The sequence below is a fragment of the Callospermophilus lateralis genome, chromosome 10, assembly GCF_048772815.1.
Source record: "Callospermophilus lateralis isolate mCalLat2 chromosome 10, mCalLat2.hap1, whole genome shotgun sequence".
Taxonomy (NCBI): Eukaryota; Metazoa; Chordata; class Mammalia; order Rodentia; family Sciuridae; genus Callospermophilus; species Callospermophilus lateralis.
The window spans coordinates 101,294,521-101,438,699 of NC_135314.1; positions in this window are offsets into that span (position 1 = coordinate 101,294,521).

The following is a 144,179-nucleotide window of genomic DNA, read 5'->3' on the forward strand; positions in this document are numbered from 1 at the left end:
GGAGAAAGACCACAGAGTAAAATGTCATTTCACCACATCATATGAAGGGTATATATTATTGACATGATATCACTGTTGACCTTAATCTTGAGCATCTAAGGTAGTTTTTACGCATTTTTATTTACTGGTTCCTACCATTCCTTCCATACTATATTTTTTGAAAGTAAATCACTATATGAAGTTCACACTTCCAGAGTGAAAGTTATGCTCCTCTTTTATGAAGATGGGTATCTGTATCCATTACACAGAATAGTTTTAGGTAAGAGATTCATGTATGCTCCCTAACTTATTTACTCAACCATTTTATTTATTTAAAAATTGAACCACATGCACTTACTTTATGTATTATTAGACTGTACTACTTTAGTTATTTTATTTTTGCTAAAATTTTTCCAACTTTGGCAGCTGTCTTAGCTCCTATGTACCATTAATATATTCTCGTAATTTTGGTCTTTTTATTTATGATTTTATGAGAACCTCCTTACTTTTTTACATTACAAGATATTCTAGATTCATTTTATGTATTCTGCAGTCCTTCCCAGAGATATCCATTTCTCACAGAAGCCCTGGTTATTTTCATTGGAAATGGTCAGAGAAACCAACATTTGTGAACTAGGTATGCTCATTGCTGCTGAGGTACAATTACATCTAGGTTTTCCAAAAAATCAGAAGGAAATATATACATATGTACTAATCTACAGGTACACATATCTGCGAATATTTCTGTATATAATCATGTGTATCTATACTAAGCTAAATATGAATGTTGTCTTTAACTCTAATCAATTACTATATGAATTTTCTGGTAATTTTATCTTACTCATCTGCAACCTCCTATTCTATCAGTGAGAAATGGAACTCTCAATGTACACCATTCATTCACTTAATTCCTCAGTTATAGTAAACATTTAGCATATTTTCAAAATTATTAAACCATAAAAACATAGGAAAACAACTTGATTAACTGGAGAGTGATTATGTACAATTCCGTATGCCTTGATCCTTGCAGTTGCCCAATTCTATTTTTATTTTGGTTCATACTCTTTCCCCACACCCCTGTCAGTGATATTATTTTATACATTTTTGTACATCCAGATTCTTTTTTCATATTTCAAATTTCATCTTTAGGACCCTTTAACCTCCTAAATGATATCTTATAGCTTTTCATAAATTCAGGTTTGTTCTTTTATGCTGTATATTTTTATAGGTTTTGACAAATGTATTAGTGTCATGTGTCCATCATTACAGTGACATACATAATAGGTGCACTACTTAAAAAGCTCTCCTGTGTTTTACATAGCAATCCATTTTTGCCTATCTCAAATGATGTAGAAATTATTCATTTATTTATCATCTCTCTAGTTTTGCACATTCAGAGCATCAAATAAATGAAATCACAATATGCACCCTTTGCAGGTTTTCCCTTTTCATTTACCAACACACACTTAAGATCCAGTATGTCTATTGCATGGGTTAACAGCTTATTTTATTCTATTGATGAACAGTTTTCTATTTTATGGATGTATGACAAGCCATTTTCATGACTTCCAATTTTTGGTGATTATGAATGAATCTCTTATAAATATTCACATAGAGGTATCAGTGTGGATGTACATTTTTTAATCCATGGGGTAAATACTTTTCAGCATGATTCCTAGATTATACATTAGGACTATAGATAACCATACAGGAAACTGTCATGTCTTCCAAAGTATAGCATTTTTAATTTTTGTCAACAGTGAAGGAAAGTTGCTATTGTTCTGCATCCTTGTCAGCAATTGTCTAGGTTTGAAATTTTAGGGTTTTTGTTAAATTTCAGCTTGATACTATAGAATCATATAATTTATTTTCCCCACACAAGATTAAGCTCAAGAAATCATGGCATTACTTTCTTTGTTACTAAAAAAGATGTTGATCTAAGAGTACTGATCTTGTTTTTTAGTGAAGTGGTTGTATATTGTGGTTCCTAAAATATTTGGTGTGTATCTCTATGGAAAGACCATGATTTGTTAATGAAAAAAAATCCAAACTTATATATCCTAGTAGTAAATAATAAATATGATATTACTACTGCATTATTTAAAGATACATCCATATATGTAATCCATTATTAGAGAAAGGAGAACCAGTTAAAGTTAGGTATCTCAATTACTAACTATTCACTCTATTTTCTTAGTATTTCTACATGTAGTATCATTGCCATTTGTCCCAGAAATGTGCAGACAAAATCTCTATAATAATCTAATAAATTTTAAGTTATGTATTAACCAATACATGGAATTATTTTCTATAAATAAGGAAGTAAAGTCTCTGGCAGAGCAAAATATCAAAAATAGCTTATTCTTCAATAAGATATAATTTAAAAACTGATTATTATCTTTTTAAAGAAGAATACAGCAAATTTTAAGCACTGATGTTCAGTATTATAAAAAGGAAGAAAAATGGAATGCTTAGAAATTTTATATTGACAATTACTTAAAAATTTATACTATTAATTTTTCACATATATAAAATAATATTAACAATAACAGAAACCTCTATGTTACAAATAAGAAAACCCTGATCAAAGAACAAAATAAATGATTAAAGAGTCTTTGGAATGAGCTCTGATTGGCAGGTAGTACACAATTACTTCTACTAATGCTTACATTGTCATATAATCTTCACTGACAGTAAGGTACTGGGATATTCAGATCATCACACATTTCATCATTAACCAGAATGCAGGAGCAGAACAGATAATATTTGTGTATCCATGCACATACTATTAAATATTCAAATATGACCTCCTCCAAGAAGGGAACGTGTAACTTCTGCTGTATCTAGTAAAACCTGGTTTCAAAACAGAATTAGTCAATACTTAAATGCAGGGTTTCTCTTTTACGAAGATTTAGTTATGCACTATGTGTCATTGGATGAGAAAATGATAGCAGATTTCATAAAATGAAACAAGCTATTCAGGTAGAATTAAGTTCCTGGTAAATGGATCTTTATCCTCATATTTTAGGCTACCTGTAAGTTTTTACATCTCATGGAGGGAAATAAGAGCAATTCCGGATACAGTCAGAAAATTATGATGGAGTCCCTAAATTAGCTACACTGTATGAAAACTTCCTGGTCCATCCTGCTTGGCCACATTATTTTAGTGTATTTACAAATTTATCTTAAAAATATGAAATAATATAGCAACAAATTCAGTTGAGAAGTTTACCTTAGTGGTTAAAAATTGCATTATGACTACTTTTGAGTAAAATGAGTACTTCCAAAGAAATGAGCTATCAATTTTCAACTGGTTATTTAAGAACACTTTGATCCCAGCATGAGGAGGAAATATCAGCCCCTGAGATCTTCTACACGATGCTGTACATATTTACTTCACTTAGACAGACATAAATCCCAACATGACACCCGTGTATTGCTTTTACTATACTTCCCACTGGAGTGATTCAGATGTTCAACTTAAATACTTATCTTAAAGTAACTGACTCATCCTTGATATTGACTCATCCTTGATATTGGTGGAACTTGCTGACCAAACTGCTAAGCAGTATTTTTATAATGGTGATTCATGTTGGTGTTTTAGTTTTTTGCCTTTTAAATTTGGCACTAACTTACATTTCTATATCTTTACCTTTTTAATAATTGTACATAATTTTAAGTCAGAAGATATTTAATAGTTAATACACATATGTGGTATAAGTAATTCAAAGAGAAAAATAGAATATGGATTTAAAAATAAGTATCTACTTTAATTGCTTACTGATATAAGTATCTCTAAAAAAAATCCTAACTTACTTGATATATTCTACATAGTTATATATTATGTATATGTGCACTTTTTAATTTTTTTTCTAATGCAAAATTTAACTATTTAGTTACTCTTTTACATTTCTCTTTTTTTCCTATCCTTACTTATGAAGGATAAATTAAATATACACATAGCAAGCAAAGTGTACCAAAGACATATTTTTTAACTATAATCTTACATTAGAAAATACAAAACTGAAAAACTGAATGAAAATTACATTGTTTTAAAGATATTCGATTTCTGAGAATATAGAAAATTGCTTTTAAATGCTTAGGTATTATATTAATGCAAAATGATTATATGTTATTTTTTAATCAGTTAACATTGGATAAAATCTGACTTTTTTTGTTTTTTTCAAAGAATCTCTAAAGAACATTAAAAATGCAAATTGTGCAAAAGTATAGAAGTGTCCCCCCCAAAAAAAACTAAAATGATTGAATGCCTCAGTATTTTGCAAGTCTTCATAGTAAATAATAATTTGTTTTTAATTTTTATTTTTTATTTAATGTGCATTTACAATAAATCTTATTAAACAGTATGTTTCTATACAACACTATGTTTCTATTACATTCTTTTGAATGCAATTCTATATTACATACAGTGACATATTGTTTCAAAATAATATCTTGACATTTCAAGGTCTTCAGTATACTCTCAACAAGTAAATATCAACTGAAATGTATTTTATTTGAAAATTTTAAAAAATTATGACACCAATGTTTAGAAAATTGATAATATTTGTTGGTTCATTCTGGAATGTAGTCAGTTTTGTTGTTTCAAATCTATAATATCTGCACTTACTTCCTTACACCACCACTATTAGAGAATACAGAAACTTGCGCTTTATCAACTTCTTCTCAGTAAAGAATTATTTCAAATGTTAACAGTTTTACCACATTTGACCACATCTCTCATGCTGAGTGTGGTGGTACTTGCCTATAGTCTCAGCTACACCAAAGGCTGAGCTGTGAAAATTACTTGATCCCCTGAGATCCAGACCACTCTAGGCAACACAGAAAGACTCTATTTCAAATTAATTAACTGCTTAATTTTATGTTAAAGTATGTACATTTACCTCTTATAAGAGAATGATGAACAATTTTCAGTAAGATGGTAAATAATTTTATGGATAATAAAATTGATTTCTTCACAAAATATACTCAACTAAATTTGTGTAAGAAATGTGCTTATCCCAAAGAGAGTGTGAAGCCCACCCTTTCAGCCCAATCTCTGAAAGGAATTGCATTCATCTTGGGGCACCTCAACTATTACCTTGAGTTACCTTGGCTATTGCCACCACCACCTTTAGTTGCACTAGCATAAATTGAGTGAAGCCCAACAGCAAGGTGAAGTACAGATAATCTGCATGAGTACTACAAGAATATAAGGTAGAAACTGTAATATCTCAGATCCACATTGCATGAAAGGAAGACATATTGATAACATGAAAAAACAAGGGAGGAAAGTGACCCCCACAAAAAACAGGATACTAAAATAACAGAACCCATGGACAGTAAAGCTGATGAAATGTCAGAGAAGGAACTTAGAAGTTTCAAAATTAAAATAATCTGTGAATTAAAGAATTAGCTAAATAAGCAATTACAGGCAAAAATTAATCACTCCACCAAAGAAATAAGAGAGCAAATACAGGTAGCAAAAGATTACTTTAAGAAAAAGATAGAGACTCTGGGAAAAAAAAAAACAGTCAGATATCCTTGAAATGAAGAATACAATAAACCAAATAAAAAACTCAATAGAAAGCATAACCAACAGACTAGATCACTTGGAAGAAAGAACGGCAGATAATAAAGACAAAATATACAATCTGGAAAATAAAGTTGACCACACAGTGAAGATAGTAAGAAACCATGAACAGAATATTCAAGAATTATGGAACAGCATCAAAAGACCAAATATAAGAGTTATTGGGATACAGGAAGGCACAGAGTTTCAAACCAAAAGAATGTACAATCTCTTCAATGAGGTAATATCAAAAATTTCCCAAGAATAAAAAATGAATTGGAAAACCAAATATAAGAGGCTTACAGGACACCAAATATACAAAATTACAACAGATCTACACCAAAACACATTATAATGAAAATGCCTAGCATACAGAATGAGGATAGAATCTTAAAAGCCACAGAGAGAAGAATCAGATCACATATAAAGGGAGAACAATTTATGTATTAGCAGATTTTTTAACCCAAACGCTCAATGCCAGGAGATCTTAGGACAACATATACCAAGCTCTGAAAGAAAATGGATGCCAAACAAGAATCTTATATTCAGCAAAACAAAGCTTTAGATTTGATGATGAAATAAAAACTTTCCATGATAAACAAAAGTTATGAGAATTTACAATTAGAAAGCCTGCAATACAGAACATCCTCAGCAAAATATTCCATGAAGAAGAAATGAAAAACAATGATGAAAATCAACAGAGGGAAGTACTACACTAAAGGAAAATCTAATCAGAGGAGAAACTATGTCATGTTAAATACCAGTATTGTGGTGAGCGTCACCGGTGAGCAGGGCCTGGCTAGAGGAAAAGTGGGGAAGTGACTAGGCACTCAGGATTGGAGACCTGCCCAGTTGAGGAGGAGGAGCTGCTGCACAATGATTGGTTCCTGCATATAGAGAGGAGAAGCTTAGCCCAGTGGGCACAGCTCCACCTACTGGAAGAGAAGTCAATCGAACTCTAAGACTGCATTTATTAATTTTTTTTTTTAATTTGGGTTTTTTTTTTATTTTCATTTTTTTTCTTTTTTAAATTTTTTTATTATTTTTTTATTTTTACTTTTTTGATTATTTTTATTTATTTTTTAATTTTTTCTATTTTTTTCTTTTGACTTTTCATTTCTTTTCAATGTCCTTATTCCCCCTTCCTTGAATTCTACCCGTTTACTCTCATTTTCTTTAGTGACTTCTTCCCTTCCCTTCTAATACCTTTCCTCCCAAGCATCAAATAAATTTATAGGAGTAAACAGTAACTCAGCAGTCAAACAGAACAAGAAGTAACATGAGAAGCATGAAAAAGCAAGGAAGAAAAGGAGTACAAACAATGCAGGACAGCCTAAATATTCAGGAGGACCTAGAGGCATCAGAAAAATGATCAAATAAAGAACTCAAGGAATACCTTAGACAGATGGAATGGAATCTTAAAGAGGATATGAGACAGCAAATTCAAACAATGAAACAACACATAGAAAATGAATTACATAAACAGATAAAAGAAGCAAATAAGCATCTTTATCAGGAGATAGAGATTATAAAAAAAATCAAACAATAATTCTAGAAATGAAGGAAACTATAAACCAAATTAAAAACTCAAATGAGAGTATCACTAACAGAGTGGAACAAGTAGAAGCCAGAACGCCAGATAATGAAGACAAAATATATCATCTTGAAAATAGTCTAGCCAACTCAGAAAGGCTGGTAAAAAATCACGAGAAAAACATCCAAGAGATATGGGATAACATAAAAATCCAAACTTAAGAGTCATTGGGATAGAGGAAGGTATAGAGGTTCAAACCAAGGGAATGAGCAACCTGCTGAATGAAATAATTATAGAAAATTTTCCAGAAATAAAAAAGGAAACAGATGTACAAATTGTAGATGCATACAGGACATCGAGCATACAAAATCACAGTAGACCAACGCCAAGACACATTGTTATGAAGATATACAATATTCAGAACAAAGAGAAAATATTAAAAGCTACAAGAGAAAGGAGGCAGATTACATTCAGGGGTAAATCAACAAGGTTAACAACGGATTTTTCATCACAGACGCTGAAAGCGAGAAGATCCTGGAACAACGTATTTCAAACACTGAAAGACAATGGATGCCAACCAAGAATTTTGTATCTAGCAAAATTAAGCTTCAGGTATGACAACTAAATAAAAATCTTTCATGATAAACAAAAGTTAAAAGAATTTGCAGCCAGAAAACCAGCATTGCAAAGCATCTTGAGCAAAATACTACATGAGGAAGAAATGATAAACAATAACCAAAACCAACAGTAGGAAGTACCTCAGTAAAGCCAGAGGGCGGGGGAAAGCTAATCATGGAGAAACAAACCAAATTAAAAAAAAAAAAAAAGATAAATAATCAAATATGGCTGGAAGTACAAACCATATATCAATAGTAACTCTAAATGTTAATGGCTTAAACTCTCCAATAAAGCAACATAGGCTGGTAACATGGATTAAAAAAACAAATCCAACAATATGCTGCCTCCAGGAGACACATCTGATTGGAAAAGACATACACAGGCTGAAGGTGAAAGGTTGGGAAAAAATATACCTTGCACACATGCACACGGTCCTTATAAGCAAGCAGGGGTGGCCATCCTTATATCGAATAAAATCGACTTCAAGACTAAGTTAATCAAAAGGGATAAGGAAGGACATTATATACTGTTAAAAGGAACCATTCACCAACAATACATAACAATTATCAATATTTATGCACGAAATAAGGGTGCTTCGACGTTCATAAAACAAACTCTCCTCAAGTTCAAGAATCAAATAGACCACAACACAATAATTATGGGTGACTTCAACACACCTCTCTCACCATTGGACAAATCCTCCAAACAAAAGTTGAATAAAGAAACTATAGAACTCAATATCACAGTCAATAACCTAGACTTAACTGACATATATAGAATATATCAACCATCATCAAGTAGATATACATTTTTCTCAGTATCACATGGATCCTTCTCAAAAATAGATCATATATTATGCCATAGGGCAAACCTCAGTAAATATAAAGGGGTGGAGATAATACCATGCATTTTACCTGATCATAATGGAATGTAACAGGAAATCAATGAAAAAAGAAGGAGAAAAATCCTACATCACATGGAAAATGAACAATTTGTTACTGAATGATTAATGGGTTACAGAAGACATAAAGGAGGAAATCAAAAAATTCTTAGAGATAAATGAAAATACAGACACAACATATCAGAATCTATGGGTCACAGTGAAAGCAGTTTTAAGAGAGAAATTCATTGCCTGGAGGTCATTCCTCAAAAAAAGAAAAACCCAACAAATAAATGAGCTCACACTTCATCTCAAAGCCCTAGAAAAGGAAGAGCAAAACAACAGCAAATGTAGCAGAAGGCAAGAAATAATTAAAATCAGAGTGGAAATCAACAAAATTGAAACAAAAGAAAGTATTGAAAAAATTGACAAAACTAAAAGTTGGTTCTTTGAAAAAATAAATAAGCTCTACAGACCCTTAGCCATGCTAATGAAGAGAAGAAGAGAGAGAACTCAAATTATTAACATACGGGATGAAAAAGGCAATATCACAACAGATGCTACAGAAATACAGAAGACAATTAGAAACTATTTTGAAAACCTTTATTCCAATAAAATAGAAGATAGTGAAGACATCGATAAATTTCTTAAGTCATATTATTTGCCCAGACTGAGTCAGGAGGATACACACAATTTGAACAGACTAATATCAATGGATGAAATAGAAGAAGAAATCAAAAGACTACCATCCAAGAAAAGCCCGGAACCGGATGGGTATACAGTGAAGTTTTACAAAACCTTTAAAGAAGAATTAATATCAATACTTTTCAAGTTATTTCAGGAAATAGAAAAAGAGGGAGCTCTTCCAAATTCATTCTATGAGGCCAACATCACCCTGATTCCGAAACTAGACAAAGACACCTCAAAGAAAGAAAACTACAGACCAATATCTCTGATGAACCTAGATGCAAAAATCCTCAATAAAATTCTGGCGAATCGGATTCAAAAACATCAAAAAATTGTGCACCATGATCAAGTAGGATTCATCCCTGGGATGCAAGGATGGTTCAATATACGGAAATTAATAAATGTTATTCACCACATCAATAGACTTAAAGATAAGAACCATATGATTATCTTGATAGATGCAGAAAAAGCATTTGACAAAGTATAGCATCCCTTATGTTCAAAGCAATAGAAAAATTAGGGATAACAGGAACTTACCTCAACATTGTAAAAGCTATCTATGTTAAGCCTCAGGCTAGCATCATTCTAAATGGGGAAAAATTGAAGGCATTCCCTCTAAAATCTGGAACAAGACAGGGATGCCCTCTCTCACCACTTCTATTCAATATAGTTCTCGAAACACTGGCCAGAGCAATTAGACAGATGAAAGAAATTAAAGGCATAAAAATAGGAAAAGAAGAACTTAAATTATCACTATTTGCAGATGATTCTATACCTAGAAGACCCAAAACGGTCTACAAAGAAACTACTTGAACTAATCAATAAATTCAGCAAAGTGGCAGGATATAAAATCAACATGCATAAATCAAAGGCATTTCTGTATATCAGCGACAAAACTTCTGAAACGGAAATGAGGAAAAACACCCCATTCAGAATATCCTCAAAAAAAATAAAATACTTGGGAATCAACCTAATAATAGAGGTGAAAGATTTATACAATGAAAACTACAGAACCCTAAAGAGAGAAATAGAAGATCTTAGAAGATGGAAAAATATACCCTGTTCATGGATAGGCAGAACTAACATCATCAAAATGGCGATATTACCAAAAGTTCTCTATAGGTTTAATGCAATGCCAATCAAAATCCCAACGGCATTTCTTGTAGAAATAGATAAAGCAATCATGAAATTCATATGGAAAAATAAAAGACCCAGAATAGCAAAAGCAATTCTAAGCAGGAAGTGTGAATCAGGCGGCATAGCAATACCAGATTTTAAACTATACTACAGAGAAATAGTAACAAAAACAGCATGGTACTGGTACCAAAACAGGCAGGTGGACCAATGGTACAGAATAGAGGACACAGAGATTAATCCACAAAGTTACAACTATCTTATATTTGATAAAGGGGCTAAAATCATGCAATGGAGGAAGGATAGCATCTTCAACAAATGGTGCTGAGAAAACTGGAAATCCATATGCAACAAAATGAAACTGAATCCCCTCCTCTCGCCATGCACAAAAGTTAACTCAAAACGGATCAAGGAGCTTGATATCAAATCAGAGACTCTGCGTCTGATAGAAGAAAAAGTTGGCTCCAATCTACATATTGTGAGGTCAGGCTCCAAATTTCTTAATAGGACACCCATAGCACAAGAGTTAATAACAAGAATCAACAAATGGGACTTACTTAAACTAAAAAGTTTTTTTCTCAGCAAGAGAAACAATAAGAGAGGTAAATAGGGAGCCTACATCATGGGAACAAATTTTTACTCCTCACACTTCAGATAGAGCCCTAATATCCAGAGTATACAAAGAACTCAAAAAATTAAACAATAAGATAACAAATAACCCAATCAACAAATGGGCCAAGGACCTAAACAGACACTTCTCAGAGGAGGACATACAATCAATCAACAAGTACCTGAAAAAATGCTCACCATCTCTAGCAGTCAGAGAAATGCAAATCAAAACCACCCTAAGATACCATCTCACTCCAGTAAGATTGGCAGCCATTATGAAGTCAAACAACAACAAGTGCTGGCGAGGATGTGGGGAAAAGGGTACACTTGTACTTTGCTGGTGAGACTGCAAATTGGTGCGGCCAATTTGGAAAGCAGTATGGAGATTCCTGGGAAAGCTGGGAATGGAACCACCATTTGACCCAGCTATTGCCCTTCTCGGACTATTCCCTGAAAACCTTAAAAGAGCGTACTATAGGGATACTGCTACATTGATGTTCATAGCAGCACAATTAACAATAGCTAGACTGTGGAACCAACCTAGATGTCCTTCAATAGATGAATGGATAAATAAAATGTGGCATTAATACACAATGGAGTATTACTCTGCACTAAAAAATGACAAGATCATAAAATTTGCAGGGAAATGGATGGCACTGGAGCAGATTATGCTAAGTGAAGCTGGCCAATCCCTAAAAAACAAATGCCAAATGTCATCTTTGTTATAAGGAGAGCAACTAAGAACAGAACAGGGAGGAAGAGCATGAGAAGAAGATCACCATTAAATAGGGTCGAGAGGGGGAGGGAAAGAAAGAGAGAAGGAAAATTGCATGGTAAAGGAAAGAGACCCTCATTGTTATACAAAATTACATATAAGAGGAAGTGAGGGGAAAGGGGAAAAAAAACAAGAGAGAGAAATGAATTACAGTAGATGGGGTAGAGAGAGAAGATGGGAGGAGAGGGGAGGGGAGGGGAGGGCGGATAGTAGAGGATAGGAAGAGCAGCAGAATACAATAGACACTAGTATGGCAATATGTAAAAAAGTGGATGTAGAACCGTTGTGAATCTGCAATATGTATACAGGGTAAAAATGAGAGTTCATAATCTGCTTGAATCAAATGTTTGAAATATGATATGTCAAGAGCTTTGTAATGTTTTGAACAACTAATATTAAAAATAAATAAATAAATAAATAAATAAATAAATAAATAATCTTACAGCTATTTCCAAAAAAAAATAAAAGAAAGACTCATCTCATAGGAAAAGACACCCATAGACTGAAGGTGAAGGGTAAGGAAAAATCATACCACTAACATGTATTGCAGAAGCAAAGAGGGGTTTCCATCCTCATATCAAATAAAGTAGACTTCAAACTAAAGTTCATCAAAGGGGATAAAGAAGGACACTACATACTGCTCAAGGGAACCATACACCAACAAGACTTAACAATTATGAATATATATGCCCCATACAATGGAAAATCTATGTTCATCAAACTTTTCTCAAGTTCAAGAGTCAAATAGACCACAACACAATAATTTTGGGTGATTTCAACACACCTCTTTTATCACTGAATATATCTTCCAAACCAAAGCTGAACAAAGAAACTATAGAACTTAATAATACATTCAATAACTTAGACTTAACTGACATATGCAGAACATTTTATCCTTCAATGAGCAAATACATTTTCTTCTCATCAGTATGTGGATCTTTCTTTAAAATAGACCACATATTATGCCACAAAGAAACTCTTAGCATATATAAAAAAGTAGAGATACTGCCCTGCATTCTATCAGATCATAATGGAATGAAATTAGGAATAAATGATAAAATAAGAAATAAAATCTACTCCAACACCTGGAGACTAAATAATATGCTATTAAACCCATTGTTCAATGAGTTGCAGAAGGCATCAAGGAGAAGATTAAAAAAATTTAGAGGTGAATAAGAACACCAATACACCATATCAAAATCTCTGGGACATTATGAAGGCAGTTTTAAGAGTAAAGTTCATTGTATGAAGTTCATTCATTACTTAAAAGAAGAATACAATCAACAAATAAGTGACTTAACATTATATCTCAAAGCTCTCAAAAAAGAAGAAAAAAATCAACACCAAAAATAGTAGAAGACAGGAAATAACTAAAATCAGAGCTGAAATCAAAAAATTGAAACAATTGAAAAAATTGATGGAACAAAAAGTTGGTTCTTTGGAACAATAAATAAAATTGAAAGATCCTTAACCATACTAACAAAGAGAAGGAGACAGAAAACTCAAATTACTAACATACATAATGAAAAAAGAAATATGATGGCAGACACTATAAAAATACAGAAGATAATTAGAAATTATTTTGAAAACTTATACTCCAATAAAATAAAAAATATTGAAGGCATCAACAAATTTCTAGAGTCATGTGATTTGCCCCAATTGAATCAGAATATACTCAATTTAAACAGATCAATTGCAGGTGGCAAAATGGAAGATGCCATCAGAAGTCTACCAACCAAGAAAAGCCCAGGACTGGATGGATATACAACTGAGTTCTACAAGACCTTTAAAGAAAAACTAATATCAATACTCTCCAATTTATTTCAGGAAATAGAAAAAGAGGCCACACTTCCAAACTTAGTCTATGAGGCCAATATCACCTGATTCCAAATCCAGGCAAAGACAAATAAAAAATAAAGCTTTAGACCAATATGTCTAATGAACAAAGATGCAAAAATTCTCAATAAAATTCTGGAAAATTGAATACAAAAACATATCAAAAAGAATGTGCGTGATGATCAAGTGAGATTCACCCAGGGTTGCAAGGTTGGTTCAACATATGAAAATCAATAAATGTAATTCATCACGTCAATAGACTTAAAGATAAGAATCAAATGATCATCTCAATAGATGCAGAAAATCATTTGATAAAATACAGCACCACTTCATGTTCAAAACACTAGGAAAATTAGAAATAAAAGGGACATATCTCAACATTGTAAAGGCTACCTATGATAAGCCCCAGGCCAACATCATTCTAAATGAAGAGAAATTGAAGGCATTCCCTCTAAAAACTGTAACAAGACAGGGATGCCCTCTTTCACCACTTCTATTTAGCATGGTTCTTGAAATACTGGCCAGAGCAATTAGATGAAAGAAATTAAAGGGACACACATAGAAAAAGAAAAACTCAAATTAGTACTATTTGCTTATGGTAAGATTCTATATCTGGAAGACCCAACAAGTTCCACCAGGAAACTTTTAAAACTAATAAATGAATTTAGCAATGTAGCAGGATATAAAATAAACACCCATAAATCAAAGGCATTTCTATATATCAGTGACAATTCCTCAGAAAGGAAAATGAGGAAAACTACTCCATTTAAAATAGCCTCAGGAAAAAAAATACTTAAAAATACTTGGGAATCAACTTATATATCTTTCAAGGCTCTCATAAGTTGATATATATCACTACAGAACCCTAAAGAAAAAAATCAAAGAAGACCTTTAAAGATTAAAAGATCTACCTTGCACTTGGCTAGGCATAATTAATATTATCAAAATCACCATAGTACCAAAAACACTATACAGATTTAATGTAATGACAACCAAAACTCCAATGGCATTCCACATAGAAAGAGAAAAAGCAATCATGAAATTCATCTGAAAAAAAAAGAGAGAGAGAGAAACAAAGAGACCAAGAATAGTTAAGCAATCCTTAGCAGGAAGAGTGAAACAGGTGGCATCACTAAACCAGATCTCAAACTATACTACAGAACAATAGTAACAAAAACATCATGGCATTGGCACCAAAACAGACTGGTAGACCAATGGTACAGAATAGAGGACACAAGACTAACCCACTAAATTACAACTATCTTTAATTAGACAAAGGTGCCAAAAACATGCATTGGAGAAAAGATAGCCTCTTCAACAAATGGTGCTTGAAAAACTGGAAATCCATATGCAACAAACTGAAATTAAATCCCTATCTCTCACCATGCACAAAACTCATGTCAAAGTGTGTCAAGGACCTAGGAATAAAACCAGAGATACTGGGTCTAATAGAAGAAAAAGTAGTTTCTAATCTCCATCATGTGGGATTAGGCCCTAACTTCCTTAATAAGACTTCTATAGCACAACAATTAAAATCAAGAATCAATAAGTGGAATGGATTCAAACTAAAAATTTTCTTCACAGCAAAAGAAACAATCTGTGAAGTGAATAGAGAGCCTACTTCTTTTTTTTTTAAAGAGAGTGAGAGAGGAGAGAGAGAGAGAGAGAGAGAGAGAGAACTTTAATATTTATTTTTTTTAGTTATCGGCGGATACAACATCTTTTGTTTGTATGTGGTGCTGAGGATCGAACCCGGGCCGCACGCATGCCAGGCGAGCGCGCTACCACTTGAGCCACATCCCCAGCCCGAGAGCCTACTTCTTGTGAACAAATTTTTACCCCTCACACATCAGATAGAGCACTAATCTCAAGGATACATAAAGAACTCAAAAAGCTAAACACCTCCCCACCAAAAACAAACAAACAAACAAACAAATAACCCAATCAATAAATGGGCCAAGGGCCTGAACAGACACCTCTCAGAAGATGATATACAATCAATCAAAAAATAAGTGAAAACATGCTCATTATCTCTAACAATTAGAGAAATGCAAATCTAAACTACTCTAAGATTTCATCTCACTCCAGTCAGAAGGGCAGTTATTAAGTACACAAACAACAATAAGTGTTGGCGAGGATGTGGGGGAGGGAAGGTAAACTCATACATTGCTGGTGGGACTACAATTTGGTGCATCCAATAGGAAAAGCAATTTGGAGATTCCTTGGAATACTGGGAATGGAACCACCATTTGACTAAACTATCCCTCTCCTTGGTTTATATTCAAAAAACTTAAAAACAGCATGCTACAGGGACAGAGCCACATCAATGTTTATAGCAACACAATTCACAATAGCTAAAAACTGTGGAGCCAACCCTAGACACCCTTCAGTAGATGAATGGATTTTAAAAATGTGGCATATATACAAAATGGAATATTACTCAGCAATAAAAGGGAATATAATCATGACATTTGCAGGTAAATGTATTGAGTTGTAGAAGGTAATGCTAAGTAAAGTTAGCTAATCCCCTCAAAAACAAATGCTGATTGTTTTCTCTGATATAAAGTGGCTGATTCATAGTGCAGTAGGGAGAGAAAGCATGGGAGGAATAGATGAACTCCAGATAGGGCAGAGGGGTGGGAGGGGATGGAAGCGGACATGGGCTTAGAAATTATGGTTGAATGAGATGGACATCATTATCCAAAGTACATGTATGAGACACAAATGATGTAAATATTCTTTGTATACAAGAAGAGATGTAAAAAATTGTGCTCTATATGTGTAATGTGAATTGTAATGCATTCTGTTGTCATATGTAAATAAAAAAATAAATAATGTGGCAGAATGTAAAATTTTAAAAAGTGTGATTACATATCTGTACACACAATATTTATTTAAGAATAACCAACTTTCAATATGCTATAATAAGAAAGAACGAAAAAAAGAAAAAATCAGTAAAAAAGCTAAAACACCAAGTCAATTTTGCATCAGTGTTTGAAAATTTTGTTCTATTTTATTTGGAGGATGAATTTCAATGAATTAAGTACACCCTAACCATCTTTGGGTTGCTCCTTTAGCTGTTGTATTGAAAGCATCCCTCTGGTACATGTAAACCAAAAATACATTTGCATGAGGAATACATTAACTTATGCTTAGAATGATGTTTCATTGTATTTCACTGTGTTTATTCAAAACAATTTTAATTAGCTCCAATGTTGGAGACTCTGTAATTCTTTAATGAAACTACACAGACTGCTTTACTTGCCTTTTAATGGTTAAAACATTATAGCAACTTTATTCTACTTTTTTCACTAAGGAAGCCTGCCAGCTGTGGTCCCGGTACAATTATTGTTTTCACAAAGTGCACTAAATCTGTCAACAAGAAATAGATGAACTACTGTATAATAAAGTTGTTAAGGAGGTGACCCAGTTGTTACACCACAACTGCTTCCTCTGGCAGAGAAAGCTAGACAAACCTGCTGATTAACCATGTCTTATTGGCCAACACAATTAGAGAAGACTTTCCATTTTCCCATTATATAATGAGAGATTTTAATGGTTTGGAAAACATTAGGCAATGTTTTTGTCCAATTTCATCCAAATGAAAATTTATGAATGGAGTAGAAATACAATATGAACAATCTCAAATCCTTTAAACAACACAGTTGAATGAAGGAGAATTAATAGCATGGCTACCATGTATCTGTTTATACTGTTTCCATCCAGTCTTAAATGAATGTACAATTAATGTTACACTTTCAAGATGAAGAGATGGAACACTTAGAGTTTATTTATCCCAAATTCTATGATTTATAATAGATTAATACAGACCTCACAATAAATTGATTCTTAATATAAAGTTCTTTCTGCAGGTGATGTATGAATACATACATATATGGCTATATGAAAGTACCTACCATGGGGTTGGGGGAAATCATCTTTAGTTACATCAATTATTTAAACTCAAGAATTTGGGGGGTAAGATTTTTATTTAAATGCAATTAAAGAAGGCATGCATAGGTTCAGATGATACAGCTTGATGAATTTTAGCAAACTGGCCACATCTGCGTGCTCATTCAGATCAAGGAAGGAAACCTTATCAACATAATTAAGACCATAACATGTTAATTCCCTTAATATACCCACTGCCTGAGTATATATACATAGTAACGTGCAATAAAGTCAGACCTGCTTCCTGCTTGGTCTCTGGAGGTCTTGAAGAGCGACTCCTCAGCCACATTCTCCTCTACCCTGTTCTGTGGACCTCTTTGCTGGACAAGAGAGAGCTCACATATATACTCCTGATAAATCATGAAGGATGAAATAATAATTATTTTGAGAACTTTCTAATTCTTGAATTTTTTTTTCTTATGCTCTAATGTGCAAGCTTCATTTCCCTGAAGACAGTTAATTTGCAAAGGCTTTCCACAGCACTCTCTTCATGTCTTTATCCCAACTCTAATTCAGAACTCTAGGATTTCTCTTATTATTTGTCTTTCTTCCTTGTACAGTAAGTGTCTCAAGGACAGGGATCATGTCTCATTAATATTTATATCTTCTGTACTTAGAGAAGTGTTTAGAATATAGTTGATAGACAACTGGATTTTGAGAAAATAAATGGAAGCATCAATTTTAGTAACAATATTCTACATTACACAGAACTTTTCTTTCTGTGATTACTTGTAGCACATTAAGAGGAACTCAGAACAATTATAAAGGCATCCTAGAAAATGGTTTTATTATTCTTTAGAAGTTTTGAATATCAATGGACTTGCATAAGTATTTAGCACAGTGTGACACAAGAAATATTGATAATAAATTATTATATATACATCTATAATAAAACTCACTATTTTATTTAAAATATAGATAGATAGATGTGTATATATTGTTGAAAATGCATGTCATCTAGAACATCACAAAGAAATGAGAATTTGGTTTATTCTACTGGGAAACTGATGGGCAGAGTAGTAAAAGAATATGCCTAAGTACATAGGACAGACAATTTGGGGTTAATATTGGACTTCTTATCATGAAGGAACAATTTTACAAAGAGGTTTAAAAAAAAAAACAATTTGACTCCTTAACATAATTAATTCACCATAATTATTAACTGGGTAATAATTAATAATAATAAATACTAATGTGTTTGATTTCTTTAGCAAGCAAACTTTGGAAAAACATTCTCTTATTCTAACGATAATACATCTCATTAAGATAATAAGTTATAAAACAAAATTCATGAAGAATCTTTTGAAACTAATACAAATTTACGAGTGTATAATCCAAAAAATCTTTGCCTACATGCACATGTAAGATAATACATTTTTTAAAGAAAAATGAAGCTAATGTTTATATTATTGTTTATTTAAAATAGTAAAAGCTATCTAAAAAAATAATTTTCATAATAATATTTAGTTGCTGAACATTTTCTACTGAGCTGATATACTATAGTAATGGATACATTCATCCATATTAAATATTTAGAATGTAGTTTGCTGATATTATGGATAATGCTGTACTGAATTCTTTCATTCTTTATGCCCACATCATTTTATTGATTCAAATTATTTTTGGAGTATGGTTCTTCCTCTAAATATTAAAATTATAATTATGACACCAATAAAATCAGAATGTGTACTGCAGTGTATGTCATGTATTTTAAGGATTTTAGAGAATCAAGCACAGATTTATTCTCTGCCCAGGTTCAGTGAAAAATGGAATTGATATCTTTGAATAAAGATAGGGTGGCGAGTCATGAAGCTGTAGGTCATGTACACTGAGGAGTGAAATCATTTGGTTGTGTCTTAATCAGGATTATAGTTTCTCATATGACAGTTGTGTAACTACCTGCAAGAGCAAGAAGCATAGTGGACGTCAGAAATGAGGCTCTTTTGGCTCTCTAATTCTTGGTTGGAATCACAGCCTTTGGGTCTTGGACGGTTACAGTACACATGGTATTTTAAGAGTATATAATGGGGTTGGTCAACTGTTTTTATACCAACATCAGGTATGTAACTATAAAGCCAGGTCTGTGTGATTGCATAACTTACATGACTATCTGGTATGTCATATATTTCTGAGAAATGAGGATAAACTATGAATTTCTATGAATGATATGAAAGATCTACAAGAGCAGACATACAATGTTCTCTTTAGCAGATATCTTCCATACTTTCACTTGTGATGCTTATTCATCTATGTGTCTTAAAAATTTGATATCGGGTGGCTGATGCCTTATCAGGTTGGTAGCATAGGACCTGAATGTCTGACTTTGGGCACAATGTTCACTTTCACATACGAAGTTGTTCTTCACTTCAATGCACAGCACCTGGAACATGTCCCCTACTAAGTATAAAATATCATTCTTATATTTCTAACAATGGACAGAAATCTTGGATCAAAACTGAGAAAGAACAGGTTAGTACCAAGTAGATTTTATATATATATATATATATATATATATATATATATATATATATATATATTTGTTTATTTATAAATATTACATATATAAAATAAAGGATATAATTATATATAATTATAATTATATATATTAAATATACTATATAATTTATCATGTATCAATTTTTTTTACTGGAGTACAGAGTAGAAAAAATATCTGCTTTCCTCAATAATACAAATTTACCTAAATGAGCTAACCCTTTTAGTCCATTCTATGACAAACTGCAGAGTTTAGGAATTGAAACCATGATCATTTTATATTGAGTTGCTGAAGGCTTTATGTTAGTCATATTATATATGAAATGTTTAATGTCATGAAGTGAATCTTTGTCCTGATTTATTTATTATGGTATAGGTTCCAGTTTTATCATTTGACTATTTTGTGGAAATTATTAATTTCTCAGAATTATTTAAAACATTTGTGAAAAAAATATTTTTATATTATATATATTTTATTCATCCAAATATTCTAATCTACAATTTTTATGATGACAAAAATAAAGCTCTTTACATTCCTGTTCACTACATCATAATGACTAAACCAGTCCATAAACTCCTGTTTTAAAATAACTTATAGTGTATGTAAAAATCATTGTACATTAAAGACAAATATAAATTTAATCTAGGAAAAACTCCATGTGTCATAACAGTGGTTGTACAACTTTATATTAAAGCAAAATATATTTATATTTTATTGAACATTGATAGCATCAATTTTATTCTTAAATTAGTTTTATAAGTATGTGCAACTTTGGAGAGTTCATGATCCTCAGACTGATTTAATAAATAGAATAAATGTTTAATAATCTTTACTCTGTGATTACATAAATTTAGGGAGTTTATAAGACTTTTATTAACTATACAAGCTCTCACAGAGAATTTCTCAAAGGCATGTTGCAATGTTTGCAATTTTTCAAGGTAAATAAAAGTCATGCATATATACTAAAATTATGCAACAAAATTGATTGCTCAAAAGCCATTATATGTACTTAATACATTATAAGCCATCAACAAAAATTTAGAGTATGACCCAATTACTTTGATAAACTTGGATTTCCAATCAAGTTTACTTTTGGTTGGTGAAGGTCCAAATCTACACCCACCATTTTTCTCTCTGCATACCTTGCTGAGGAGGCAAGGCATTGGTGTTCTTGAAGTCTAAAGTTTCATCGTAAATATAATGTTTCCTCAACCATCTGACCAAAAATTTGTACATCTACTATAGTAATTTATCAGTTTATGGAAATGATACCTAATAAATTGAACATGGTTAGATCTGGAAGGTATGAAAAAGTTGCCTGGGCTGTAACTCACGCTTCTCAAAACCAACTCCTATACCATTGTCTTCTCTCCCAAAATCCATGCTCACTTACTGCTGGGGCATTCTTCTTTACCAATTGACTGAGGAAGAAAAATCTTGATCCTGATCTACACATAAGTATGCATTACATGCTGATTTGGTATGAAAGTAGCTAGATACTCCCAGAGGTTGCCATAAATGACAATAGTGAAGGAAAATACTTCCAGAGTGCAGAATTTTAAGTAGTAGATTTGGGTGTTTACTATGGATAAAGTGATAAGTGACCAGAAACTTGGATCTGCAGTCACTGTTTTACTTTCACCTCAATAGGGTAGATAATGAAAAATAATAATAATAAGACTGCCCCTATATTTTAAAAAAATCATGAAAACTGAAAAATCTGGGCCTTTAAGACTGAAAGTTTGGCTCATTTCAGCAAGTTAGGAATCCTCAAGAAGGAGAACAGAGAAAATAGAGTATTGGTAGTGTTAAAAGAAACAGCAAATACCAACTGCATTCTCATTAAAAGATGTGCAAGTATATTTAGCTCACTGGATTACAGAAAATTCACTGAAGTGGCATGGTGGTGGAACTTTCTGGAAATTCATACTCTGATGCGCATACAGAAACCATTTATGAGTATTTTTTCACATTTTGGGACCCACAGAAAAACCACAGTAGATGGAGTTAGAGTTAGTGTTGATGAACAGAATTGCACTAAAAACCCTGAACTGTAAGGGTGCTGACTGCTGAATGGTAGTAGCTAGATGCTGGAGAAGCTTCTGCCTTGCCTCGAGTGCAGTTCTAGAAAAACTGAACAAACTACACAACTGCTTTTGCTTTTTCACAGAGCAAGCACTAAAAAATCAAACTTGTAGGTGAGAGGAAATACATTGAAAACTAGATAACCCTGGAATCAAAAGTGTTTTCCATCCTGAAGCTACATGTTAGAGAAGGTTTGTTCCCTCAGTTTATCAGAAAAAGCAATGGTTGCTCTCTTTTTTTTCTTTTTAAGGCTATCAGGAGTTTAATTAAACTGAAGCATGAAGTTTATTTCTTATTTACTGAACTTAATTCAGTGTCTCACAATGAACAAAATATGCAAAGATATAGTTTCTTTAACAGTTTTTCTACCTAATCAGTTTATTCCCTATAGATCTTCACATATACATTTTTCAGAGAAAACTAAATTACTAAAACTGTGAAACCCAAACAAAAAAAAGGTGCTAATCAATATTAAAAGTAGCTGAAAGTGATAAAGAAGTCACAGATAATACTAAATTCAAACAAATATACAAATGTTTAATTTTACATTTTTAAAATAATCTAGGAAAACTAGTGTTTATAAGATAATATTATTAATTAATACTTTCTATTTTATTTTGACAAAGGAAAAGCTTGTTTTCCAAATCATGCAAAATATATATGTATTTGTTTATATATGTATATATTATTGTATATATTATATAATATAGACTCCATAATTATCAGTTTATAAATTATTATATACATAATATAAAATATATAATGAATGACTAAATATTTGTCTGGATTTGAAATTTTTTATCAGTTCTTTTCAAAAAGAGCTCTGAATTGATGTATTTCCCCTGGAGAAAGAATTATATAAACATTATTTTAATAGACATGTAGAACTTCTTCCCAAATCTTTACTAACTCTAAATTACATTTTATTTTAGAATACAGCACCCCCTTAGCACTGATAAGGAGAGCAAACATGTATCTTCTTTCATTGTTAAATTCAGCACAGCTAACTTAAAGAGCTTCAGATTCCTCCATGTTGCACTAATAAATCCCTTTCAAAGTTATTGTCGACTTTCATCTCCCTTTTGAACTCTATGATAGTGCAGTCTATGGATTCTATAAATTGTAGACATTTTTACCCTCATATCACAATGCTGTCATATTCCATAATATAAGATTGAAAATCTTAAGGAAACTCAAGTTTTCAACTAAATAAATATACTTTTGACCATGTCATTTCAATTCATAGTAAAATTTACTGAAAGATAAAGTCATGCTTGCAGAACCCATTTTAAGATAATACATTGACTTTATGCATGGATCCTCCTTCAAGTGGCTGTGGTTCATGATGTGAGAATTTATAGAGTAAGGTGCGATTTGCAGTTTAAGAAATGTGCATTTTTTTGGGCTGGGGATGTAGCTCAGTGGCAGAACACTTGCCTGGCACAGGTGAAGCACCAAGTTCAATCCTCAGCACCACATAAAATAAAATAAAGGCATGCTGTTTACAATAACCAAAATAAATAAATAAATAATAAAGAAAGTGTATTTTTCCATGATACTTTTACTCAATTTGCACCTACATATCATGTTTTAATTTCTATCACTTAAAAGTTCTAACAGAATTTAGAATTAAAGAAACAATTATCAATGGAAATTATAACCTAATATACTGTAGCAGATCTTTAAGTCTTACAGTCTATTGGTAAATTTAAATGTTATGTTGTTTTGTTTTGGTTATGGCCAGCTGCCTTGCAAAGTATCCTCAACTCTACCTCCCCACACTCTGTGTATTGAGGTGATGGAAAGGCTGAATACATTTTCTGCAATCACTCCCTGTAGTGTGTTGCTTTGGATAAATTTTGTTTTAGTCAGCTATTTCACTATTATGACTAAAGGACCCAATCAGAACAATTTTAGGGAAGAACGATTATTTGAGGGCTCATAGGTTCAGAGGTCTAAAGTCCATGGAATGCTGGCTCCATTTCTCAGGGCTCAAGGTGAAGCAGAACATCATGGCAAAAGAATATGGCAAAGGGAAGCAACTCAGCTGATGATCAGAAACAGAGACAAACTCCATTGGCCAGATACAAAATATATACCCCATAGTCACACCCTCAATGCACCACTTCTTCCAGCCACACCCCAACTGCATCCATTTACCACTCAGTTAATATGATTAGGGATTAATTCACCTACTAGGTTAAAGCTATAAACCCATCATTTCTCCTCCAAACCTTCTTAAATTGTCTCACACATGAGATTTTGGGGACCACAACCTCTAAATCATAACAAAACTATAGTTAGGTGAGTTTTGGAAAACATGGGATACAACCTAACCCAGGAAGGATTCATTCTCTGGCTTCACATTTGTAGACAATGTTGGATCATTCAGCAGTTTTCTGAGTGGATATTTCTTGACTTATGTTCCTCTAATATTTTAAACAAATTTGTAAGTCATTCTTTTTCTGGATTTATACTGAAGATATATTCCTTTTTTATTGTTTTGGTTATCCTTATTGAACATTGATAAACATGTATTTGACTTATAATATTAATTTTGTCCAGTGAAGTTAAAATGCTCCTTGGGAATTCAACCCAAAGCCTCACACAAGTTAGGCTAGAATTCCTCCCCTAAGCTACACCTTTTTTTTTTTTTTTTTTTTTTTTGAGACAAGTTTTGGTAACTTGCCCAGGCAAGCCTAGAACTTGTAATTCCCCAATATCAACCTCTAGAGTAGAGTGTTAACATGCATAGTGTTTAAGCATTTTTAATATATTTTTTTAAATTATTTATTTTGAAACCTTCCTTTTAAACCATTACCAGCACATCACTGGATACTATTTATAAATACTATTATTATTATTATTTACAATTTATTGTCTCTTTTAATTAGTTTATACCTTCAGCTCCCCATCCAAATAATACTTCAGTGATAAATCCATAATTCCATTATATTTAAAATAATATTAACATATTGCCCACAAAATCTTATTCTATTCTATTTATAATCAGTTAAATTGTTTTCATAGAATCTTCAATGTATTATATAGGATTATATCAGCATGTCTTTTTCATTAGTTTTATCTCAAAAGTGCTATTAATCCATATTTACATAGAAAAGAATATTTTTACTTTATTACACTAATTAAGTTTTAAAGTAGCATTTAATTAGCATTGATAAGTGTGTATCAATAATGTTTGAAAAACTATTGATTATTAAAAATTATTGATTATTATTTTTCAGGTATAATAAATTATTCATTGACAATCTATTTAAAGAATTTTCACAGTCTTCTTACCACTTTGAATTGTCTTTTCTGCAAAACCTCACTAGAGAGTTCATATTCTTCTTAATCTCTAAATATTTTTTTATAAATATCAAAAAAACTATAGTTTAAAGTTTAAAAGGAAAGGGGAATATGATTCCTTCACAGAAAATATACCAGCCTGTCGAAGGCCCATAAAATTATGCCTATGATTATTTGGAGGCATCATTTTAATTGGATAAAAGTTTAAAAATTACAGTGAGTTTACATTTCTTAACTACAGAAGTATAGTTTTAATGATTTATATTCTCTACCTTTCTTGCAGCAAAGTGCAGATATTTGAATGAGTGGTAATGAATAAGACTTGCAGGTGGCTTGAAAAATAAAATTATTATTTTTTTGCTTCTTAATAATGAGGCAAACAAGAACAAAGAAACCTGACAAATTTTTCCCCTCATCTTTGCCATTTATGACCTTGACTTTGACACTGGAAGATGATACAATCATCTTGTGTACCTGTGGGTAGAAATAAAACAATCACATGTTTAATAGAGGAAGAGAAATATTACTGCACTAATAACAGAACTCTGCATTCTAGTGCTTTTACAGGATCCTGTACTCTGTAAATTTGACCTTCTTAAGAACCATAATGAATTTAAATCAATGTTGATTTTTTTCCCAGATATTTGCAACTCAAACAATTACTGATGTAAACAAATTTAATATTCATTAAACATATCATGTAATGAAATTAATCTCATATTATCTTGTAAGTATTTTAATTAAATCTCATGCTATAGACAGTCCTTATGAATTTTAGGTTACACTTGGCATTGCTAAAATATATTCTTTGCAGTAATAACATTTTGTAATCTTTTGATTTAGCATATAATTTGATATAATGTCATCAAAGTGACAGTTTTCAAATATGTGTTGACAGTAATTATTATCAGATTTATGATCCATTTACATAATTATTTCATATACCATCAAAATAAAACAAGTAAGAAGTGGATTCCTTACTTCACAACATTTAAGTTACATGAGAATATGATGGTTGATAAGTTTTTAAAAGATCTTGGAATTCCTTTCTATAACTTGTTTCTTGTACAAAAATTAAAAATTCATTTCTAGCTTATGTTGATTTAGTGAATTTAGGCTTTGATAAATGGCTACTTTCTACCATACATAAATTTCTAAAAGAAAGCATGATTAATATGTAAATGTTTCCAAATATGAGGTAGTTCTTTTTTTTTTTTTTTTTAAATCAGAAATGGGACCCAAATTATAAGCATGGGCCTGCAGAGCTTGCATTCCCACCAGGCCTGTGTGAGCTCCTATACAAAATAAAACTGACACTTCATGTGCCATGGATTTTTTTCTTAATTTTGTTTTTTTCTATTTTTCTTTGTTTTCTTTTTCTTCCTTCCTTCCTTCCTTCCTTCCTTCCTTCCTTCCTTCCTTCCTTCCTTCCTTTCTTCCTTCCTTCTCTCTTTCTCTTTTTCATTCCATACATACACATTCACACACATGTATGCACACACACATTTATATACAAAAAAATTATATATATATATATATATATATATATATATATAAAGCCATACCCCTCAACATGATGGTATTTCAAGGTGGGACCTTTAGTGTTGATGAGGTTAGGATGAGGTCACAAGGATGATAACTCTATAAGAAGATTGATATCTTTATATGAAAGAGAGAAAGATCAGTTCTCCCTCAACCATGTGAGGGTGTAAGGAAAAAGCAATTTTAAGCAAAGAAGAAGCACCTCTCCAGGAACCAAATATGATGGCATCTTAATCTTGGACTTCCCAAACTTTATAACTATTAGAAATAAATGTTTGTTCTTTATTGCACCTACTCTTTGGTATTTTGTTAAACACTCTAAGGTAACCCAACTTTTTAATACTTTTTTTTTCCATTTCATATATTTCTGAAACCAAGATTCATGAAAACCCAGGGGTTGTCATACTAAAAATATTTCCACCACAGGTAAAATTTCCATTTGTGCTGGCTGTTGCCCGTATTCATTCTTTCATGAGTTCAGGATTTATTTTATACATTCTCCTGAGGTAAAACGGTAATGAAGTCAGTATATTCATACCTGGGCCATCTTCTCTGGGAATTTAATCTAGGCAGAATGTTTGTAGACCATGACTCATTTAGGATGAGAAGACGACTATGCCCAGGGACTTTTAACCTGAAATTAGACATTGTCTATGAAACAGATCATTAAAGACAATTCAAGGAGCCAGAATTCTCTAGTGTAAAAAGAATTATAGGTACAATTAAGCATTTCAGATGATCTTAACATTATTTTATATGGACCTGGAAATGTTTAAAGAAAATAATGTTTAAAAATCAAGGTGTAAAAAATAACAATATAAGCCTAGGTTTGCAGACATTTTAAAAGTAAAAACAAAGCAAAGTAAACCTAAACTTCCTGTAACTATTTAAAATTTTGTAATACTGCAGAAATCTAAGAAGCATAGAACAAATTATTACCTCTCTTTCTTTTCTAATTCTAGTTCTTATGGAAGTCTGTCTTCATTACCTCAGAACAAATGAAACACACACAATAACACAAAAGTACCTTTGTGATTAGAAACAAGTGAACAATGTTTTGTTTATTCAAAATGTTGGTGTTCATACTAAACTATTATTTTGTAATAAAAATCACATACTTGCATTTAATAAAAATTTAAGTAATATACATGTTTCATAGATCAAAATTAAATTATAAAATAGAGTCTTGCACACCATAAATTAGATTAATAAAAAGTAAAACAAACGTCTTTATATGGCAAACACATATATCTTAAAAAATATAAGTTTATTGTTTCCAATATTTTTGTACCAAATGTGTTTTTCTTAATTTTATAAATGTTTTAATTAATTAGATATGACAGTAGATGCCCTTCAATAGATGAGTGGATAAAGAAAATGTGGTGTATGGGCTAAGGTTGTGGCTCAGAGATAGAGTGCTCACCTAGCATGCATGAGGCACTAGGATCGATCCTCAGCACTACATAAAATAAAATAAAGCTATTTTGTCCACCTATAACTAAAACATAAATAAAAATATTTTTAAAAAGAAACTGTGGTATACATACACAAAGGAATATTATTCAGCAATTAAAGGAAATAAAATTATGGCATTTGAAAGTAAATGGATGGAGTTAGAGAATATCATGCTAAACAAACAAAGTCAATCCCCAAACCAAAGGCCAAATGTTTTCTCTGATAAGTGAATGCTAATCTATAATGGTATATATATATATATATCATAATAACTGTAAGATTCCTTTCTGCCGCAGTCTGGCTGGGCACAAAATCATGAGCCACTCACAGTGTAGATTCAAACAGCAATTCTTTATTCCCGAACTCACAGTGGCCCTCTACAAAGACGTTCTGGGGAAATCCACGTTCTCTGCCAAGTTCCACATTCTGGATCCCAAATACTCTCTGAATCCTGGGAGAACTCACCGGGAACTACAGGAGCCGACAGAGGCAGCAGGATATGCCCTATTCCCAGCAGGGTACACCTTAAACCTGGAACCGCCCTAAACCCAAGGAGAGCCCTAAACCCGGATCCGCCCTGGTCCTTGAGCAAGGTCACCTTACATGCAATGTTACTGCAAATGACCTGGGAAAGTCCATTTCCACGAGTCCTTCCTCTAAGCATGTTATTGCTAAAATCTCTGCTGATCCACTAGCATTCAAAATTCAATGTACTACTTGTTTTAGAAAATACTTAGATTTGAAAAGCAAGAATCTACCTCCTTTTTTCAGTTTATAAAATATGCTTTTCTTTTTGTTTTATTCCTGATTATGCTCTGATTGAATTACCTTCAATTCAAAGTTATATACTGAAGAGCACAATATTCTCTGTGTGAGAGAAGAAAACAATAAACCACATACAGGGAGCCTTAATACCAACAATAATGTTTTTCTTGTTGAATTGTTTGAAAAGACTTGGGTTTTAATATTCATAAACATGTATATTTATATGAGACTTTCTATGCATCAAACAATTTATATAATCTTAAAGAGAAAAGAAAAAGAGTGAAAACAGTCACATAGAAGTAGGGAAAGGTTATGTGTTCTCCTAATTATTGAGAGAAGCAAGCATAATTATTGAGAGAAGCAAGCATAAATTAGCATAGGCAATCAATTGACAACACTGTAAAACTAAGTGCATAAGGAGAAAGAAGCCGTGTGATGTAAATTGTACTATTGAATAGCTGATAGAAATTGTACTATTGAATGCTCATAAAAATTATTTTGGAAAGCAAAAGATGAAGCATATGAATGTTTTGATGAATAAAATGATTGAAATTTCATTTGATTTTTATATCAAGACCAAATGAAATTTGGTATTATACTATAAAATTAAGTAAATATTTTCAAGTAATCATAGAAACAGCAGAATACATGGTAAAACTTCCTCCTCACCAGCATTAAGGCACTTTGAATCATAAATATTATTTATCAAATGATTAATTTGAATTCTGTGGAAACCCAATTGATCAAGTTAATTATATCTTATTAACCAGACCACACAAGGTTACGGCAAAAATCCCCTCTCCTAGTTTATGTTTTAATAATCTTCTATTCCATATATTTCTCAAACTGTACATGGTTTCCTCTATTTCACTTCTTTGGGATCTATCTCTATATTTCCTCTTGGTATCAAATCTGCCATCCACTTCTGCTTCCCAGAAGTTCTCTGTTTATTTTGGGATACCATATATTGTCTGGTTTACTGTAATGACTCCTCATTCTTTTCCTTCCAAGCCATATTTAACTATTTCCAGTACATTATCTATGTTATCATCATTAAATTGATGTTAATATATACTTAATAATATAATTGTAATCATTAGCATAATATCTGCTATGTAAGTAGATATTATATTCTACATTGCTTTATGCATTTTATATATACTTGGTCATATTTTTCCTCATAGTAAGTTTATGTGGTTAAATACTATTAAAGAGTTTACTTTAAAGATGAAAATAATAAAACATACAGATGATTTATAATTTGTCCAAGATCATACAGGAATTAATAGTTACATAGATTGATTTAGCCCCACTCATATCTGGAATAAAGATTATGTACTCTCTGGGTAGGATCCTTTGTTTCCCAGTAATTATCACTGGTTATCAACTCTTCACTCAAAAAACATGCTAAAGGTTGAAAAGAGATTTCCTTTTATTTCTCTTTTATTAAATAAAAAGTCATTTTATTAATAAAACTTTAAAAAGTCACTTTGACATATTAAATAAAATCAAGAGGTGAGAAAAAAAACATTTATCATAATATCTAGATACCACCTATTAAATTCAAAGAAATTGACATTTTTTTCTTGAAGAAATAATCTGGAATTATCCAAGTTGAGGTGGTTTGAATCATACTTATAGTATTTTCCTGAAGATCACATATACAAAGCAAAGTATGCATGTACTGAATACCCAATTATATGCCTTTTAAAGTCTAGTTTATTGCAGTATATGTTTTCTATTATCTTTGGGCTTCATGAATGTGTACCCATACTTCTTCCAATTATAAATCCCACCCCCAAGCCTTTCAATATCCTCTGGAATTGGCCTGTTCTTCCCATTTACTCAATGTCTCCTCTTAATAAATAATGTCATCATGTAATTTTTAATGACCTAATAGCTGATGGCATATTTCCATTTTATGAGGCTTTGTAATCCTAAACGCCACACATGGATTCTGGTTTTTACTGGAGGGAAGTTATATTATGTCTTAACTTACCCCATAAGAAAAAACATATCTTCACCAAAAAGTTTGGTAATTTCTGCCATAATCCCTTATTTGTTCTGAGTTGAGGTCACCAAGTGCATTTAACTTTTATACCTTTCAATGCTTGATCAAAGAAGCATTACTTGATCAAAGACAAATATAGAAATTTTAAAAGAGATATATTACTTTAAAGATATTTCTAGATCTTACTAATTTTTTTAAAAGAAAGTGAGTATAAATGAAGCAAACAGGAAGAACAACTGTTTTGGTGACTCAGACCATTACCTCATTGATGAGAATGTCACCACAGTCAAGACCACAATTATACTTTTTTTTGTTGCAGAATGATGCTTTCTCACATAATGCCTTTTAAATTGTCAGGACTCTATGACACATTTTGGAAATACTTATATTAATGGAAAAGAGAGAGTTCACATCAGAATAATGGAGAGGTGAAGTATTTGATGTATTTCTAATGTGATTTACTTGTTATCTCTCAAGACAGGTAATTTCAAATTGGTTCTTGGGTGAAAAACTTTACTTGGTTAGAAGATTTTCACCTTCACCGTTTTCTAACTTCACACTTTTAAGTATGTTATCATTAGTGCATGAGTGTGCACAGTGTTAGGGAAGTCATTAACCCACTGACGACACTAATTGGTACATATCTCTTGTTGAAGAAAATGTCAATAGTACTTCAAAATATTCTCATTAAAATGTTAATAAAATATATATATTTGAAAGCAGTGAAGTATTTTTGCCAACCCTGAGACAATTTAAATAAAGCAGAAAATTCTCTTTATACTGTTGGTAATAAATGTGAACAGGCACCAATGCAAATTTCTTATTTTATTTCTTATGGAAGTCCAATCTTATTTGGGGTAATATTGATTTAAATTACAAGTTATGTTTTCTAATATACATTATAGTAATCAAAAGCCTTGTGAGCAGGTGACTAGGTTGACACCATCATTTCATCTTCTCAAAAAAGATATAGAAATAGAGGCTAATACTGTCATTCTTCTCTTCCCATGTTTGTTATGCTTAATATCTAGTAAGCTGACATGGTATCAGGGACTTAAAATCCTTCTAATTTCTTCAAATGATTCTGTGACTAAATGTTATGTGGAATATTGAATAGACAAAAAATTCTATATTTGTTTGTATTTGGACATCATACATTTTAGACTACCAAAATACAATCTTGAGAGAATATAAATCTTATTTGATTTATGCTATTAAAATTTGGGGTTTTCAGTTTGAAGAACCAATTTGAATCCTAATAGAAGCCCTGCTCACAATAGAATTCTAAAAGTGTTCCTCTACAATTCACTTTTCTTAATGTGCAAACATTAATCTAGGTATTATAGAAAAGGTGACTTGAAAATTAAAGTAAGGTTATAGATATTAAACTAGGAGATTACCTTAGATATCTGGATGGGCTCAATTTAATATCTTGAATCTTAAAAGCAAAGAGATTCTTAACAGCTATTGTGAGAGAGATGCAGTAAAAGAGCAAGGCAAAACGGAGGTCAGAGGAAATAAAACAGTGAGAATCCAACTTATTTCAGACTTTAAAGATGGAGGAAGCAAGCTAAGGGCAAGAATGCAAGTGGCTTAAAAAAAAAAAATGGAAACTAGGCCTGGTATACAGCTGAGAAACAGGGACTACAGTCCCACAGTCTTATGGAGCTGAATATTGCCAATTTCCTACATGAGACTGGAAGCAAATTCTCCCCCAATGGCCTCTCATAAGAAACAACAGCCCTAATGACATCTTGATTTCAGCATTGTGAGAGCTCAAGCAGAGTCTGTAGGATTTTATAAGAAACCCACCTGAAACCACCTGTATTTCTCATAAATAGATCAGTTAGATAATAAATCCAGATAGTGTTAAGCTGCAAAGTTTCTGGTAACAAAAATACATGGGGAAATAATTTAAAAGATGCTCAAGTTGAGAATTTAAAAATGTTCTTTCATGTAAACACCTAAACTGATTCTTTCAAGACTGTTTGATGTTTACAATGTAATATTTGTTAGTAAAAAGATTCAAAGAACAATAAGTACAAAAAAAGTAGGGTAAAGCTGAGAAAAAAAAAATCTATTATGAAATTTCGGGTATCTAGTAAAAGCAAGTCAAGTTTTTCAGAAATTTCTCTTTCTAGAGAAAGTATAAAAATTGCACAATTAATGTAGAAAGAAATATTCATCTTGTACATCTTATAAAGAATAAAAAAAATAAGGAAATATTTAATCAATAATGAAAGGAATTGGGTAACCCAGATTGTTAAGCAAATCACTTACTGCTTTTATTTATTTTTTGTTTTGAGAAAGTTTAGAGTTTTGGCAAAATTTAATTTATTTTGATGACTTCATCAGTGTAGCATAATAAGAAAAGAAAGTCTAGAGCCCTAGAAATTTAAGAAACTAATAAATAGGGCTGGGGATGTGGCTCAAGTGGTAGCGCGCTCACCTGGCATGCATGCGGCCCAGGTTCGATCCTCAGCACCACATACAAACAAAGATGTTGTGTGTCTGTCAAAACCTAAAAAAATAAATATTAAAAAATTCTCTCTCTCTCTCTCTCCCCCTCTCACTCTCTCTTTAAAAAAAAGAAACTGATAAATACTCTCATATTTAACTTAAGAATCTAAAAGTTTACAAATTCAGGGAAGGATAACCTTGGTGTAAGTCAGATGTTTTGAAGATTTTTTTTATCTGATATCACATCAGCAGGAGTGTCCAAGTTACATCAAATTTTCCCAATTTAGATCATAGTCATTCTATTTGTAAGAACAAAGGCAAATATAAATGAAAATATCTGCTTGTTAGGTTTCAGACTTTTTTCTAAAAATAAATATGATAACTTACACATTATCAAAGACAACCATTCAAGGAGGTAAACTAAAATGAGAAATTATCACAAAAGCAATCAGTAGCAACAGGTTTGTATTATCAGTAGCCTAATATTAATCAATATAGACTGTAAAATATTAGTATTATAGATGTGCTACACTTAAATAAAGATCAGATCCAGTAATTACACTATTGAGTATACAGAAGTTGCCCTTTCCAAGACTTGTAGAAGACACTTAAAACCAGGGATAGCATCATATTCTATATGTGCACACACACACACACACACACACACACACACAATGTTTCTGTTTGTTTGCTTTTGTTTTTCCCTTAAAGGAAACACTTCACAAGTTCTCTTTGGCATACCCAAATTGGCAGCATCACTGCTCCTGTGCTTTGAGGCTATGATAACTAAGACAGCTGCTGAGAGAAATGGGACATAATGAATGGTGAGAAGTTTCACATCCTAGGCAGCACAGAGCAGAGTGGAATGAGATTTAAACATGCTACTCAAAACAGGGCACAAATTAAAGTTTATAAGTTGTTTATTTCTGGAATTTTCTATAAAAGTTTCAAATTTCAGTTGACTCTAGAAAATTGAAACCACAGAAAGTGAAATTGAATAAAGGGTGAGGGAACCATGGTAGGTCCAAAGAAAATAAAATCAGTACACTGAAAAGTTACATGCATTCCTCTGTTCTCTGCAGTATTATTTATAATAACCAAGATATAGGGAAAAATATGTCTATCAGTGAATGAATAGATGAAGAAAATATAGCATATAAACAATGACATACTACTCAAATTTAAAACAGAAAATAATGCATGTATAAAAAAATTAAAATAAAGATGACTTTTGAAATGTAGACTTATAAATGTAAATTAACATTAATTTCTAGAAAACCAATAATAATGCACATGCTTTAGGAAAGGGAATAAACCTAGAGTGAAGTGAGATCATTAGGCTGAGGAGAGTTAATTCTAAACTTAGGGATGTCACAATTAATAATTTAATGATTTCATCAGAAACATTTTTTAAAAAAAGGAAAACCTTTAACTAGCAGTAGGAAAACACACAATCAATTAAGAAAGTAATGCAGAAGAAGCCAGTAAGAAAACAAGATATATAGGATAGAGAAAAAATTAGAAGAGACAAAACAAGATAATGAATTTAAGCCAAAATATGATAATAACTACATTTAATAACTAGTTAAATGTGATGGATTGTCAAATTTATTTTGAGAAAATGTAATCAGTCTATTTCCTAGATATATAGTAAATTTGTTGTAAGTCTAAAAATAAAATGATACAGGTTGAAATTTAAACAAAAATTGCAAAGAAAACTATTTCAATATCTAGAAAAACTGATTTTAAGGCAAAAAGCATATTGGAAATTGTTGCTTAGTACAAAAACTGGTATATTCAACAAAAATAGAAAATTTTCATATCATTTAAAACTTGCATACATTTATAGTATATTAATCAAAAAATATAAAATCTATAAATAAATATAGTAAAATTATAAATATAGTGGAAAATTTAATCACTTTCACTCATTAGTTAATAAAACAAGCTGGAGAGAGAGACAGATATAAAGATAAAAGATGTGAGCTGAGTAGGGAAGAAAAGATTTTAATGAATTTTTTCAAAATTTGTCTAGTGGACTTGTATACAATCATTTCTCAACTTAATAACATATCATATAAAAGCAAAAAATGTGATATTTACCATTTTGCCAATGAAGAATATATCAAAGCTTCTAAAATGAATTTTTAAATACCTCCTTATTGTATCACTGATAGATACATGCTTTTTTTCCAATATCTTGGTTAGTATGAATAATGCTGCAGAAAACAGAGAAATGTATGCACCTTTTCAACGTACTGATATTATTTCCTTTGGATCCCCCACACTTTATTCAACTTCACTTTCTGTGGCTTCAATTTTCTGTAGTCAATTGAAATTTGAAACTATTATAGAAAGTTCCAGAAATAAACAAATTTATAAGTACACTAATTTTCACAATAGGTACTCTCTAATTTTCAATGAAAATAAGCTAAATATCAAGTTTTTTAAGGTCTAGAAATAACTTATATTTTTATAAATTAAGAAATGTTTGCAAATTCATGGATCAGGATAATAATGGAAACTAGAATACATTTTAGGGAATTCATAAGACTGCATATTAAATATACAGTGCTTGCCGGGTGTGATGGGACAGGCCTATAATTTCAGCAGTTTATCAGGGTGAGGCAGGAGGATTGCAAGTTCAAAGCCAGCCTTAGCAACTCCCTGAAGCCCTAAGCAACTAAGAGGCCCTAAGACAGAGTGATACTCTGTCTCTAAATAAAAATACGAACAAGGGTTGGGGATGTCACTCAGTGGTTATGTTCAGTACATTCAAATGTAGTGTAGGTAAACGCCAGTGAAAAGGAAACAAATGGGGAAACTGATTATTTGTATATGATTAAAAAAAAACAGCGAAATCAATGAGAATTGGAAAATAAAGAAATTAAAAATCATTAGAAAAAAATAATTCAAAACAAACCTACATATAATGTGGAATTGTAAAATGCTAGAATTAGATTTTTTTTTGTACCAGGGATTGAACCCAGGAGTGCTTAACCACTGAGCCGCATCCAGCCATATATATATATATATGGTCTTGTTTAGTTGCTTAGGGCTCACTCAGTTGCTGAGGTTGGGTTTGAACTTGTGATTCTCCTGCCTCAGCTTCCTGAGTCGCTGGGACACAGTGCCTGGCTGGAAATTAGATCTTTCAAGCTAAAAAATTTTGAAAGACTGAATAAAAAAATGACAGAAAAATAAAAGTATCAGAAATATGGAAAGAAAATAACACCAAAGATATTGACAAATTAGTAAGAAATTACTGAACTAAAATAAGGCAAATATAAAATGTTTATGAACAGTGTCATATTTCTAGAAAATAACATAGTTGGCCAAATAGAGATAAAAAAAAAATAAAATAACTAAAAAGCCTTAAAATGATTAAATATGAAGCATCAATAGAAAAAATATCTCTAAGAAGAAATTTCCAGATTTGTGTATGTTCTGTAGGGTGTTGGAAACCATTTATGAAATAAGTGAACCCTCATTTAAACTTGGAAAAGAAAATCATAATAAGATGTTAAAAATAAGTTAATCTATTTGATAATATCAATAAATTTAAAAACTAAAATGTGTATTTATGTGACAAAAATTATTAGAATGGGTTACAAAACTTCTATTGCATTAGATACAATTAAAATAAAAGGAAACAGAATGATTAAATCAAGGCATTTACTAAACATACATTTGGAAATACTAAGTTATATAATGCTAATGTAATTATAATTAAATTGTATAAAATACATTGCTGGTGATGTGTTGCTAAATAATTACATAATATCCAATTAAACAGGAACAGGCATACACATTCTAAATATATGTTAATTCTAAACTCCTAATAATATTCTTAAAAACTATATCACAATTAGAACAAGAAGGAGAAACAGGATATTCATTATTCTAGTTTGAAGAACTAATACAGGACTCTCAATAATATGACATACAAGGCAGTCAAAAAAAACAAGGGTAATTAACAATTGAAAAGAAAGTTTAATAAATTGATTTAAGAAAATAAGATTACCATATAAAATAAATATTAGACTTCATGATGTAAAACAATCAAAATAGGGAGAGGCAATGTCACCTCCAGGAAGGAAATGATTCTCAAAACTATCCTAGCCAGAGTGAACACACTAACTCTTGTTAAAATGAATTTTATCCTAAAGCCCTTTCTATCTAGAGTTCCCACATTCCAAACTCAGTATGGAAACAAAGGAAACGTTAGGATTATAACAAACAGCAATGTTTTAACCAATCAAAGGCAGCCAACTCACAACATTATGCAGATGTTGAACTATAATCAATGAGCTGATTTCTCTACATTGCTTCTACATCTAGCCTATTGAAAATCCTTGCTTACTGCTGGGTGGAGCTCTCTGAAACTCCATGGGTTCAGGATTCTGGTGAATTCACAAATCATTGTTTGCACAAATAAATCCTCATAAATTTAATTCCTCAAAAGATTTTTCTTTGACAAAGTGTTAGTCATTGAAGTTTAAGACTTTATAATTCTTAATCTTCAATGACTAACATTTTCACCTCAGTCATTATCTGGGAATATGAATCCAGGGAAAAGGGTTTAGTGCGTTCCACTTTGATCCATAAGAAAAAGCAAGTTAATTCAACATTTAACCAAACACCAATAATTATCTAAATTCTTATTCAGATTTCTTAACAGAGCAACTTCTGTATTATGCTGTGGCACCCTATGTAAATCTTGTCATAGGCAGAAAATACACTAGCCATGTGGACATGAATATTCTTGCTCCCATAGGAGCATTTCTCCTTGGAAATTCTTATGTTGGCATTTTGTTTTATACTTCAATCTTGAAATTTTGTTTTAAAGTGAAAGTCTAAAATATGACTCAATCTTGAGTCTGCCAATTGGCATACACAGAAATGCTATCATATAAAGTCTCTTCGTGGGATGACAGCCTAAATTTTTCCAACTAGTATTTCTGCATTGTGAAGTGAAAATTTCTATCAGAAAATTTTAGTAAAACCACTGGATGAAATATAAATTTGGCATTTCAATTTGGCTGTTCAGAAGTTTTTATATAACTGGATTAAAGGAGATTAAATAAAGGGGAAAATAATCAATAAAGATTACTAATATGTAAAGAACAGCATGCAGAGTTTATAAATATTAATTTACTTACAGCCCCAAGAAAATAATTCACATCTTCAAGAAGTTTACTTCATGGAATTTTGTCTCTGTTTCAAGTACCTTATCCTGGAGCCAACAGAATATTAATATGAATGTTTTCAGTTAATACTGGTCTATGCATTAAGTTACAAACAGATACACAATTTAGAAGCATATCCAATGTATATTAATATGGTTCTCAACTATATGAAAAAACAGTTGTACAGTTGTACAGTGTTTGAAATTTTAAACAATTTTTTTTATGTGTGTGTGTGTGTTTTTCTTTTCCATTCAGGGTATTTTATTTTTTTCAAGTAGACAATCTTTGACTTTCATATGATCACCAGTTCCTCTCTTTCCCTCTGTACAACTCTTCAAGTCCTTGGCTGTGATTCTGCATGCTGACCTTGGACACATGGGTACTGAACAAAGGGCAAGAGAGAAGGAGATTTGCCAAGGGCTCTGGAGGTGCCTCCCCTCTCAGCAACATGGGTTCTTATTTTCATGTGGTCCCTGGCCAAGGTCCTTTCAAGGCCAGTGCCCATGGGGACAGGAAGGTGCAGAGCGCATGGTCCCAGCAGGGCCTCCCTCAGTCCACAATGCTGGTTGTGCCTTCACAGGAGATGTATCAGCTCCCAGCCTATCTCAGGCTTAGGGCCGTTTTTTTGTTGTTGTTTTTTTTGCCAAATCTCATCGTGTTTTGCAGGAAAACAAAAAATATACAGAAATTTCAGATGTAGTTGAGTATTCTTTTTTAAATTCAGATTTTCAAAACATGTTTTTTTCAGGTAGTCCTTTTTGTCTCTGGCTTGCTGAGTGTAAAAGTTGTTACCCAGATGACACTGTCCCTCTGCTCCAAAGGATTCTGGGGCGAATAGTCCCGCAAGGCTAGTGCAGGACATACATTGTACATAAGCCTCTACAGTGTCCTTTTGTTATTGGTGCAGTTTCTGCTTTGTTTTTTATTTAAGAAAAGTAAATGTGATGTATTTAAAGAAGATTCTTCACCTAGGAGAGAATGAACAATAGCTAAATGTCTTCGTATTTAAAGCATAAATTATCTGTGGCTTTGTTGAGTGAAGGAAGGAGAAGCAAGAGATTGTTCCCCTAAACAATGCTTTTGACAGGTAACTCCGTGTGTGCATATTTTCATTTCAAAAGCTTATATTTTAATACTTTGCATTCTTTGAATGGTCTCTCATTTGCCTATTATTTTAAAAATGCATTTGTAAACTATTCCCCTTTAAATATCTACATAAAAATGGAAAACATTGGTTTATAAAAATTACGTGTAAAAATTTCAACAAAAATAATTTTTATAAATAAAATGATTTGTAAAAGTATTCACTTACCTAAGTTTTTCTTTTTTTGAATCCATAATCACCACCAATTTAAACAATACCTTTCAAGAGTCCATGTAGAAATTCTTTAAAAAGGATCAAGATATGCCTGTAAACGACTGAACTCATACCACAGACAACAATGTTTTGTGTGTGCACACACATACACACACAGAGGAATATTTAAATATCCCAAGAATTAACTGCAAATAAGTAACAGGCAACACCAATTAAGTTGTACCATCTACTATATACTAGGTGTTTGTGGGGTTAAGGAAGGAAAATTTCTAAATACAGATGTCCTTAAGTAACTTGTTTAAGCTGACACAATTGTACACACATAATATGAATATATATAATGTGATGATTATACATGAACATATGTGTAAGAATCAAATTAAAGTAATTAATACCTCATTTCTTTAAACATATATCATTTCTACTTACTGGGAACTTTCAAAATCCTATCTTAATAAAGATATAAATTGCTGAGAACTCTGATCACCCTATTGTGCTCTAGAACATTAGAATGTTTGTAGAGGTAAATCTGACTAAAACTGACTGAAAGGTTTTAGAAACATATATTGTTTTGTACAGATGGCTATCTTTTCACCAAGGAAATGGTAAAAACAGCCACAACAATGTTGAGGTTGTGTTAGATCTGAAAAATCCCTCTCCTTGCATTACCCATATTTTGATAACTGTACACACTATATTCAATGAAGTTTTTAACTCATTCTTTGTCTCCCACAATCTCACTTTCCCATTATAAAAATTGCAAATGAATTTATGTAAATATTTTTTGTGACTGCTTATATTTCAGTTTTTAGATGAAAGGATCACTATAAATACTTGCTTGTTTCGCTTTCTTTCCAGAAGACTACCTTGTAATTACAATGTGCTTTGGATTAGAATCTCTAACTCTCTAGCTTCTTGGGTTAAAGTTAAATCTCCTGGTAGTGTACATTCTTGGCAAGCACAAGACCCCTAAATTTAATCCTGAGAACCACAAAAAAATTTTAAAAAAATAATAAATAAATGAAATAAATATCTAACTTCTACCATTAGACCCTGTGTTCAATTAACAGCAATTTTCACCCATGAAAATTTACACAGTATCAGCATATTGCCTTATGCATTATTGTAGAGTAAGAGCATAGTATCTTTTATATTAAAAAAGTTGAAAGGTTGCTAATGTGCATTGTTAATTATATGTATGAATATATGTATTTAATTCAAAACAAGACAATTTACAATTCATCATTATAGAAGAAACTTTTAGAAAGTATTTGAAAACTTAAAAAATATAATCAAAATTATAATACAAATGTAAATATTAAAGCACAAAATACATACAAAGTCCTTAGCAATGTTTAGTATCTTATTGCAAACACTAAACAAACAAACCAAGTAAGTTCCTATTTGTCAGCATTGAAGTCAATGTTTATTTGGCAGAGCTTTTCACAGTGCAATAGCTATTGTGTCTTCACATGTAGCTACACAGATTGGCTTCTCAAAGTTATTTTCAAGGGATGTTGGGGAAACAGTAGTATTATCTGATTGAGATGGTGCAGGAAAGTAGATGATGTTTAAAATTTTGGTTTCAAATTTGTTCTCCTACTAATATTTGACTCCATGACTCAAATTAAGATAAAAATTAATACTAATAAAAATTTCAGTAAGATATTGCTTCTCTTTATTTCATCAATTTGCTATTCCTGTTATAAATGGAATGCTTTAACATCACTCAAATCAAGAGATCAGTCTCTAATCCTTTCTATATTCTTATTTCTAAGAGCTAATAGTTTTCCTTCATTTAGATTTTGGAAGTTACTTACCAATAAGAAACAATAATTTGAAAATATACTTCTTCTCTCCCTCTCCTGATTCAAACAGAAACAAGAAGAGTCCTTGACTAGGATTGGTGCTCTTGTTAAATACATTTATCAAGTTCTTGTGAAACCCTTCTCATTTTTAACAATGGAGGCGAACATAAATAAAATGTGGACCATTTCCGCTTCTTGAATATCTTAAGAAGTTTAATTTGGATGGTGAGTTAACAAATGAAGAAAAACTAAATACCACTCTGCTTATTAGTGTGATTTACTGAGGCAATGAAAAATGATATTCTCTTTCTCTTTTGGATTTTTTTCAAGTTCTTCAAAGTTCAAAGAAGAAAACTTTCAGGTTCATGTTCAAATATTAATCATGTATCCTTAGTACAGCAAATGAAAATCAAGGATTTGCAGGAAAAGTTACACCAAATAATTTTATTCAATGCCTATTGTCACAGTGCTTCGCAGTTTGATATGACAATTGCTTAAGAACCTTGTTATGTAGACAGGGGAGTGTCAGAGAATGTTTTATAACTAATTCTGAGAAAAAAGTGCATATATATGCATAGAATAAAATGTGCTATAAATTGTATTGATGAAATAATTATGAAAATAAAAATGATATATTTTATTATTATGAAAAAATAATATTCCTCTAGTCTTAGAAATCTATAGCTGAAATTTAGCCATGAGAAATCGAATTACTATCCAATCTAAAATTTCCTTTCACAAGAAGATCCTTCCCATTAAAACTAAAATGAGATCTACTACAGAACTATGTCATGCTGTCATACATATCATACTACATTCACTAAAGTCAAATGCTTTCAGCTTCAGTCTTAGTTCTGAGTATGTTGAAACTTCAATCACTTGTCAGTGATGTGTATGACTGTTTCTGAACCAGATAAAAATTCTGGAATACTGGTAGATCATTTCATTAATGTCTGTACTACTCACAATGCAATGGTTGCAAATACAACACTTCTTAAAATTAATCTTCAATATAAACATTTTCTCAGTCACTTTAAACCATACAATAAACAAAAAATAAGCCAACCCATGACTAAAGTTTTGAGTACTTCAAAGTGACAAACCTTCCATTGAGAATGATTTCAAACTGCCAGTTTAATATCACTGGATGCACATTTGGAGAGAGATAAACAATAGTTATAGTATTTCCATCATAGAAACAATAGACACAAATAATATTAACAGCACATGCAATGGTAAAAGTGGTTAAATACTCAGAATTGATGGACTTTGTGTATTTCTTTATATTAACCTAATTTAGTTTTTAAGTTTAAATTATAATCATAATGAATTATGAGCTTGCAAAATTTCTGAAAAATGTGAGTTGCTTAGCACCCTTAGTATTAATAGTACAATAGAGTATAAGTACACAATAGCTCCTAATATCATTTTTTACAGTTTTGTAACAGCAAAACACATATTCCACAAATAACTATACACAGCAATCTTCTCCAGGTATCATGCACATTGTGGTTAAAATGAGAAACATAGCCTTTTACATGACGTTCTCTTGAGGAGGATATTCCAGTGATCTAAGCAAAGCAACTCTACAGTGATGTGTACTACATGGAAATGCTGGAGCAAGGTCAGTGTTGTCCTTAGGAGAAGATATCAATGTGTAAGATTTTTAAATCCTATCAAATTTTTATTCACATATTAAGGCAGCAGATTATTTATTTTGTATATGACAACAATACAAAATGTAATCAGACTTTTCAGAAGAAACTGTGTGTTAGCTTTTTGTCACCATGTCCAAAATACATGACGAGGACAACTTAGAGTACTAAAAGTTTATTTTATGATCATGGTTTCAGATGTCTCAGCCCATGGTCAGTCTATATTCCATGGCGCAGAGCTGGAGATGAGGTGGACTATCAGGGCTGAACTGTGTGGTACAGGAAAGCTTCTCAGCTCATGGCAGACAGGAAGCAAAGAGAAAGAGAGGATGTGGGAGGTAAATATTCATGCCTCCAGTGACCTTGCTCCAGCCATTACCACCTAGTAATCCTCTGAAATTAGGTTGATTAGGTTGAAGGTCTTATATCATCCATAGCTATGAACTCCTGTCATAGGCATCTAAACATATACATTCCATAAATGACTATTCTAGAAACTAGAAACATCAAACAGATAGACCCCATTAAAAATATGAAAAGTACATATAAAATTTGTAAGCAAAAGAAATCACTAAAAATATTTTTCAAACCTAAGAAAATTGTGAAAAAGTTAAATCTCCATAAATATAATTCCCCCCCACACACTCACACTTAAGCAGTTGTCCCAATAAATCAATAATACACAGCAGAATTACAAAAGCACATGTCAAAGAGAGGGAAATCACTTATGAACAAAAAGAGCTCTCAGAACAGGAAAGCAATATAATCATTACAAAAACAGAAGTAAATATAAGTTAATTGTGACAGAATGAATACTTCTCCAAAGTCAATATAGAAAATGATAATTAGCAAATTAAACAAAATTATGTATAATAGTTAAAAATGCTAGGACAAATAAAATAGTTGGTTTTATGTGACATTAATGTATATTCAGAAGCTATATTGCAATAATACAAACCAATAAATCATAACATGAGCAAAACTGAATCTATATATGTCAACTTTTTGAATTTATTTTTATTTATTTTTTATTTGTTTTAATTAGTTTCACGTGACAGTACAATAACCTTGACATATCATACATTTGAATCAGATGGGATATAATATCTCATTTTTCTGAGTATACAGGTTGCAGAATCACACTGGTCATGCATTCACATATATAGACAAAATAATAATAATGTCTGTTTCATTCTACTATCCTTCCTATCTCCCCAACCTTTCCCCTCCCCTCCCATTACTTCTCTCTACATAATCTAGGGTAACGTAAAAATAACTACTTTATTTGGTCTTTTAAATTAGAAGCCTGCGAGTATTTTACATATTGTACTTCCCAGGTAAATTAAAAAAAAAAAATTTGGATTCATTTATTGAAAGAAAAGCATGATAAAATTCTGATGGGATAATACTGTACATCAAATGAGAGAAAATGGCTGTCTTTGCAATGATGAGTTTTATTTACACACATGGTATGTATAATGGAATATTTTATGTCCTCCATAATTGTTTTTATTTTGTGATAAGTTCTACATATTTCCCTTAAAAACCTCTATACATGTGATGTGTTACAAAGATATTACTTCTATAGAATACTTATGTGATATTTTGTTCTGTTAGTACAAGTGAATGTAATGAAACTAAAATTGTGTCTGGTTCCTATAAAATCAATTTTTCTCAAAAAAAAAAAATGCTAGGACAACAGTATATATGTAAAATTGCCAAAGGAGTTCACCATTTGGAGTTCTAACAAATGCCAAAGAGGAAAACTAAATTAAAAACCAAAATAAATAAATAAAAATAAAATTTAAAGATAATTTTTTAAATATCCAAATCTTAAATAAAAGTCTTAATTTACCTTTTTTTAAAATGGTGGACTGTATTCCAAAATCCATTTTTAAAATCAGTCAATTCCACAAATAATTAAATAATTTTCCGGAAAAATAAGAAAATTAAACTTTTATTCAAAAAATGTTAAAAGTGAAACTATTATCAATATTTCTATGGGAAAATTCTACCATAGACTACAATGGAAGAAAATCTGAAAATATCTTGAAGAAAAAATTCACCTAAATCCCAGTCACCTAAAAGACCCATTGGTACATCTAAATCATTTCTTCCCTCTCTCCAGCCACTCATTCAGCTCTGTACCTAATGGGCATTCCTATTTTTTTAAGGAGCCAGGAATCCTCTTGAATTTTAACCTTAACAACTGTAGGTCCCTCTATCTGACATAGTCTTCCTCCAAATATCTACATGATTCAGTCTATTATCTCCTTTAATTATGTTTAATATCTCCCTTTCACAGAAAATTTTCCTGTTCACTCGATTTTAAATTATACTCTTAACTCCACCTTCATTATGCTCTATATCTTTCCCTTCTTTACTTTTCCATAGTACTTATTAGCTTTTAACATGTTATTCATTTTTTTTATTTTGTTCTCACCTCTTCACTAGAATGAAAGACCTCTAAGACTAGCGTCCGCCTTTTAATTTATGAGATTTTCTAACTGAAAAACAGAATTTGGACTGTGAACAGTACAATACATATTAGTCGAACCATGTGATGGCTAGAAAATTTAGGATAAAATACTAGTGAACATTTAATACATTTAATTGAGAGATTATGAGAAATAGCTAAAGGGATCATTGGTGAAGATCTGTTATGATTATATAGAAAAATATAAATAACATAATTTTATGTACTGAATTGTGTGTATCTTCAAATTCATGTGTTGAAAGCTGTTCTGTTTGGTGATAGGACCTTTGCAGGGATAATTCAGTTAAGTGAAGCCATAAGAATTGGGACCAGTAGATCTGACATCCTTATATAAAGAGATACCAGGAATGGTTGCTCTGCATACACAAAGGAAAGACTATGCAAAGACACAGCAAAAAAACCCAGCAACTTACAATCCAGGAAGAGAGCCCTTACCAGCAATTTAATTTTATGGCTCCTTGATCATAGATCCTTAGCCTCCAGAAATGCAAAAATAATACATTTCTTTTTCATGAGCCCCATCTGTGATATTTTATTATGGAAGCCTGAGTCAAGGAATTTAACTACCTATATAGTCTGTCAGTATCAGATGCCTATACAGAGAAAATCAACATAAATGATCAAAGGGAAATACTAGATTAAGCAACACAGTTATTGGTATACGGTAATGGATATAGTGAACTAGAACCATCAGTACAGATTAAGGGGGGAAATGTACATAATTCAGGTTCAACAAATTTTAGAATTGGGTCAATGTAGATTCAGATTTCTTTGGGGAAAAATAAAAGAAACAAAAAAAATCCAGACACTTATCAGAAATCCCTTGACATTTAAGTTTGGGCAACTATTTCAGATTTTGTTTTTATTAAAAAACTGAAAGCTGAAAAATGGCTTAATGTGGGAAGATTCAGCTCACACACTGTCAGTTTCTGGAATCATTATTATGATGTTCAGTGTGTTCAAATATAATCAAATAGACTAGGTCTTAAAAGTGATGATAATGAAGACCATTAAAATAATTCATTTTCCATGAAAACATAAAAATTTCAAGTTTAAATTTCAATATCATTACCATTTTTCATCACAACATAAGACCATGAAAAAAAAACCCCAAGAATTCTATGTTTATTTTTTGTGCCTATAATTTATACCTTACTTTTCATAATTTATTAAGGCCACAATATGTTGGACAACTAAATCAAAAGAAAATGTTACCATGAAGCCCAATTGGTAACTTATCTTAAATATATAAACATTTCTGTGAAGCTCCAGCTCAAGGCCAGAGGCCTTGTTTGTACATTTCTACAAAATGCTATACAGGATATGTTAGTGAAAAATGATCAAGGGGGTGTCTAGCACCTGGAGTGCTGGTATCATTTCAGCCAGTGGCCAAGTAAAACACGAAAATAGGAAGTTCATCTATATTAAACTCCTTTGCAGAGACTCTTTTGCTGATAGTCCTAAAATCAGGCATGGCAAAGATTTCTGGAGGAGCCCAGTTAAGATTTTTCTGTGGAGAAAGGGGAAGCCACTTCAAAATTATTAATGGATATAATGTTAATTAAGTATTTGAAGCTAATTTTGTAAGCAATACATTTTTAAAATAAATAATTCAGTTTACTTTTTTTATTGGTTGTTCAAAACATTACAAAACTCTTGACATATCATATTTCATACATTAGATTCAAGTGAGTTATGAACTCCCATTTTTACCCCAAATACAGATTGCAGAATCACATAGGTTACACATCCACATTTTTACATAATGCCATATTAGTAACTATTGTATTCTGCTACCTTTTCTATCCTCTACTATCCCCTCTCCCCTCCCCTCCCATCTTCTCTCTCTACCCCATCTACTGTAATTCCTTTCTCTCCTTCTTTATTTTCCCATTCCCCTCACAACCTCTTATATATAATTTTGTATAACAATGAGGGTCTCCTTCCATTTCCATGCAATTTCCCTTTTCTTTCCCTTTCCCTCTCACCTCATGTCTCTGTTTAATGTTAATCTTTACCTCCTGCTCTTCCTCCCTGCTCTGTTCTTAGTTGCTCTCATTATATCAAAGAAGACATTTGGCATTTGTTTTTTAGGGATTGGCTAGCTTCACTTAGCATAAGCTGCTCTAGTGCCATCCATTTCCCTGCAAATTCCATGATTTTGTCATTTTTTGGTGCTGCGTAATACTCCATGGTGTATAAATGCCACATTTTTTTAATCCATTCATCTATTGAAGGGCATCTGGGTTGGTTCCACAATCTAGCTATTGTGAATTGTGCTGCTATGAACATCGATGTGGCAGTATCCCTGTAGTACGTTCTTTTAAGGTCTTCAGGGACTAGTCCGAGAAGGGCAATAGCTGGGTCAAATGGTGGTTCCATTCCCAGCTTTCCCAAGAATCTCCATATTGCTTTCCAAATTGGCAGCAATTCATTTTACTTTTATTATTATTTGTGTACTATTATTGATTACACTAGGAAAAATAGGTGAACAAAGTAAGTAGAAATAAGAGAGAATCATAGATATCTCATAAATGTAGAGATTTAAGGGAAAGACATGGGAAACTTTTTTGGTAGGAGAGGGAGTACTAGGAATTGAACTCAGGGGCACTCACTCACTGAGCCACATCCCCAGCCCTATTTTGTATTTTATTTAGAGACAGGGTCCCTCTGAGTTGCTTAGGGCCTTGCTTATGCCAAGGCTGGCTTTGAATTCAGATCCTCCTGTCTCAGCCTTCTGAGCCAAAGGGGTGACAGACCTGCACCATCACAAAGGACAGGAAATGTTTCTAAGAGAGAAAAGGCTAGGCAGCCTGAAATAAGGAAGGGACAGCAAAGGTCACCAAGAGGACATGCATGAGGACAGACATTTTAACATGCTTCAAACTATTATAAAACAGTTTCTGGCTTCATCTTGTGGAAGGTGACTATGTAATCATTATTGACTATGTGACTATGTAATCCCCTGTTCATGGGACAATTAAAATATTAAGAACCAATCAACAAAGCACACACCCCTAGGAACAGTGAAGAACCAACCAGAAGAATCTTATCAACTTCTCCTTTTGCACCTTTAAAAGAAATTGCTGTAACACTTAAACAGCACTCTTGCCCCTCTTAGGTACCCTGTACCAGGAGTTCTAATGCTTTCTCTTTCACTTTCCTTGCTTGTTTCCCTCTCCTCGTTCTTTGACTCCCAGGTGGAACACAAACTTGATCAGGATTCCAGCTGGTAACATTTTTTATATTTTTTCATGTTATTTATTAAAACTTTTAAAATGAGTACCTATGTAAGTGCTAAAAAATGTTTTAAATTCTACTAAACTCTTAAAGGTCACACATTTAATAATAGGTAGCATGTATATGTTCACAAATCCTAAATGTTAGGCAAATATAATTTTTATAAATACACCAACAAAATTTGCACCAAGATCAAGAATAGACTATTAGCAAAATACTGCTATTTTGGATCACTGTCCCCAAGGAACTTCTAATTCCACATAGTTGTTCAATATCTGATCCTTTGTGTCTAGCCCCAGTTCTCAGTCTTACACATTTAGCTTTGTGTAATTGGAGCCATAAAATACTTGTTTTCAAATATCAGTGTAAAAATATTACAGTTTTTAAAGTAATACATACATTCTATGGCTTTTAAGACTGTTTCTATTAGACACTGTTAAAGGAGTGTTTTGATTGACAATTATCATCTTTTTTTGAAGTTATCTAACTGTGCATAAGAATAGATAATGGCCAGGCAATCATGGCCATTTTTTTTTGAAGTTATCTAACAGTGAATAGGAATAGATAATGGCCAGTCTTTTTCAAATGTGAAGACCACATATGAGGCTAGATAAAATTAACAAGTAGAAACATTAATGGGCCTCATCAAACCCATTTTCAAAAGTAAAGGTCATGACCTTACCAGTGGGAGCATCTCTACCAACTCCAATTTCTTTGTCTCAGAGCAGCATGAAAATGAAAGGCAGATGTAAACCTGTTATGGTCTGAGTTTAATCAATATAGATTATCGATTGGAGTTTATTAAGTATTAGTAAGTAGGGTAGTAGGATTATGTGATAAGTGTTATAGAATAAATAATGTTAAGCTGCTCTAGTTATAAGTTAGAAGAAGTAATAGTAGGACAGTATAATCATGTAACTATAAGACACAAGATTTAAGTTGGTAGAAATAAGATATAGAACAGTGTAAAGTGAGAAGTATAAGCCCACAGGTTAATATAGTTACAGATAGGTTAATAGAACAAGAATTAAGTACAAGGTATAGCTGTAGACAAGTATAAGTAAATATAGCCATAGTGACTCCATTTTTATGAATCCCATGTTGAAACTATTATATAAGCTGTTTCTAAGGTATTAAAACATAATTTTTTTTCTGTACTTCATACAACCACAAATGTATTTGAACCCAGGATGTGGTTGTGTGGTTTTGCTCTGCTAACTGATTTCTCAGCCCTTGTATCCTGCTTGCTTGCTACTTGCAGATTCCATAGGAATCCTTAGGAATTCTTTAAATACTCTGGCCTGTTTGTAGATGGGGGCTGTTGTCCCAGAGGGTTAGTTGGACCCTGTGAGGAACAGTCTTTAGCCAGATAATAAAGACTCTAATTTTTTTTTTTTCAAATTCAGACTTAGAGTTTTTTCTGAGCTATTGCTCCATAACAAACCAGATGCAAATTATAGGAAGGATTAAAAACTCAAGTCTAAAGGACAGAATCAATAGCCTTGATATTTTTTTTAATTGGTTCTTTTTAGTTACACATGATGGTATAATTTAAGTATGGTATATATCTTATTCTAATTAGGACCCTAGTCTTCTAGATATAACTGATAACAAGATTCACTGTGATATATTTATATATGTACATAGAAAAGTTATGTCAGATTCATTCCACTGTCTTCTAATTTCCTATCCCTCTTCCCTTATTCCCCTTTTTCTAATCCACTGAACTTTTATTCTCCCTCCTCCCCCTTTTTTTGGTTTAGCTTCCACGTATCAGAGAAAATATTCAACCTGTGGTTTGGAAGGATTGGCTTATTTCACTTAGCATGATAATCTCCAGAGCCATCTATTTACTAGCAAAAATAATTCTTCTTTATGGCTGAATAATATTCCAGTGTGTGTGTGTGTGTGTGTGTGTATGAGTATATATATACATATATACATATGTGTATGTATGTATATATATATATATATATATAGAGAGAGAGAGAGAGAGAGAGAGAGAGAGAGAACGAGCGCACCTTTTTTTTTATCCATTCATCTCGGTTGGCTCCATAGCTGTGAATTGCTCTGCTGTAAGCATTGATGTGGCTGTGTCATTGTAGTATGCTGATTTTAAATCCTTTGGATATGTATCGAGGAGTGGGAAAACTGGGTCAAATGGTGGTTTCATTCCTAGATTTTTGAGGAAACACCATGCTTCTTTTCAAAGTGGTTGTACCAATTTGCAGTCCCACCAAAAATGTATGAGTGTATCTTTTTGTCCACATCCTTGCCAACATTTATTGTTATTGGTATTCTTGATAATTACCTTTCTGGCTGAAGTGAGATGAAATCTCAGTGTAGTTTTAATTTTTATTTGTCTAATCACTAGAGATGTTGAACAATTTTTCAAGTATTTTTTGACTGTATTTCTTCTTTGGGGAAGTATCATTTTAGTTCCTTTTCCCATTTATTGATATTTTTTTGGGGGGGGGGATGTTAAGTTTCTTAAATTTTTTTATACCCTAGAGGTTAATGCCCTACTTGAGGCACTTGTGACAAAGATCTCCCATTCGGTGCTCTCTTTTCATGCTCCTATTTCCTTTGCTGTGAAGAAGCAGAAGATTTTTAGGTTGATGTCATCCCATTTATTGAGTTTTAATTTTACTTCTTGTGCTTTAGGATTCTTGCTGAAGTGTTAAGCCCACATTGTATTCTAGCAGGTGCAGGGGTTCTGGTCTAATTCCTAGGTCTTTGATACCTCACTCACTTAACATAGATTTTGACCAATGACTTTGGTACTTTGTAAATGCCTGTTCTCTACACAGATTTTGGTCAGTGCTCATACCCACCCCCCAAAACCACAGAATCCCATAGAGTAGCACAACAAAAGGAGTTTTCCTGCTATCAGGTCCCATCGTGCATTGCTAGAGTTCCATCTCATTGAAATAAATCCTACTCCATGTTTTCTTACCTTCCATTGTTACCCATGAATTTTATTCTTCAGATTTGAGACATGAACCCAGAAGTAAATTGGCAAAGCAGAGACTCTAGTCTCCTCTCAAAACTCTGGTTTCAACAGGTTGAACAAAATGAAAGAGTCATATGCAGCATCTGAGTTAGATTGAATTATTTTTAATGATTTATGAGTCCCTGCTTTCACATCACTTACAGCATAATTATTAGTTTAGTTTCTACTTCCAAATATTTATTCTAAATTGAACATATTACTCACAGAGAAGCAGCTTTTAATGTTTATTTTTAATAACATTTATTCTCTATCACCATCTCGATACACCATAGTTTATATAAAGTGCTTTTTAAACGTTCCAATAAAAAGTGCATAGATTAAATTTATATTTAATGAAGTAGTGTGTTCTTGATGCTGGGGATACTATAATAAATATAAAAGAGTCTTCCTTCAAGGAAATTGTAAGCAACATAGAAAAAATGGATTGTATATTTTATATTCTTTGTCTGTAACTTTATAATGCCTAAAGAGGTAATGTCCAGGAGATTTTGAATTTTATTCTCAGAAGGTCAAGTATTCACTTACAGTGGCAACTTTATGTCAACATCTCAATCTTTTCAACTGTAATGAAAATAACACCTACTTTGTAATATTGCCAGAAGATCAAAGGAGTGATATAGTGCAAATATTTTTGAAAATAAAATAGTAAATCACAAACAACAGTTACAATGGGCATAAATGTTTATAAGTAAATGCCAAGGATAAAAAAAGAAAACATTGTCTTAAGTAAATATTATTGAGAAATCTTATAACATTTTCACGGAAATATTACTATCATGAAGATTTTGAAAGAAACCATACAGAGAAACTATGTATTATTTATGTACAAATAAAAACATCTTGCCAGTCCTAGTCTTTCCAAAGCTAACAGTTTTGATGTCACAGAGAGAAAATTGTCATTTCAGGTGGCAAAACAGCTATCACAGATGAATTCTGGAGAAATGAGGATGCCACTTTTTTTTTATGCAGATATCTTCTGCAATAAAGAGTGAGGTAAACAACTTACATAAGTTATGTGTAAGCAGATTGGTTTCTAAATAGATATTTTCAAATTCTTCCTGAGATGTCAGCAGCTGCTATTTGGAGATCAGCAACTATTTTCAATATGTTGCAGTGGAAATGAGACTCTCAGAACTCCTATTAATTTTCTCTTCATTAATGAATTAACTATTTGGATACTGAAACACATATTGTCCCAGGCTTGACTAAAGACAAAAGTGTAAGTCAAAAGTTTAAAACTGAACCCTATTATCATTTCTTTCATTCTATGGAAGATGGGAATATTGCTTATTGTTTAAAATTCAGCAGATGGAGCAATGAGATCTAGCAGTCACAAACAAGTTTTGTTTTGTTTTGTTTTACTTAGTTACACATGACAGTACAATGACCTTGATGTATCATACATTTGAATCAGACGGGATATAATTTCTCATTTTTATGAGTATACAGGTTCCAGAATCACATTGGTCATGCAGTCACATATATACACACAGTAATAATCGTATTTTAAAGGAAGTGTGATGGTCACAGGTAAGCTATCCAAACTGAAGTTTACAAACTGAAGTTTGTCTTTTAGGTAATCAAGAGATTCTGTTACTGCTAAATTTCAGGAGTACCACTTTTGTTTTGTCCAAATTTCGTTAAGGTTCAAAAACATTTTTTGCTTTGTTTGTTTACTATTCTAACTTTTAGCATTTCTTTTTTCTAAAAACTTTTTAACCTTTCTGATATATGCTTGCTGTGCTTTGAATATTGTCCTCTCTAAAATTCATATTGAAGTCTAATTGTAAAAATATAAATTGAAATGAAGGAAATCAAAGATATTAAAGCCTACATATTGTCAAAAAAGTGACTGCTGGAAAAATAAAACATGTATAGAAAAATAAACATGAATAACCTTCCCCTGTGTGAAAGGATGTACAGTTTCATTCATAATTAGAGGAATATGAAAACAGCTTAGGGGTGACTCTTACCTACCAAGATGGCAATTTTTAAAAAGTCGGCATTCCTATTAAGAGCATGGGGAAATAGTAAGTTGGTACAGCCTCTGTGGAGTGCAATTGGTAATGTATACCAAAATTACAAAAGAATATGCCCTCTGGTCCAGGAATTTTATTTTAAGCATATATCCTATACATGTGGATATGCAAAAGGAAAAAAAATACAATAATAGTTATTTCATTACAGCCTTGTTCATAATAGCAAGATTCTGGAAATATCAAAATATTCATATATAGGAAATTGGTTGAACAAGTTATAATATAACTATATAATGCAATGTATTGAACTTACAGAAGGAATCAAATAGCTCTATGAAAAGGTCTGAAATGATGTCTATGACACAGTATCAAAGAATTGTGAAATATTAATTTTAATTACACTTATAGCGTAATTAATATGGAATATTTGCAAGATGATTAGGCAATGAACATTGCACTCTTGTAGGCATATTTAATCCTTCATGAAGAGGACTTCTGAGTGTGTATTCTTTCTCTTGTCTTTTTGCCTTAAGCTACGGGATGACATGGCAAGACGGCCCCTGCCAGAGAGTGAACCACTGATCTTAAGCTTCTCAGCCTTCAGAACTGTGACACAATACAATTCTATCTTTAAGAAATGTCCCAGTCTCTGGAACTCTGTTATAACAGCAAAAATAATATACACGATCCTTAAATTTTCTTTATTCATTCATGTCCCAAAATATTAATTAATGAAGCGAACGAAAACCACTGAGAGCATGTAAAACTATACAAAATGTTTAAATTCTCTATTCTATTCTTATTGTAACTGGTCTATAACATCTATTATTAGTGAGAAATTCTCTAGGAAATAATAAATGGCGTCAATTGCTTTAGGCTTCATTGTGGCACAAATGTTGTCATGGGGCAGAACACTCATGAAAAGATTTAACGTCCTTATCTGAGAGGCTTGATGGCTCCTATTGCCCTTCTGGTATGAGAGAACACAAACTGCACCATTCATGAGGAATAAGACTTCTCTGACTTCAAATCTGATAATGCTTTAATCTTGGATTTCTTCACCTCTACAACTGATTTTCATTTTTATAATGACCCATCTGGGTTATTTTTGTTATAGCAGCAAAAATTGATGATGATAGTCTTTATTCATGCAATAGTATCAGTTGTTCAAAACCCGTTCTACAAGTTACAAATTTAAAGTAGCCATTGAAATCACATTAGTGGTTTTGAAATTTTTTAAGATATAATTCTTTCTAATACAAAAAAAAAGGAACAAAAAATTGCAGGTATTGAGCTTTTATTTTTTATAGATGATTTTCTTTTCCTTAAAAATTCATAATAGCTAAGCTATGGAACCAACTTAGCTGACCTTCAACAGATGAATGGATAAAGAAAGCTGTGGTATATATACTCAGTGGAATATTACTCAGCCTTGAGGAAGAATGAAATGTTGGCATTTGCCAGTAAATGGATGGAACTGGAGACTATCAGGCTAAATGAAAAAATCCAATCCCAAAGAACCAAAGGCCAAATGTTTTCTGTGATATGTGGATGCTAATTCACAATAAGTGGGGTGCTAGGGAAGAACAGAATTACTCTGGGTTAGACAGAGGTGAGTGGAAGGAAGGGAGGAGATGTGGTAAGAAGGAGAGTAGAATGAATCAGACATTTTTATGTTTAAATATGATTACATGACCAATGTAACTCTTCATCATGTACAACCAGAAGAAACACAAGTTATACTCCTTTTATTACAATGTGTCAAAATGCATTTTACTGTCATGTATAACTAATTAGAACAAATTAAAAAATAAGTTAAAAATAAAAAATTCACTGCTTTCATTGATTTTTTTTCATCTTTATGGTTAATTATATTGCTCATAAATATATCTTCAATTAAAATTGCTCTTTTTCTTTCTGGTACTGGGGATTGAACTCAGGGGTACTCAACCACTGAGCCACACCCCCAGACCTGTTTTGTATTTTATTTAGAGACAGGGTCTCACTGAGCTGCTTAGCACTTTGCCATTGCTGATGCTGGCTTAGAACTCATGATTTTCCTATCTCAACCTCTCTAGCTGCTGGAATTACAGGGGTGTGCCACCACACCCATTAAATTGCTCTTAATGAATATTTAATATTAAAAAGGTATCCTGTCTGTTTTATTTTTCTTTAATTCTGTATTTATTATTAGCAAGCATTGTATATAAAATTATTGGTTCCCTCCTTCTAAATTTACCAACAAAATGTTGCTTTAAGTTTTGAGACAATGCCATGGGCTAAATTGTGCCTTCTGCCCCATGGGTTGAGATCCTAATCCCAGAACTTCAAAATGTGAATACATTTGGAGATAGAGCTTTTACGGGGTAATTAATGTGAAATAAGTTTACATGGATAGGCTCTAATCCATTTTAACTGGTGCTTTTTTAACAAGGCACCAGTTAAAATTATTACCACATAACAAGGGGTAATCATAGGAAGATGCAGAGAAATGTAGCCATCTATAAGGCAAGGCACAAATCCTTAGGAAAACCAGACTTGTTAAAACTATGATCTTGAACTTCTCGTTTCCTGACTCAAAGAATAAATTTCTGCTCTTTAAGTAATCAGTCTCTGATTTTTGTTCGGTAGCTAGAAAACTAATACAGTTTTCCACTGACATTTTACAGTTATTTCTCTTTACAAACAAGTTTATGGTTCACTTTACAAATTGAACAATTGGATCTACATTTTTTATTTTCTAAACCATACCTAAAATATACTTAAACAGAACCAGTCAAGATGCTGTATTTACAGAATGATATTTTTGAAAATTTACTAAATCATTTTTAGATGAGATAAAGATATCCTAGAGAAAAATTCACTGCATTGCTTATTTAAAACTCATATGGGTATTCATTTATAAATGTATCAACAACCATAAACATCATTTCAACTGTTTATAAAAGATAATTTTTCATTTAAATTTTCCTACTCTTCAAAAAGTCATAAAATATTTTATTAAATGATCCATTTAATAGAAAGTTACACATGAGTATAAACATTTCTTTTAAGAATATTTAATAAGATAACTAATTTTTATCAAATGTATAATTTATTATAAATATAGTATATTAATGTTAAAACTGTATATCATTAAGAGTGTAGCACTTCTTATACCTTTTAAGCATAGGATAAAAATATAATCAATCTTAATAAGAAACCTTAAGAATCAAGTAAGAATAATGGCTGTTGGACACTTTTACATAACCTTTTGTACATAATTTTTATCTACATTTCTTACTTCCAACACTCTGAACAAAACTGTTTTCACAGTTGGCATATATGACTATTTTAGGAATTTCTGCATTGGGTAGATTGAGAAGTAATCTCCCCAGGTGCTCAGGGAACTCAATATAAAGTGATGGAAGGTACATTCTATTTGTTAAAGGGAAGGAAATAGAGCTGAAAGAAAAAAAAATTATATATATATAAATATATATGTATATATATTTATATATATATATATATATATATATATATATATATATATATATGTAAGCTTATAGCTCCATATATATATATACACAGCTATAAGCTTACTTTTCTTTCTTTAAAGGTTAAAATTTTTAAAGCTTTATAATATTTATCTTCATGTTTCAAGAATTTAATTACCAAATATAAAATGAAAATTAAAATTCTGCTTTCATAGGTCTGGGCTAGGAAATAACTGCTGCCAACCCTAGATCTGTTGTTTCATTCGTCTCCCTTCTTGCTCTCCTTAAAACCTGTGTTTAGATACCAAGCCAAAAGATTGTACCCAATGACAGCCCCTATGAATATATGAGTGTTAGTCTCTACTCCCAGCTCAGTGAGTATGAGATTCTTTTCCTGCACCTCTGCATTTTCCAAAATAAGTGGGACTAGGTGTTATGCCATGGTTTCTCTATCCAAGGGGAGAGCCACAGGCCTTAGGCCAAGGCGAGAGTACAACGGGAAGGTAAGAGAGAGATGGTATTTCTAGGAAATTTTGGAGACCAGTACAACTGATGAGCAGGCCATGCTTGCACACAAAATGCAGAGACTGAATTGTTTCCCAGTCCAGAGCAAGGAACACATAACTCGAGTAAATAGCCTTGGTTCTCCACACAATTCCAAAAAGCGTACTGCTGTTTTGTAACATGTGATTGACCAAGATATCTCTCCTTTACTTCAACTGTAGATACCTTAGTCTCTGTGAGAGAATCTGCTAGGAATTTCCATCCCCTTAATTCCTTCCTGAACACTCAAATTCATGGGAGATTACAATGGGTATATATATTAGTAGCCCAATGATATATTATTGTAGGTACTACTTCATATAAATTTTGTGTTTCTTAAAGAAGCAGAGACAAAAAAGGATAGCAAATATATACTCATAGAGTTTGTTGCCGTAAATTTTATGCCACCACTTCTGATTCTCATTTGTTCCTATGAATTTGAATTACCACCTATATATTTTTATACTCAAACACACCTTTCATTTCATCTCTTTTGTGCATATATTTTGGTTATGGATGGCTAACTCCATTACTCTAGGCCACAGAGGAGACATGCTGCTCTACTCATGGTAGCCAGAAAGGAGGCAGGGAGGGAGGGAGGGAGGGAGGGAGGGAGAGAGAGAGAGAGAGAGAGAGAGAGAGAGAGAGAGAGAGGAGAGGGGAGGGAGTGGGAGGAGAGAGGAGGAGATGGGAGGGAAGGGGAGGGGAGGAAAGGGGATGGAAGGGGAGGGGAGAAGAGAAGAAAAGAGTATACAGGAAGATGAATTCTTCCAGGACAAACCTTAAGCAACCTACTTTCTCCCTCCATGACCCATCTGCCTACAGTTATCACCCAGTTAGTCCATTCAAATTTTTAATACAACAAATGGATAAATCCATTGATAGGTTACAGTTCTAGTAAATCTAATCATTTCACCTCTGAATATTCCTGCATTAACACAGGAGTTTTGGAGGACACCTCAAATCCAAACCATATAGTAAACTTACTGTAATACCAGCACATAGCAGTAATCAGAACATTTGACTCACAGAGACCAATGATGCTGGCTAGTTGTTCATGGATTACACAGAAAAGAAATCGATATACAATCTACGAAATCATTACTTGACTTGTGTAAGTGGAAAAATTTTAGGTTAAGTGTAAAGAAATCGAAGTAATGTAAATCACCGAAAGAGGGAATCATGATCCGTTAATCAATTTACAAGCATGAGTCTGTTTAGAGACTAGAACTTCTTGAAAGTAGAGACTAGGTGCTTTTAAAGACAAATCCCTCATACTTCTTCCTATCTCAAGTTTGTATTAACTCTTTAGCTATATGTCAAGACTTTGTCTTCCTCTAGATATAGCATTGATCTATTACAGTGATAAGATTATGGGGATTGGAACTCCTCAGCAAAGAGCAACTACTCCTGACAAATTGTTAGAACATTTGCATGTCAGAGGGTTATAAATAGATTTGAGAAGAACTCATGAAGCTCCACCTCATTAATTTCCAGGGTTTCAGTGGTATAGAAAATATCAAAATATCCCTTTTAAGATAAAGAATAAATGGTACATCTGACCCTTCCTACAACTAAAGGAGAGAAACAATACAAACTAAGGGTCTCAGAAGTTTGGAGGAACATATGCTGTCTTACTCTAGCTCATTCACAGAGTAGAATAAGAATGTGTTAATTTTGAGTGGGTTTCAGAGAAGACTTTACACCATATCCAGGCCACTACATGAGCAGATTTTTTTGTCACTGTTACCAAAATACCTGACACAAACAACTCAGAGGAGTTACTATTCAGCTTGCATAGTAGCTGCACCTGTTGTTAAGCCTTCTTAGTATTTGGTTTAGCAGATCTGACATTGCTTGAGATGTTATTGGCAAATAGATAGGATATTTGGAGTACCAGTTAAACCTTTACAGGTAAATCAAAGAGTGGGCACTGAGAATTTAGGAACAGAATATTGCCATCTTCTGCACTTAAGTAGTACTCTCTTGACAAAAAGTTTTGGCTTGTATATCATCCTTAGCTGAGACTAGATTATTTAACTATTGGCCACCAAGACAAAGACATTGTTTTTTCCATTTCTGTTCAACATACAAATGGTAGTATTCAGAATTATTAGGACAAAGAAAAAATAATAATTACTCAAATTATAAAGGAGAAAAAGAAAATTATTTCTGTTTTCTGATAAAATCAGAAAAATGCACTCACATCTTTAATGATTTCACATAAACCCCAAAATCATGTTAGAACTAATAAATGAATTTATCAAAGATATGAAAAAAATCAACAAACAAAAATCTGTTGTATTTCTAAACATCAACAATGAAGAATCTAAAAAGGAAATGAAGACTGCAATTATAATTGTAAAAAAGTAATAAAAATTTAGGAATAAACTTAACTAAACAGTTGAAAGACTTGTACATTTTTAAGAAAACTCATTTGATAGCTATTTTCTGTAGTACAATGTTTAATACATACTACTATAAATTTATAGTAGAATTAAATAAGTAAATGAATGTCAGATAGTAGGTTTCTCAGTGTTGGAGTGTGAATTTATAAAAAAAAAAACAGTGAAAACAAAACTGACTCATGTGTTAGCGAATTAGTCTTAAAGACACCAGTTTAAACTCATATTTGCAGATAGATACAAATACCTAGATCAATATGCACAAATATATGCTCTAGCTGTCACAGTTAAGGTAGCTAATGAACAATCACATCCCAACAGCAACAAGTATACCTACCTACTTAAGATTTGGTTCTAGCATCATTCTCAAAAACAAACAAACAAATAAACAAAAAAAACCCTGTGGCTCCTTGGAGAAATGGAAGCTTAAAGAAATGGTGAGATAAATATACATTATGAGCTACTCAGAAACAAAGAACTAAAAGATGAACTAATAAGGGTACATCAGAGGATTGAATGACTAGGTCAAGTAATTGTGGATTAAAAACCAAGATATAAAATAACTATTCAAGAGCCCATACTGTTACAGGTGAATAAATAACTAGGAGAGAAAAGACTGATCTCCCTTGAAGCATTCCAAATCATTTTTGTAAGTATTTTTGTCCTCAAAGAGGTAGAATATGACTCCCCAATCTTTAGGTGGGAGCTGCATATGGTGACTAATTTCCAATGATTACAGTTTATAAAGGAGGTAAAACAGCATTTTTACAAATGCTAATTTTTAAGCCACTTCCTCAGCCTGGTTATTATTAATAATGAGTGAGAATATTGTTAACATTAATAGTTACTGACAGTGTGTTGGCTGACTGTACCACTTAAAATGTGGTATCCCAATTAGGATGCTGGAGTAGAAAAAGTGTATCAGATCAAAACAAGAAATCTAAATGTTGTGTTTACTAAAGAATAATGTAATATGATTAGTTTCTCAATACAACAAATGTCTCATATTAACGTAAGTTAATAACAAGCAAATTGGCTTGGGTATATGAGAACTGTCTACTATTTTCTCAGTTCTTTTCTATAAATCTAAAACTTTTAACATATAATTTGTTCAAAATGCAAGCTGGGGATTTGGAAATAAATTTCAAAGCAACTGATTTGGGTAGACTTATATAGTAGCATATTAGATCAGTTAGACTATACATTGGTACTGATGAAATGTATTCAACTTTTATATAGTGTGTTTTGATTATTTCTTATTTCGTATAATAAGTGTGCTGAATAAATAAAAGTAAAATATACATTTATAGTATTGATCCTTAATTATACTTCAGAATCTGATACCTGCCTAATTTTCATCTCCTTAAATGTACTCTCACTTTTCACACACTGAAAAATGGTTTTCAAAGTGTCCAATGTGGTCAGGTGTGGTGGTGCATGCCTGTAATCCCAGCAGCTTGGGAAGCTGAGGCAGGAGGATCAGGACTTCAAGCCAGCCTCTGGAACTTAGTGAGGCCCTAAGCTACCTAGTGAGACCCTGTCTCAAAATTAAAATAAATAAATAAATAAAAAGTGCTGAAGATGTGGCTTAGTGGTTAAGTGCCCTGGGTTCAATTCCCGGTACCAAAAAACAGACAAAAACTTAAAGTGTCCCATGTGGTTTCATTAGTTCATGTCTTTTCATGTCCTCATAAAATCAGCTCAGTTATCACCTTATCTGGGAAAGTTTTCCATCTTTTCTAACACAAAGCTTACATGCTTTAACATTTGCATATCTCTCTATCAAAACACATCTTCTAGGTCAGATTTCTGCTATCACGTTTACTAAGAATTCACCAAACATAGGGCTAAAAGTATTTCAGTGGCACAGCACAGCATGTATGGGGCTCTCAGTTTCATTCCCAGAATTGACCCCTGCCCACCCCCATCACTAAATACAAGGATAAGCAAAACCCATTTGTCAAATAGGCAAACACCAACTAAATTCCAAGAATAACTTACATGTTATATTTAGTCTACTGTGTCATCCTTTTAAAAACAATAGCCAACTCCTAATCATCTGTAACTATGAATGTTACCTTATTTGGGAATACAATTGGTCATAAATATCCACAGGTTCTGCATTTCAACTGCAAACTGAAAATATTAAAACAAAAGTTTCACATTGTTCTGAAAAGCAAAACTTGAATTTTCCACAGACTGAAAATGATGCTGAATTCATGCAGATAAAGTGGTATGTGTGTATACCCTGCTATAGCTTCCCATAATCTCATAGATTTGCAGTCTTTCTCCAACACTTGTTTGAACATTGTTCACTTGGCATCTCATTTGCATACAGCAAAATCTATTTAGGACTATAATGGCTTCATCTGTACTGAAAACGTATAGACATATATTATTTCTTGAACAATACAGCATCACAACTGTGTACATAGTATTTACATTATGTAGCTTTAGGAGTAATTTAGAAATAATTTAAAATATATAGAAAGAAATGCATAGGTTATATGCCAATATTACATTGTTATTTTTTTAATAAAGGACTTTAATATCTGCACATGTGGATGTAAATAGGGGTCCCCTATAGATACCGAGGGATGACTGGATGACCAATTGTTATACAAATGTAATGATGTAATGATGTTGACATGAATTCATAATGGATTAAAGTAGGCTCTAAATGCAATGACTAATGATCTTATAGGAAGAGGGAAATTTTTACAGAAGGACACACATTCAGCTACAAAGTCAGGAAGGAAATGGCACCAGTTGGAATAGGTGGATACTAACCAAGGGATGTACAGAATAGTCAGTAATATGAAGAAGCCAAGATGAAACAAGGAAAGATATTTTCCTAGAGTCTGCAGAAACAGCATGTCTCTATTGCACCTTGATTTAAAATTTCTAGGCTTCAGAATGGTAAAACAAGAAACATCTATTATTTTAAGTAACTTATTTTGTGGTACTTTGTGTGGTAGACCTAAAAATCAGATACAATTATATTATTTTTTCTATACCATGTTTGAGTCTTTGGATATACACACATACTTGTAAAACTCTCCAACTATAAAATCTATCACATAATAATCTGTGTGTTTTAAGTATGCTTTATTTTATTTTTTGTTAGCTGTTTTTATTTTAAATTTTTTATGATATTTTATTAATGCATTTTAATAATTTCCAATAGTGGAATTCATTGTGACGATAATGTATGCACATAACGTAATCTGCTCCATTTCTTCCCCAGTACTTTCCTTTTTCCTCTCTTCTGCCTTTCCCTCAGTACATTTCCTCTACTCTTCTGGTCTATTTATTTACTCTTTAATTGGTGCCTTATACGGACACATAAAAATGAAGTTCATTGTGGTATATTCATACGTGTACATACCAAAATTTAGTCAATTTTATTCTGCTGTTACTCCCTTTTCTCCTTATTGATTCCCTTCCTCTACTTTACTGCTCTTCCTTCTATTTTCATGAGATTCCCTCCCGCTTTTTTTAATACATTCTTTATTTCTCTGTAGTTTTATGTAACAGAGAAAACATTCCACCGTTGACTTTCATTCGATTTAAGCATTGGGAGCAAAGAGCACTATGATCTGCTCCTCATTTCCATGTCTATTCACTTAACCATAAAAGTTTATAAATTGTATTGTTATCACTGACTCTCTACGAGCTTGTGGAATAAACTGTTTTTGCCTCCATGAATAACCAAAGCAGTGAGGGATACTATAGGTGAAAATATTATGGACTATAAAAATACATAATACAGTGCAAATATAATAATAAGCAAGAACTGTCTTAAAACTGAAATTACTTATAATTTCTCCTACCCAAGCTCTGAAGAAACTTTCCATCAAATTTGAAATCAAATCATATATAGTTTTACTATCTATATGACTTTTCTTTATTCCCTTTTTTTTTCCATTTAAGGGTTGTACATGAAACCTTTGGGCCTTTCCAACTTTTTTGTCTTTAGATGTTTCCCTTTAAGTTATAACTCCAACCCCAAATAGCTTCTGTACTTTCTCATAAGCCATTTCTTACTCTGTAGGGAACTGATATAGAAGGTCTGACCTTGGTTTCAAAGAAAATTGAAAGAAGAACAAGGGGTGGAAACTAAAGCAATGGGAAGACTTGCAATATTCAAGGTCAGGAAAAAATCAGAACATAAGCAATTTTATAGAGGATTAGGTCTAATTTGCTTTATCTCTGCGTTGGGTATTGTCTGTTTTTATGCACTCCAACGATAACAAACAAACAAGATACATAAATAAATTATTTTATCCAATATTGTTGAGTAGTTATGCACATGTCAAAATTTCTATTTCTAAATTTGAATACATAACAAAGCATGCACATATCACAGACAAGACATTTTTAAATGAAAGTTAAAACTTTATGATTATTTCTTGATTTTGTAAAGATATAAATGAAATGACAAACTATTTCTTGAAAGTGGAGAATATTCACATTTACTTTTTCAAAATCAAATTTTCTATGATGAAATATTATAAAAAACATTGCATAAACTTTTAAATAGGGATTCTTGTAATTTCCTATGAAATATATATATATATATATACACACACACACAGACACACATATATGTAGTGTTTTTTTTAAAAGTCATCTGAGAAGCAATTTGTAACTTTTAATTTCCTGTATTGGAAGATAATTTATTGGTGTTTATTTCTGAGAGATTTAAATATGAACTTATAATTATGTGCATCAAAGTACCACAAGCAATGTTAACACTAATTTCCCTCAGCTAATAAAATGGTTCAAAAGGTGATTTCACAATACATAATGCCTAGAACAGGGGAAACAAATACATTCTTAAAGGTTTGGTTATATTTTATTATTTTAGCTTTGCACATACAAAAATTATGTACCTGAAAAAGTTATTATGTTTGTAATAAATTCTATATTTTAAGCATCATGATCATTTCAAGTGAAAAAAATCTAATAAAACTATCTAATATTATAATGTTTAATTGGAAATGTCAGAACATTTTCAAAATCAAGTTGAAAACATCCTAGAGTGCTATGTTTCTAAAGGAAAAGTAATTAAAAAATAAAAAGTTCACATTTTAAGTGCAACATTATATTTCAAAATTTCCATTGAAAAAAAATTCAACAAAGTGTGCTATACGTTACTTTAATCACTAGATGTATTTCTACATTGTGGGTATAAATAACCTAAAGGTGTAACTTGTATCTTAATATTAACTCCCTTATGCAGTAACACATACTGTCAGGATGGTCACAAGGATAATCTAAGCACAGATGATACCTTAGAGTTTGTAACATGACTTCAAATAAATTGTTTAATTCCATCCTCCAAGTCTGGAAAGACTGCCTAAAATCAAGGAAGTATCATACGTATAATTTTGTGTCCCATATTGAACCGATTAATAAACACTGAGAACTAACTATGATTAAGATACAATGCTTACTTTAGAAACATTTGAATTCTGGAAGAACCAAATAAATCACTGTTGTACACAAGGAGAAAATACATAATAGTAGTGTAATTCATGACAGGAAGTTGGGTAAGGTGCTTTGGGAATGTAAGCATAACACGTATTTAAGACAGACAATCAGGGAAGTCTACTTGAGAGAAATATCCTGATATTACCTACCAAAGATATCCAAAGGAAAGGAAAAAGGAAGACAGTGTATAAATGTTCAGAGGTATAGCATAGTAGAGGTATAGCATAGTAGAAGATCTATAGAAAACCACAGGGATCAGAGATCTAATACCTAAAGGAAAAGTGTGGGGTCACTTGAGACATTGTGGCTGAGACATAGACCTTTAATGCTCTGTAAATCTCATCTTGTTGAGGAGACAGCAAACTATTGAAGGAATTTGAAAATAGAAAATCAAATTTATTTTTTAAAATAATTTAGTTTGCAAGATAGTTTCAAGAAAAGGATAGTTTAATTAACTCAAAAGATAAAAGTAAGAGACGCAGATTAGTGGAAGTTTTGAGGGATAAGGTTATGAGTTAGATGGGGACCTGTTGAGCTTAACACAGCTGAAGTCAGAATCATGTATGTGCAAAAGGCAAGGATTACATGAGATTATTCTCTCCCAAATTGTGTATCTTGACCATATAGTTAGACTTGGATCCCAGCCAAATTCCAATTGTCCTATTTTCATGGATACATGTCAAACTTCTTAATTGTAAGCAAAGGAAGATGACTTAACAACATAATTGGAAAATGAATTTACATAAAATTATTTTGGATTGAACATAGAATAACTAGAGATGATAAAGAATTACCTAACTGTCTAAAACCATGCATAGAATATTTTTGAACCATTTTCAAGTATGCTATCTACAGTTTGCAAGGATCAAATTCTTTACCTAAAATATGGTTATATATAGTCTCAAATCTGCACCCTTTAACATCTCTTTTCATTTCTGGCTTCTTTTTTCCTGGACTATTTTGCTAAGGGCCTAAACTAGTTTTCTGACTTCCAGTCTTTACATTCTGTTAAACATCCTTACAATTATAACAGAAATATATTTTAAAATCTCTTTATAAATATCAATAAAATTGTGTTGTTTTCCTAAAATAATAACAGTTTTTTCTTTTAAAATGGAAGATCCATTTTTATGAAAATAGCTATAATACAGTCTCAAATGACATGAAATGTACTTGGCTAATTAGAAAGGAATATAATAGTTAGAAATGTTCAGTATCATAAATTATCATTGCTTCCTAACCTAATTTGTACATTCAATAAAATATCAATAAGTTTATAGACAATACTTGGAGAGAGACTATTGATCCACTGAAGAAAATACTCAAGTGGAAAACTTAAAACAACAACAAGAAAAGTGATAAATTTGACAAGGTTAAAATGAAAAATATTAGGAGGCAAAAATGAATACAAAGAGAAAATAAAATAGTAGGAAAAATGCAACCTTTAAATATAAGGGAAATATTCTTTTTTAATAATTTTTTTAAAGAGAGAGAGAGAATTTTTTTAATATTTATTTTTTAGTTTTTGGCGGACACAACATCTTTGTTTGTATGTAGTGCTGAGGATCAAACCTGGGCCACACGCATGCCAGGCGAGCGCGCTACCGTTTGAGCCACATCCCCAGCCCAGGAAATATTCTATAAAGGACCAAATACTTGCAATTTTGTATGAGAGGAAAGACCAGCCTAATAGGCTTGTAAGAAAGCTGAATGCCAGATACTTTAGCCTTCTTCCCTCAACAGTTTTCTGCTCTCCATATCTTCTTAATTTTCCTATACTTCTCAGGATTTTAAAATCTTGTTATAATAATTTAACTAATTTCATGCAGGTGTTCTTGTGATCCAGTTTTTAAGCAATGTCACCTAGCAAGGAGCATGAAACATAAGAAAATAAAAGTAAGTGAAATATAAAATTACAATCATTTGACCTTCGAATTGAGAAAATACATAGAAAAATTGAACAGGAAAATATATTTTGAATGAATTTGAATATCTTTCATATATTTTTGGCTTGAGAGATAAAGGTATGAGTTGTGTTTCATATAGTGGAATCTTAAAAGGTATTGCCTTCTCCCTCAAATCCTGTCAGTAGTCTCCTTTCAAATTTTTCAATAAAATTCAACCTCCATGTCTTTTTGTGTATCTTGTGTCCACTTTTCAATTATACCTCTAGCTAAATCTGTTTTTATCTACATTTCTGTCTCAGACAATACACACACGCACACACACATATACACACACAGAGACACACACACATAAATATTCATACAAAAATATTCACACAAACACACCCACATATTGTTTTGGGTCTGCCATGATGATCCTTGAACTATAGACTGTTTTCAATCACTTTTTTTTTTCTCTCTCAGTAATAAGACATGATCCTTATTCTTTGTTTTTGCAAAGCAAGAGATGATCTTGTAAGAATCCAATCTTTTAGATAGTACATGCTTATGCACATACATGGCATATGTGTTTATGTGTTGTTTGTGAGAGAAGTGGTGTTAAGGAGGAAAGGTGATGAATGTTCTGCATTTATTACTTTTGTCAGGTTTCAATTGCTTTTGAGATTTTTGTCTGCCAAAAGACTTACTGACTAAATTGAAGTAATAGACCTTTTTAAAAACTCCCCACATACATTACCTAGCATATTATCTGCCTTTTAGGACATTCGTAAAATATGAGTATTGAACAAACAATTGAACAAATAATTAATAATAACCATATAACAAATAAATGATAACATTCATTAGGTAAAGTAAACTGCTGTGATTCAGAACACAGACTCTTGTGTCTGCAACTTACAATATTGTGTTTCTTTGCCCTCAGTTTTAAACCTTTTCCTGTTCATTATTAAACAGATAAATAATGTCTGGTTTCATAATAACTCTAAAAGCTCCATTAATTGATAAATTGTTGTAAAACTGTTTACATATCTCATCAGTAAAAGCTCAGTAAATAATTCTTAATTATATTTTTGGTAATATTATTATTCACAGATTTGTAAACAAGACCATCTTTGTACTAAAGATATATGAAACATTCAAAAATGGAATTATTTATCTAAATATGCACATTGGGAATAATTAATTCAATTTTTTTTCTTTATTTTCTCTTTGGTGTTGGACATTGAATCCAGGGTCTTCTCATGCTAGCCAAGTAGTTAACCATTAAGCTATAACCCCAGTCCAGTTTTTCTTCTAAAAGAAGTTTCCTCTATGTTCCCATAAGAATAGGAAATTGTGTATATATATATATATATATATATATATATATATATATATATATATAAAACATTTGAAAATTATAGGCCCTTCAAACAACTTTGCCTTACCTCTTGCACCAAAATAGTAGTTACATATCAAAAATATCTTCTAAATTCACCTGTAAATATTATTTTTTATTTTTACCAAAAGTTTGCTAAACAGATTACTTTTTTATGTTTATTTTTTTAGTTGTAGTTGTAAACAGATTACTTTTGATGTTTGAATAATGTAACCTTGCAACAGAAAGCATCAAAATGCTTGCTTATATAACCTCAATCATTATTTATGTCAGAGAAAATTATGGTTTTTACAAATATATCCACTTTTATAAATCAATTTTTACTGAAATATACTCAGGTTGCAATTAACAACTCAAGATATCTTGACCTCCTTAATAAAATAAACAGTCACATTACCTTAACTCTTCCTCTATAAAGTCCCTATGGGTGAATCATAATGTAGTTCCTTGAGATCAGGGGAAAAGCCATGCCATCCTCTTTGGAGAACTATTCTCCATTTATGAGTCAGCTTTGACTTGGGCTGAATTCTTGACTATGAGGTGACAAGCTATTTTGGAACCGAACTGTAGCTGATGTAGGAGGTGTTGCCTGAACTACCAAGCACAGCAGTACTTCATCGTCAAAAGCAAGTGCTATATACAAAGTTGACCTCAAGCAGGAGATGAGCATTCAAGTAAGATGCAAGTGGTTTTAAGTGTCATGGCCCTAACTGAAGTTAGATTGCCTTTATTCTCTCAACCCATGCTTATGGCCACATATAGATTTTCCTATGACCAGTGCCTGAGGAAGAAAATAATTGGGTATTGTTCACACACGGTTTCATTACAGACCTTTCCCTGGGTCAGATTTAAATATAGTGGTGAAAGAAATTCTTCCAATGAGAAGAACTATAAAAAATTCATCTGATCATCAATTTTTCCCCCAGAAGACAGATGGCAAAATGTTCTATTATTTCATCAATAGGGAATAGGCCTCTCCTGGATGGTCAGAGACTTAGAAAGAAAATGATTAGAATATTGGTGATGAGGCAGTATATTTGTTTCCCATATTAGTATTTACTAAAGTTCAAACCTATCCTCTACTTCACAATAAGGTATCACTATATTCTGACATGCAATTGCTGTTAAATGTGAATTTTTTTTGCAGTATATTCCAAAGGGATGTTTAAAAAATGTTTAAATTTTTCATAAATTTCATCAGGTATAAAAGAAAATATTGAAAATAGTTTACAGCACTTAGCATTATCTGTATTCCCTTATGAAAGTACATAAATGCAGTTGAATATTTAATAAATCATACAATTAATTGCCTTAACCACTGTACAAATGATTGATGAATGTGCTACTGTGAATAAAAATTGTGTGAGATATGTGATGTTTGGGACTTTCTCTTTCAGGCATGATGTTTAGGGCATGCATCTATATATGTGTTTATGTCAGAAATAGAACTTTAATATAATATGTGATATGGGATTTCATATATATCACATACATATGGATTATACATACTCATACGCACATATATGCATACATCTACTTTGGGCTTTAGTTCTTTACACAAAGGAAATAAAGTGAGCAGTACCACTTCCACATTTTTGTGTCTGTGAGCTTTTATGAGAATATATTAAAACACCATAAGATTGGAGGCCAGAGTTAAAGAGAGCTGAGGTAGCAGAATTTGTGAATAAGAATACATGAGAATTGGAAGCACTGTAGATAAAAGAGGGGTTACCTCGAATCACTGGCAGAATTTTGAGCCAAGACTGCATAAGCAAAATTTTATAAGGCTAAGAAATTAGTAACTATAGATTTTACACAGATTGCATCTTAATAAGTTGGGTGAAAAAGAAGGGGAAAGCTGGGGCTATAGCTCACTGGTAGAGTGCCTGTCTCGCATATGTGAGGTGCTGGATTCGATTTCTCAGCACCACATAAAAATAAATAAATAAAGATATTGTGTCCATCTAATACACACACACACACACACACACACACATATATATAGAAGAAGAAAGAAAGATGTTTACTTTTCGGCTATCAGTAAGCCTTTATACCTAGTCACCCTGTCCTTGTCAAGGACACACACATACACACACACACACACACACACACACATACACACACATATACACACATGCTCTATTTATATACACATACATATGCATACATATAGATTCACAGCATTAAGATTTATGATAACCTTAGATTAGGTAGAGAGAAGTGATAGGAGGGGAGAGGAGGGGATAGGGGGATAGGAAGGATAGTAGAATGAAACAGACATTATTATTGCTGTGTGTATCTATTTGACTGCATGACCAATGTGATTCTGCAACCTGTATACTCAGAAAAATGAGAAATTGTATCCTATCTGATTCAAATGTATGACATGTCAAGGTCATTTTACTGTCATGTGTAACTAATTAAAACAAATAAAAAATAATACAAAAAAAGATTTATGATAAGAAATTGATTTATGTGATATGAAAACTGAAAAAAATACCAAGATCTGCATTTGGCAAACTTAAGACTTAAGAAAGCCAATGGTGTAAGTTCCAGTTCAAGTCAAAGTCCAAGTTCAATGGCAGGAGAATACTGATGTCAGGGAGCAAGTTCTTCCTTACTTAGCAATAGATAAGAGTTTCAATAAGGATGACCCATCAATTCAAATGTTACTCAGAAATGTTCCTTACAGACACACTATTATGATTTGAATCTGGAAAGTTCCCCCAATGCTCATGTGTCGAAGGCTTGGTCCTCAGTGCAGATATGTTCAGAGATAGGACTTTTGGAAAGTGATGATTCATGAAACCTTTAACTTCATCAGAAAATTATTACTTTGTTGTCATTATTGGGAGCTGGAACCTAGTTGAAGTGGGTCCTTGGGGACATGCCTTTGGAGACTATATCTTGTCCTCAGTCACCCCCGACACCTTCTCCATCCCCTCCTCTCCTTTCCCTTCTGCCCTCCTGTTCTCTCCCCCTCCTCCTCCTCCTCCTCCTCCTTCTTCCAATCTCTTTCTTTCTCTTCACCATCCTGTCCACCATGAAGTGAGCAGTTTTCTTATACCACACTCTACTACCCTGATGTTCTGATTCACCTCAGACCCAAAGCAATGGACTAAAAGCCTATGAAAACAGGAGGAAAAATAAATCTTTTTTTCACCTAAGCTTGTCACAGTGATGAAAAGCTGAATAAGACACATACTTAGAAAAGTATTTTCATAAATATCTAGGCATTCTGACATCCTGTGGCCCAGTCAAACTGACATAGAGTTTGCCAATATAATATCATTATGCTGAATTTTATGGTCTCATGCACAGTAGCTTTTGTAAGATTTAATTTCAGTGCCAGCGTAATAGTAACAGCTTCCTGATCTACTGTTACATCTTCCAGATTGTGGTTACTAAATAAATGACAGATATATTGAGTGTTGTTTATTTTATAGTAAAAACTCTTGAATCTGGGAACCTAAGGGTAGGAATTTGAGTGACTCTGAGATTTGCAAGAGAAATACAATTTTCTTTTTTCTAACCACAATTTCAAGTTTTGCTTTGCTAAACATTTTAATTCTTAAACAAGTCATGTTTTCAACAGAGGACAAGAATTTTTCATTCAATCTGTCACCTGGCTACTTAGGGCTCTTCAAACCATCAAATCATCAGGCAGATTATGAGTTGGACTGACTAATTTTGATCGCCACTATACAATAGGACCAAGGAGAAATATATAAGGAAAACTGAAAATCCCTTTGGATATCATCTAATACACCAGGCCATGAAATTTTTAAAAATCATTATAAAAGTGGAATCACTCAATATATTTTAAGAATACACATTTGAGTCACTCCACCAAGCAAGGAACCAAGATTAGTCAAGGTACATTCTAAACATTGAATAGGTAATGTAAGAGGGAAGTTGTATATGTTAGCTACAACCATGTGTCAAATGATAGAAATAATGATGCAAGTGCTATATATTTATTTCCTTATATTTAATGTATTTGCTTTTTTTTACCTATGTACATGAATTCAAGTATATTCTTTTTTCTATTACTATTAAATACTCCTTATTAAGTGTGCTATAAGACTTTAACTTCAAGCAACTTCAATCTTCTGAATCTACAGAAATTCCACCACTTTGAAACTCTTCCTTGCTAATATGAGCCTCATTTGTCTTCAACTTTTTGTCTCATGTGTTTCTAAGACAAATTTAGAAACTTCACTATTGTATGCTTCTTGTAACATAGAAAGAAACATTATAATCTACTATTTCAAGAAATTGCTTTGATAAATTATGTTGTTATAAAAATTAAATAATGTTATTATAAGATTTAGATCAAATGTGAAAATAAATAATTCTCACGTTAGGATCAATATTATTTCAAAGTTAGAAAATAACTTATTGGGGCACAAGAATAATAAACTCTCTCTGCACATGGGAAAATTTATATAGTGAATCTGACATTGTATGATTAAAGAAAGTCTAGAGAAGACATGTTTAAACTGAAATAAAAGGCAGGTACAGGGTCCAAAGGAGTCCAGCCCCGATAGACAACACAGAAGATATTGCACATCAGAGGGACACTGTGGAGCCCTTAAATATTCAACATTTGTAGGGGTAATTGAAATACATGTTAGGAGTGGATTACCAGCTTCCCCCCTTAGGATAAAATTCAATGGAATAGTTTCAAATAACTTTCTACTGTTATGATCTTAGGGAACTGGTACTTTTTGAAATAAATTTTCCATGAGTTTGATTAAGAATGTGAAGCTCAAAGTCAAATCAAAAACATTTTTCATGCCCCAAAAGAGAAAAAAATGAAAGAAAGTTAAAAAGAAAGAAAAGAAAAAAATCTAAACTTGGTGGAAAAGAGAAAAAAAAATACTGGGGATTAGTAGAGACTGGGAAGAATGCTATTAGAAAGAAGTATGAAGGATAGGAGGAACAAAGCAAGGTAGAAGAAGGGTGAATGGACATGATCAATATATTATGACTGTATGTGAATCCCATTACCTTGTACAGGTAATATGTTCTAATAGTTATAATAATTTTTGAATAGCTTCTACACAACAAAGGGAAAAAATCAATAAAATGAAATGGCAAACCCAGAAAAGGTGAAAATACTTCAAAACCATAAGAAAACAAAAACTTTGATTATTTGTTTTTGGTAGATACTATGTTGACATATGTTTCCTAATACTTTAATGATTAAAAACCTATTTTCGCATTAGTGCTGTTATAAACTGTATACTTATGTTTACCCAAAGTTCATATGTTAAATTTAATTTCTGAAGTGATATTATTTGAAGGTGTGACTTTGGGAAGTGATCTGGTCTTCCACTTGAATATGATTAATGCCCAAGATTCCCAGAGAGCTCCCTAGTCCCATCTGTCCAGTGAGGAATCAGTGAGAAGCCTGCATTTCATGAATCAGGAAGATACCAGACATTGAATCTACTAATACCTTTACCTTGGAATTCCCAGTTTCCAGAATTGTGAAAATAAATTCTACTTCATTTAAGAACAGAACTCTGTGATATTTTTGTTATAAAAATCCAAGAGTATTAAAACAAGTGTTAAACCATATGTTGTGTTTGAAATTTTAGGTATAAATTAAGTGGGCTAGTCTGTGAGAATTAAAGAAAAAAGAAAATCACAAAGTTAGTGTTAGCACAAAATGACTGAGTCAGGTGCGCACATCAAGGATCAGCAGAGCCTTTATTCAGTGTTGAGATCATGCATTTGGTGGACCCACTTTCTGGATGGAAAATGAGCCACTGGCCAAAGGATGAATCTGTGATTATATATCTTACACTGAGAGGTGACTTAATTATTGACAGAGTGTGTCAGTTTGGGCATGCAGGAAACAGGTTTGTGAGAATGTGAAATTTGTTTTTACTGGACATTGTTTTTACTTGGGAAAGAATGGAGGGTCTGAGGTCCGCATTCAGTGCTTATATCTTTCCCTACAGGGTCCCATTGTACTGTCACTGAGAAAGGATGTATTTGGGGAAAGATCAATGCTTTGGCTTCCTCCCAGAGACTGCCATTTTAGACTTGACCAATATCTCCTTCCCAGGAATTGTTCTGTCACTGGGAAAGAATGTACTGAAAAAGGATCAATGCTATCAATGTACTACCATCTTCCTCATTCCTTCTTCCCAGGCCACACTATTTGTGGATTTTCCATATTTTATAGGTAGAATACTTAAGGATTTAAAGTAAGAAAACAGAAAATAATCTGCCAGAATATTTTTTTAAATAATGATAAGAATATTTCCTTTTGTATTTTAAATAGAGTATATCCACCTTGATTTACTTTTCTATGTGATAGTTCCATTAAGCTTTTTATAGTGTATTACTTCTTTTGAAAAAACAGTCCAGATGTATGAATATTTATGAATTAAACATACTACAAAATATTATACACTGTTGTCTTTGTAAAATAGCATCCATGTTATAATTAATTTATAATTATAAATTATAAAAAATGATTTAATTTACAATTAAAAAATATTTTTATTTAAATAACTCTGCATCATGTAATAAAGAATATGCTACACTCCTTGCTTTTAATTTTAATATATTTTTAGTTATAGATGGACACAATGCCTTTATTTTATTTTTATGTGGTGCTGAAGATCAAACCTAATGCCTTTCACATGCAAGGAGAGCACTCTACCACTGAGCTACAACTCCAGCCCCACTATGCTTTTTATCACCTTAATATCTTCCATCATTTCTTGCCATGAAGATATGGAAATTTACACATCTTAGTGAAATTATGAAACTCTTACCATGAACTTAGAGATAATGCCTTATTACACACATTCTCCAAATATGAATAGATTGATGTTTACTTCACAGAGATCTTGTGCAAAGCAAAATTTTTCAGGATGCATAAGTCATAGCAATATATTTTTAGTTAGACAAATCATCAAACATATAAGAATAAAAGAGATTTATGATTGCAATGTTTAATTTTCTGCTATTTTCTTTTACTCTTGGACAGTGTATGTCAACATGCAAATTTGAAAAAAAATATTATTAAATCTTATTTCTAGAAAAGCCAATGAAGAGTCTTTATTGTTAAACCCAAGGTATTTTATACTATAAACTACATTCATTACCCATGACTACTTAATAAACATTTCTTATTAAGGAAATGATGGAAGAAATAATAGTAAGGGAAAATGGGTACATTATCTACCAGTAGATTATTTTTCATGCTATGGAGAGGTTTATTTAATCTCAGGAAAATTTTTATTGAGAATAGATATCAAACCATTTCTATGACAAGATAGATCCGTGTAGTTACTGACAGCTTGGCAGTTAATTAATCACTTGACACTTTCTCTGAAATAGTGTTTCAAAGACTGAGAAGCCAAGACCTTTGGGGATTTTGCTGTATGACACCACATGTGTTCATCCAGAAGGACTCTGAAACTGTTGGTCCAATAAAGTTCACTACAATAACTTATGTGTGGAGACTCTTGACATTGTCAAAAATGAACTATTTTCTTTCAATATTTATGGCCATAGTTTTTTTTCATGCTTCTACTCTGTTTCGTTATTCTTCCAAATGAAAATGTGTATAATATATATTAGTAACACACAGTCATATAACTGAGAAGTGTGATTCACATGAAAAATATATCAAATCATTTGAAATGGTAGTTTTCTTTTCCCTAATCAATTGATTAGAGAGAAGGAAGGAGAGGGGGAAAAAAAGACTAGAGGTCTTTATATTTAAAAACTATATGTCATATACACATAAGTTAAACAGCTAACAAAGCATTCAAGTACGATGTATATAAAAAATTAGACTGGTAAATAACAATTCATACTTTAAACATTTACAAATTGACTTTAAAAAGCTTACAAAATCCTAGCTGAATCCTATACATTCTTATAATCCCAGCTACTTGGGAGATTAACGTGAGAGAATCACAAAATAAGGTAGGTTAATGTGTTACTCAGTTTTTTGTTGCCATGACCAAGTACCTGACAAGAACAAGTTAGAAAATGAAAAGTTTATTTGAATCCACGAGTTCAGACATTGAATTCACAGTTTCAGTTCATGGTTAGCTGACTCCGTTGCTCTGGGCCAAGGTGAGAGGTAACATCATGGCAGAAGGTTGTGGTGGAGAGAAGCTGCTCCACCCATGATGGCCAGGAAGCAGAGAAAGGGAAAGGAGATACAGGGAATATGAACCCTTCCAAGGCATATCCAAGAAGCCCCCTCTTCCATTCATACCCAACTCAGCAGGTTCAAAGTGGGATCAATAGATTAGGTGACAGTTCTCACAATCCAATCATTTTACATCAGAACATTTCTACATAACACAAACCATAACAGTTAGTCATCCATTAATATTTAGACAGAAGGACAATACTGGGCAAAAATTCATTGGGAGGAAGTCAGACTTATACATTAAGAATATCCAAAAGTCACCAGGTGCAGTGGTGCATGTTTGTAATCCCAGTGATTTGGGAGGCTGAGGCAGGAGGATTACAAATTCAAAATTACCCTCAACAATTTAGTGAGGCTCTAAGTAACTTAGTAAGATTCTGTCTCAAAATAAAAAATAAGAAGGAGTGAAGATATAGCTCAGTGGTAAAGCACCTCTGGGTTCAATTCCCTATAGCAAAAAAGAAAAAAAAATCATAAGCCAAAAAACTAAAACCACATAGAACCTTATCAAAATTGATCAAAAGCAAAGAAAAATGTTATCAGGTGGCCTTAATACTGGCCCTATGTGGATGGAGCTAAGGATCTCTGCCTCAGAGATATTTAGTATAAAAGAGGATTGAAAAATGGTATTTCAATAGTTTCATCTCAAAAAAAAAAAAAATCTGGGAGAATATTTGTGACAGAAGGTAGAATTTCATATATTTCAAACAAGCACAAAGGAATTTCACAGATCTAAATCCTGAGTGCTAGAAGGCATCCTTATCACATCTAAAGGTAGAAAATTTTTCAGAAACCAGCCTCTGAATCTTCCCAAACTTCTGAGGGGAGAAGCTTCCATATTCAGTACAATTCAAAGGCTCAAAGTCCTTAAATACTTCAAATCTGTATGGAATGTGTCAACCTCTAGAGGTGACCCATTCAGTCTGTCCTGCATGTCTGCCTACTACATCCTTCCAATAAATCTCTGCCTCTTAGTCTTTGGTATCTACTGGAAATTCTTCCTATGAGATTGCAAAGAACCAAAACTCTTTACTACCCTTTTTTTGTCTTGGCTTCTTGATGAAAACTCACAGCCACTTTCAAAGCTGCATTTTGGCCCTATAGTTGCCTGTGGGGAGGGGTGGGATAGAAGGGGAATCTTCTCATTACAACAAGTTTGAGGCCAGCCTGAGCATTTTGGAAAGACCCTAAAAAATTAAATAAATAAATAAATAAATAAAAGTTTAGGAAATTGGGGGCAAATTACCAATATAATTTATTTTTCTACCTAGCAGATTAATTTACATCAGAGCTCCCGCTCTGTGTTTACCATCAAAGTTTAATCTTAAAACAATGAGGCAGCCATAGTTTAATTAAGATTAATAAGGAAAATACTTCAAGTAATTTTATTAATTTTAATCTGAAATAATCTATGACATCATCTACCATGGGACATTGTTTTTCAAATTTTTAGTAATTTTGTATATATGACCTTCATACACACTTTAAAATCCGCCAGGTTTTAAGCCGTAGTGATTAAAGGAATTCGGCAATCAAATAAATTAAAATAAGCATATTTTTCTGAAACAGTATTGGATTTATGTATATATTATTTTCCCAATTACAATAATACCTCTGGTTACCAAAGACCCAGATGTTGAAGACTGAACTCTGGAGAATTGGCAAGGCAAGTGTAGAAAGTAAGTTTTATTTAAAAAAAATTGAAACCGACTTCTCCACAGAGAAGAGGAGTCAGTGTTGGTAAACAAAGAAGTGGGAATGTCCTGTCCCCTTTGTACATCTTAGATTCCCTTTGCTCTCCTGCCCTCTTCTCCCCTTATTTGTCCCCATGTTGTCTACCTGACCAGTGCCAGGGTAAGCCACATGGGCAGGGGGAAGGGCCAAAGTGTGGAGCACTCCAGGCAGTAAGGTAATCACCAAGAGGTGAGGCAGGTTACCTTAGCCACAGGTGGGAGCCAGAGCTAGGAGAAGAGCTTTGGAAGGAGGAGGGGGGAAGGGCAGCATTTGTTTTTCTTACCATTTGGCCCTCACCTTCCCGATTAGACCCAATTATTTATTATCTACTGACTGGCTTTTTGTCCCTTGGCTTCAAAAACACATTAAATATGGAGGATAAGAAAATATAATTGAGTTCCTTGAAATTTATTTCAATAAATCCCATTCTCCCCCCAAAAAAATTAAAATATGAAATATATATAAGTTAACAAAAATATGAGTAACTCTAAAATGTAATGAGTAAAACTCTCAGGTTCTGAGAGTTTTACTCATTACATGAGTAATGGTCCAAGGTAATTCCAGGACACTGTGGCCCATGTTGACTGTTTCTAATTATCATATGCCCCTGAGTTTTGTAATCTGGTTTAAGGGTCATAATTTTATAAATGTCCCCCTTTCAATGTGACTTAGTTCTCCTTATTGGTATGAAGAATACAGGAAGGAGTCTTTCAGGCCTACATTTCTCCAACAGATACCAGGTTGTTTGCTTAAGCATGAGATGTATCATATTGATTTAAGCCGGGAAAGGCTGCAGGTAAATTGCTTTTATAAAAAGAAATCCTGTGAGGCTCAGCAAAGGAGGACCAGTTATAGAGTTATCCCCTTAGCTTCATATTCTTACCACTCATATCTCTTTATTATCTTTCAATATGAATGGACTCAAAGAACAAAAATAAATCTGGGATAAAGTCTATCTTTGTTCTATGTGTGGTATCAACTCTAGTCTTCTTTCCTGCAATGTGAAACATTTTTACCTGGTTGATGAGATCACTTGGGAAAGGGATTCACAATAATTGATTAGCTTCTATAATATCTGGCTTTTAGGTAAATAAGGAAACTTCAAAGAAAGTCCTTTTGTGTGCTTCAAAAGACAAAAGAAGTGAGAGGCAGGAGGGTAGGAGGTCAGAGAGACCTTGGTTCTTCTTTAGTTCAAAACAGTTCACATGCCGAAGAACCATAAATTGGAGTATTATTTTCTAAGTTACAATATTGGCTATAAACAGCACATATTTTTTAAAGTATCAGGTACACATTCTAATGAAATGGACTAAAATTAAAGACCCCTTCGAATGTGATGACAACTTCTTCATGCTGAGAGAAAAGATTGAAGGTGCCCCCACCCATGGGCACCAAGAAAGTTGAGACTGTCATACTTCTGACTCATATAGCCTATAAAAATCTACATATGTCTATCAACTGTCTTTTGTTTCTGTAAATTCTAACTACTTCTGTGGAACTTGTGGAGAGAAGTGATATAGCTGGATCTCCCCAATTTGATCAAACTACAAAAAAAATTTGTTTTTCCTTTCTCCATTTTGGCAGGTAGCAAAATCCAGACAGTTGGGATTTGGACAAAATTCCCTGGGACAGGCTGCTGGTAGCATTAAACTGCCTCTTAGAAATGTATCAATTAATGTTTGGTTAAAACTGGTAGCATTACTCTCACCAACATTACAGGTTATGAATTTTGAAAACATGACAACATTAAAATAGTGAATTTGGGTGCAACCCTCTGAATTAAAGGGAACTTCCTCCTACTGAGAGAAGGAAGGAAAGTAAAAAAAAAAAAAAAAAAAAAAATTGGGTGGCTGAATCCAGACATTAGGGATTCAGAGAGGGTGCTTGGGTTAAGCTGATGGTAACAATATCCCAAATTTGTGCAGCTGAAACACAAGGAGGAAAAAAACCAATAACATTTACTTTAATTTCAATTTAACTATTGCCTCCAGATAATTTCTGTGTGTCTTTTTATCTCTCTGACTGACTTTGTTTTTATTTTTTCTTTATTTTGAGTTGTTTACTATAGTGCACCTAGAAATAGCTTTATTTCTATTTCCTCTGTTTGTGGCCTCGAGTACTTTTGTGCCTATAGGTTATTATCATTTAAATTCTTGGAAATATTCTTGATTATTTCTAATTTGAAAAAAATGCTTATCTTCATTCTCTCCACCCTCTCCTTTTATAAATCAAATATTATAATAACATGAAAAGCCAAATATGTGTCACCCAAAATATTCTTCTTTGCATAAGTCTTATTTTGAGCTGATTATTTTGAGTCACTTGTAGACGTAGGAGAACTTCTAAAAATAGAAATATGAGTTGCAAGTTTTTAAAAGGAATTTATATCTATAAAGAAAATCTCCACTTATAAGGTTGTTTTCTTTCTGTGCCAGGAAAAAAAAATTTTTAAAAATGATGAAATCAGTAGAGTCTCTTATCAATGAATAAGGTGCTGACTTAAATATCCAGAAAATACTTTCTCTTTCTTATCAAATTTCCTTGGTCACATCCTAAATACAAGCCTCCTCATTTCTTTTCTTTTCTTTTTTTTTCCTAGTAAGTAATGACATTTAATTCTAAACTCTTTTAGATTTACTTATTTACCCATGGTGGTTCTAGTGTATACATAACACATATATGTTTATAAAATGTTTTTCTCTTACCTAGTATAAGAAATAGAAAGTCCATTGGTACATTTTTAGGATATTTAGCTTGAAATGGAATAGGACTTTGAGATCTAAGAAAGACAACAGGAGGGAGAGAGCAGAATAGAAAGTTACAAGCAGTTTGCACTAGAGTGTAAAAATGTGCAGCCCCTTGACAAAGAGGAGGTGAGAAGGAAGCCTCTCCACACACACCTGAAGAACTATGTATATGCCCAGAGGCATGCCCAATGCAAGGGACTTTCCCTCCACAAGAGAACAAGGGAGGTGGATATAACAAGAGGTATATTTATTTAAATAACCCAGAAGGAGACAGTAAAACCTGGGTGACCTTAAGAAAGACTGTACACCCACTCAGTCATTGAGGATCTGGGAAAGGGACCTGGTGCCCTAGGGAATAAATTTCTGGTTGTGCCTAATCTGTGTGACCTGACTACCAGTCACCTGATTTTGCAAGATATTCGTTAAAGCCTTACTTTTGGCTGTACCTTGTGTTTTATTCCATTACTTGAGCTTGAACAGGTGAGCACATTTTTCACATTAACCTGTGTTTTTTACAGGGATCAATTTCAACTTAAAGCTGTGAAAAGAGAGAAAGAAAATATCTTTTTTTCTCCTCTGCAATATGTTAGAACATATTCTCAAATTTCATATCTCTGGTACCCTTCTAAATGCCTCCTCATAAATATTGTTATTTTTTGGTGTGAATGTTTTTCTCTTGACCTGTTTTTCAGGTTATCTATCCTAACTTCTTCTCTGTGAAATGTTCTGAAAAATTAGATATCTGGTAAATATCTGGTGAACTCTTAATTATATTTATTATATTTTCTACTCTAAAGTTTCCATTTGCTATTTATTTAAACATTTCGTGTGTTATTAAAGATTAATCTATTTTCCATTTCTGTTGCTTCTTTTTTGGATACATAATTTAAGTTGTCTTAAAATCCTGGTTATCTAATGCAAACATTTAAATTATTAATATGTGTATTCTTTTGTGTTTATTCTTCTTTTGATTATTGCTCTTATGGTCTAATCTTTGATGTGCTGAAAATGTGCACAGTACATATAAAAAAGTTACATATTTATGTCATTATTTTCCTTCAAAAATATTGCACCCATTTTTCCATTAAGCAATTGAACAATGAAGTGATGACTAATCATCTTAATTCAGTCAAGAACTCTTATAAAAAGGGGACTGTGTTGCATCCTGGTAATGACAGGAGACAGACAGCTGTGAGTGATGGGAACATGAGGTTCAGGGAATAATTCAATGAACTGAGCCCACTGTGTTGATCCTCATGTGCGTTTACTTTCCAAAAGCAATTTACCTGAAGTCCTGCCTGGCTTATGTGGACAGGATATAATACATTCTTCAGCAAACTACCTCTTATCTGCTCAAGAAATGCATGCCTGAAATGATTCTGATAAGAGACAAACAAGTTACTCTGAAGGGGGACTTTTGTGACCAGCTCACAGACCAGATCCCAGAACTCTGGGAGATAAGGATAATTATCGCTAACCATAAAATCTATAAGAAAATGTTTCAATTAGAACTGGTCAGCATGGCTATAGTGACCTAGAGTTGCCAAGGCAGTGGATGAAAATTTGATGTCATCCTGCAGTCAGTCAAAAGTCAAGAGCTAAATCTGGGCAGGACTCTTTGCAAACTTCCTTGGCACTCCTAATAAAACTAGAGGGATGGAGAGACACACTGTCCCTAATTTCTCTGAGAGGATCCAATTTTTTTCCTCTTTTCTACCCCTTCTAATAAACTCATGTCTCTAAGGGACATTATCTAAAATCTTTCTGATTTGATTACAAAAATCAGAATTTGAAGGGGGCTTTCAAACTGCCTCCATTTCCCAGAAGGCTCCAGTCCTGTAGCAGTAAGAACCAGTCTATCATTTCTTCATCAAAGGTTTTCAATGAAAAACCTGGCATTTTCCCCAAAAAGATAGGTCTGAAGAGGTCCCCCAAAAGAAAGGGGGATCTCATCTCAGACCATGCCGGTCCTTGATGTCAGAACAGAAATGATCGGTCAAAGTGAAACATAAATTGAATATATTGAGAGAAAGAAAGAAGTGCACACTCTGAGAGACAAGGTAGAGTTCAGGCATTGAAGAGAAACACACTTACTACATCTTAGCCAGCATATTTATGCTTGTAATATCATTAGAACAAGAAAATGATCTAAGAGAGTATTTTTAGTTATCAGTTAGGTTGCTAACTGTTCATGATGGCCATTACCAGAATGGGAGTCAATTAGCAACATGCTGATTATTACCACAAAGAGGGGTCTTTTTCTTGTTTGCTTTTGATGGGCTCTGCTTTTTTCCCCCATGAAAAATAAAACTGTAAACAATCAAAATATTAACAACTGAAATATATTAATAACATAACCCAACACAAATACATATTTAAATATTCAGGAGAATAAGACAATAGGGAAATATACTAGAAAAATATCATTTTTGTTTCCTTATCTTCCAAGTAACTGTTTTTATTATTGTCACTGGAGTGAGAATTTGTTACCTTTAAACATAAAATGAAGGAGAATAAAGCAAACTATTATACAAATGTGCTTGGTAAAAACTTTCTAAGTTGATTTTCAGATCTAGTACTAAAATGATTTGCAATTACTTCTTTTTGATAATGAAGATTTTATAGCCCATTTGCACTGACTACACATTAAAACAGTATATTACTGTAGTTTGTGAATCTTTACATATTTATGAAATTCTCAGTGTGTCTTAAATGTATAATCTGCATCATAAATTTTAATTATCTTAAAATTTTGCATTTGTAATTTTACTTCTAATGTTTATTAATTTTCTATCATGAAGTTTACAGCAGGTAACATAAAGAAATAAAATTTAAATATGATGATGAATTTTATTTATTTGAAAATATTTAAATATTTTTTATTAATTACTTAACTACATTTCTACCAATTAAAAAAAAACTTGAAAAATACACTAATGACTAATGGTTAACTTCAGAGCATGGCTTATATATTATACATAATAAACCAATTTTTACAATGCAAGCAGAAATATTTAATGCATGAAAACAATAATTTCTTCTCAAGCATAATTTTTGTCCAATTCTTATATAAAAAGAAAAATCATATAACATGTTTGTATTATTACAAGTATGTACTGCCCGAACAGTAAAGGCATTTTTTTTTCTCTTGTTAATTGTAAAAATATAACATAATTTTGAAAACCTAACACAATTACAAATACTTGAACTACCTTTCATTCTCATGGGTTAGTGGAATGCATATTAATAAGTCTGGCCTCTATAATTTCATGTCTTACCTGAGGCACAGATGGCATTTAATCATGGCTATTCCTCTATTCCGCACTGCATAGTCTGAGAAGTAAATTTAGAACTCAATTAAGAAAGAAAAAGTATAAAGGGTTATTTTGTATATTGCTCTAGTTTCCCTAACAATCACACTTAACTAAACTTCTTTGGCTTCTTGTCATTAGGCTACTTTATCAGTAAAAGCCTATAAAAACCATTGCTGAACTTTCTATATAATTTGGTTCAAAATGTTTACTATATTACATAATTTTCACTGCAAGAGATCTTGAGAGAAATTTCTCTTAGGACCAGGTATAGTCATTCTTACATGGAATATCCTGTTTGTTTTTATTTTAACAGCATTATAAACACAGTAATGATGTTTTACTTTTCTCATTGGATGCTGAAAAGCTTAGTTCTAAATTTGTTACATTCTTCCAAAAGTATATAGGAATTAATAGCAACATTGAATATCACAATCTCTCTTGCAACTATATCTTCCTGTCTTTTATTTCCTTTGACTTTGTTGAAAAAAATATTTGCTCATAGTTGTTATGGTTTGGATCAGTGTCCTCTGAAGGTGTATGGTTTACTTTTGTTATAGGTTTGATCCCCAGGGTTATGATAGTGGGAGATGACAGAAATCCTGAGATGGAGTCTGGTGGCAGGTCCTTAGATTGCTGAAGGGTCTGCCCCTATTAGGAAGTTTGAGATTGTTCCTCTCTTCCTCTCTGTGCTTCTGGCTAGTGAGGTAAGTAGTTTCCTATTCAATGTACTTCCACTCCTGCTGTACCATGCTGCCTTCACCAGAATCCCAAAGCAATGCCCCACCCCACCCCCATTGGATTGATACCACTAGAACCATGAGCCAAAATAAATCTTTTCTCTTTGTAAGTTATTTGCCTCACATATTATATTATAGTAATGGAAAATTGACTGATACAATTTTATGAAAAATCATTTTTGCAAGTAACTTTAAACATTGTATTACAGAGACTGGAGCAGGAAGACGCGCCAGCCACCCAGCCAGACCAGAGCAGGAAGGCGCCAGCCACCCAGCCAGACCGGAGGAGGAAGTCCGGCCCCACCCCAAGCGCTAGTCTCCAGGAAGCCCATCAACCCTTAAAATCCATCAAAGTGGGTGTGGCTACCAGCATGGTTGCGGCTGATCCAGGTACCTGGTTTCCAACTCCCCCACCCTTAGCTGCGATAACTCAAAATATTTCCCACAAGCTTTTGGGGATTGTAGCTTTCAACACAAAACAACTGTACAGGCACCTGGTTTCTACCTCAGAGACTAGAGTAGGGAAGATACAGGTGGAAGCTCATTTCCCTTCACACTGGCTATACCCACCACCCTGAATACAGAGGCTCAAACTAGGAATAGACAACGCCACCTACTGGAAGCAAGGAAAACAGTGTTCTGAGAGACTTTTTTTTTCCTCTCTTTCTCTTTTCTTCTCTCTCTTCCACAACTTCAGCATATGTGAAACCAAAAACTGTGCATGAACAACTGAATTACCAAAGTAATATAATATAGAGGAATTGCATATACCCCACCCCACCCCATTTTTTTTCTTTATTTCTATCTTATTTCCCTTTCCCTTCTCTTATTTCTCTTTTCTTCCTTGTTATTTTTTTCTTTTTTTTTAATTCATATTCTCTCTATCCCACTTTCAATCTCCTAACTTTTGCTATCTATACATAGGGTAACTATCTAAATAGGAGGTTGAGTCTATACATTCTTCCATAAATTACCAGTCGAGTGATTAGAGTTCTCCAAAGGTGCTAAGTTAGTTTAACCTCATACCCTCACTCCTTTCCCTTTAAATATTACATCCTTCATCTGAAATTAAGTTTTCTATATGCCACCAGATATGGTACGCCTTTTATGAAACTAAGGAATATATTCTTAAGTAATAATTAAAACCAATATCTATAGTCTTAGAATCTAACTATAAATGTATTAATAATGAAAACTTGTCCTTAGATACTGTTGATATTGGGATCTGTTAACATTGTCTTTCTCTGCAAAAGAGGGATTTTGGAGCTATTCACGAACAATACAAATATATAAGGGGAAACATTAGCACAACAGTTTCACAAAGCTAGAAAGAATCATGAGCAGTATGAAAAGACAAGGAAAGAAAGGACCACAAACAATACAGGTCAATTCAACATTAGATGAGGTAATATCTGTAGCTGATGGAATGTCAGACAAAGAGTTCAGGATATACATGCTTCAGATGATCTGGAGTCTCAAGGAAGACATTATTCATCAAATTCAGACAATGAAAAATCAATTTGACAATGAATTACATAAACAAATCCAAGAAGCAAAATATCAACTCTATAGGGAGATAGAGGATATAAAAAACAAACAAACAGAAATCCTGGAAATGCAGGAAACAATAAACCAAATTAAAAACTCAAATGAGAGTATTACCAGCAGAGTAGAACACTTGGAAGATAGAACTTCAGACAAAGAAGACAAAGTTTTTCAACTTGAAAAGAACATAGACAGCTCAGCGAGAATGTTAAGAAATCATGAGCAGAACATCCAAGAATTATGGGATAACATCAAGAAACCAAACCTAAGAGTTATTGGGATACAAGAGGGTACAGAGGTCCAAACCAAGGGAATGATCAATCTATTCAATGAAATAATACTAGAAAACTTCCCAGACTTAAAAAATGAAAAAGAAATCCAAATACTAGAAGCCTACAGGACACCAAATATACAAAATCATAAGAGATCCACACCAAGACACATAATAATGAAGATGCCCCACATACAGAATAAGGAGAGAATCTTAAAAGCCACAAGAGAGAGGAAGCAGATTACATTTAGGGGTAAACCAATCAGGATAAGGGCTGATCTTTCAACACACACTCTGAAAGCTAGAAGATCCTGGAACAACATATTTCAAATGCTGAAAGAAAAAGGGTTCCAACCAAGAATCATGTATCCAGTGAAATTAAGCTTCAGAATTGAAGATGAAATAAAAATCTTCCATGATAAGCAAAAGTTAAAAGAATTTGCAGCTAGAAAACCAGCTCTTCAAAACATCCTTGGCAAAACATTACAGGAAGAGGAAATGAAAAATAACAATGAAAACCAACAACGGGAGGGAGTACAGTAAAGGAAAAACTAAGCATAGAGGAAAAACAAATCATGTTAAGTATCGTACATAACCAAATATGGCTGGAAATACAAACCATATCTCAATAGTAACCCTAAATGTTAATGGCTTAAATGCACCAATCAAAAGACATAGGCTAGTAGAATGGATTAAAAAAAAAGATCCAATAATATGCTGCCTACAGGAGACTCATCAGATAGGAAAAGACATACACAGACTGAAGGTGAAAGGTTGGGAAAAATCATATCACTCATACGGAACCCGGAAGCAAGCACGGGGGTCCATACTTGTATCAAATAAAATAGACTTCAAGCCAAAGTTAATCAAAAGGGATAAACAAGGACACTACATACTGCTCAAGGGAACCATACACCAACAAGACTTGACGATCATTAATATATATGCCCCAAACAATGGTGCGGCTACGTTCATCAAACAAACTCTTCTCAAGTTCAAGAGTCTAATAGACCACAACACAATAATCATAGGAGATTTTAACACACCTCTCTCACCAATAGACAGATCTTCCAAACAAAAGTTGAATAAAGAAACCATAGAGCTCAATAATACAATTAATAACTTAGACTTAATTGATATATACAGAATATACCACCCAACATCAAGCAGATACACTTTCTTCTCAGCAGCACATGGATCCTTCTCAAAAATAGACCATATATTATGTCACAGGGCAAATCTTAGCAATTACAAAGGAGTTGAGATACTACCATGCATTTTATCTGATCATAATGGAATGAAATTGGAAATCAATAATAAAATGAGAAAGGAAAAACCCTAAATCACATGGAGATTAAACAATATGCTACTGAATGAACAAAGGGTTACAGAAGACATCAAAGAGGAAATTAAAAAATTCTTAGAGGTAAACGAAACTCAGACACAACATATCAAAATCTTTGGGACACTATGAAAGCAGTACTAAGAGGAAAATTCATTTCATGGAGTTCATTCCTTAAAAGAAGGAAAAGCCAACAAATAAATGACCTCATACTACACCTCGAAGCCTTAGAAAAAGAAGAACAAATCAGTAGCAAATACTGTAGAAGGCAAGAAATAATTAAAATTAGAGCTGAAATCAATGAAATTGAAACAAAATAAACAATTGAAAAAATTGACAAAACTAAAAGTTGGTTCTTTGAAAAAATAAATAAGATTGATAGACCACTAGCCACGCTAACAAAGAGAAGAAGAGAGAGAACCCAAATTACTAGCTTACGGGATGAAAAAGGCAACATCACAACAGACAATTCAGAAATACAGAAGATAATTAGAAATTATTTTGAAACCCTATACTCTAATAAAATAGAAGATAGTGAAGGCATCGATAAATTCCTTGAGACATATGAACTACCCAGATTGAATCAGGAAGATATAAACAACCTAAACAGATCAATATCAAGTGAGGAAATAGAAGAAGCCATCAAAAGACTACCAACCAAGAAAAGCCCAGGACCAGATGGATATACAGCAGAGTTTTACAAGAACTTTAAAGAAGAACTAATACCAATACTCCATAATCTATTTCAGGAGATAGAAAAAGAGGGAGAACTCCCAAATTCATTCTATGAGGCCAATATCACCCTGATTCCCAAACCAGAGAAGGACACCTCAAAGAAAGAAAACTACAGACCAATATCCCTAATGAATTTAGATGCAAAAATCCTCAATAAAATTCTGGCAAATCGTATACAAAAACATATCAAAAAGATCGTGCACCATGATCAAGTAGGATTCATCCCTGGGATGCAAGGCTGGTTCAATATACGAAATCAATAAACGTTATTCACCACATCAATAGACTTAAAGATAAGAACCATATGATCATCTCGATGGATGCAGAAAAAGCATTCGACAAAGTACAGCATCCCTTTATGTTCAAAACATTAGAAAAACTAGGGATAACAGGAACTTACCTCAAAATTATAAAAGCTATATATGCTAAGCCTCAGGCTAGCATCATTCTAAATGGAAAAAAACTGAAGGCATTCCCTCTAAAATCTGGAACAAGACAGGGATGCCCTCTCTCACCACTTCTATTCAATATAGTTCTCGAAACACTGGCCAGAGCAATTAGACAGACGAAAGAAATTAAAGGCATAAAAATAGGAAAAGAAGAACTAAAATTATCACTATTTGCGGATGATATGATCCTATACCTAGAAGACACAAAAGACACTACTAGAGCTAATAAATGAATTCAGCAACGTGGCAGGATATAAAATCAACACGCATAAATCAAAGGCACTCCTGTATATCAGCGACAAATCTTCTGAACTAGAAATGAGGAAATCCACCCCATTCACAATATCCTCAAAAAAAATAAAATACTTGGGAATCAACCTAACAAAAGAGGTGAAAGATTTATACAATGAAAACTACAGAACCCTAAAGAGAGAAATAGAAGAAGATCTTAGAAGATGAAAAAATATACCCTGTTCATGGATAGGCAGAACTAACATCATTAAAATGGCGATATTACCAAAAGTTCTCTATAGGTGCAATGCAATGCCAATCAAAATCCCAATGGCATCTCTTGTAGAAATATCATGAAATTCATATGGAAAAATAAAAGACCCAGAATAGCAAAAGCAATTCTAAGCAGTAAGTGTGAATCAGGAGGTGTAGCGATACCAGATTTCAAACTGTACTACAAAGCAATAGTAACAAAAACAGCATGGTACTGGTACCAAAACAGGGGGGTGGACCAATGGTATAGAATAGAGGACACAGAAACCAATCCACAAAATTACAACTATCTTATATTCGATAAAGGGGCTAAAAGCATGCAATGGAGGAAGGATAGCATCTTCAACAAATGGTGCTGGGAAAACTGGAAATCCATATGCAACAAAATGAAACTGAATCCCTTTCTCTCGCCATGCACAAAAGTTAACTCAAAATGGATCAAGGACCTTGATATCAAATCAGAGACTATGCGTCTAATAGATGAAAAGGTTGGCTCCAATCTACATATTGTGGGGTCGGGCTCCAAATTCCTTAATAGGACACCCATAGCACAAGAGTTAATAACAAGAATCAACAAATGGGACTTATTTAAACTAAAAAGGTTTTTCTCAGCAAGAGAAACAATAAGAGAGGTAAATAGGGAGCCTACATCATGGGAACAAATTTTTACTCCTCACACTTCAGATAGAGCCCTAATATCCAGAGTATACAAAGAACTCAAAAAATTAAACAATAAGAAAACAAATAACCCAATCAACAAATGGGCCAAAGACATGAACAGACACTTCTCAGAGGAGGACATACAATCAATCAACAAGTACATGAAAAAATGCTCACCATCTCTAGCAGTCAGAGAAATGCAAATCAAAACCACCCTAAGATACCATCTCACTCCAGTAAGATTGGCAGCCATTAGGAAGTCAAACAATAACAAGTGCTGGCTAGGATGTGGGGAAAAGGGTACTCTTGTACATTGCTGGTGGGACTGCAAATTGGTGAGGCCAATTTGGAAAGCAGTATGGAGATTCCTGGGAAAGCTGGGAATGGAACCACCATTTGACCCAGCTATTGCCCTTCTCGGACTATTCCCTGAAGACCTTAAAAGAGTGTACTACAGGGATACTGCCACATGGATGTTCATAGCAGCACAATTCACAATAGCTAGACTGTGGAACCAACCCCGATGCCCCTCAATAGATGAATGGATAAAAAAAATGTGGCATTTATACACAATGGAGTACTACGCAGCACTAAGAAATGACAAAATCATGGAATTTGCAGGGAAATGGATGGCATTAGAGCAGATTTTGCTAAGTGAAGCTAGCCAATCCCTAAAAAAAAAATGCCAAATGTCTTCTTTGATAAAATGAGAGCAACTAAGAACAGAACAGGGAGGAAGAGCAGGAGGAAAAGATTAACATTAAACAGAGTCATGAAATGGGAGGGAAAGGGAGAGAAAAGGGAAATTGCATGGAAATGGAAGGAGACCCTCATTGTTATACAAAATTACATATAAGAGGTTGTGAGGGGAATGGGAAAAAAATAAGGAGAGAAAGGAATTACAGTAGATGGGGTAGAGAGAGAAGATGGGAGGGGAGGGGAGGGGGGATAGTAGAGGATAGGAAAGGTAGCAGAATACAACAGTTACTATTCTGGTATTATGTAAAAATGTGGATGTGTAACCGATGTGATTCTGCAATCTTTGTAATGTTTTGAATAACCAATAAAAAAAAACATAACAAAATTGTATTACAAATTAAGTGAGGCATGTTGTAAAGAAAACATGCAGAAAAACTTACTCTAATTTTAACAGTCTTTTATTTATAGTGAGCTGAATTTTAAAAGACAATGTTTTGTGGGTTTTTTTTTTTTTTTTTTTTTTTTTAGTTTGCTCAAGAAAAAAAGAGTTTAATTGAGTAATTGGTTTCAAAAGGCTGTTTTTAAATTGCAACTTGGATATTTAAAAAAAAAAATCTGCCAGCAGTGCAAGAACAACTTGATACAAATACAATGTTGTATTTTTTGTTTGTTTATTTTAATTTAGTATAATATTCCTCATAAAGCCTTCACCACATGTGTCTCTGGCATATGGACTAGAGAATTTATCTGTGCTTCAGGCCAACAAAAAAGGAGAAAGAAGACTGCTGTGAAGTTTAGTACAAACAAAAATAATGAAAGTTAAGATGTGAATCAAGGTTACAATGCAAGATAGAGAATGTAGTACTTTAGATTTTTAAGATTTATGAGTTTTCAAAGGTACTTGGGGAACAATTGCTTAAGCTCTCTACTATGTTTTATATCTTCTCATAGGTAAAGTTGAATACAAATATATAAAATATCTAGTACAGATGCTAGACACATAGTCTTTAATATGTTTTTTAAGAGAGAGAGTGAGAGAATTTTTTTAATATTTATTTTTTAGTTTTCGGCAGACACAACATCTTTGTTTGTATGTGGTGCTGAGAATCAAACCCGGGCCGCACGCATGCCAGGCGAGTGCGCAACCACTTGAGTCACATCCCCAGCCCATAGTCTTTAATATGTATCATTGTCATTCCCCACCTTTTTGCTATTGTTGTTGTTCTTACTTTTGATTCAAGACACAGATTCTAAATGTATTCTCCAGAGGTCTTCAAAATTAAGCAATGCCTGCCCCTATTTTCAGGCCAGTTAAAACTGAATTTCACTTGTTGGAATTCAGAAATCTGTCTATTTAAAGCTTCCCAGAAAATTTCATTTCTCTCTAGCCATCATAGCCCCACCTGGCTTTAAAAATTGTCAGGAAAATTGTTTAGCACTAGGAAGAAACTTGGAGCCTGAATATTCAGCAAATGAATTTGTGACTCTGATATACCAGAAGATTTAGCTTGGGATACAGTTAAAAAGAATGACAATCATAGTTTGTGTAGCAACATTATTGACCAGGTTATATGGGCAATGACTAAACCGACTTCATTTTGCCCTGAGACTCAATATCATTAAGAAATGCTTCTCCCATGGGAACACCCCACCTCTACCCATCAACAGTTGCTTAGTGTAGCATGTATGGCAACACAAAATGTCAATTTTTTTTTTTTTTTGGTACCAGGGATTGAACTCAGGGGTATTCGACCACTGAGCCAAATTCCCAGCCCTGTTTTGTATTTTATTTAGAGACAGAGTCTCACTAAGTTATTTAGTGCCTCACAGTTGCTGAGGCTGGCTTTGAACTCATGATTCTCCTTTCTCAGTCTCCCAAGCCGCTGGGATTACAGGTGGGGGCCACCATGCCCAGCACAAAATGGCAATTCTTAAACAGTGTAAAAGTGTTCTCTTCTTGGTTACCATTTTTCTTGGACAGTGTATTCCGTCAGATAATGATTATATAGACATTAGTAACCATTCTTTAATTTGTACTCAATTAGGGTCATTTTGACCCACTTCCCCATTTGTTTATGATTTTAAATCTCATAATATTTGTTGATGATTTTGTATAATAGCAGCAGCCACTTATGATTAATGTACTGACATGTTTTACTTTATGGTATAAAAAGGTGTACTCAAACCCCTGAAGGGGGTTGAAGAGTCTAGATTTGCGGCCTGCCCCTTGGCCTGCCAGCTGGTGGACATGGACCACTGGCTGGTAAATAAAATGGTTCTGTCTCCTGTTTTAAGATCACCTCAGTGATTTATTCCAATCTTGCCATAACAGGAATGTACACTTCTATGACTTAATGGCTATAATGAAGCGATAAAAAGATGAAGCCTCCTGGGGAGAGTATAAGTCCCTTCCTGTCCATTTCTTTTCCTCCTTAAACCCATTTATATGAGAGTACTGAATGACTTTTTTTGTTATAAAATTAGATTATTTTTCTTATTTTCCCCACCTTTTGGAATCACCCTTCCCTTTTGTAATAATTTCTCTTCTGCTTCTTTTCTGGTTTTCTTCCTCGTTAACTGGCTATTTCTTCTAAGTCACCTTTGCTGGAATGCTGTTATTTTCCTGAGATCAACCCCATGGCATTGGATGCCCCAGGAAACAAATAAATGGAGCCATCTAGGGCTCTTCTTTTCCATCCATTCTACATATAACACATCATCACATTTTGTCATATGTAGGTATTCTGGCTGTGGAAATAGACAGGGAAGCGTTTCCCTGGTGAGCAAACTCCCAGGAGGTAACTGGTGCTCAGATTCCTGGGATTGGAATGCCCAGAAGTTTCCCCTGAGGCTATTAAAATAACTACCTGGGTGCACTACCTGGTTTCTATAGTAACATCCTTGGATGTGAGAGGCTCTGTGTTTGTATTAACCTGGGCCTTATCTTGGCTAGCTAGCACTCAGAATTAAAGGAATACTGGTTAGAGTGTAGTCACGATTATGGGTAATATGTAACCTTTTTTGAGTGAATAAACTCTGCAGGAGGGAGAAGCGGACAGTTCACTTCTATACTTCTTTTTCACTTCTTTACTTCATTCCTCTCTGTTCCACCTCTGTCTGAGGGCTTATACTCTGTGTCTGTGTTTGTTTTTTTGTGTGCCTCCACACAGGATTTCTCCAAAGGTGTTCCTTTACCATCATATTCATTTTCAAATTAGTTCTACAACTAGACCACTTTTTACTATCTCTACCTTAGACCAATCTTCCATAATATTCATTTGAACTAGTTTGGTAGATTCCCAACAAATCTGTTCTTGTCCATGAAGTTGTAACTGGCACTCATTTTTAAACCTAAATCCATTTATCTTCTTCCCTTCACAAACACACACTTAATCATCTGTCATTTCCCCTACCATTTAAAATAATATTCCCAATGCCCACCAAAGAATAAAAGATCCTACATCATCTGCTAGGCACAATTTTTCTTGAACTTCATCATTTGTGGACTGGAACTCTAGGTGCTTTGCTCCACACAGCAGGATCTGTTTCATATATATTCCTTCCCACTTTAGTATCTACCATCCTCATTACCTGAACCTCTCCTCCCATAGCTACCTGCAGTTTTGCTCATTCACTCCCTTTGAATCACTAATCAGAAAACATTTTTTTTTCTGAAACAAGCCTTTCTAGATTCCATATCATGTACTATTTTCTTCAATAGTGTGTTTATAGCCCTTTCCTAGATGGTATTTTGTTGAAAATAAAGGTTAACTTATCTTTGTTTATTCTTCTTTTGCATATGACTGCCCACTAGAATGTAGAATCCATAAAATCAGACAACTTGTCTATTTGACCTTTGTTTCATACCTAGAATGGAGAATAGTTTGGGGCTTATGTAAGCCCTTAAAAACTATTTTATTTGTTGAAAGTCTATGTGAAAGAAAAGTGACCATGACACTCCACTCGGGGTGACCAAGAGATCTTTTTTGCAGCAGTATCTGATTAACAGGGAAGGAAGAGAAAAAAGAGAGAGACAGAAAGAGAGAAAGAGAGGAGAGAGAGAGAGAGAGAGAGAAAGAGAGAGAGAGAGAGAGAGAGAGCGCAAAGAGAGGGGGGAAGCAAAGCAGGAGAGAGAGAGAAAGTGAGAGAAGAATGAGAGAAAGAGTTCCGGTAGGAGAGAGCTTTTATAGCCAAAATTGAATATAGTCTCTGGGTCTGGAAGCTGCCTTGTTGGCGTACAAAGATTGGATCATATAGTAGTTGCTAAGGGTGTCATCTTCTAGACTCAGGCAGACCCGCAGGGGTGGAATGTGGGTTTCTGGTTGCACGCGATGAGTAGGAGCTGACAGTTCAACCTTGAGTGGGGTTGGGTGTTCAGACTTGAGGCAAAGAAGCAATAAGGAACCAGATGGGTGAGGGTAAGGGTAGAGTGTTCAGCCCACCCTGCAGCTAACATTTGTTCAGCCTGCTCCGCAACTAAAACTGTGTGTCAAATTAACATCTAATTTCTGCTTCTTTGGGGATGAAATAAAACATTTTTTTAGGATTTCATACTATCTTTTCTGAGCACTCAAGTAATAGCAATTGCTATCTCATAACACAAATTGTTCTGTTCTGTTTATAGGAGTTAGCTTCTGAAACATATATCAATATTTCTCAGGTTTATTCAACTTTCCATTTAATTTTTCTCCTTTATACTGGCTTTTTTCATTTTTTTTCTATACTTCTTTAAATTTTGAATTTTTAAAATTAATATTTTGTTTTTATGGATTTCAGAAATATCTTCATCCAAGGGTAAAACATTGCTTGTGTCCATGCCCTATGTGTGTTTACATGTGGCTTGTGTGACTGATACTACAGATGGGCATATCCCAGTGCTTGAGGTCAGTAGAGTGAAGAATTTTGTAAAAAAAATATATATATATATATATTTACAAGGGTACACCATAGTTCAGTTCATCTACTAGAGATATTGCACTTTTATGGGTTAAAAAAATAATATATATTATTATATATTTATATATTTTATATAAATATATATATATTTTTTTCTTAAGCTCCTAAAATAAAATCAGAGTATATTTAGGGTTTTGAACCAAAGCCAAAGCATTTTGAGACAGTTTCCTGTTCATTTTTCTACCTATTACTATAAACTCTTAAACTTTGTAGTAATTTAAAGCTGTTTTCATTTTGGGCAATATAAATATGTCATACTGGGAATATTCAAATGCCTTCCTCAGAACATAATTAACATGGCAAGTTAGTTTTAAAATGAAAATAGTAAAATAGAAGTTACAAAGCCAAGTAATCTGGGGAAAAATAAAACTATAGTAGTGTCCAAATTAGAATTTGCCATAATCTACTCACTTTAAATACAATTTTATATGGCTGTTCATACTTCAAGATTTTTAGATAAATGGGGGTTAATGTAACTATGTTTTACTTCTGTCTATTAATGTATAGGCACTTCCTTGGATTCTGTGAAAAAAAATATTTTCCTGGTAGAGTATTGCATAAGCAAAGCCATGAAAAAATCAAGCCAACAAATCAATTTCTCATTAATTCTATTTTTCTTCCATGAGATTAAAGAATTAACAAATGAGAGAGAATTGTTCCAACTCTTCACTGAGAAATCCATTCCCTGGAAGATCACATGTCATAGTTAATATTATGATTCCATCATTTACCTCAACAGAAAACAATTATTACATTCTGAGTTTTTGATCTCCCACTTCACCAATAATCATGTCCCAATTCCGTCCTGACTGTGGCTGTTCAACATAAAGTTTAGTTCAAATAAATGCTGTCCTAGGAAGTCTCCTCAAAGCACAATTATAAGAGTAAGCTGTTATAAATACTTTTTTTATTTTAAAATATTGGTTCACTTTTAATAAACATACAAAAAAATATAAAGAGAAACAAGATATAATTTTTCTGATGCCATTTCTATTTTTGTAGCTTAATCAATGTATGAGAAAGAAAGACTGCATATTTTAATATATACAATTTGGTGAGCTTAGATATGCATATCATCAACAAAATTTAATAAACAAATTTTCAAAAAGTTTTCTTATGTTTCTTTTCTGCTGTTTTTCCTATAAACTCACAGAAACAGAATAGAAAAAAACGACAAGTGTTTGTCACTGAGAGAAATGGGGACATATGTGTCAATGGCTACCAATTTGGACCTAAAGTACAGCATAATGACTATGGTTAGTAATAATCTATTGTATATTTGAAATTTTCAAAAAGGATAGATCCACATAGACATAAAAAAGTAACTATATGAGGTGATGAATATTTTAATTAGGTTGTTTGTGGTGATTATTTTTATAATTTATACATATACCAAAATATAATTTTGTACATCTTAATTACATACAGTTTTTCTCAATTATACCAATAAAACTGAAGATAATTGTTATGAAAGTAGGTCTCATATTAATTGTTCTGATAAAATAATGTGTAAATGCTAGTGATTATGAGATCACTAAATCTATTGTTTCACAGATTCGGTGACAGTGGTATTATGTTTAACCCCTCATGTATGTACACAGCTTCAGAGTTCAAGCTAGAATTCAGCCTGATCAATTTGATTTCATGAAAATGCCTTTTAGAAAAGGGAACCTGCTATATTCCAGGACAGCTTAGTCCATGAATGGGTAACACTATTCAGCAAGTATATGTTGTTAGCTTTAACTTTTTGTCTTAGTTTTACCTTTGGGTAAGAGAAAGTTTTCTATTACCACATTTGAATTGTGATCCTTCAAAACTTTAGGACACTTATGTTTCTTCTCATTCTTCTTTTCAAAGTGCACAAATTCAAGTTTTCCATTGTTTTTACAAAACAATGTTATCATCATTTGTGCCTCACCCATTTTTCCATATTACCCCTAAATCAAAACATCTTAAACTGAGCATCATATTCTCACATGAGATTAATAAACATTCATATTAACCTGAGTTAAAGCATTTGGTATCTAGCCAATGCTGCTTGCATACGAAATACTGATTTTTCAATTATTTTTTTTTACAAAATGAAATTTATTTTGTGTTTGTAAAATTTTATTCTATAAATTCTTCCTTTTTTCCTTCCTTCCTTCCTTCTGTCTCCCTCCCTCCTTCCTTCTTCTTTTCTAGGTTATGAAATTCTAACCATGATGAAGAACTAAGAAGGATCTAGGATTTTATCTAACACCTAACACCTCAGCCTGCCCTAGTTTCAAGGTTACTATCAGAAAACCAAAACTTCTGAGTCAGAGGCAAAGAACTTTATTATAGCAAAGCAACAGCCAAAGGATCAGTATTTGTACTGGTTCCCAGAATTCACTCACACATGATGCTACAAAGAGTTTTAAAGTTATATGTGCTCACAGTGGGTCCCTGTGCAGAAGATAAACTCTGAGCTTAGGGGTACTGAATTTTCTAAAATGGGTAGTAAATATTCCTGTGCTTTGCAATGCAGGAAGACTTATTATTATAGTAGACGGAAAAAAAAAATCCTGCCCCTTGACCAGAGAAAGGCACTCTTTCCATCTTCTAAGGCTGCTCACTAACCATATCTCCTTGAAAAATATAGTATGAAAGGCTAAATCAAGAATTTTGATCATAATGCATGCAGAAAAGCACCAGACAACAACTACTTTATATTTGCGTTATTGATTTTATAAGTTGTTCTTGATCAAATTTGGAAGTTTTTAGCATGTGTTTCTTCAAATATGTATATTTTGTCCCACTTTCTCTCTTCTTTTGAAACTGAAATTACATGTATGTTAGATTGTTCTATGGACCATTAGAGATCTTTGTATTATTTGTCTTTATTCTTCAGTTTCAATGATATCATTTGATTTGACTTTAAATTTTCTAATTCTTTATTGTGGAATGCCCAGTCTTTTTTTTTAGTTGTTGATGGATCTTTATTTATTTATTATTATGTAGTGCTAAGAATTGAACCCAGTGCCTCATGTATGCTAGGCAAGTGCACTGCTGCTGAGCCACAACCTCAGCACCCCCCACCCAGTCTTGTCTTAATCTCATCTAATTCTTTTTTTCTTATCAGATATAGTTATTTTATTTTTCAATTCTTAAGAATTCTTTTTGCTTCCATTTTTTTCTTCTATTTCCAATTGTTTATGTAGTCTTAAAATCTTATTTTAGAGTTAATCTATAGTTTCTTTCCACATTTCAATGCCTGCTGAATTTGTGTTTTGTCTTTTCGTGGAATGTTATGGTTTGGATGTGAGCTGTCTCCCAAAAGTTCACAGGTGAGTCAGTGCAAGAAGGTTCAGAGGAGAGATTATTGGGCTCTAAGAATCTTATCCCAATTAGTGATTTCATCCCCTGATAGGAATTAACTGAGTGGTAGCTGAAGTGGTAGGGTGTGGCTGGAGGAGGTGGAAATTGGGGAGTGGCTTTGTGGTATATATTTTGTATATGGTAAGCTGAAGTCTCTTTCCCTGCTTTCTGATCACCATAATGTGAACTGCTTTCCTCCTCTACACACTCCCGTCATGATGTTCTGCCTCACCTCCAGTCTAAGGAATGTAACTGGTCTTCTATAAACTAAGACCTCTGAAATCCTGAGCCTTCAAATAAACCTTTTCTCCTCTATAAATTTGCTGGTTGGGATTTTTTTAGTCACAGCAGCAAAAAAAGCTGACTAAAACATGGACCGATCTCTTCTTTTTCATGTGGTTTATATTTTCTCTTTCTTTTCACCTCTAGTAATTTTTTTATCATATGTTTGATGATATATTAAAATGTGCTACTCTGGATTTGATATTCTTATTGTGAACACTCTTGATTTTTACAGGCAGTTAGCCAGGAAGGTTTCACTGAAGTTTTGAACACTTGGTTTTACATTTAGTAGTAAGAGCCTATTTAGGTTTTGAGCTTCATCTTAGAGTATATCTTTTTCACAAGATGTAAACCTCCTAGAACATTAATTCAAGATATTTAACAAATTCCTTTATATAGCCAAGACTCAAACTCCAAACTGCATTAAGAAACATAGAATCTTTGTGCAGGATTCAAACATTACAGTCACAATTTCCTTCCTCATATTTTGGGTCTTGCTTGCATTTCTAAGGTCAAAAATCTCAAGAAATTTCTTTGTAAAAGTTATTACTCTATCCTATCTATATGCGGTCTACATTTTCTAGTTTCTCATCATGTTCCATGTTCCTTAGGCCAATTTCACTAGGACTTTCTATTGTATTCTGCCCAATAAGAAATGAGAACTGCTCTCCAGGGGAAAGCTGCATAATAGATGATCTCGTTCAGTGTAAATGCTTTCTTTCAAGGGTTGGTTCTCTCTAAAATCTATCTGCCATTGGTCATTCTTCCTCCCCTACCTTAAACAGGAATTTTTACACTTGCCTAAAAGTTTGTAAATTAATTAATTTTCAATTCATTTTATTGATTTGTATTTTTTTAAGAGAGAGAGAGAATTTTTGTTTTTGTTTTTGTTTTTGATGGACACAACATCTTTATTTTTTATTTTTATGTGGTGCTGAGGATCGATCGAACCCAGTGCCCAGCGCATGCCAGGCAAGTGTGCTACCTCTTGAGCCACATCCCCAGCCCCTGATTTGTATTTTGATTAATTTGGTATAAGCTGTACTGCCATTAATGGAACAAGCCCTAATTTATAGATTTGTAACTGTGGGGAAGATTTTTTTTATTTTTAAGTTTGTGTGTGTGTGTGTGTGTTTCCTAATTAAAGATGTTAACAAAGCTTGGCATGGAAGCACATACCTTTAATCCCAGTAATTTGGGAAGATGAGGGAGGAGAATTGCAAGTTTGAGGTCAACCCCAGCAACTGAGCAAGGCCCTGTCTCAAAAAAAGACAAACAAAATTAAAACAGATTAAAGATTCAGATTAATGGTAAATTGCTCCTGGGTTCAATCCCTAGTACAAAAATAAGTAAATAGCTGGGTGTGTTGGTGCATGCCTGTAATCCCAGCAGCTCTGGAAGCTGAGGCAGGAGCATCAGGAGTTCAAAGCCAGCCTCAACAAAATTGAGGCCCTAGGCAACTCAGTGAGACCCTATCACTAAATAAAATAGAACATAGGACTGTGGATGTGGCTCAGTGCTTGAATTTCCCTGAGTTCCATTCCCACTGCTTCCCCCTAAAATAAATAAGTAAGTAAATTAATAAATAAATGAAGTTAACACAATATCTAATTTCTGAGGCTTTCCTGACCGCAGTCAGGAAACTGTGTGCATGTTTATGGGGTTCAAGTAAATTATACTAGCAAACATTCGCTTCGATAGGAGTATTTTTAAAATAAAATGTAATTTCAGAATATGTTTTGTCCATTTCAATTGATACAGAAGAAAATGGATATTATACATACTAACTGGCAATGTTCTGAGTCTTCTCAGTGGAAGAAGTGAGAAATGATAATAATCAATAACCTTATAAATATGTCTAGAAAACAGATAAAAAATGATTCTACAGTTTTGGCAGGCCAAAAATATTTATTAGTTGATTAGTTTCCCTCTTTTATACACTAAATGTTTCAAGATTCATTGTAATTAATGAATCCCTCTGATGTGGCCTTTTATATATCAACCATGCTTTAGGCAGGTAATTTCTTCTAAACTGAGCATCAGTTGAAAGCATTTTAAATTACATTACTATATATAAAACCGGGTTGTTAATTCATTTTTGAATATTAAATTTATTATTAATTATTATTCATATTAGTTGTATAAATTAATGGATTTGATGACATATCCATATTATATATTTGTATATCTTACTTAGCCTTATCAAATATTATCTGTCTTAGTCAGCTTTTTCAAAACTGTGATCAAAAATCTGAGAAGAAAAATTTTAAAAGAAGAGTAGTTTATCTGGTGCTCACATTTTCAGAGGTCTCAGTCCATAAATGACTGGTTCTATTTCTCTGGGATCAAGGTGAGCAGAATGTCATGGCAGAAGAGTGTGGCAATGGAAATAAGCTCAGGACATGGCACCAGGAAAGTCATGCCCCTAATGACCTACTTCTCCAGTTACACCCAACCTGCTTATAGTTACCATGCAGATTAATGCACAGATTAGGTTAAGAATCTCATGACCCAATCATTTTACCTCTAAGCTTCCTTGCATTGTTTCACACATGAGCTTTCGGTGACACATTATATCCACATCATGACATTGTATTTATGCCAAAAGTTCAGGTTTTTTTGTTTATTTGCTATTTCTATTTCAACACTTTCTTGTCCTATTTTATATGAGCTTCAGTACTAGTTGTATTCCAAAGCTAAATATTATAGTTTAAAATGTTATAGTGTAACATTGAGAAGGCTATAGTTTAAAATATATATCTGTGAAATGTTTTTGAATTTTAGACGAATGTTGTTTTAATGTTTCAACTTTTCCATAGATTATGATTCATCTCTCAAAGTTACAGAATTTGGAGGCAAAATACTTTTTTGTGGGTATAGGCTGCAATTTTAATGCATTGTACAAATAATCTGTGATCTATTTACTTTTTTCCAAGCAAAAAGGGCAATATGAGTAGATGAAATTAACTAATTGACCACCAGGAAGATTCAAAATCTCTGTGTGTTTTGGCCTTTCCTTGTCCTTAAACATTCAATGAAATTCTGGAAATCCAAGCCAACATTTTTTTCCAAATGGAAAATTTCTGTGGGATTCTTTTTCCCCTAGCTCAATTGCAGTAAGTCATTTTACTTTTTATAAAAAGAAATATGTTCATCTTATATCTTTTAGTGTGATGAAGACAGACTAAAATTCCTCATTTCATGTTCAGGAATACTTGGGAAACTTCCAATAGCTAAAAGAGATTAGAAATGAATTCTTCCTTAGTGTTATCCTGCCACCACCTTGATTTTAGGGTTCTAGCATCCATGAGAATGAGTGAATGTATTTCTAGTATTTTATACTGATTTAAGGGTGCCTTAGGGAAACAGTCCACACCCCCATGAACACACTGGTTTTGGAAATATAAAAACTATTCCTTTTTATTTGTTTATTTTTGCATATCAATGTACTTCCAGGTATATGATATATTTTGGCATATAGTTTATTTATTAAAGCATTACATTTTATAGTGATAATAATATTTATTCATAACTAATCTTGTTTCAGGTCGCATTTAAAACAACAATTTTCAGGGATACAAATGTACACTGTACATTGTCTAATAATAATATCTTCTTTGGTCTAATTAAACACTTATTAAATTATTTTGTACACTGCATAAATGACAACATAATTTGTATTATTTATATTATGCCACACTAAAAAGAAGTTCTTAATTTGGTTTTCCTTAATTTTTTGTAATCCTCTCTGAAGCTCCAATTAGTCATTACTAAATTCAATATTTAACAGATGACAAATGTTAATGTAGTGGATTTTGTTTATAAAAATATTTAAGTATTTTATTCAGCCACTCAAAATTTCCATTTCTGATTCTCATACATATTCAAAATAATATGTATTAGTTCATTCAGTTTGAAAACAAACTGAAGTTTCTAAATAACATTTTTATGAGTAGATTTTCACATGTTAGCTTTTAGTTTTTAGAAAAATAACCAAGTATAATAGTATTATATTTATTCATTACTTCGATGTTTGTTATATTACTTAGGTAAAATATAAATATTTAATCACTCTACAATATTTTTCACATATGGTCACTTTTAACTTTCTGGATATTTTCCTAACATATTTTAACAATCTTATGAATATTCTCTTGATTAAAATCTCACTTGAAATCTAGTATTCATTGATGAAAATAATATTTTCTCTCTATGTCATGGTGGTTTAATTAAATAGTTAGAGGTTTCTGAATTTCAAATAGTTACATTCCTAAGACTGCGAAACTGTAACGTTTTCAAATCATGTAAACATATTACCTATACTACAATACAGAGTACTTTATTTTTAAAGGTTTTGAAGACAGAACATTTCATATGAATTGCATTCTCTTTCTTTTGCTAGGACAAATTTGATACATATTGTACTGCTACAAATTAATATTTTTAAGAATCAGTATTTATAATAATATAGTCTTTTAGAAAAACATGTTTTAGTCCATTAAATTTAAAAACATTCACTAAAATTCAACTAAGTGTTAGAGTTTGATTTAATTTCATTTTATTTTTGATACTAGGGATTGAACCCAGCAGTGCTTAACCACTCATCCACATTGCCATCTCTATTTTTATATTTTATTTAGAGACAGGTACCACTAAGTAACTTAGGGCCTCACTAAGTTCATTAGACTGACTTTGAATTTGTGATTCTCCTGCCTTAGCCTCCTAAACTGGGATTATAGGCATGTTCAACTGTACCTGGCTTAATTTTAAAAGTTACTAAAAAATGTTTATTCATTCATTTCAATTTTCTGGCTTTCTAATTTTATATCAAATATTCAAAAATGCTAACAAAATACTTTAAGTAATATTTAGTTGGAAAATTAGGATATTTAAAAACTATAATTTCTCATAGAAATTAGAAAGTTGAAATATAAAATACATAACAAATCTTTGTAACTATTTTTTTTTTGTGTGTGTGTGTGTGTGTGTGTGTTTGTATTTAGAGGTGTTTTTTTCTGAAGCGGTAGCCAGAATTTTTCTTTTTCTTTTACCTGAGTCATCTATAGAAACTTAATTTCTACTACTAGGGAATTTATCAAATAGATACTGATACTTGTATATTAGCTCACATTATTAAGATCTGGCTAACTGACTGATGATATGACATTTATAATAAACACATAGTGCTTATAATAGGGTCTGTTCTAGGGTCTTTTCTTGTACAATCCATTGAATACCCTGAAGCTGTTCAGGGAGTGTCACTTTAAAATATGTCATCTTGGTATGCTGATTATTTTAATTTAAAAGCCCAAAGAGAGCAGCAGATGCTGGAGAGGATTTGCTATGATATTCCCTTATCTGCTTAAAGACCACCAGACTTGGCAAATGTGAAAACAATTGTCTTTGTTCCATCCCTGAGGTTTTATTAACTAAATACAGCAGAGGGAGAAGACAGGAATGTCAGCACACCCAGAAAGACTTTATCACAAGCTAATATCTGTCTCCTGGGCCCATTAAAGTTCCAAAAGCAATCATTTATAAAATATTGTCAGACTCATTCAGTTCCCCTAAAAATAATTTACTATCACTATAAAATTGCTTAAACCCTACCTAAGTTTTGTCTTCCCTTAATAAAGGGAGTATTAACTTTAACCATCTGACCTGCCTTTGAGTTTTATATTTTACATGGCTCCCATATAAACATTAGCAAATATGCCCAATAATAAATTTGTATATTTTTCTTTTGTCAATCTGTTCATTACCAATTTGTTTCAACAGATCCAATTATTGGAACTTCAGAGGGAAAGTTTGAACATCCATTTACTTTCCAGGAATTCTATCAACTGGATACACTTCATTATTCACTATCCTAATGTAAGATACAAAGAGTATAAGAATTTTTTTCAAACACTAAATGCAAACCCAGGCAATCTGGTTTTGGAATATCTACTATCTTAACTCCTCCTCAAAAATAAACTATTAAGAACAACAAAAATCAAAAGTAACTATATTACGTTAATTTGAACTTGAAAAAACAACAAAAAGTATGTTATAGCTATCATTCTAAGAATAGAATTTAGCAATTCTCTGACTTCATGCTACATAAAAATCATTCATTTCCTATAAATGTTTTATTGGGATATTGGCCTACTACCAAACTGTCTTTTGTATTATATATTCTGCAATATTATCCACTGTTAGCTTCCATAATTCTAAATATCTTATTCTATGACATTGTACCTTTGTTTGTAAATAATAGGTTTCCTTTTACATCTTCAGGAGAGGTAATCCCCTAATCCTAAGTGTTATATCATTCATTATCTTCTATGACTAAGAAATCTACCATGAAAAATTCCCTGATTTATTCACTGAAATTATATGTGTCTGTTTTAGAATAAACATTTTTTTTCTTCTGTTATGTAAATCCTATTTAAGGACAGCCATTAGATTCTGTATCTCAGTTTAGTCATACATCTGTATTCACATATCTACCAACCAAAATTGCTCTAGCTTGTTTAAATAAAAGTGTGCAATTCAATGGAAAACTAGTTGAAAGAAGCATAACAAAATCTCATAGGAAATATTCCTAAATTACCAAAAAAAAAGTTAGGATAAATTGTGGAAGGCCAACTAGCCCATGACTGTGTCTGTCTCCCCTTCTGCTGATTGGTGTGGCATCATCATTGCTCACTCTGTGATCTGGTTGCCTAGGTAACCGATACAATTGCCTCAATCTTTTAGGGTGGAGCAACTGTGTCTTCCTGCATGGGAGTGCCTTCCTACATCCCCATGAGTGAGCTATGCTCACCTGTTCCTTTGTAATATTACCGCTTGGCCTGTTTGGGATAGAATGTTCCACAGAAACAAACTTTATGTGTCCCCTTCTCTTACTCTGCCCTTGGGTGTGGCCTACCTAGATGTCAGTCAACCTGCTGACAGAGAGATCATGGAGCTAGACTCAGCCCCCTGAAACCTGACCCCTTGCCTCCTTTGAACAGCTTCTTAATAAAAGGGGTCTCCTTGCTTGCACTCTCTCCCTCTCTCTCCCCCACCCCTTAAGGTGAGAGAAGCCCTCATAGCACCTCCAAAGAAAAAGGTATTTTTGTCTCTTGTGTGGTTATTTCGCGCAGCCCAACTAGCCCAGTTCCCCTAGAGGGACCCCCTGAGTGTTTTAGTTGCGAGCAATCCGGCAATAAATTATAATTCCAACTCAAAAGAATGCAATTTATAGAACTGGTTTTACAAATATTTAATAAAAATAACAGAATGTTGTTTACTAACCTATACCCTATATATAACTATTTTCTTTAGACTGAAATAAATGTCCTCTTATTTAAGACTCAAAATAAGACGAAATGCTGCAGTTGTTGTGGAAATTCCATTTTTTGGAGCTTAGAAAATAAACATTATTAATGAAATTATCAGTATGTATGTATTATTAAGTTTTCTGTATACATTTTAAAGTCTATGTCAAAATCTTATTGACTCATAAAATATAGAAGATATTATACAAAGATACTTATCACCAGCTTATGAGTAGTTTTAAAGTTATATTAATGTAATTAATTTGAGGTTATTGCTATTATTCAGTTATACATTTTCTTAAAAATAACAAGATTTATCAAAGTATTGATAAAAAATATATTTTTCAAAAATATAATTTGAAAATTATAAGAATTTTGGAAAAAAAAAACATAAAAAGAAACTTGACAAATCCTAGAGAGTCCATTAGAAAAGTGAGAACAAAATAACCAAAGAGACAAGCTGAAAACTTGACTTTCAACTTTTCTTATTACACAGAAAACCCAATTAACACTCTTTCACACCTTTCACAAAATGATTTTCATTTACTTTAAATCAATGAAAATTACATGTAACTCCAGCTTAAACCTGATATTCTAATGCAAAAACATTCCCCTATGGAGTACTACATTTATATACTCCTTTTTTCTTCTAACAAAGTTGCATAGTGAATCAATAGCAGTTGTTAACTGCTGTGGTCCAGAGACTTTATATTTGCTCATACTGTATATCTGTAATAAAACTTTAAAATTATGGCTGTAGAAACATTACATGGATGATAATCAGCAATCTCAAAATATTTAGGAAGTCTATTAAACTGCTACAAAATGTCTTATTTGCAGCTTTTTTTGGCACTGAATTTGCAATTTAGCACTATGAGAATGCTTCCATTTGGTCATCAGCTTAGCTAAAGCACAGATAATTTGTACAGATTCCAAAGATGATAATTAAGGTTATTACAGTGATAACCCCCAGCATATTTGCAGACTTCCTAGGCAGCAATAATAACCAGCTCATCATCTTTTAATTAAAACGTTAGTCATTCTGTTTTCTAAAAATAAAGTTGGGTCCCATTTTATTGTCAGCAGAATGGTATATTCAGTATATTAAACAATATACTTCAGTTTTCATTTGATATCAGAACACTTTTTTTCTTTAAGACCAATATAATTAAACTGAATTTAAAATAATATCACAATGCATATAGTATTCAATTAAATAATATTAGTACCGTAATCATTTTTTATGATTATATATTTTCCCCAATGTTATTTCTGTATTGAAACATTATATTTATGATTATTTTAAAGGTTCATGAAGACCAACAGATGCTGAACCAAATTTATAAATAAGGGAGAAATTGTGGGACAAGAAATAAAATCCCATTATTTGCTTAAGGTTTATAAAATAGGGCAGAATTGGGACGTTTTGAAAACTATAGAATAAAGTTTGCTTCCTTGGAAAAATTATATATATATATATATATATATATATATATATATATATGTATATAGTTGCGAGCAATATTTAAATATATATATATATATTTATATATATATTATTGAAATCAAATGAGCAAGTTCAGTTGCTCCTGATAGTCTCAGTAAAAATCAAAGTAAAATATTGAAAAAATTTGTTTTAGAAAACTAAACACAATTAAATTAACTCTTTTTTTATTGGTTGTTCAAAACATTACAAAGCTCCTGACATATCATCTTTCATACATTTGACTCAAGTGGGTTATGAACTCCCATTTTTATTATTGATATTTATATTTTAAAGTATCATATTAATTTTTGACTTTCAAAATATTTGTATAGAATTTTTTTCCATTTCATTATCCTCAAGCCTTTCAGCTGTTATCTTTTAACAGTTTCATTGTTTCAGATCTTACAGTTAAGTCCTTAATCCATTCTGACTTGATTTTTATAACTGTGAGAAATTGTGTCCAAGTTTTATTTTTTTATTTTCCCAGAACCACTCATTAAATCTGATTATTTCAGGAAGTATTATGGTTTGCCTATGGGATATTCCCCCCAAAAAATTCATATGCAGTATAGGAACAGGCAAAGGTAAAATAATTAGATCATGTGAGTTGTAACCTAATGAATGGATTACTCCATTTGTTGGATTAATAATTTGAATAAATTTTTGGGTGGTAGGCAGGAAGTATTTCACTGAGGATATATGCCCTGGGGTTTATATTTTGGCCCTGACTCCTTGATCTTTCTTTCTCTCCCTACTTCCTGGTTCTTATGAGCTGAACAGTTTATTTTTGCCATGCCCTTCTGCCATAATGATCTGCCTTACCTTAGCCTTGGAGCAATCAAGTCAGTCAACTATGTACAGAGACTTCTGACACTGAGCCCCAAATAAACATTTCTTCCTTAAAGTTGCTCTTATCATGCATTTTGTTCATATTAAAGAAAAATTGAATAACTAAGAAATTGGTACCAAGAATTCCTGTCATGGTTGTGGCTAACTTGATTCAGAAGCCTTGGGAACTGTTTTTCAGGAGGAATTTGGAAAAGTTTGGAGATGCAGGCTGGAGAAGCCTTAGAATGTTGTAAGCAGAGTTTAATGAGCAATTCTGGTGGGAGCTCTGAGGACCAGAATGCTGATAGAAATGTGGAAGTAGACTGTATTTGTGAGGTTTCAGACAGAAATGAATACTCCATTTGGAATTGGACCAGAGACTATTCTCGTGTTACCTTCCGAGAAAAAACTTGTTGATGTTTTGATCATATCCTGAGATTCTGTGTGAGGCTGAATTGAAAGGTGATGGGCTAATTATTCTGGTATAGGAGATTTTAAGCATAGTAGCATTCAGACAGTGACATGGATATTGCTTATAGATTTTACCCAGGTTTTGCTAGCAGAAAGTAAAGAAAAAATGATTTTAAAAACTTGTAATTTGGTCAGAAAAGTGAGTGCAAATTGGAGCCAAGGAAAGTGGTTGCTAAAGAAATTACCCACCGTGTGGAGAAGTTAAGTGCTTTGCACAAAGACAAATCCTTGAGGGCATTTCAGGAATTAGATCACACCTGTTGCAGGCATAAAAGTGAAAACTCATTTAAGATGAGAAGAGTGGGTGCCTTGCTCATTCCATGATGCCTAGGAAGTTATTTCCCCAGGATTCATTTCAGTGCTATCATCTGCTCAGGCACTCAAAGGCTACTGTAGCTATGGTCCAAAGAGGCCTGGATACTGTTTAAGCTGATAGCAGAACTTGTTGTCCACATGTTCCTCGATTTGCAGGAATTAAGAGGTCACAGGGACTTTCACCAAGATTTTCCTGGGAGGCCAAGCAAAGTGTAGCAGGGTAAAAAATCTCTGCAGGGAGCCCTTGATAGGATAGTGAATACAACTGTGAGGATAAAGTTCAAGATGCAATGTAGACCTCTGGAATTAAGAGATGCCAGTAATATAGAATACCTGTGGGGAAAAACTGCTGTCTGCAGACAGGGCCAGCCAGAGAAAGAGAGTGAGAGAAATGAAGGAAGGAAGAAAGAAAGTGAGGATGAATGGAAGGAAGGGAGGAAGGCATGAAGGAAGAAAGTAAGATTGAGCTAGCTTGTGGACTACAACCAGGCTACAGGGACAGGGCTGCCCAAGATGATTGGAGCTCACATTTCAATGCCATGTGCCTTGGATATGAAGGTATAGGTTTTGTTTACCCAGCTGTGTTTTAGTCTTGATTTGGTTCTATCCTTTTCTTCTATTCCCCCATTCCTCCCTGTTGAAATGGAAATGTTTACTCTGTGTCATTGTATATTGGATATGTGTAATTGCCTTTGATTTTTCAGGGGCTCACAGCAAAAGTTTCACCTCAAGTCTCAGAGGAGACTTTAGATTTGAACTTTTGAACAATGCTGGTACTGATAAGACTATGGAAAAAAAAAAAAAAAAGATTATGGAAACTGGTCTCCAGGAGGAATTTTGAAAAGTTTGGAGATGCAGGTTGCAGAAGCCTTATAGTTTAGATATGAAATATCCCCCCACCCAAAAGCTCATATGGCAAGGTAGAAAAGTTCAGAGGTAAAGCAATTAGATTATGAAAGCTCCAAACTAATTAATAGATTAATCCATTTGAGGGATTAATAATTTAATTTAAATGAATTACTGAGTGGTCCTATAGGTAGACAGCATGAACAGAGAAAGTAGGTCATTGGAAGTATGACCTTGGGATTTATATTTTGTCCCTGGTTCCTGGCTCTCATGAGCTGGGAAACTTTTCTGGCTCTTATCAGCTGGGAAATTTTCTTCTGCAATCCCCTTCTGCCATAAGCCAAAATAATCTTTTACTCCTCTAATTTATTTTTCTTGGGTTTTGACCACATACATGGAAAGTTTACCCAGACAGTATAAACCTGTTAGCAATATTGATGCTTCTAGTTCCTGATCACAGGATATCCTTCCATTTGTGTATATGTGTAGGCCCTCTTCAGTGCCTTTCATCTGTGTTTTTCAGTTTTCATTGCAAAGCTCTTTGAATTCTTTGGTTAAATTTATTCCCAGGTATTTAATTCTTTACACCTATTATTAAAGACATTGCTTTTTCTTGATTTTTTAATCTCAGATATTTTGCTATTGGTACATAAAGGTACGCTAGCTATGTTTGTCTACTGTTTTTGTATCCTGAATGTATTTATTTGTTCTGAGAAATTTGGGGTGGTGTCTTTTATTTTTTGCAGGTAAGATTAAGTCATCTGCGAACAAAGAAAACTCGACTTCCGCTTTTCTAATTCAGATACCTGTTCTTTTTTATTTTCTGATGACTCTGAATTATTAACATCCAGTCTAAACTATTTTGTTGGGGCAGCCCAAGATAGTTGATACAGGGCATTTTACAGTTCCCTTCTAATCTTATTTTGAATTTATATTGTATTCTGATTGTACCACATGAGTGATTTCAGCTGTGCAGGGTAGAAAAGAACAATCAACCATGTAAGTATAGACTTTGCAGTTCAGATAGAACTGATAAGTTTCTGGCAGCTTATCACTTAAAAATCAAGAAATAAAACAATCCTTAAAAGGGAGGCAAAAGAACCAGTTTCCATTCTTCTTATTCATGTTCTATACCATGATTTTAATATATTGCCCATTACAGATTCTAGAGCAGAGTAGTGCTTCTAGTAGAGATTTCTCTGACAATGACAATATTCTGTATGTGGCCTGATACTAACCACTAGATATTTGTGATCTTTCAGCCACTAGACATTTAATATTTGGCCAGAGTAAATTAAAAAGGAAATTTTATTTATTCAAATTAATTTAAATTCAAATATCATTTATGGACATTGGAAAATGTATTGGACAGTGAGATTCTAAAATATTCTTTGGATCAAGCAACTATGTGAGGAAATTGCTTGTAAAATTTAGATACTTTTTCACATATAGGATCTTAAAATGAACCTATCAAGTACAAAAACCAAAACTTGCATAAGCCTATCCTGCTCCATTACTTTAATGAGAAAATTAGAACAGGGTTGACAAAACCTAAGAAAAAAAAAGCCAGGAACTATTTTGTTTCAAATAATCACACATAAATACAAAAAAAAAAAGTTCACAATTAATACTAATAGTGTTAATAGATGACATTCTCAAATATGGTGTCTGCATCTACACAATAAATTATTCAACAAATATTTCTCAGCTGCCTTTAATGAATTAGGCCCTGACAACCAACACATTACAAAGTAAGAGAAACAAAGTTTCTTTTTTTCACAAAACATATTTCAGTGGATGAGATGGACAATAAATATCGAAACAAATGAAAAAGTAAATATGGGACATTGAAGAGCATAATATTAGAAGTGTGTTACAAGCAATTATAGTTTCAAGCCAAACTTCTGAGTCAAGAATTATCTTGGCATTTATTAGACAAAAGTAAGCCAGAGTAACTGGAACAGAATCAGCAAAGCTGATGGTTGGCAGCAGCAGAATAGAAGAAAACCAAGGAACAGGGAAAGTCACAGGAGGTAGGACCAAGTAGACCCATGTTGAGGGGTGAGTTTGATTCCATAGGAAGAACAACAACTTTCTTGACATAATTTTGAAGAAAAATAATAAAAGCTCAATGTCTTGTAACAATTTCATTATGCGTCCAGAGAGCTTGAGAGGCAAGCAGGAAACAGGGTTATAGTCAGAAAGCTTTTGGAGAATTTCAGGGTAAAATGCATAGTCTTTAGACAGACAGTGATGCTTGAAAGCGAGAAATATAGGGAGCAATTATAGTTCACTGAATGACAGGCAAGGAGACCTCTGAAATGTGTAACACTGGTAATCACTTTTCTATTTCTATGTTAGAGTCCTATAAGTCTTTCTGAAATCAAATTATACTCAAATATCTTAATAGGATTGAAAAATTATCACTGTACTCCTTTAAAATTGTGTTTTATGAATGATCACTATGACCTAACGTGTATCAAATATATTTTAAAATGCTAACATGTTGTATGATATAATTCTCTTTTGAAAGATAGTGATATTCAAACTTTTAATTTTCGTAAATAGTCATATATGCTTTGAAAATAATTTATGACCCCAGATACATCTGTTTTATTTATTTTTAATGTATATCTATTTGTATTTGCTATATTAGAAGTTAGTATTGGGAACTTAAAAATATTAATTCACTAATTTATTCAAAATCCACAACAGTAAACTCAACATATAAATATGTTTATATTTATATAAACATTGATTAAATATTCCAAAGCCAAAACACCTAAAGTGACATTGTTTTCATTTCTGCTAATATATTAATGATTGACCTAACAGGCAGCTGGGTTCTTATTCCTACCTCTGCATTCAGTTAACTGTATGTTGTTTTTATTGAAGTACATGAAGAAAATTTACCCTCAGACAGAAATGTATGAACATATAATTTGTATGCTATACCAAATTTCAACAGGAGGCAGTTCATATAGAATCATAATCAATACAAATTAAATTTTTGTATTTGATTAAACTATCTTGACCATTGAAAGGTTCCCTTACCAACATTTGATATTATAACTTCAGAGTCCTTTGGGAAATACTACTTCCATTTCATACACAAATAAGCAATATAATGACAACTATATTTATGTAATAGCAAATGCCTTTGTTAATATTACTTACCAATTTTATCAACAAATACTTTGTTTTGTGAATCTGTCAAGAATTTGGTGGCTGATGCAAGTTTTCCAATATTATATTTGGTTGAAAGCTCAAATTTTATTATTGACAACAAGTACTATTATTTGTTTCCCTTGAACAGTTAAGTCCCTTTCATTTTTCTTTGAGACAATGTCTGTAAAATATGCAAATCTGAATAACCATAATTTGCCTGCCAGAGTTCTTTCTAGCGAAAATGGTGTTAGAGAAAAAAACAAAACAAAAACTAATTCAGTTTGCAACTGAAGCAATCACACGGGTGAATTTCCTGACAATAACTGCATACCTGGGTAGACAGCAGTAATTTCCATTTCTTCACACAAAATAGTGAAAAATGTGCACTTAAGTATCAAATTTAGTCAAATCAATAATTTGCACTGCTTTATAAAGTACATTCTCAAGTTAAACTTGCATTCCTTTACAGCAAGTTCCTGTTGGTCAAAATATAATGAATGAAGGGCTGGGGATGTGGCTCAAGTGGTAGCACGCACGCCTGGCATGCGTGCGGCCCGGGTTCAATCCTCAGCACCACATACAAACAAAGATGTTGTGTCCGCCAATAACTAAAAAATAAATAATAAAATTCTCTCTCTCTCTCTCTCTAAAAAAAAATATAATGAATGAAATGGTGTACTGAAACTATATTTATTTATGCTATGATGCCATTTTTACCCAAAATTGTTTTTGAAACACTAATGCGAGTTTTAACCAAGTTGAAGATTTTAAAACTTTTTTTAAAGATTTTAAAATATATATATATATATATTTTTCCCCAATGTCTTAAAAGATTTTCAGGAGCACTGATAAGTCACAGAAGATATTTTGAAAGACACTATGACAAATTAATTAAACTACATCATGCATTTACATGTAAATAATTGTGTAAATCTGTCTGAAATCCAATTTTTCATTAATATACTAAGGAACTAAGACTGAAGAGGTCACATTGCCTCAACCTGTGAGAAGCCTTTATCAAGTATACAGAGTCCAAAGCACATTCAGGAGCATACCAGAAGGTTTTGATTGAACTGCAGCCACAGTTAAGTTCTATACATTTGTTTTACCTTGTGATATTATCAGCTTTAAGACCATAAATGACTAATCAGTCATCTAATCCTGCTTGCACTTTAAATATTTTTTTTAAAGTTTTTTTATTTAAAAATGTTAATGGTAAATATTATAAATATTATAGGGTTTGTTATGTTTCAAATACAATTACATGGTTAATGACAAAATCAGTATAATTAGCAAATTTATAAATACAAATAGTTGTTATTTCTTCATCTTTGAAACATTAAACATTCTCTTTGGTTATTTTAAATTTTATAATAGACTACTACTAGCTATAGTCACTATATTGTGCAAAGAACACCCAAAATTATTCTTTCTCTCTCTTTGAAATTTTCTACGCATTGACTGAGGTTTTCCTCTTTCTTGTGCACCTCCCCACCAACCAACATGCTACATTCTACTCATATGAGTCTTTTTTTTTATAAAGATTCCACATACAAATGAAGTTTTAAAGCCTTTGTCCCTATGTATGTCACCTAATTTTACTTAACATAATGACCTCCAATTTTATTCATGTCAACAATGACAGGCTTTCCTGTGTTTTTCTTTTTTAAGACTGAATAGTATTCTGTTGTGTATTCTAGATCATATTTTTAATGTATCCATCCTTTGATGGTCATTAAGTTGTTCCCATATCTTAGCTAATGTGACTAATGCTGCAGTGAAGAAGGTAGTGCAGATATCCCTTCCATATACCGAAATCAATTGCTTGGGGTATTTATGAAGAAGTATTGCATCATAAAGAAAAATCAATTTTTAAATTAAGAAATTTGAGTTGAAGATTTTTTAAAACTCTCTATATTATTTTCTGCATTGTTTACTCCAATTTACAATACCAGCAACAGCATATAAGGGTTATCTTTTCTCCAAATTCTCACTAAAACATATCTTTCATCCTTTTGATAATAGCCAATCCATCAGGTGTGAGGTGATATCTCATTGTGATTTTAATTTCCATTTCTGTGATGATTACTGATTCTTTTGGGGAATATATATTAAATCCTTTGCCCATTTTTAATATGATAATATTTTGATGTTGTGATTAAGTAGTTTAAGTTCCTCTTGTATTTTAGACATTAACCATTTTTCTGGTATATGATTTAAAAATATTTTTTCTCAGCCTGTAGGTGTATCTGCACTCTATTATTTCCTTTGCTATGCAGAAACTTTCGTTCTATGCACTTCTGTGTGTTATTGCTTTCACTACCTGTGTTTTGTGAGTCATGTCAAAGAAATCACTGCCCAGCTCAAAGTCAGGGGCCTTTTCCTCTATTTTTGCTTCCAAAATATGCAAATCTCAATAACCATTATTTGCCTGCCAGAGTTCTTTCTAGGGAAAATGGTGTTAGAGAAAAAAAACAAAACAAAAACTAATTCAGTTTTTTTATAGGCTACGGTCTTATATTTAAGTGTTTAGCCTATTTTGAGTTGATTCCTATATAAGGAGTAGGCTAGGGCTGGGTTGTGGTTCAGTGGAAGAGTGTTTGCCTACCAGTGGGTTTGATCCTCAGCACCACATAAAAATAAATTAAAAAAATAAAATAAAGATATTGTGTCTGTTTACAACTGAAAAAAAAAAATAAAAAGAAACAGGAATAGGATAAGGGTCATTTTATTTATTTTATATGTAGATATTCAGTTTTTACAATAACATCAATTGAAGAGATTGTCCATAGTGTGTATTCCCATCAAGTTATTTGAAAATCAGTTGACCACAGATGTGAGTTTTACTGACTGACTTTCACTCTATTCCACTGGTCATTGTGTCTGCTTTCATGTGATGCCTACACAATACGGTTTGATTAGTACAATTTTTCACAGGTAATTTCTTATTGGATCTTCTTAATTATACCTGACAGTAGAATCCATTTTGATAAAATTATACAAGCATTGAATATACCGTATTCTATTAGGACCCCATTTTGTGGGTAAGCACAATGGTGGAATGACTAGAATGAGATGAGGTCTCAGTGTATTTTTATTTTGAATTTCTGTAATTACTAGAAATGTTGAACATTTCTTTATATATATGTGGATCATTCCTATTTATTTCAGAAGGGTCTGCTCAGTTCCTTTGCCCATTTATTAAATTGTTGTTGTTGTTAAAATTAATTTTGGTGTTAAGCTTTTTGAGTTCTTTGTATATCCTGAAAATTAATGCCCTATCTGAGGGGCAGGTGGCAGATGTCCTCCATTCTGTTGGCCTTCTCTTCACATTCTTGTATCTTTTGATATGAAGAAACTTTTTAGTTTGATGCCGTTCCATTTATTGACTTTTCATTTTATTTCTTGTGCCAAAGGAGTCTTGTTCAGGAAGTCAGTTCATGTGCCAATATGTTGAAGTATTGGGCCTATATTTTCTTCTGCTATGTGCAGGGTTTCCAGTCTAATTCCCAGGCCTTTGATCCACTTAAGAGTCTATTTTTGTGCAAGGTGAGAGATAGGGGTTTACTTTTATTCTACTACATATGGATTTCCAGTTTTCCCAGCACCATTTGTTGAAGAGGCTATCATTTCTCCAGTGTTGCCATTGTTCTTTTGTTCTTTTTTTTTTAACTTTGTCTAGTGTAAGATAACTGAATTGTTGTGATTTTTTTCTGTGTATTTTATTCTGTACCATTCATCTCCTTGCCTATTTTGATGCCAATACCATGCTGTTTTTGTTATTATACCTCTGTAGAATAATTTAAGGACTGGTATTTTGATGACTACTGATTCCTTTTTCTTGCTACAGATTCCTATAGATATTCTTGGCCTCTTCATTTTTTCCAAATGAATTTTGTGACAGTTTTTTTTTATATCTATAAACACTATCATTGGAATTTTGATGGGAATTGCATTGAATCGGTAGAAAATTTATGATAGGATGGTCATTTTGACAATGTTGATTCTGCCTCTCCAAGTACATGAGAGGTCTTTCCATTTTCTAAGGTCTTCTTGAATGTCTTTGTTTATTGTTCTAGGTTTCATTATAAAGATCCTTTACATCTTTCCTAGGTATTTTATTTTACTTTCTAGTTGTGAATTCTTTTATTAACTTTTGTTTACTGTGGAAAGTCTTTATTTCATCTTCAAATCTGAAGTTTAATTTTGCAGGTTATAGTATTCTTGGTTGCCATTCATTTTTTTTCCAAGCTTGATATATATTATTCCAAGACCTCCTAGCTTTGAGGGTCTGAGTTGAGAAATCAACTGAGATCTAGATTGTTTTCCCCTCTTTATGTGACCCATCATTTTTCTCTGGCAGTCTTTATAATTCTATGTTTATTCTCTATGTCAGGCATTTTTATAATAATATGCATTGATGTGGGTCTGTTGTAATTTTGCATATTTGAGATACTGCATGCCTCTTATATTTGATTTTCCATCTTGTTCTTAAGAATTAGAGAATTTTCAAACATTATTTCATTAAAATGATTGTGCATTCCTTTGGTTTGTATCTCTGAACCTTTATCTATCCCAATAAATCTTAAGTTTGGCCTTTTAAATGTTATCCCATATTTCTTGGAAGTTCTGTTCATGGTCTCTTATCATCCTTTCTTTATGGACAACTTTATTTTCAAGTTCATATATTTTGTTTTTATATTTTCAAGATTGTATATTTTGTTTCATTTCCTGAAACTCTGTCTTCCAAATGGTCTATGCTGCTGGTGATGCTTTTCAATGAATTTTAAATTTGGTTTATTGATTCCTTCATTTCAAGAATTTACAACTGTTTATTTTTTCATGATCTTTCTTTATGTTAGTATAACTCACAGACTGAGGGGAAGCCCAATGATACCGACAACCTATGCAAACAATGTATAATAGTAGTCTAGGTACTTAGTTCTTATTTTGACATATATAATGTTAATTACTACAATAAGCAGAGATAGTAGGATTATCAATTTCCATAAGTAAGAACAGGAAATAATCATAAATTATGTCTATCATAAAATCAAATAACAGGAACTGTCTATGACTTCCACCATATTAATTATTGCTGCAGCATTGGTGGTGGGAGTTGACATTGTATAAATCAATTGGTGTTAAAACAGAATTTGGCTGTTAGAAATAAAAAAGAAGAGAGGGAGACAAGGGAAATAGAGTAGTGGCAAAGAAAATACAAAAAAAAAATCAAACTATGCTAATCAAAAGCTCTAATCCTCAAAAAAACGGGGGGTATCAAAAAATCTTCAAAAAAAGTCTAGAAATGAAGATAAACAAATAAAACTGAAACAAACAAACAAACAAAGTGAAAAATATTGGGGAAATGTTAGGAAGTTAAGGAGTCATTTCCACTACAGTGGACAAAATAGTGAGTCATATTATTTCATTGCCTGTGCCTGATGATTTTTTTTTTTTTAATTTCTTCTTGAGGTATGAAAAGACCATTAGAGTACAGGCCATGTGTTATCATGTCCTTTCCTATTATTTTGTTGCTCACTGAGTTGCCAGTTGGGGTTTAAGACTTTCCAACTTCCCTTCTTGGGAGATTGGTGAGGAGTGGCATGGGAGGAGCTGTTCATTCTATTCCCAAGGTGTGTTCACCACTGGATTCTGTGAGAGGAATTCCTTGGGTTGCAGGAACTTAGGTTTAGTGTGGGCTCCCGTAGCTTTATTTGTGGTAAGTTGCTGGCAGTCTTCAATCAATGTACCTCTTGAGTCTTGAGCCTGGTATGCCCATGTATGTTGGGAGACCACACCTCATGAGTCTCTCCAGGGTTCCACTCATTGTCAGGGGAACTTATCATTCACTGCTGCTGTTGCTCTTGGATACTGCCCTTTCTGGCCTCCCAGGGTCAATCACCAAAATCATAATGAAGTGGCTGGCTGGCCTTGGTAATGAAGTGGTGGGTTGGGCAGGCCTAGCCAGGTGGAGCCAGGCAGGCCAGTGGTAGACAATGGGCCCAGCAGTTTTTCTGACAAAACTGGGGACTGGATAGGCTGGGCTGCAGGCTGGGTGGTGAAGTGGCTAGATAGCTGTGCAGCCAAGTAATGGGCCTTGCAGGGATCAAGTGGGGATCAGTGTGGGGGTCTGGGGGCTCAGAGGACTGGGGCCCGAGGGCTAGGCAGGCTGGGACTGAGCAGGTACTGGGGACTAAGTGGGCACTGGTGACTAGGTATGCTGGGCAAGTTGAGATCCAAGTGCCTTTACACCCTCCCTTTCAACTTCCTGACTAGCTATAGCTGACTTTGTAAGCCCTTGTGAGAAATGGGATTGATCTGGTTGGAGAGAGCCAGGTTCTCCCCAGCCTCTTAAACTTGTGTTTCCCTAGAGAAATGCTGTCATTTTCTGATTTTTCCTGCTTTTGTTAGGTTCATTCAAGTTTTTGCTAGGCTCAGATATATTTAGGTCGACCTAGCCCCAAACTCACAAATCTGGGTTTCCAGTTTGCTTTTGTGCTGCTGCAACACTATTGTGGAACATTTTAAAAACCAGTAATATGGGGCCTTCAGCTTTGTCTTTGATTATCCAGAGTTGTTGTTGTTGTTGTTGTGTTGTTTTGTTTTTTTCCTTTTTTATTGAATCTATAGATTCCTTTTTGTATATAGACTCATTAACATTATCAATATTTCTAGTCCATGAATATTGGTTATCCTTCCATTCATATATGTCATCTTCAATTTCTTTATCGAATATTTTATAGCATCCAGGGTATAGATTTTTTTTTCTTTAAATAAATTTACTAGAGTGTAGTTTTTTGGATGATATAATAAATGGCATTTTTGTCTTGATTTCTTTTTCAGATATTTTGTTGTTACTGTATAAAAATGTTCCTTATTTTTGCTGTTTGTTTTTGTGTCTTGACATTTTCTTGAATGTATTCATCAGTTCTAACAGTTTTGGTGGCGTCTTTAGGATTTTCTATGTATAAGATCATGTTGTCAGCAAATAGAGACAATAATTCTTTCTTTCCTACTTGTGTGCCTTTGATTTCTTACTCTTCCATAATTTCTTTAGTTATACCTTCCAATATTATGTTGAATAGTAATGGTGAGTTAAAGTGGTGTTCCTTGTCTTTTTCTTGATCTTAGAGGAAATACAAATTTCCCCATGAATATTGTATTATCTGTGAATTTGTCATACATATTTAGTTCATTGAAGAATATTCCTTATATACCTAATGTGTTGAGAATCTTTAAAGGAAAGGATGTTAAAATATTTCAGGTGATTTTTCTTCATAAATTGAGACATTCATATTAATTTTGTCTTTCATTCTGTTAATATGGTTGATCACATATATTGACTTGCAAATGTTATATAACCCTGCATTCCAAGGATAAATTCTACCCAGTCATGTTAGAGAGGCCCTTTTTATGTAGCATTGAATAGAGTTTTTAAATATTTTGTTGATTTTTCTACCATGCCCATCAGTAATATTATCCTATAATTTTCTTTGTATACACTCTTTGAGTTTTTAATAGAGGTATATACTGTTGGCCTCTTAAAGTGAGTTTGGATATATTCCCCTTTTCCATTTTTTTGGGGACAAGTTTGAGAATTGTTCTTAGTTATTTAAGTGTTCAGTAAAATTCACTGTTTTTAGCTTCATAATCATTAATGATGTTTAGATTTTTGAAATCTTATTGGTATTTCATTGGTAGGTTGTTTATTTCTAGTAATTTATCCATTTCTTCTAGGTTATCTAACATACTGGCATATAATTATGCAAAATAGTCTCATAACCTTTCGTATTTCTGTTCTTTGTCTAAAATTTATCAATTTGTTTATATAAAGAACTGACTCATTTTAACTGATATTTTCTATTGTCCATTTTCTCTAATTTATTTCTGATCTAATCTTTACTATTTCCTTCTTTCTGATTTTTAGCTTAATTTTATTTTCTTAATTTTATAAATTTGTATCCTAAGATCTCTTTTTTCAAATGTAGGCATTTATTGTTATAAATTTGCACTTACAATTGTTTTTGGTGCCCTCAACAGCAAATTTTGCTACATCATGTTTCCATTTTCACTAGTCATGTTTTATTTTTTTCATTTATTTTAAGTTATTTTTAAATATGTCTCTTAATTTCTTCACTCAATTGATATTTCCACAAATTATACTATTTAGTTTCTGGGAATGGGTTAATTTTCTGAAATTCCTTCTGATATTGATTTCTAGTTGTATTTCATTCCATTATGGTCAGAAAAGACACTTTATATATCATATATTTTTATGATCTTAAATTTTTTGAAACATGTTATATTGTTTAATATGATCCGTCATGGAGATTGTTCCATGTGTACTTGAGAAAGGTGTATATTCTTTTCCTTTTTGTATAATGCTTCATATACAACTGTTAGATTCATTTGTTCTAAAGTGTAGTTCAAATTCAGTGTTTCCACATTATTTTTCACTCTGGGTGATCTGCCTACCATTGAGAGTGAACTTTAACTGTACTTTAAAATCTCACTTAAGATGTGAAAAAAATATCCAAAGATATAGCTAATCAGTAAGAATCTGTGTGATTTCTGATTTTCAGAATCTGTGTGATTTCTCTCTTCTTGGGAAAACAACATGAATACTTATAATTCTTTATTCAGTTTTTTGACTGAAAAATCACAATTTATTAGAGGTTTCCATGGACATTATTAGAGATATAAGAATGCATGGCATGAGCCTGGTGTGGTGGCATATGCCTGTAATCCTGTCTGCTAAAAATATTTAGATAGGAGGTTCCTGGCTTACTGCCAGCATGGGCAAGAGATACACTGTCTCAATAAACAAACAAACAAACAAAAAAGAATGTATGTTATGGACCAATTTGTGTCTTCCTAAAATTTATATGTCGATGTCTTTACCAGTACTTCAGAATGTTACTGTGTTTTGAGATACAGTCTTTAAGAGATAATTAAGATTAAATGAGGTAATGTGGGTGTGCCCCAATCAAATATAACTGCTGTCCTTATAAGAAGTGATTAGAACACAGAGACAAACATAAAAGTAAAACCATATGGAGACTCTCAAAGAAGAATGTCTATAAACTGAGGAGAGTAGCCTGAGAATAAACTAACCAGCCTATATCTGTTGTTTAAGCTTCCCAGACTATGGCAATTTATTATGGTAGCTCTAGCAAATGGATACAATGCATTTGAAAAGTGATTATTTCTAAAACCAACATATGAATGCTGCAATGGATAAAATTATACTTGAATGTTTTATTATCAATGTGTAAATACATATATACACCTATAGACACACTGAATTCCAACATAAACCCTCAAAGATTTAAAAGGGAAAATAGTAACAAGTATAGTTTCTAACTTCTGCATTTATTTTTTATTCAAAATTTGAGCAATAATTTTGAGGCTTCAGTCAATCCTCTATAACTACATTTATTTGGAATTGTAAATGTTTCAAGCAATACTTTTTTATTTTAAATATATTTATTTCAATAAATAACATCATTCAAGACTATATGTATTGAGAATGTGATAAAGATGAATAAGAATACCATTCTTCTATGTATTATGATTTGAATTAGAAAGGCAAAAATATTTTTGTTAATCTACTATCAGAAAAAGTTAATCAATGTTACTCTATTTAGAATGTTGTTCTGTAGGGTTTCAGAGGATGAACTAATTAAAATTAATTTAAAAATTCCTTTCAGTAGACTTCTTGGAGTAAGTAGTATTTAGAATCACTATTCAGTGATGATAATTTAATTCTAGGCTTCTATACATTCTGATATTCTGACATAAGATGTTTCAGGAACATTTCTTATTTTCTGTATCTCAGTTATGGAATTATTAATCTCTATAAAGACATTTCTTTTCTGGATGTCTATTGTTTTGTTTCTTTTAGGTAATTGCAGAGACAGAGCTAGGAATTATATGCATATAATTTTATTAAGTATCTATTTATACCTAGCTATTATCTGGCTAAATATAATGTTTATATCTTCAATTTCAGTCAAATGCACAGGGTTCTTCCTTTCCTTTTGCATTCCATTTTGTATTTCCCTCCTCTTGCAACAAAAAAACTATACGTCCTAACATTTTGCTTTATTTTCTTGTGTTTAGAGAATAACTAAAAATATTTCCTGGGAATGCTCTGGTATTTTTTTTTCCCAAAGCCTAGAGGCTTTATGAGCAATATAAACCATTTAAAGTTCAGTTCTCAGTGCTTCTGTAATATATTCATTTAAAAACTCTAATGCCCACTGAGCTCAGCATCAAATCCTGATAAAGGCAATATGGAACAGAGTTTGCGTTTAAAGTCTCTATAGGAAATTCATTTGTAAGAGGATGTAAATATCTCTTCAGGGGAGTACCATAAAAGTGAATTTGTGAAGATGATGCTAAAATCTGACTGGTAATCCATCCTGGAAGCACAAAACCTTTCCACTGTAAAAAATATAATAACATTTACTCAAATATTTATTCAAAGAATCACAGGACTGCCTGAAACCCTGAGAGGCTGTCAAGTCCATTTTCTAGCCCTCAGGCAAGACCACACTGAAACTAACTTAGATAATAAAAATCTCCTTTCTAGTAAAGGACTTCCTTGGGGAACCTATTTTCTTGTTTAACATCCTGAACTGTTAAGAAATTCTTCATTATATATAGCTTATACCCACCATGCTGCAGTTTAATCATCTTTCTCTCTCTTTTTTTTTTTTTTCCCATTCTAACTGGTAAAAAAAAATAGCTCATCATTAACTGTAGAATAATAACTTTTTATATGTTAGAAATCTTATAGTATGACTCAGTTTTACTTTTAAAATCTTTGAATTAAATTTCTTCATGATATTAATTTATTTATAAACTTTAATATTCTACTGAAATCTCTTCAAATTATGCTTGACTTTTGAACAGGTTTGAGTCCCAAACAACAATATAATAAATATGTGGCTATTTATTATAATGTAAAGAGACCTTATATTTCTATAAACTGTATGTTTTTTGAGTTAGTCTACCTTTTTAATTATTGATATAAATTTTCTATAAAAGATTTTTCTTTCTTTTTCAGGAATATATATTTGAGCCATTTTTCAAAGAAGCCAATTATCAAAGATTTCTCTTTCTTTTTTAGGAATATATATTTGAGCCATTTTTCAAAGAAGCCAATTATTATTGTTTATTATTATTATTATTATTATTATTATTATTATTATTATTATTCAAGGATTGAACCCAGGGTGCTAAACCACTGAGCGACATCCTCAGCTCTTTTCTTTTCTTTTTATTTTGAGACAGAGCCTTACTAAATTGCTCAGGCTTGCTTTGAACTTGCAATCCTTCTGCCTCAGTCTCCTGACCTGCTGGCATTACAAGGGTGTGTCACTGGGCCCATAGAAGCCAATTATTTAATATAGAAACATTAGGAAATCTGGAATACCTCAACCCACTAAAATAAACACTTCTGTAATTTCCCAAACAACTGAGTAATCATAAGACTGAAGTGATAACCACTACTTATTGTGTGCTTAACATGGGTCAGTCACTTTGATAAGCACATTGTCCCCAACCAGGTCCCATGCCAATCCAATAATGAAGACAAGGTTTTAAGAAAAAGGAAACAGAAGTTGTATAGCTTCACTAGCAAAGAATGCACAATAGACTTCTGTCCCAAAGACTGTGATTCTACCTGCCCATGGGGGACAGTGGACTTTTAAAGAGAGGGTAAAATGACTGTGCTTGTCCAAAGTCATAATTCATTTGTAGTCTTGAGTGATAGATATTTCTTAGATTTTCTTGTGCAAGCCTGGAATTTGGATTCCTTCTTTCCTGTGAGCTTCAAAGTACAGATAATTCAACTTAGGAGAAAAGAAAGTCAGTCTTGCTTCATCCGTGGTTAGAGATGGATAAAGGAGAAAAAGGGAAAATGTGTCAGTTTTAAGATAAGGTGCAGGGCATGGGAATGTAACTCAGTGGTAGTGATTACCTAGGATACATGAGGTCCTGTGTTAAATCTCTAGTACTCCAGGAAAAAGAAATAAAACCCAGAATAACAAAGCAAGGAGGGTTAGATTTCAAGCGTGAAGTGGACAATTATTATAATTATAATTCTCACAACAATAATTACATTACGTCTCATTATTACATCTGTTTAAAGTGGGGGTGAGACTATGAAATAATTAGTACAAGGTGTGGTGTTGTGCATATAACATATATGAGTCAACTCTAAAATTTGTGCTTTCAATACTTATACCCATGCCCCCTCGACCTCCGGAGTTTATTGATCTTGGTTCCCAACACTTCAGAGATGATCTTCCTGTTAATATCTGATGCTGTTTAGGAAAATCCTAAGAGAACACTGGAGTCCTGATTAAACTATTTTAGTGTCACACTAGCCTGACCTAAGTATGGCATGCAGGCAGTCAATTGACACATCTGTCAATTAAAATTTTCAAGCTACCAATTACTAAACTAGTAATTGACACCAACAAATTCCCTTTTTTGTATTTGGAGTAACATGGGAACTTTTATTAGTGAAAAATGCTGTAGAATAACAATTAAAAGAAAATAAACTGAGTACAAAAGTGTAATTTTGTTGTTACACTGGAGATAATCCAGAAGAGTGGATTTCAGTTTGAATGAGGGAATTAGAATAATCAGTTATTTCTTGGTACCCAGTTTTACAGAAAAGAGGTTTTAAAATGGAATTATACATCTAAAGTTTGATAAAATTCTGACTCCCAAATTGAATGATTGTCATTGCAGAACTGACATAGATTCATATACACAATGTATGAGACCATAGATATGAAGATACATATTTTCTATGTAAATTTTTTTCATAAAAGCTTTTTCTACCATCAGTATTGGTCAAGTAAGAGGTGAACTGAGACATTCTACAATTAGAGTATGGACAGAAAGATTGCTCCTAGTGGTACCAAAATCATTGCATAAAGAATCAGAACTAAAACACTCTCTATCAGCACTCAGCCAGCACCATAGTTTTGTAGATAATTGATTATAATTAACATGAGAATTTCTCAGTAAGAATTTAGAGCTTGATTCCACAGATACAGGAATAGAAAGATACAATTACACTGCATTGACATTATTTCTTCTTTCTGATAGGCTCAGTAATTTAGAAATAATTATTATGTGTAGAATCAGATTATCAGAACAGAGAAGGGCTGTAAATTAATCCAATCAGGATTCAAAAAAAAAAAAGCTTTACTAAACTATTTTATTTAATCCCCACTACTCAGCCTTATGAACATGTAGATGAGAAATAAGAAAGTATACAGGGTCATCCTCAGTACATTACCTGAAGTCAGAGCCTAAGTAAATGAGTAAGTGGTAGAAACGTATTTGACTCCAGGCAAATTTTTAAGTTTGGAGTCCAGACTTTAATATAATAAACTTTCAAGATTGACTCTAGAATTGAGAAAAAATGCAGAGAATCAATTACACATACACAGAAATAAGGGAGTGATGGTAGACCTAAAACTATACTGAAAAATTTAAATAATTATTTTAAATAATTAAAACATTTTTAAAAATAATTATTTAAAATCTAGGTTTAAAAAATGTAAACAGGGCTGGGGTTATAACTCAGTCGGTAGTGTGTTTGCCTGGAAAGCACAAGGCCCTGGGTTCAATCCCCAGTTCCACCAAAAAAAAAAAAAAAAAAGAAAAGAAAAGAAAAAAAAAAAGTAAACACCAACTCAGCACTTAAGAAAATATGAAATTTTAGGGAAGATTATACAGATAATCTGTATCCTTGACAAACTGTTCTTGACTCTAGAAAAAGTATAAGGCTGATATATTTTCAATACTAAAGATAATAGAAGGAAGAATATTTAAATGAATCTCATTTATAAATATACATAGACTCATTAATTCTAAATCAATATTAACAAACTAAATCCTTAAATTAAAAACAATACCTTATGAATATTTAAGTATTATCTCACAATGCAAAATTGACAACCTCAAGAAACCAATTAAGGTGATTCACTGTACTGAAAAAAGAAAACAAATTTCAACACATTGCAAGTTAAAAAAATCAATGGAAATAATCAGAACTTAAAAGATTATTGATAAAATTAAACAACTATTTCATACCAATGAATTCTTATGAAGAAACAGAAAAGGATACCATTAACCACAGAAAGTAAAGCTAAGAGAAAATATCTTTTTTGTTTGTTTGAAATAATAGGATTGAATCCAGGGATGTTTCATGACTGAGGATACCCTCAGGTCTTTTTATTTTATTTTGAGACAGGATTTCTCTAAATTGCCCAAGCGTCCCTGAGATGTGGAATCCTCTGGCCTCAGCTTCCACAGCTTGTGGTATTACAGGTATGCACCACCATGCTCAGACATAATATCAATCTCAATAGTCAAAAATAAAGATTCTTTTAAAGGAAGATATATAAAAAAGCTACTTTGTGTCTTTGCCTTGGGAAGTATCATAAGAGGTTTCCTTAGTAGTGTTAAAAGACAAACGAAAAAATGTGGTAAAAAATAATAAAATGAAATAAATTCTATCATTGCTATTTTCAGATAATGACAATCTGCACCAAAATCATGAAAAATTAATAGGCACATAAGAAGAATTTTAAGATAAATTAGCATGATACCTAAGTGCATTATCAATTCATATAAGTCATTAGAGTTTTTGTATACCAGAAACCTACTTAGAAAATGAAATTTAAAATTTACAGTGAAAAAGAATAATAAAACTGCAAAGTAACTAATATAGTAAAAGGTCAAGAATATTCTTAAAATAATATTATAGAGGCTTGTATAGAATAATTTCTTGTAAAAATTCAATAATCTCACAAATAATAAAGGAGAATAATGAGAAAATTAACTTTAAAAAAGTCACAAGATATATTTTTAAAATGGAGAAAACCATAATCTAGAAGGTAATATTTTATACATATAAAATAAAGAGGATTAGAAATCATAATATATACTCTAAATGGATCACAACTAGGCAAAAGTGTTGGAAAATTATACCAACAGGAATTTCACATATTAAAACATAATTTCACTATTAATAAGTGAAAGAAAAAATACTAATGAGAAAACAAATTTAAATGCCAAATGATCAAGTTTTAGAAATATGGTTACAAGTTTTGTCAAGTTTGAAAGGAATGAGAATAAAAATGCTGTACACTTAAAAGGGATAATTAAATTGCAACTGGTTTGGAAAATTAAATTGCAAAATCTAACAAAATTTAATTTCATATTCTGTTACCCAGCATTTCAAAAAATACATTTAAAGAAGTTCATTGGATATTAAAATTGTTTATATGTATAAAATGTCAATTACAAAATGTCAAAACCAAAAATGTTAATTGCAGTGTTATTCAAAATTATTTAAAATCAGAGATCTCCTATTTGTGAATCAATAAATAATTGGATAAATTATCAATCATGCATTCATATCAGACAATGAAATGTTTTTCAATTCCAAAAAAAAGTCACTATACATGTGAGTATGACTGAAGCACAAAATATAACTTTCAGTGACAAAAATAATATTGCAGACAAAACAAATGTATATGTTTATTGGATAAATGAAGAGGACAATGTTAATGTTGAAGTATGAGGATAGTTACCTGCATTTGAACACTTAATTTTATTTAAACCTATCAAGCAGATACAGCAAGCTAATAACGTGTATTGAAATCTGAGTGGTATGTATCCATGTGTACTACTACTTTGATTTTTATTGACATAATATTTGCACATATAATGAGATACAATGTTTTTCTTTGTCATTTTGTTGTGGTGAATACATTAAAAATTCCCCTAACTATTTTGCATGTACAATGCATTATTAACTATATTCACCATGCCAAAATTAATTCCCCCTCTTTAACCATGTATAGCACTGCATTTTTTGACTTCTCCCCATCTCTCTCTTCCCCCCTATTCTCCCCAGTCCCTGATAAACACTGTTGTATTCTCAGCCTCCATGAAATTTTTAGGTTCCATGCAAGTGACATCATGTAATACTTCTCTTTCTATATTTGACTTAATTTACTTAATATAATGTTCTCCAGGTACATCCATATTGTCACAAATGACAGAATTCTATGCTTTTTCATGGTCAAATACTACATTTTCTGATGTAGGAACTGTTTAATAATTTTTAATTTATGGGAGAAACTGTCCATTTTTTTCAAGGAATATACACTTATTTCTATACGCTGATAAACATTTGTCATTCATATTAATGAATATCATCTTATATTAAAACTTAAAAAAAAATTCTTAATGGTTTGAAACACTGAGGAGAAAGGAGTTAAGCAACGGTCTATGATACGTTTTTCTTTGTGCAGTAGGAATACTTCCGTTCTCCTAACAACCTTGGACATTAGGCATGTTTTAAAATATTTTAGAAATGATGAGAAACACAGCCAGAAGAAGAAAACTGGGATCCAGCCAGGCGTGTGCCTGTAATCCCACAGACTAAGGAGTCTGAGGCAGACTGAATTGCAAGTATGAGGCTAGCCTCAGCAATTAAGGGAGGCCCTAAGCAACTTAGTGAAACCCTGTCTCAAAATAAAAGTAAAAAGGGCTGGGGATGTGATTCAGTGGTAAAGTGCTCCAGGGTTAAATCCCAGGTACCAAATAAAAAGGGGGAGGGAGGCAGGAGGAAAAGGAGGAAGAAGAGGAGGAAGAAAAAGTGGAAAGGAAGAGAAGAAAAGAAGGGAGAAGGGAAGGGGAGGGGAAGAAAAGAAGAAGAAGGATCCAAAAGCTATTTGTGATTACACAGCAGTTTAGGAGGTAGGGGATCAGTGTGAATATTAAATGTGATGGATACCATAGAGAAAGCAGTCTTGGAGATCAAGATGGTGTTCTCCTTCCTCAGATGAAACACCTGAGAAACCCGGAGCCAAGTATATAAAGCAACCTATTAAAGGCACAGAGAAAGATTTCTCTGGAGAGAAAGGGATCCAGAGCTGCTATCTGGGGGTGACCTTCTCTCTTTTATAGATCCCAGAATACCCCTTTTAATCCCCACTTCCCTTTCTTCTCTGTGTAGGTGCCTAAGGGCAGGAAGGAGCAGGAACACTGGGGTGATCCTAGTGTTGAAGAGTGTATCCCTAGAGGTGTTAGCAACCCACTGGAAGGAAAAGTGTGATCCTAGAGATAACTAGTTGTTAGCAATGCATTCCTTTACTTTGATAACCATCTCTCATCTTTGCAATCTGGTCATTTACCTGTCCTTCACCCCTGTCTCAGTGTCACATCTGTTTGGAAAGTGCTTTGCAAGACAGTTTCTTTTTGTGCAAATAACTTCAATTGAAATAAAAACAATGAGTGCCTCATAAAGGACATGTGGCTTAAATATCTTACTTTATCTAATGATTTTGAATAATGTTTACTTATTGATATTTTTAAAGGAAAAATAGTTTATAATTTTTCGAACATCTAACCATTTAAAAATTCCTTAGGAAGGAATAATTATGATGGTTAAAAATCTGCAATCAAGAAAGACTAATAATTGGAAATGTTTTGCTTAACTTATTAAAACATGCTGAATATTTAATCATTTTTACTAGAACATTTTAAAGAGATACAAGAAAACTTTTATTAGTACCAAACAATATTTCTGTTAGCTATTACTACATCACAAAGAAATCATTGCTTTTAGGCCTAGGGCAAGACAGAAAACTTTTGAGCAATTCTCCAATATGCAATGACATTAAGCAGAGTATCTATTGTCAATTATTACAAAAATGGGGAGTTTCACCAATCTATTACAGAGAGAACATCACACATTTCATTTCTTTTATTGACAACCTATGATTACCATTGATTATTTCTTTTGGAAAGAAACAAAAGGCATCATGAAACCAATAAAGAAAGCTCAAAGCACAAATAACAGTGCAATTGACTAGATTTTAAATCAGATATGTGCTAATAAATAGTTACTCATTCAATGATGCTTAAGGAATTCATCCAGAAGTTTTAGTTGTTTTTTTGAAATAAATTTTAAGAGAGTATAAATATCTCTATGATAGAAAAGTGTTGGGGAGTTTAGTCCTCCTGTCTCCTCCTGACCAGCAGGAGAGAAAACATCATCAACATATCTTCCAAAATGAATGAGAATTCCCCCATCTTGTACCATTCACATAACAAAATTATTTTTGAACTTCTGTATTATAAAAGAGCTTAAAATTACTTGGTTTGCAAAGTTGATATATTGGGCTTCTCACAAGTTACCTCTATGGTCTCCTATCTTTTTCTATAACTAAAAAAAAAAAAAAAAAAAAAAAAAGCCCAAATGTTTTTTAAAGTGTCTTACTTGGGCTTTAATATTTTTATACATTTGTTTTATTTTTATTTATTTTATGTGGTGCTGAGGATTGAACCTAGTGCCTCACATGTGCTAGGCAAGTGCTCTACCACTGAGCTACAACCCCTAGCCCCTCAGGCTTTAATACTTTTTAAATGGAAAACTGAAGCATATTGTATTGAAAACAACAGACTTTTATCAAATAAAAATAATAATTGGGCCAGGATGCTGGAAACAAGAGTGTATTGAAAGCTGTTTGTACACTAGTATTTATAAAATGGGTGCTTTCACTCTATAGAACCTTATTTGCATTGAAATATTGAAACAATAAGTGCAAATTAACATATGTGGTAGGCTGGATTGTCTGTTTTTCTGAAACAGTAATAAGAAAGAAAATTTAAACATGAGTAAAACAGTGAATTAATTTAAAATCTCTGTTCTCAACTTTAGGTGTACACTGAATCTTAAGCAGAAATAAACTACAATTAGATCAATAGAATAACTTGTAAAATAAATTGAATATTTTTCTGTGATAAGAAAAGAAGAAAATGAAAAATCTCCCAATGGAATTTTTGACCTTTTTGCTTGTCACTGAAGTCAAATAGTATTGCTAGTAAAGTTAACTGAAAATCAAATAATGTCACGCCAATAGTCCTCAGGATTTAACATGTGGTTGCCACATATTTAGCTTCACAGACTGTAGGAAATCCATGGAAATTTTAAAACAATGTCTCTCACCCCTACTGGTCAAGAGTGGTTTCATCACTTTGAAAATGTCATATAGATGTGATATCTGAAAACTCATAAAGGCAGTCATTACTATTCCATTACCTTCAAAAGATAAGGCAGATTCTGATGGTTTTAGTTCAAAAGTAGCAACCACATGGCTTGCCCCTCATTTATTGCTAATTCCTGCACCAGTAGAAGCAATTTCAATCTATTAATGGCCTTTTCCCTACTGCATTTTGGATTTGGGTCAAAATCATCTCACTATAGCATTTTAGGTAGCTTCTACCACCAGATAAATTGGTCATTCCAGTTCAAAGTGAATGTAGGCTAAGAGCTACAATAGATTCTGTGGGTCAATGTGGATAGCAATACAGCGGTTACAAGCAAAAAAATACTCTGGTATGGGCATATTTGTGATTATATCTTATTATTTTATTAAACTCAGGTTTGAAACATCTATTAAGAAAGTGCTAAAGTAGTTTGATTATTAATATAAATCCATTACTCTTCAATAATTCAGCAATTATATGCCATCATACATGCCAACACAAACTTCTCTCTATTCTGTGACTTGTTATATTGATACTAAAGAATTTAGGTACTATTGTTTTTCTGATTTTATTTCTTATGACTCTCTCCCACTTATCCAATATTTAACTCAAGTGGTTTCATCTCCTTCTAATAAACAATTGTGATTTTCCATTCTGGTACTTCTGCTCATAACTTACAATGTCTTTATCTTCACATTTAAGAATTTCATCATTCTCAAAGGTAAACTCAAGTGTCCTTGGTTATTAAATGTACCATAAGAAACACATTTAAAAACATTGTTCCTTCTATTTTTTCATACACTATTACGTATATCATAGTTACTACTCTTTTCACAGTATATTGAATGTATGTTTTGTCCCCACTATACTATAAATTCGTAAAGGGAAAATTTTCAAATTTTATCTTTATATTTCTTAAGGTTCCTATTGAACTTCAGTGAAAGTAGCATTAGAAATAAATTTTATGTGAAAGAGTAAGTACATGCTTGCTTAATAAATACTTATATGCCTATAGAATAAAATAGCATCCATAAAACATGTGCAACCTACACATGATGTTCTCATCTACATTTTCTGTTCTGCTATACTTGTTTTGTGTTCAACATTAGCAACTCATTACAGCAAAAATTTCCCCAAATGCCTTTCAATAATCTCCACTCAATTAATTCTACAAAATCATCTTCTTTCTGTTTTATCCTCCATACACCTTTATTCATTTGTTAGTTTTCTTCCATTCTTTATGCCACATTTATTACTAAGTAGTAAAGCACTAGGTCTAGCTCATACTCAAAAGGAGGAGATAATGGAAGAGTATAAAAGCAGAATTCAGGTGCCTGATGATGTCTTACAGGCTGCTGGCCATAGTTAGTTTCTACACTCAATCCTTATGCTATGGGAGTATAAAAACATCTCATGAAATCTAATCCTCATGCATGACTTTAAAAAAATATATTGAAAACTAAGAGCATGGAGAGATCTCTGTATCTTTCTATAGCAAAGATCACAACAAATGATAAAAGATTCAGTGTTACTTAAGGCTGTGAAAAAGACAGGTTGATTACTGTTACCTCATCTGTTCAACATTATAGCTGAGAATTTAGCCAAGGCAATAAGGCAATAATAAGAAATAGAATGCATCCATATTGGCTTGAAAAAGTACAGCTATCCTTTTTGTTTGTTTGTTTTACAAATAAAAAAAATTTACAAGTAGCAGATTCTAAGGAGTTTACAAGAAAAAAAAACTGAAAGAAATAATTAGGTCATAGGAAAAAAGATTAATATAAAATATTGTATTTCTATGTATTAAAGATAATCATTACAAATATTAAATTGATAAAATAATTTAATTGCAATAGCATAAAAAATAAAATGCTTAGATATAACTTTAATACAGTAGGATAAAATCTGTTCACTGAGAACTCTAAATACTACTGAGATATATCAAAAAAGATCTAAACAACATTATATTGAATGACCAAAGTGTTAATTTTCCAACTTAATATAAACACAATTTCCAACTTAATTTATAAATAATTTCTATGAATAGTTTAGCGGATTATTAGAGTAAGTTATATATGTATCTTATTTATTTATAAGGACAGAATCTAGAATAGATAAATCAATTTAAAAGGATGTATAATGATATTTGGTTTATGCTACCTGATTTCAAAAATTTAATATAAAGCTAAAGTAATAAAAATAGCATGCATTTGGCATAAGGATAGGCATATAAATCAACAGAACAGAAATGAGTGCAGAAATAATTGATTTATGACAGAGTTTCAAAGTTTATTTAATGAAATAGAAATCTTCCCAAATACATTGAACATCTGGATATTGCTATGCAAAACAAGCCAAAAGTTAATCTGGATCTTCACCTCAAATCTTATACAATATTTAAGTCAAATATGAATCATATAAAATACATAATCTAAAACAATGTTTGAAAAAGAAAAATTAGTAAAAATTGTGGGCTTTTAAAATAGGAGTAATTTTCTTAGCAAAGATGCCAAAGGTACAAAATTTAAAAAAAAAAATCATTTATAAAAGAAATAAATGAAAAAAAAAATTGGTTTGGACTTCATTGAAATTAGAAACTTCCACTTAAATCATAGATTCAGTGAGCACATATTTAAATTCCATATTGAAAATAGAGTTGTATCTAGTTTATATTTTAAATGCTTAATAATAAATAATTCAGTTGTTAAAAATGGGCAAAAAAAAAGATTTTAGCAAACACTTCAGCAAAGAAGACTTGGAGATGACATATAAGGACATGAAAAGAAGCCCCACCTTATTTTTTATTAGGAAACTACAAATAAAATCAAAATGAGATGCCATTGTGCACCCACTACAAAGACCATATGGAGCCTACTCAAGACAAGATTTAATCAGAAGGCCAAAGAACTCTCCCTCCTCCCACATCCCACCAGCATACTCACAGGGATCAAAGCAATATGTAACTGAGGAATATCTCTGAAAGAGTAACAGGAACATGAATATAAGTCACAGATCTTGAAACAAATATGGGAACAGGGCAGAGAATGCATCATAATCACAGGAGGAATTTGACACCAGAGATGCCCCAAGGGTAACAAAAGCAAACAACAAACCAGTTTCTGCACAACTCCTAAATACTTAAACCACCCAAATAAAGTCCTCCCAGAAAAACTGTGTCAATATCTTCACATAAAATCTACTTATATTAGTCTCTAGTGCCCCATACAAAATGCCATGTATCTTACAGGAAGTTAGAAGGCCTCTGAAAAGCATATAAGCATATTGCCAAAAGACAAGAGCACAGAGAAACCTCCAGAAATGTGACATGGATATAGAAAGTCTGGCTGAAGTTTGTTTATCTATCTATCTATCTATCTATCTATCTATCTATCTATCTATCTATTTATTTTTGGTACCAGGGATTGACTCCAGGGATGTTCAAACAATGAGCCACATCCCCAGCCCTTTTTTATTTTTGAAATAGGGTCTCACTAAGTTGCTGAGGGCCTCCCTCTGTTGCTGAGGCTGACTTTGAACTTATGATCTCCTGCCTCAGCCTCCTGAGCCACTATGATTACAAGCATGTGCCACAGCACCCTCCCTGGCTAGAGATTTAAAATATTGATTTTAATAATTTAATCATAATTAATGAAAAGAATTATGAAAATAATTATAATTAATGTGTTAAAGTCTATAATAGAAAAGATGAGAAGCATGAAAGACAAGTGAATAATTTTAGCAGAGAAGTAGAAAATATAAAATAATTCAAAAAAGTGGTAGATATAAAAACAAAATAGGATGAAGAAAACATTTGCCAGATTTTCTAGTAGACTCAGTGGAATAATGAATCAGTGAACTTGAATATCCATCAATAAAAGTTATACAAACTGAGTATGGAGAAGAAACTAGAATAAAATAATCAAAGCAAAACAAAAAAAAAAATAGGACAAAGTATCCAAAAGTTTTGGGACAATATCTAAGATAATATATTGGGATGTCAAGCAGAAAAAGATAATGGGGCAGAAGATACAAGGGGTATATGGCCACAAATTTTCCAAAATTTGTGGCATTAAACTAGCTATACATACCTCTCATGTTCACACTGACATAACCAAATGACAGGGAAAACAGTGAAGACAGCAAGAGGAAAAACAAGAAAAAGAAAAAGAAAATACTCATTGCACCCATAAGCAAATATATACATATTTAGTGAACTAGAAAAGTATGCAAATAGAAGGCAATGGAATGACATTTTATGTCTGCACTGATGGAAACAAAAAACAGAGAAAACATTCAAGGCAGTAAGATTGTGATGCCATATAGAAATTTTGAACCACACAAAGAAATCAAGAATGGAGGAAATTGAATAAATGAAGGCAAAGTGGAAGATTTTCAAGTGAATTTTTATTCTGACTTAATTTGAAAATGAGAAACATGGAGGAGGGGATTCATTGTGAGTAATTATGTGGAGTTAAATTTTGTACATACTGGGTTTAGGATACATGTTAAGACAGGTGAGACTGAAGTTGAGGGAAATTAAGGATGTAAACATCCATCTTGTGTTAATTGAATATGTTTCATTTGTTTTTTTTTTTTTTATTTGCTAAATAACAAATGACTACACAGTGTTTAAAACAACACAAACATATTACCAAACAGATTTTGAGAATAAGTATCTGGCATAGTGTAGTTGGGCTCAAACTTGGTATCTCACTTCTCTGTCAGCTTGAATCTTGTTGTTTGCTAAGTTGGTTTCTTGTCTGAATGTTCTGAAGAAAATCTGCTTCCAACATTATTCTTATTGGCAGAATTCATTTGCTTCTGATTGAAAGACTAAAGCTCCCATTTCCTTGGTAGTGGTCAGCCCGAGCACACTCTTTGGCTCTAGGTGCTGCTTGTTTTTCGTGACATATGAACCCTTCCTTCTTTAAGCCAGCAATATTGAGCTAAATACTTCGGCTTCCTTGGCACTCTTTCTTTTTTGACACAAGCCAGAGGAATCAATCTGCTCTAAAAAGGTCTTAGGCTTGGGTCAATCTTACTTTGATCATTTTGTGTCGAGAAAAAAAAAATATTGGGGAATTTAAACACATATTAAATAAACCTCTTACAAAACTTCCTTAATACAATTGAACAATAAGGGAAAATAATCCTGGAAGACCACCTTACTTAGAATTATGGCTAACATGGAATGAGTATAATTAAAGTGAATAGGATCAGTGGTTATTCTGGGGTACTAGTGTCAGCAGAGGGGGAGGACGAGAATGGAAGATGTAAAGGAACAACACTAGTAAAAATAGAACAAAAATTTTAATACACTGAAAATCAAATGAAGGAGGAGTGAGAAAGAAACTATGTCAGATGCCATTGACAGATTGATAAAATGAGAACTAAGAATTATGTTGGGAAATAAAAATATAGACGTCATCAGAAGTACGATTGGGATGAATAAATTGGAATTTAAAAAAATATTTTTAGATCATTTTAGACTCACAAAAATTCCTGGCCCTAGGCACTCCTGCAGTATGAATATCTTATATCATTATGGCATATTTGTCAACATTAGTGAATCAATATGGATAAGCCATAATTTAAGTCTACACATTATTGACATTGGCATAGCTTTCCTCCAAAGTCCTTTTCCTATTTCAGGACACCGATCAACATATAATATTACCTTTAGAGGTTATGACTCTTCAGGCTCAATTAAGCTATAAAAGTCTTGATTTCTTTCTTATTTTTGATGATCTGACTAGTACTAGTCAAGAATTTTTAAAAATTGCCTTCTCAGAGCTTAGGATTTTTTTTTTCCTCCTGGTGTTTTAGGAAGGATGATCATAAAAGTATGGTGACATTACATCACAATAAATACTGTCAAATGGATTATCATTTTGATTTGATAATCTAGATAAATAATGGTAGTATTTATCAAACTCAACCACTGTCAAATTTCTCTAATTTTTTTTCTCTTCCATTCTCCATTCTTTGAAAGAAAGACTTTGAACAGCCCACTTAAGGACAGAGCATTTCTGTAAATTTATTTGGAATTTTGCATGGGAGATTATCTTTTTCTTTCCCATTTATTCATATATTCAATCATTTATTTATATCATTATGAATCTTAAATACTTATATTTTGGGTTATAATCCAAGACTTTATTTATTTTAATCTATTTACCTACCTGTTCATTTATCTTCAAATAAATCCCTCTATATTATGCTAAATATGAGTTAATACCGATTTCTGCAACGCTAACTAGTTACACCATAAATTATTCTATCCTTTCCTGTCTTATTATGAACTTTCACTGTTACAGTGAGAAAACTGGATCCCGTGATCTACCATAAATTTACTTAACTAAAATTCTCATGTATTACAAGATCAGAGTTATTAATTTATATCCCTACAAAAATTTAAAAACATGAAATTATAAAATTTATATCCTAATGCCGCAGTCTGGCTGGGCACAAAATCACGAGTCACTCAAGCAGGAACAAACTTTATTTTTGAAACTGCCGCCAATGCCCTGTATGCGCCCGGGAAGATTGCCAATCAACGCAGGTGGTGTTCTCCCAGATTCCAAGAGGAAGTTCCTCCTCTGGAATTCCCTCCTACCGCACTTCCCCAACCAATGGGAACTGTCCAGGAGTCCCGTAGCAGGCTGAGGTGAACAGCAGGAGTCCAATATCCATATGAATGCAAATCTTAACATAATCATATCATCTCAATGGCTTGCTGGCATCACCTTTCAACCAAAAATGCCATGCATCATATTACTTGGCTGTGGCTCTTAGCATCCTAACAGATTTCAATCATTTCTAAAGCCATGTAGGTCTGTCCTTTTTCTCCACTGCCACCCCTTAAATTGATGGTTTCATACATTTGCAATCCTATAAAAAAAATCTAAAATTAAATCTAAAATTCATAGTTTACATTAGGCTTTACTTTGGTTTTGGATAGTCTATGGACTTGAATATAGGTATAATATTTATTCACTATTATAGAATCTTATAGAGTATTTTTCACTGCCCTAAAAGCCCTCTGTGCTCTGCCTATTCATCTTTGCTCGACCCTTTACCTTCAAACCATGGCAGCCATTAATTTTTTGATGGTCTCATATAGTTCAGACATATATGTGTGTGTATATTTATATACACACACATATATGTATATGTATATTTCAAATCAGATACATATGGCTTTTATGATTGCCTTCTCTCATTTAGTAGTATATATTTAAATTACTTCCATGTATTATTATGGCTTGATAGCACATACATCTTAGCACAATATAATATCCATTGTCTGGATATACCAGAGTTTATTAACCTATTGAAGGATATCTTTATTGCTTCCAAGTTTTGGTAATTATGAATAAAACTGCCGTAAACATTGATACATAAGATGATTTTGAATGTATGTTATGTTTTTTACTTCTTTACGTAAATACCTAGGAGTATAGTTGCTTGATCATATTGTCAGAGTTTATTTAGTTTTGTAAGCAACTACCAGACTGGGTACAAAGAAGTATACTTGTACAAATAATAAAATGGTATTTTATGGTATAATATAAAAAGTACAAAATGGTACCAAGTACAAAATTTGGTATAAATTGCAACATGGTGTAAAATAATCACCATTTTTTGTTCTACAAGTTCTTGTTGCTACACATCTCCACCAGAGTACTTGATTTTGGTGAATCTCATAGGCTGAAACACTATGTTTGCTTAACTTTTTTTTTTTTTTTTAGTTCACATTTTCCTCATAGCATTTGATGATATGTAACACATACAGTCCCGAATGGCATCTGTGAATCTTCTTTGATTTGGGATCATTCAAGGCAGATCTTTGGCATAGTTTTTAGTGTGATTTTTTTATTGTTGAGTTTTAATGGTTCTTTTTATATTTAAGAAGACCATCCTTAATTAGATACATCGTTTATAAATGCGTTCTCCCTGTTGTTGACTTGTCTTCCAATCTCTTTACAATATATTTTGTAGAGTAGATTTTTAATTTTAAGGATATCCAGTTCATCAATTATTTCTTTCACAAATCATGTCTTTTGGTGTTATATCTAAAAAATATAACATGTTCATTGTCATACCAAAGATCATGTGCATTTTCTCCTAGGTTAACTCTAGAAGATTTATGGTTCATAGTTAGATGTATGAACTATTTTGAGTTTAAATTTTGTGAAGTGTGTGGGTGGTGTCTGAATTCACTTTTTTTTTTTTTTTTAACCTGTGGATATCAAGTAGTTCCAGCACCATTTATTGAAAAACTCTCTCTCTGCTCTATTAATTTTTTTCATCGTTTTTCAAAATCTGTTGACTGTATTTATCCCTCTGTTTCTGGATTCCATTCTGTTCTGCATCTATTGTTGTCACTGAAGAGGATAATCAGATGGAAGGAAGCACATGAAAGTATGTGCAAATTCATAGGTCTTAAGGATCTACAGACTAAAACCACAGTGAAATATTATTACACACTTAAAAGAGGCTAGATAGAATAAAGGAATTTAAAAAAGGAGGGATTTTCATAAAAATAGAAGGTATATCAGTAAAGGAAAAGCAAAATATCAGTGGAAAGGGAAGGATGGATGGAAATGGGAAGAACTGTAGAAATAGCAAGCACAAAAATATTTAGAGAAACTGAGAATATGTGGAAATGTCTAACATATGATATGATGTAAATTGTTTATTAGTTGTGTTTTGTTTTTGTTTTTGTTTTCTTGTATAAATAATAGTATCAGCCAGGATTGTTTAGGTTATGTTGTGGCTAAATAATAAAACAAAAATACAGTGCCACCATATTTGTTATTTAATATAATTAACCTTTATTTTATGCTCAGAAAAATAACACTTTTTTTCCTTTAATTTCAAGAAGATCTTTTGAGGTTTAGCATCTGGGAAATCATCAGTCTTTCCAAAGCTCCATACCAACAAAATAGTTTATGTATCCTTACAGCAGGTTAAGAGAGAGTAGAATATCATTGCCTGCTTCAGGTGCTTCATCATGAGATGATTTGAACAGTCATTCAAGTGGATGCTTGGAAGACAAATAAGCATATTAATATACATTAAACATCATTACCCATTAAGGAAATCAAGTTGAATCTACAGTAAGATCTCACTATAAAACGGCATTAGGCAATTTGGGCAGGTAATACTGTCGATGGGGCAGCTTAAGCAATAGACATTTTTCTTCTAAAAATTATGGAGGTAAATATAATTAAGCATCTGTGAAGGGAGAAAGCCAGTGAGAGAGATTTTAATAAAAATACATGTGAATTTTGTATATATGTGGGGAAACTTTTATGACACCTTTAGTGTATCTCCCCTTATTAGTGATTCCAAGAATGGAAGGCTGTTTCTCCATTACACAGATACTTGTCTCTGAGGAGTAAAATAAGCCAGATTCAGAAAATAAAAAATGAAATGTTCCCCCTCACATGCAGAAGAATTAGAAAAAAATAATTTAAAAATGGGGAAGTGATTTCACAAAAATAGAGGGTAGATTTCCAAAAATAGAGGAGAGGTAAAGGGTTAGGATTG